Raw genomic sequence first — 144,179 nt, 5'->3', positions numbered from 1 at the left:
AACAAACAACAACAACAAAAACATACTGTGAGATTTACTTTGGAAAATCAAAGCTCCGATCTGATGTGCTTGGCAGCAGCATCCTCAATTAACAAACAAACCCCCTGTGTTACCAGCCATGTAGTTGGAGTGACGGCGTGAACAGTAAAACCACGTTCCCTCACAAGTGTGCTGTAAAGGTGGATTACAGAATATTCATTGTGTGCACCCATCCAATTCGGCAGTGATGTTGAACGTTGCAAAATTAGAAATTCTGTCCTGAGGGGAGGATTTGGAAGCTGTGACATAAATAAGAACCAGTGTGTATCGGGTAAATAAGAATCAGGCCACACCTGGAATGAAAAAGAAATCATGAAGAGCTCTCCATTCAGTAAGTGAAACAGAGATTCAGGGGGAGCCAAATATTATAGCACCATATTATTAGGTAGTGTCATAAAACTTGTGCAAATTAAGATATTACAGATAACTGTTAATTCAGGAATTTGCAAACTTTTAAGTGCTGAACTGTACAATGGAATGTCCCTTTAATGGAAAATCATGTCTACAATGCAGTATTGTACAGCATTCAATACCCCTTTGTATAAAACTGAGGGAGGCTCAGCCTTGTAGTTAATATCTGCTTGGGGGAAATTTACTGGTTTACAAAAAGAAAGTGCTCCAGTTACTAATCACAGCCATGAACTGAGCTCTCCCCGGAAAATATTCTGAATTATCATGGCTGCAACTAGGAGGAAAAAAGGTGACAATTTTTGAAAGTCATCAGGAGAAGCCACTAAAACACTTGGCTGAAGGATGTGCTATGCAATGGGAAGGGGTTTTGTTCTGAAGGACCTGTTACCTGGAGGTCACTTTCAGAGTCTTTTTCATCTCTTTCAATAGAGGTCTTGATTTAAAAATAAAAGAGAGAGAGAACAGTATGTCATTCCTTTTCTCAGACATGCCTCAGACATGCAGAGGGAGGTTCTGAGTGGTTTCCTAAGTACGTTGCTTGTACAATCATTTGATTTGACAACAGGCACGCTGTTCTTTTTTTGTAGTTTAGTTTAAATTCCACATTGTTTCAGAGGCATTTAAAACTGTTCGGTCTCTGTTTTGCTTCAAAATTACCTGTACATAATCAGAAAAAAATGTTTTTATTGTTTATAAAAAATTCAAGCCAATGATATGCCATCAGGAATCATGGAGATCCACCAAAAATTATTTCTTGCTGATAACCAGAGAAGCACTTGGAGATCCACTTCAGCTACAGCTGACATTTTACTCTCTTGAATTAGTGAAGCTGAAGAAATATTTTGCAGTTCCAATGAGGAATGCTGAAAGATAGAAGAAAGGTGTGGAGAAAGTTTTTCAGTGCTTGTGGGAACTGTTTATTTCTGGTACTTTTGCAAATCTATCTTTCCTTTCTTCAGGTGACCAGGAAACCTCAGTATTTGATAAAGCAGCATCTCTGGCAGCCACAATAAACTGTAAAGATTTAAAACTCAGCAGAGATGTTTCTTCAGGAAACTGTGGAGTCATAAAACCTTGTCTCCACTTCTCAAGGTGGGAGTAACAGACGTTGGTTCTTACTCATAAAGAAAGCTGTAAAGTAGGTGATTCTTTCAGATGCACTCTTTCTCCTGGCAGAGCTTTGCTAAGATATTCAAATTAAGTGCATCACCAAGACAGAATAATGGTTAAATATTGCCTCTGCTTGCTGTAGTTTCTCAACAGGGACAGAGTTGAAGCACCCAATTTAAATCTGATGATCTTTAATGTTTTCCCAGTATTTTCTGACTTGATCAAGGGCTGCTGTGGAACTTCGTAATGGGGAGAAGAACAGGGGAAGCACTGACATAGTAAAAACAAACAAACAAAAAAACAACCTCTTAATCTAGATTTGTATCCTTTTATGGGACAATGGAGAAGTATACTGGCTGGGGCTGGAATTTTAGAGATGTTTGAGTGCCTAAAGATGCAGAAAAATATAATAATAATGAAATTTTCAGGGAAACAGTTTTCCAACTGTGACTTTTTGGCTCTCAGCATCCACTGAAATCCCCTTTAGGAGCCAATCTGCATGTTTAAGTGCTCAGCTGCCTTAAATATCTAGTTTTTGGTGCCTAAACACAGAATAGCTATTTTCTATCTCCTTAAAGTAACCTGGTAAAAGAGAATGCATCCAGTATCCACGTATCCTCCCCAGCCCATCAAGATTTCTTAACTCCAATAAATTTTAGGAGAGTGAGAGGGGATTAATAATGCTGGGGAAAGGGAACTATGTAAATACCTATTAATCTCTCAAGTCCATGATGGTTTTGGCATTTGCCTTTGCTTTGGCATTAGATCAAATTTGGTTTTGAGAATCTGGCCTTCTGACGCCCTCAAATGGCAAGAAGACTTTGAGATGCACCTGTGTGCTTGATATGACTTTCCAGATGAAAATGTGAATTCTGACAAAGTGACAGGTGATGCCCACCACTGGACTAGAAAGACCTTTTATCCATGAAGCGACCAACTCAGTCGTATCCTCAAATTGGAAAAATCCAAAGTTCCATGCAACCATATGTGCCTATTCAAAAGTGGAGAATGATTCAAAATTGTTGAATTTTTTATTTCAGACAAATTAGTTATGTATAAATAACTGGATGCAGACCATAGGTAAATACTAGTGGCTGAGGATATCTGAAGGCACCTAACTCTTTTGCTGCTTTCATAGAATACAGGTGCACTAAAATATGTATATATTCATATGCACCTTCTGATATTTTTATGTCATTTTCATAGACTATAAATTTATCATGGCTGTGACATTGATGATGACAGCTGTCAGGCAATTCGGGGGAAAATCAAGCAGCTCTTAATTTCCTGTTATTTTCATGTTATAATAGTAGTTAGAACCTAAACAATAGACAATCCTGAAATAGAAATGCAGACTAGAAATAAATCTAATTTAACCCAAGTTTAACATAATTATAATATATGCTAGCATCAGGTAAGAAATACTATAGAAGGATCAGTGTTAATTGGAAATGAGATCCAAGCAAACAGAAAAAGAGAAATACCTGTATAGATTGTATATCCTCACCATAAGTGTTTTATTTTTGTATTTGATGGGTCATAAGGTATTTGATGTTTTATTGTGGTTCTGATTTATTGCATTCACTCTACAAACACTTGCATGAGCATTTATGAAGTACATTTCTCTGAAGTAGAGCCTTTTTATGTTTTTGTGGAAACATGTTTTCTCTCTGTTCATAGCTTTCAAGAGTTGTGGGTGCCTAGAGATCCTGTTGCCTTAGGCCAGTGTGTAGCTCACAAATTCTGAAAACCAGCTACAAAATGTAGCGGTTCAGGTGGGATTGTATACTGGTTTTATGCTCATGTTTCTCTGCTGAACTCAGCAGAGCTTCTAACTTTCACCAACGTTTACTGGAATGTGCTCAGTGCAGGCATCAGCTGAGTATTTCATCATTCAACTATTGCAGGCAGAACATAACTCCCCCCTCCACCACCACCACCCAAAAACAAACAAACAAACAAAAAAACATTACTTCAGACTATATAATAAAAGCAAAATATTATTCAGCAAGGCAATACATTTTAATTTTGCACACTGCATGTATGATGTACCCAAGATGTATATAAGCACCTGTCATAAAGAGAATTATTCCATTCAATTAGTGGTACCAGCTTAAAATTTTTGGTGTGCACAGCACACTCCCTACATATCTGCTTGCAGGAAATAGTGAGACATAGACTTTGTGTCGTATGCCACTGTCTACCAGAAAATGTCAGCAAGCCAGCTAGTGTTCTTGTCCATGAACCGATAAGGAAGTTTGTTGTGGTTTAGCCCGGCTGGCAGTCAAACACCACACAGCCGTTCGCTCACCCTCCCCCCTCCCTCTCCGGGATGGGGGAGAGAAACGGGAAAGTGAAGTCTGTGAGTTGAGATAAAGACAGTTTATTAAGACAGGGAAAAGAATAACAACAACAATAATAATAATAATAATATTATTAATAGTAATAATGTGTATGAAATAAGTGATGCACAATGCAATTGCTCACCACCCGTTGACCGATGCCCAGCCTATCCCCGAGCAGCCGGCCCCCCCCTCCACCCCGGCTAGCCACCCCTATATATTGTTCAGCATGACGTCAGATGGTATGGAATACCCCTTTGGCCAGTTTGGGTCAGCTGTCCTGGGTCTGTCCCCTCCCAGCTCCTGCTGCATCCCTAGCCTGCTCGCTAGCAGGACAGAGAGAGGCTGAAAAGTCCTTGGCTTGGTGTAAGCACTGCTCTACAACAATTAAAACATCAGCATGTTATCAGCGCTCTTCTCATTCTAATCCAAAACATAGCACCCTGCCAGCTACTAGGAGGAAAATTAACTCTGTCCTAACTGAAACCAGGACAAAGTTACAGTCTTATATTCACTATGTGGGGTCTGTCATTGAGGAATAAGGCAGAATATAGTGGAAAGATGAGAAGTTGCTCCTTATGCCCTCTGCCAAAGCCTACTTTATTTTCTGAGTAGCGCTGTCAGTCAGCATCTCTGGAATCCTTCTATCAGGGTCCATACCACTCCACTGACATTCAAGGAAAAATGGTAGCAGAAGTGATGTGGAGAGTGGGATTCCAAGAAGAAGCATGGCCTTCAGTTTGGTTACTTGCTTGCTTTGCTTTTAAGGTTGTTTTATTTTGCTTCGCTTTGCTTTGTTTTGTTTTAAATTTGTTTTGAAGGTAGTGATTCCTGTAAAACCTGTTGGGAGTTACTTGGATACCCTTTCAAATATGACACTTGTACAACTGGACAGTAAGGTGATTAAACTGCAAATATAAGGATTTAGTAAAGTGGATGTGGCTGGTCCTTCAGAGCAGAAGAAAAAGCAAAGTAAAATTATCCTGTTCACCCTTAAATCAATTTGACACTCACTCCTGCTTTGTAAGGACTGACTTACAATGTGCATTTTTATGCTGTCTGAAGCTGTTGCATTTTCCCTCGTTGTACCCAGTCACAGTCTGGTTCTCCTAGACTTATGTTACAATAGCTTGCTTCAATCATTCCCTTAGTCTCACAGCCACCCTAAGTGTTTCTTATGTTTTTAAAAATGTTTTCAATACATGGGGACTAATGTCCCATGTATGGGACAATGGGCCTCATCTTCATGCCTTGTCTTTCATCTCCAGATGCTTGGTTTCTTATTTTTACATCCCTTAGCATCTTCCATGGGGGTCTGTGCCATATTATCTCAATTCCTCTGGTAACATGTCACTTCTCAGCTTCAACAATCTGCTACCGCAACACAGAGCATTCTGGCCTATGAAGTACCATACATTTGCAAGGCTATCCTCATGCACATATCCATGACAAAACTGGTGGATTACCGGGAGATTAACTTAGACCTTCATCTGATGCCACTGGCTTAAAATTTGGCAACTTTTATTTCCAGTCTTGTAGTCCATTTACAGAGATGGTTGCAGTGAAATGGCTGCACTGGACAAGGTGGTTGTTGGGCTTTTAGGCATCTGGTCACCACAGCTGACACTTGGCAATCCCCTCACATTCAGTTTGATGACTACCAGGTTTATGGTGCTGGAGAAAACATCCTGTTGTGGCAGTGTACCCTCCCTGTCCCCTCCTTCCCCCCAACCTGACCTTTCAGCAGCTGTGATGAATGCACCTGATCGTGGCAGCCCAACCAGGCTCAAGGTGGATTCAGGGGAGACAGTTCCAAGGGCTAACAGAGCATGCATGCTATATATTGACTAGTAGTCAATCATTTTACCCCATAAATAAGGGACAGGCTGTTGAGCTCTCCTGTACTGAAGCAGGCTACATGCCAGGATCTTCCTCTTGAGCAGGGGTGCCTCTCAAGGTTACTCCTCCAGGTGGAGAGAGTCGTTGCCTGCAACAGATAGTCAGTAAGTGACTAAAAGCTAGCTTGTTAAAATTTTGCAAGTAATTTTCTAAGCATGCTGAAACTTTGTTGTCATGCCATCCTGTGGGGTGTGCTCTAGGTGATCCTGCTCGGCAGGGGGGTTAGACCAGATGATCTTCAGAGGTCCCTTCCAACCCTGGCCATTCTGTGATTCTGTAAGTGATATAAAGGATAGATTGTGAATATAATCCTTTACACATAAAACATAAAGTATGGGGTTGGGATTGGATCTGGTTGTATCTAGACTCCTCAGAGTTTGGACAGAAAAAAGAGGCTCCATTCTGAACCTTGTGACTTAACGTGAGCATTTCCTATACACTTGTAGTCTGATCCTGTCCTCTATGTGGTAAATTATCCAGTGACCTTGCCATCCCAAATCTTGTTAATGTCTCTTTTACTGTTAGAACTTTGATAAATTGCTGTCTCATTCACGATTAAGTCCTGCTAAATCAATATTTTCATCAATAAATATATTCTGCTTCCCTCTTACAAGTAAAGTGCATGGTTCTTTACACAACACTCGTAACACTCTTCACCCTAGAGGCTTTGTGCTTTATTTAACTATCAACAAAAATGTTAAGATGGCCTGCTTCCCCTGCTGTTACCATGCAGGCTGACCCTGGCCTATCTGTTGGGCTGCAGCTAGCAGGACTGTCACACACTCACCTTAGGCTTTCCTTCCAAGTTTTAAGAATCTGTTCGCGGCCACAGTACTGTCCTGCCATCACAGCACTTGTTCCCAATCTCCCAAATTCCCTCTTATCTTGAATTCTTCTCAGTGAAACTCACTCTTTGGTATGTTCTAAGAGCCCAAGTCCAGTATGAGGCCAAGTAAGAGAGTTTCCAGTCACTCCTTTGATTCTGTATCTTTCTGTTGTTAAATGAAGGAAATCTTTTAATTTTAGCACCAAAATGAGCTCTAATAATTGCATTTCAGGACTTACTATATTAAGAGTTAAAAGCAGTATTACTTTTAGTAGCAGTATTCTAACTAACATATGGGTGAATAATATAATTATAAATACCAACAAGCTGCAAGTTAGTATTTGAATTTTATACGGTTTTAATTACTCTTAGCATCCCTTAAAGCTAAAAATGTGCCTTTTTTTTTCTCCCCTCCACCCATCTTAATTTAGTTAGTTAACATGCTTTATTTATCTCTGTTTTCAGGTCACTTTTTCCTGAAACATACTGCAAAAATATTTTTTCCCTCCTAGTTATGGAAAGAGACTAAAATGATGTACGCGTTTTCTTTGAGGTTAGCCAGCATTTTTGTCATCAGCACACAGCTATTTTCTGATTTTTCTGTCTTAGAAATTCAGTTGCCAGTGTAGCCAGTTTTGCCTCTGATCTTCGATTTCCCATGTATCAGCAAGAATGCTTCCCCATCAACTGGTCCTTTGGCAAGGGACTGGAGATGTATGTTAACATAACACCTAAAATATCCCCTGGAGTCTTGTGCAGTATATAAGATGGTGCCTTGATTCACTGCTAACCTGAAGGTTGTGTTAGGAAGGAGGGATTCAACATGTGCCCCACACTGATTTGAGGGACATGAATAGCATTACTAGAACAAGTGTGTTTAGTTGATCAGCTGCGTCTGGGTGGGAGCAGTATCTACCCTTGCAATAGCAATAGTTTGGCAAGAGAGTGAAGGTGGCAGTGACAGATCAGCTCCTGAATGAGTCAAAAAGGAGCTTTTGGGCAGTGGAGTGGAAGGACACTCACTTAATGTGTCCTTGGAGCTCCAGGGTCAGGACTGTGGAATTTTTGAGGTTGTGTTTTAATGAAGATAAATGTCCCCTGTACTGCTGACTCGTCACTCTGAGAGGATGCTCTGCTTGGCTTCCATTCACTGCCTCTATGGCATCAGCCTTCTCCCTCTGGGGGAAAAAAAAATATGTGCCAAGATGTCCTTTAACAAGAAAGTCACATTCAGATCTCTCAATGTTTAATAACTTTGTGCTGAGGTTTAACTTGGCAGGTAGCTTGGCTACCACATAGCCATTCACTTACTCTGCCACAGTGGGATACAATCAAAAAAGATGGAAGTGTGAGAAGTCATTGTTTGTGAAAAGGACAGTTTATTGAAAAAATAAAATAAAATAAAATAAAATAAAATAAAATAAAATAAAATAAAATAAAAAATCAAGTGATGCACAATGCAATTGCTGGCCACCAGCCAACTGATGCCCAGGCAGTCTATGAGCAACAGCAGCACAGGCACCCTGGTCACGTCAGGACGGTGATGCCACCACCTCCCTGGGCAACCCATTCCAATGCCTGACTTCTCTTTCTGAGAAGAAATGTCTCCTCAATTCCAATGCGAACCTCCCCTCGGGCAACTTGAGGCCATTCCCTCTAGTCCTATCACTAGTTACCTGTGAGAAAAGGCTGACTCCCAGGTCCCCACACCTTCCTTTCAGGCAGTTGCAGAGAGCAATAAGGTCTCCCCCAAGCCTCCTTTTCTCCAGACTAAACAGCCCCAGTTCCCTCAGCCGCTCCTCACAGGACTTGTGTTCCAGGCCCTTCACCAGCTTCGTAGCCCTTCTCTGGACACGCTCCAGGGCCTCGATGTCCTTCTTGTAGTGAGGGGCCCAAAGCTGAGCACAGTGCTCGAGGTGCGGCCTCACCAGAGCAGAGCACAGGGGGACGATCACCTCCCTGGTCCTGCTGGCTGCACTATTCCTGATACAAGCCAGGATGCCGTTGGCCTTCTTGGCCACCATTTGTCTATCTGAGGATTTTCTGATAATTCTTTTACAGTACCTCATTCAGAATTATTTTCAGCAATTCTTAATTCATTACTATGCGTCTTCAGCACTGGAAATAGCTGTCTTTGCTAAGAAGTCCATCTTTTCCCTTGGAGAAGACTATTCTTTCAATAACTGCTGAGAAACAGTTTTAGAAGGGTTTTTATTTTATTCTTTTTTAATTTGTTTATTTCATCCTGGAATACAAATTTCAAATAACTTTTCTTCTCTTACTTAAAAAAATACATTCCGAATCTCATCCACCTTCAAGTCCATGATTTACACACTACCTAAATCTCTTCCCTTGTCAAAGTCTGCCCTTTTAAAATTGCAAACTGTTATCACAGGACTACTGTTGTTTATATTTCTTAAACAAAATCGACTCAGGATCACCTGATAGCTTCTTCAACCTGTTCTTGTGCAATAGCTTTATTTTTTACCAAAACAAAATTCAAATAACTTATTATAAATAAGTTATATAAATATATAAATATATAAATATATGTATATAATATATAAATATATAAATATAAAACCTATACTACATAGCTTAAAAAAGACACCTTAAAAGAATCTTTCCTATTGCCCTTCTTTGGAAGTGATCTTGACCTAAATCAATTCTGTTTTATTCCATTATTTTCTTTCCCACCTCCCTCTACCATTTCTTTATTCATTGCTGTCCAGCTGCTTGTATTTCTCTAGCAGTATTTAAAAACCAGACCCAGATATTTTACGAATGTCTCCTGACAGTTTCCTACCTATCTGATTTTCTTCCACCTCTCAGCCTCAATCTCAAAAGGATAGAATGTGAGGTGAAGACAGTCTGTTGAGAAGAACATATGCAAGATGAACTCTGTATGTGGATAAAAGGAAGATTGTTATATGCTAGTCATTCTCATTAGCTTGCAATATATACTTTAGGAGAAAAAATGTTCAAAAATTTCTTTCCTTCATATCCGCAAGTTCCATGAACATTCAAAAATAAAAAAATTTGGGAGGAAGTGTTTTGTTGCATCTTGGAAATGTCATTGTGCTTTATTACTCGTCATTGCATTAATACTTGTAAGAATCTAGACCCCGTGTATAAGGTGAGGAGATGGTTTCTCACCTCGAGAAGTTACATTCCATCAAAATAAACAAAACAAAACAAAAAAACATATCTATCCAGAAGGACAATCATTTTTTTTCTTTTTTCTTTTTTTTTTGTGTGTGTGTGAAAATAAATCATCACAATCTGCAGAGAACTTTGTTTTCCATAGAGTAGCATTTGTCACTTAACTTGACTGGAAGAAATGAGATGGTAAATCTGTTTGCAGCAAACCTTTCCTTTCCTAAAACTTACAGAGAAAAACTGAATCAAAGAGGCATGTAAAGAGTGCAAAGGCTGACTAATATAGTGGCACTTACTGTTCCTGCACTGCCAGTTTTTTTCAGAACAGCACATGCATTAAACAAGGCAAAATAAGGGTCTTCTCTCTGCTGAAGCTGCCCTGCCTGTCACAGTCAGCAGCTGAAATCTGCACCTAAGCAGTATGAACCCAGCAGAATCCATCTGCTGAACCATCTGTGGGACTGCTCACTAAAATTATAGCCCATCTGTCGTTTCACTGCCACTAAGTTTGCTTGACAGCCTCATCCTCTCTCCATTACCTTAATATTTTTCTTTCCGTGTAGTCCTTCTCTTCTCTCTCCCCATTTGTAATTTTAATATTTTATTTGTGTGTGTGTGTGTGTGTGTGTGTGTGTTTGTGTGTGTCTTGGGCTTTTTTTTTGGTTGTTTGCTTGTTTTGTTTTGTTTTGGTAAGGCATTCTCTTTTAAATCTCAGAAGTATAGAAAAGGAGATTGCATTCCCACTTAACCTTCATTCAGTCAGGAACTGCTTACTCAGGGCAGAATATAGGTCTGTTATGTGTACATCATCAGTGTTGGGGCAGTTCCTGGACCCACAAGGACCAGGCAGGACAACCAGAGGAGTCAAAATTGATGCCAGTGGCAGATGGAGATAGACTGTCTGCACATGGCTTGGAATTTGTGCCACAAATCTACCACAAAAACTCTAGGCCCATCTTTGTCTGTGTTGTACCAGCAGAACTCATTTCAGGCAAGAGATCTAAACTGTTTTACACTACCTAAGTCTCTCCCTCACATCTAATATTTCACATGAGATTACAAGAAATTTGGATTGTGGCTTGAACTTTCCTCACTCTTCAGGAAAGTATTTTTCATGTATTATTTACTTCTAATTTTGAAAATTCAACCTTCCTTTTAATGTCCTACTCTAAAACAAAAGTGAGAATGAGAGAAATATCCATTTATCTCTCTTCTATTATTTTTTTTGATTGTGGAAGTTACAGGTTTTTCACTGGAGGACAATCTTTGGCTCTGCATCAGCCATGACATAGTACTGCAATGGTGGGGATGAACAGAAGGAGAGGATGTATGCACAAAAAAAAGGCTGATTTTAGTGCAGCAAAAATAAGGAAAGATATACTCTTTTACTGTCCTCACAGTCCAACCAAGCAGATTTTCAGTATTTACTCTCAGTTTAGATGTTTGTCCAGGAGCAAAAGTAGAGGTTTGGTCCTGTGTGGAAGCATAGACAAAAGAGGAGAGAGATTTGGAAAGGGGACTAAAGTGCTTAGCAGACTCAGAGACCCCAAAAAAATCATCAATGTGTTGGAGGTTTCTGAGGCATCAGAACTGGCCTTGAATCAGCTTGGGTTGAGAAGGCAGTGCTGGTCACCCTGGTTACCACTAGTGGGAAATGAGAGTTAGGGAAGACCAGCATTTGCTCTCTCTTTTTGCAGTACCTACTTTATCTGTCTCTCTGCAGTGTAAACTATGATGGCCCTGTGATCATCTGTCTGTATAAGTAACTTATAGATCAGCAGGAGTTCATGCATGCATAACCCCATCTCCTGTGCAGTGCTAGAAGGATTTCTCAGAGGTAAAGGGAGCTTATTTGTATGTAACCATGATCCAAATGGGCTGTTTTGTTGTTCATCTGTCACATTCAGGTGTAGACTAGCTGCATCATGCTAAGCCATACCCCAAGGCTACCCTTATAGCCTACATCCACTGAGAAGAGATTTTAAGATCAGCTGTTAGGCTGCTGCTTTAAATCTGCCTTGTCTTGAACCTCCCTTTCTCTTCACTGCCTTTATCAGGACCTAGAAAGCTCGATCACTTAATTTAGGCACTTGAATTGCATGCATAAAATAAGGTGGTCTGAGACCCCTGCCCCTGTACCCACTTTTGCTTGTCTTTGGTCTGGACTTGAAGTGGTGACAAAATTAACTATCCCCGACACTAGATGTTGAAATAAATAATTTTCCTCTTAAAAAAAAAAAAAAAAAAAAAAAGAAAGAAAGAAAAAGGCAACAACCTGTGCCTTTAATTTCAGATTGCTTATTTTTTAGTTTCAACCTCCAACCACTGGATCTTGTTAGACTTTGATCTGCTAGATTTAAGGGTTTTCTCCTGTCAGATATCCTCTTGTATTGGAATTTATATACCTGCATTTGGGAACATGAGAGATTAAATCAGACCATAAGAAGCACTGAACATTGTTGCACTTTGGGAGAGGATGGGCTTGTAAAATACCCTGGCAAATGCGATCACTTTTCACAAAGAAAAAGCAAATAAAACCAATGTCCTCTCTTGGCAAACAGATCGGAGAAATAGCAGCAATGTGCAAGCCTGGAAAACAGTGATTTCTTGGCATCTTTGAAAAACTGGATTTTGGCCATTTTGTGCAGCTTTCACTTTTAAGGTGCTAGTTGGTTAGTAAAACATATGCCAGGTGAAAACCACTACCTTCAAGAAAGGAGTTAATGGAAACGTTCAGTAGGAAGGGAAGTTAAATGTTAAAAACAATTAGTGGAGGAACCCAGAAACACAATTAACTCAATGCATGGATGAAGTACATGAAAAAAAAAAAAAAAGTAGAAACACTGTGATACGTTTGGTCCCATAGATATAGTCCAATTTTCAGAGGAACTATTTGTGGTGTTTTCACCCAGCTGGGCAGCCTTCTACCACAACCACTATCTAGCTCCTCCTCCTCAAAGGGAAAGAAGGAGAAAATAGGATGGAAAGGGCTCAAGGGTTGAGATAAGGACAGGGAGATCACTTAACAATTACTGTCAGAGCCAAAACAGGATCAGCATAATGTAATATATTACCTATTATTAACAAGCTAGAGCAGTGAAAAACTAAACTAAAAACACCTTCCCTCCATCCACCCTCTTCTACATCCCTCCTCCTGAGTATTGCAGAAGAACAGGAAATGGGGACTGTGGTCAATCCACAACTCTTTGTCTCCACCGTGCCTTCATGGTCACTCTTTTTCCCTGCCCCAACATGGGGGGCAAAATAGATGATGTTTTCGTGGTCAGGGACACACAGTCTTTTCTCGGTAGTCCGTACTCAGCCTCATGGTCTCAACCCGCACCTGTTCAGAAAGCATTACCACAAAGGATATCTCCTTAGGGCAAAGTTGCATAGCCAAGGTCTACTTGCTTCCATAGGCTGGGGACAGGTGTTTTGTAGCTTGCTAGGTTAGGGTCTGGATAGAGTAGGATACAGTTTACACCAGAATACACCTGTACCTGCCCCAGGGTCTCAGTCTCCCCAGCCACAGGACAGAAGAGGAAGCAGGGTCCCATTGACAAGGGGTGGTTTCCTCTGGTTCCTGGCCTATGCACTATCCTGGAAACGGCCATTGCACACTTCCATGGCATCTCCTGTCCTTGACAGGTTAGAGTTTTTATGTTCCACTGACGTACAGAGTAAATAATTTTACTGGCAAGGAAGCGTTCCACTGACGTACAGAGTAAATAATTTTACTGGCAAGGAAGCTACAAAATATAATACTTAAGAAAGACTCACCAAGTGCTCTTTCATAGGGAGAACATTAAAATATCTTTTGGTCTCTGCAAGCAAAATGAAAATGGTCAGGTGAGTCTCTTGATGCTTTGGCTAACGTAGAAGCTGCCAGGATATTTACCTACATATGTTCAATCAGATGGCTCTGCTCAGAAAGGTGGAACAGAACTGTGTCTCTCTACAATACAAAGACGTGACATTCCGCAGCAAAGAAACACGATTGGACAGCAGGGCAGGACAGAAGTATGATTATGGCCAGGGGCTGCCAACTACAAAATGTCACATTGTCCCATTTTGGACATGCTGACTGCAGAAAGCAGGCATCCAGCAGGCATCTGGAGGATGACTGTGCAGAACAAAAAAAGATAAGCTCCCAAGAATGAGTGTCCCTTGCATAGAGAAGGTTTGGGTTTTCTGCTAGTGCCAGAAATGACCATTGTGATCATCCATTCTGAACTGTCTCTAATCTCTGCCTAGGAAAGAGTAAGCAGGTAAAAAAGGTATGCGAAGAGAGAAAGCTCCAGCCTTCTAATCATCTTTGTAGCCCTCCTCTGGACTCGCTGTAACAAGTCCACATCTTTCTTGTGCTGGGGGCTTCAAACCTGGATGCTGCACTCCAGGTGGGGTCTCACAAGGGCAGAGAAGAGGGGACAATCACCTCACTCGACCTGCAGGTCACACCTCTTTTAATGCAGCCCAGGATGCAGTTGTCTTTCTGGACTTAAAGCTCACACTGCTGGCTCTTGTTGAGCCTTTCGTCTACCCACAAGGGTGCACTCTATCCCACTGCCTATGTCATTGATAAAGATATTAAACAGTACCAGTCCCAGGACAGACCCCTGAGGGACAGCACTTGTCGCCAGCCTCCACTTGGACATAGAGCCACTGACCAACTACTCTCTGGGTGCGACCTTCAGGCCAACTCCTTATCCACTGAATGGTCCATCCATCAAATCCATCCCTCTCCAATATGGAGACCAGGACATCATGTGGGACCGTGTCAAAGGCCCTATGGAAGTCCAGGTAGATGACATCGGTCAGTCTTCCCTTGTCAACTGCTGCAGTCACTCCATTGTTAAAGGCCACCAGATTGGTCAGGCACGATTTACCCTTGGTGAAGCCATGCTGGCTATCTCAGATCACCTCTTTGTCTTGCATGTGCCTTGACACTGCTTCCAGAAGGATCTTTGCCTTGATCCTCCCAGGCACAGAGGTGAGGCTCATTGGTCTGTAGTTCCCTGGGTCCTCCTTTATTGCCTTTTTAAAAATGGGAGTGATGTTTCCCTTTTTCCAGTCACCAGGGACTTTGCCTGACTGCCAAGACTTTCCAAATATGATGGAGAAAGGCTTGGCGACTATATCAGCCAATTCCCTCACGACCCTGGGATGCATGTCGTCAGGCCCCATGATGATTGCAGGGCAAGTGCTGAACACATCAGCTCAGGAAGTGGAAGCAGCCTAGGTGGTGACAGACCTTGCTGAGACCTAGCTGTGTGGCCTTGCATGTCTGCTGTGCTGCCTCGTGGTACTAGAATTGGCATTTCTGCTTGACAATATACTGTGTAAACATTATTGTGCTCAGAGCTAGCTTAGGTATCCCTAACACACTGCTGCATAGACATGCTGTAAATTTAAGATCCATTTAGTTTTTCGTAGTGTTTTTGGTAGCTCAGGATACGAAACTGTTTTAGTAAATGAATCCATGCTCTAACTGCTACAGCCCAGGAAGACCTTCTTGTAGTTGTTTATTCTTGGCTGCTAGGCTTGCTCTAGGCTATTCCTTTGACACATAGCTGTAATGTGTAAAGCTCTCTGCATCTTTGTGGTTTTCAAAGTTAGTGTTTTGGGAAACACCCGTTGGAGGACCAATGCAGCAGGAATGAAATAATCCCGATGTCTGATAAAAACAAACAAACCACAGTTTAATATATATACTTACTATATATTTTATTATCTGCTTGTAGATGTTAAAATCTAAATGTGAGAATTTTCTTTATGAAGTGGTATTGCATCTAGCACAGCAGCACAGGGACTGTTTATTTAAGCATTTTCTGGTAGATGAAGAGGAATGTATCCCACACTGGAAGACTCAACTTGTTGTCCACCAAGATCCCTAGGTCCTTCTCTGCAGATCTACTTTCCAGCAGGTCAGCCCCTAGCCTGTACTGGCGCATGGGGTTATTTCTCCCTAGTGCACATTGCACTTGACTTTGTTGAATTTCAAGATATTAGTCCAGCCTGTTGAGATCCTTCCGAACGGCAGCGAAGCACTCTAGTACCTGTATCAGTCATTCCTCCCAGCTTTGTATCAGCAAAATTGCTGAGGAGGCACTCTATCCCTTCATCCAAGTCACTGATGAATAAGTTAAATAATACTGGAACTAGTGTTGAACCCTGGGGACACTGCTAGCTAACGGTCTCCAGTTTGACTCTGTGTCAAGTTTTCCCATCATAGAAGGCAACCAGGTTGCTTAAGCACAGTTTCCCCTTGGTGAATCCATGCTGACTACTCATGATCACCTTCTTGCCTTGCACATACTTAGAGATGGCTTCCAGGATGAGCTGTTCCATCACCTTTCTAGGGACTGAGGTACGGCTGGTTGGCCTGTTGTTTCCTACATCCTCCTTCATGCCCTTGTTTTATCTCTTGCTGAGCAGTGCCCACACAGAGTCAAGGTCTTTTCTGGTTCTCACATTGTCCTGCCAGCAAGTATGTTGCAGGTGCACAAGAAGCTGAGAGGGGACACAGCCAGGATAGCTGAGCCAAACTGACAAAAGGAATATTCTGTACCGTATGATGCCGTACTCAGCAATAAAAGCATGGGGAACGAAGGAGGGCCAAGGCATTCAAAGTTATGGTGTTTGTCTTCCCATGTAACTGTTATGCATGATGAAACCCTGCTTTCCTGGAAATGGCTGAACACCTGCTTGTGGATGGAAAGTGGTGAATTAACTGGGGGGACAGACCACTCTGCCCATCCAAGTAAAGATTGTGACTTTACAGACCATGGACTCACATGGGATATTGGAGGCCCAGGCACAAAAAACTGTTTTTCAGTTTCTGCTGGCAATAGGGATCCAATGAAAGTTTAAATAATTCTGCTGCATTCCTGAAAGAATATAATTGGTTTGGAAATCAAAAGTATTTCAGGGAATTTCTGAGCAGCCCTGCTTTGAAATGATAAGTTTCTGAAAGCTGCTTAAACAACAGAAATAAATAACCTCATACAATATGCCAGCTAATTTGTTTGACAACTTATGAAACAGGAATACGGAGGGCAATGTGGAAAAAAATGATTCACCAGAGAATATTTTCCTTCTGCAGAAGCATTCAAATAATGATAGATCCTAGTCAGAAGTGAAGTAGTCATAAAAAAAGTATTCACTGGATAATTCACTTGAAAGAAATAATGTGATCAGCTCTACTCCACAGCCATTGAAAACAAATTTGCTTAATAGCATATGACTGGGCTTTCTTCGGAAAATATATTGCTATAGAGTTAGCATGTACATTTTTTAAAGGAACTGGCATTGAGAAAAAGCATCCTTCAAGCACTTAATAAAAGAGATTTTTCTTTATGATTTTCATTCTAAATACATTACAAAAATAACCCTATCTGCTGCCAGATTTTGAATAACTGACTTTCAAAGCACAACAATGGTAGAGCTAATTTAATATACTGAGAGGAACATTGTCAGAGCAGCATGTGCCATCAGCCACACCGGTTTGGAAGTACCATTGTGTAAAAACTGCAATGTCATCAGATCGCAACATGAGAGTTTGGGACTGATGTAGGCTTTTTGCCACAGAAGAGATCTTTGTCATTCTTACCAATTCTGCAGCAAAAAGGTTCAGAGAAAGGATTTTGCTTTTGACTTTGCCAGTTGTGAGCAACACTAACCACAAAGCTCCCCCAAAACTTAGGTCAGCATTTGGATCCAACTGATTTTTGATCTGAAATAGAGAGTCGTTCCAAATGGTCCATGGTGTTCACTCGTGAATATTTTTCTTTCTCTATACTTGAACAAAATTGGGTCAATATGAAATTTTTATAAATGCTGATTTGTTAGCAGAAGCCTCTCTAGAGGGGATCCTGCCAGCAAAGAATGCAGTTTGTCATGCCTCTTGTTTGAAGTTTTTCGAGCAGAACAAAAATACACTTCTGTAATATTTAGAAACTGTTTATAGCTATCCAAATGTTGCTGATGGCAACTGGAGATGGTAAAAAGAAAAACAAGCAAATTCTCATGAACTTAAGTCCAGAGTAAATTTGTCCTAACTTTCCATCTAAACATTTCAAGATAAGAAATTCCTTCATCATTGATCACACCAATAACAGAGTGAGCAAATTGCCAGCAGAAATGTTTATAAGGAGAGATCTCCTTTTACACTTTGGAAATAAATTAGAAATACCAATGTTATGCAACTGATGAAGAAAATTCAAATGGAGGAGCCACTGCCCTCTTTCCTGATGTCTTTGTGTGTAGTCTCAGGAGAAAAGTGCATCAGCTTGCACGAGTTAGTACCCAAGAGTGAGTAAGCATGAGAGGATTGGTGTTTTAGGATTGTAGGCTTTTGGGGACATTTCAATAATTTATTTATTTATGGATATAAGCATTGATTAAGAGGTCTACATAAAGGACGTTAGAAAAAAATGTCAGTTCCAAGGTAGGCTTTTCTGTCTTTTGTGTTTGTTGTAAAGCACCCTGGGCTGTATTAAGACAGTTCCTTGAAAAAGAGTTCCTCTTTTACTTGCTTCTCCATTCTCACATTAACACAGGCTTATCAGACAAAGCAGCTTTTTTATCAGTTTGTACTAGGCAGCAGAAGAATTTGCTGGTTTGGGGCTCTGTATATACAGTGCAGTGGGGTTCATCTATCCCAATCTAATTTTCACTGGTGATACAGTACCCCACTAGTTAGTGAAGGAACCTCACTAGTTTAGTGATAGGAACCTCACACAGTGATTCTGCCTGTCTTCAGATATATATTTAAGAAATGTGGGGTAACTTGTTCTTGTGAGGTACTGATCTTTTTTTCTGCAATCAGAAGTGAGATTTTGCACAAGATGTTAAATTTCAGACAGCTGCAGCTGGATAACAACATATATCCCCTCCGAACAGCTGCTCCTGGTTCTGCTCCCAACCAGCTCAAGTATGCAGGTTCAGTTACTGCCCTTGTACCTATTTCTGCGTCAGTGGAAACAATTCCTCATTTATCTGCAAAGCAGGCTGTCTATGCAAAATAAATAATAATAATAATAATAAGATATAATAGTTGCTTCACCCCACCCCAAAATATTAAAAAGATGTTAATGTTCCAAAACAGTATGCCCACATTTGTTTAGAGAGTCATCTGTGGGGGCACGAGTCATTCGTTCACTTCTCTTTGTAGTGTTATTTATTTATATAGTATCCAGTTCTGAACTCTTTGAGGTCCTCTGCAAAATGTTTATATGTGTTTCAAATGGGTTTTATTACTGTCATCCTGGTCTTGAAATCCGCACCTGCTGCCCCAAGTAGACAGTTAATTCTCTAGTGGGCAACTTTATTTATTGCTAAAAGCCTGAGTTAATTTTATCTTACAAAAATATAAGATTTCATGCCTCCAAGGTATTTTTAAGCTAAAGTCTTTTGCTTATCAAACAGTTGCACAACTTCTGTAGCTAACGGTAGCATAAAGTGAAGGCCTTTAAAAAAATCAGAAGTGATTTATGCAAAATATTTTTCACTAATCTCTCCTCAAATACCAAATTTTTGAGAGACGCTTGATGAAAGTAAGCTCTTATTACCCACAAATATTTATACAACGTAAATACAGATATAAAGGCAGAAGTGGCAGGTCAATGATGAAACAGAAAGGTTTCTAGGCAAAAGTATTTACTCACGGGAAAAAGAATCCTGAAGCTGTATAGAAATAAATGACATGATAGAAACACAACACAGAAACTGTTAAGTATCTCTTTGAATTTCACAGAATCATAAAACAACTTGAGTTGGAAGGGACCTTAAAGATCATCCAGTTCCAACCTTCCTGACAGGGGCAAGGATGCCACCCACTAGATCAGGTTGCTCAGGGCCTCATCCAACCTGGCCTTGAACACCTCTGGGGATGGAGCATCCACAACCTCTCTGGGCAACCTGTTCCAGTGCTTCACCACCCCCTGAATAAAGAATTTCCTCCTAATACCCAATCTTAATCTTGCTTCTTTCAGTGTAAAACTGTTCCCCTAAACAGAAAGTGTTGATCTCACTGTCAGATATAGGATCTGATAGGGAAAAAAAAAAAAAAGCTAAAGCACTTTTATGAGTATAGACAGGTCTTGAGTTTCAGTAGATAAGGTTGGTGTAATCAATGTATCTGCAATGACTGCAGAAGAGCCTTGCTGATACACACAAGATGAGACCATTTAGGGAGCTGAACTCTGGGTACTGCATACACTATCACAGATATCAGGATTAGCTATGCAGGAATTGCACAAGAAAATATCCATAAGAGCTATAGTTGCTCACAGATGTCTTTTAATAATAATCAGACTCTCCAGCTATGAGTTGAGTCAGAACTTCTTTCCCAGCATGAGCTTGCATTTTGAGGATTTGAAGGCCTTTCTTCCTACTTCAGATATTTGGAGGGATTTTTAGTTCTCAGGCCAAAAAAAAATTTTCTTTCTTCTTCTGAGCCTTTGTCAAAGCCTTATAAACAGTATAACATTCATGCCACAGCTACTACAGATGCTGCTAGAATAGAAAGATTTTTATAACACGTCTTCCTTCCTTGATGTTTGCCTGCCCTCTATATTTAACTAAAATTTTTGTGGCAGATGCCTTGATAAATTCCTATTGCAGCCTCTTTCCTTTCTGATCCAGCATTAAAGCTTTTTTTTTTACAACACTTTGAAAATCTCCTCTCACAAATTAAAACATGCATTTTTTATAAAGCAACTTAGTATGCTAAATTATGCAGCCTCATTCTGCCTGAAGGCATCTGTCCAAGTCAAAATGAACCTTCGGAAGTTCATTATTTTCAGTCTTACGAGTGCTGTTCTTTACACTGATACAGATGCAGAAATCAAGGGGCAGAGAGTCAGAAGAAGGCCTCAGTTTTGGTCTGACGTGTTTTTTTAATCAAAAATTTGATTGGGCAGCTAGAAGACCCAAACTTGTCTTGGTGCAAAGCCCACCAGTATGCCCAGAGCTTAGATTCCAAGTTGATTTAGGCAGGAGCTGATCTTGAAATTGCAGGGTTCAAAATATCTTGTTGTTCCCAGAAAAAATGTTACGATCCTGTTAGTTGCTCAGTCAATATTTGAACCTGGCACTGTCATTTATTCATTGAGGATTTGTTCTCTTGATAAACAAGCACAAAGAGATACATGCATATGCAAATCAGGGTTTGGTGAAGCCATGATCTAAGAGTGGCCCCCTTTCTGTCATACTGAGCACGTGTTCAGTCTGTACTTCCTGGTCTAGTGGCAGGTATCCCTGCCCATGGCAGGGGGGTTGGCACTAGATGATCTTTCAGATTCCTTCCAACCCAATTGTTTTGTGATTCTTTGATTCTCATCATGGCCAGCTAAGCGGCTTATTCACTGAAACATCCTCCCAGAGAGGTAGTTTCCTATTGCAATGATCTCCAGGATGTTTCCTGTACTTGGGTCACAGCTGAACAATGTCCAGCACAACTTTTGGAAAAAAATGAAAATGAAATGAAATGAAACAAAACAAAACAAAATAAATAAAATAAAATAAAATAAAATAAAATAAAATAAAATAAAATAAAATAAAATAAAATAAAATAAAATAATAAAATATTTAGAGGCACTTTCCTAAAAGAATGTATCCCTTTTCTTTTCCTAACTCTTGTAATTATAGTCCTTCCATATTAATGCTTTTAGCAGATGCATTCAAGATGTTCATAAATCATCTAAGTAATAGCAAAGACTATTTTTAAAAGTAAAGCATTCCCCAAGTCTTCTCCTCCTCTGCCGAAACAATTATTTCTTCTTTAAGTAAAAGCAAAATTTTTGTCTTGAAGAAGAATTTATAAAAGAGGCACAAGGTTCCTAATACAAGAAGTATTCCCTGAATTCTTCTTAGGCAGTGCAGCACCCAAGAACATGGTTTCAGTATGATTTAAGTACATGTTGAATGGATTTTTTTACTTGAATGATGAATATACAGTTTATTTTTTCCTTAAAAAATGACTTCACTAATGAGTCACTAAATCCAGGAGGATTATGCATTTCTGTACAATGGAATGAAAAGAGTATTTAACATTTTCATGTTCAATGTGACTTATATTCCTTGGCTACATTCAGTAGTTAAGCATTATTTAATCCATTTTGCGGAAATTGTTTAAGCAAGTTTATAGATATGCAGTGTCATGTTAACTAGAGCATCTTATTGTGCATCAAGCACAACATTGCAGCCACGCAGTCAGAATGGAGGCTGAAAATCCTGGATTTTTTGTCCCTGACTGTAATTAGCAGCTGCACTGGACATTGTGGTCAAAACCAGAGCATGTGCTTCCTAGCACATTTACGACCTTGATTAGGAAGGCTTCAGAAGTAAACATGAAGGTCCACCACAGGGCTGCTTCTTTGTCACAGGTGCAGAGAAAGATGGGAGGAGATGCAAGGTATTTCTCAAACTTTCTCTATTTTTTTCCAGTGGTGATAAGGCTAGCCAAAAGATGGCAGTGCAAAACCTCCATGAGATAGGATAGTGAGAGAAAGAGAGGCAACTGAGAAGATGCAAGGGATGGTGCTTTTTCAAATTCCAGTCAGCACACTGTCATCTGCGTCCATTTCCGTGGTATCTGAACAGGTACCAGCTTCAGTTATTGCTCTCCAGGAACTGTCAGATGCCATCCTCTCCAGCCATTTGAAGGTGACACGCTAATGCAATTTTGGACTGTCCTCACCCAAGTCATACCTGGAACTCTGCAGAGTGACAAGCCCAGTGCATTCTTGCATATTTCTGAGCTAGGGAAACTTTTCTGTCCTGTCCCCCCCCTAAAAATGATAAACACAAAAAGTCTGGGTTTGTTACAGCATGTCACTGAGTCCTAGTTCAGGCTTTATAAAACTCACATTTCTAGAAGACTGCAAACAGCACCCTCGGCCAGTTGGAAGACGAATGCTGGCCAGCTAGCTTAAACCTAGACCACTCACTTTTACACTTCTGAAACTGTATCAGGTGAAACTATGTCTTTAGTAAAGACTGTCTTTCAGCAGTACAGACATACGACCCCTATTTTTACTGTTTTTACTGTTTATCTTACCAGTAATCTCCCTGCAAATTGTCTTTTCTGCTCCACAAACATAGGTTTTTTTTTGATAGCAAGTAAAAATGACATGTCTTACTGTCTCAGGATATTACTGAGAGCTACAGTAGTGCTGCCTGCCTGGCACTCCCTGTTATTGCACCAACTGCTTTGCCTTGTCGCAGTGTAACACCAACAGTGCAGAACCGTTTTATCAGTAGGAAGTGGATTTTTATAGTTGCAGGGAGCCTCCGGCACTGGGGACATGTATCATGGCTCAGTACCAGAGAGACAAAGCTGCATTTTATCACCGGAAGCTGCAGTTGTAGAACTGGATATGGGATACACTAGGTGTGAGTGGTTTGCAATCTTTGCCATTTTTCCATAAAAACTAACTGCCAACACTGATGTTACTGCAGCAAGGGTAATCCTGATAGTGAAATCCAGGGTAGTATATTAATGCTCTTTTTTGTCTCTAGTAGTAGGCATCAAATACAAAATTCCTCTTAGTTTGGAGCATTTTGTCCAGTTGTCTAAGTTCAGGGTTCCCACAAGGAAACCCAGAAGTCAGTGCACACATCCTCTGCTAGAGACAGAAGATGGCAAACCCTGCATTAATGAATGCTTCCTATTCGAGTCCTTTAATGTTGTAATTGTGTCCAAGACTTGGACTACAAAATAATGGTGATACCCATCACAGCCCATCTTAGTCTTCTGTAAGTTATGCACATCATCTGAAGAGATTATTTAGACTCACTCTGTTTTGCATAGAAATTTCCAGACAGTGGTTAATTCTGTGACTAAGTATGTAAAATAAAAGAGGTTCATCGCCCCTGGAGATTTTCTCCCTTTTAATTGGTTATGGAGGCCCTAATCTGTAGCTTTGAGAAACCTAAAACTTGGTGACTGTAGTCCTACCTAAAACACAGAAAGGTATAAATGTTCTGTACCTTGTAAACTTCTGATTCTGTACTTCAGGTTGGAGTTAATGCCATGAACTTCTTGAACTCTAGGAGAAGAACACTGCAGAAAGTTTGAGGTGAATGTAGGAAGTGTGATATTTACTTTATTACCTAATTTTCCCCCTGGTCCTTACCCAGTTCCATTTTCAACATCACAAACTGTGCTTTTGGGGCTTAGGTGTTTGCCAAAAGAGAAAGAGTGAGGGAAAGGGATCTTGTGAAGGTGTTTCAGGGTAGAATATTGATGGGCTAATTCTTCCCTCTTTGTGTTTTGTATATAATAGACATATGCTGACAGCATATCTTTTATTTGAACCAAATTCATAACAGTGAGAGAAGAATCTGTGGTGCAATCCTGTTACTTCATTCAGTTGTAGATTTGGAAAAAAAAAAAAAACTTCAGCATACCTTATATCCAGCAGGTAGATCTGATCTGCTTTAGGGATAAACATTTTATGCATAAAGAGGTTTCTGGAACAATTGCCATCATCTTTCTTTGACTTGTTGCTATTCAGAATTCAGATTTGCTTCCTGTTGTCTACAAAGCTCCGAAGTAGAGCTGGTAATAACTGCTATAGAGGAGACTGCATCTACCTTGTAAATACAGTTTCACATAATAGCCATGGAAACATTTGTGTGGCAATCAGCCACTTCATCTCCCTATAAAAATGCAATGAGCTTACAATCACTCATGCATGAAAATCTCTTTATCTAAGGCCTCCTATTAGAGTGCTTTTTTAAGAAAATGACTGGTACTATCAGCAGGTCCATTAATCACCTACAGGGAGTCAAGACTGCAGATAGTTGTAAGAGGAAACCACAAGTTTTCCAGTAAAAGCAACTTTATTAAAAAAATAATAATAAATACAGAAACAACTCCTCTGCTACTCGGAAGAACACATAAAAGTGCACATGGAGACAGAAGATCAAACAAGTCCAAGGCAGCTCCTTCCCCTAAAAGTGTTAATCTTAGGGGATAAATGTGGAGGGTTGTCCAAGGCCATCTTCACAGAGTGTGTTGGAGGAAGTAAACAAGTTACTAGATAGTTGTACTGTTCAGGGAGAACATGGAAAAACATGGTTGGTGGAAGTTTGGCTTAATGCGTTACATCAGCTTGGCATATCTGATTGGGCACAGGATATGAGAAGTCATTAAGCTGTTTTTTTCTCCACGGTGGTAGTGGAAGTCCTTTACTCATTAGGTACTCAAAGATTTTTGTTAGCATATAGAGCACATTTAGATTAAATAATATATCTCACAGTCATTAAGCTGAGTGTGAATTGGCTGATGGACAAAGGATCTGAGTAGTGTGTCTATTATAATTAACATAGGCATATAAAAAAGACACGGGAAAAAGAATATATCAAATTACAAGCTGGAGGAAGAGAAGTGAACTGCAGGTTACAGAACATATTTCTGTTTCATTCTTGACAACACTTGAAAAAGAAATTAAAAACACTTTTCCTTTAAGAATAAAAGCTAACAGCTGTTTTTTCCCCTCCTTCACATGGCTGATTTTTATGGAAAGTTACACATGCAGAGAAGAATAAACAGCATTTACGGTCTTTAATAAATAAATATTTGCCAGTGGAGTCAGATCACAACAGATTTACTTCTTGTAATGTAAATCTGCTGAAGAGAGTTTGGCTGTTAAGCCAGAGGATCAAAAGGTTAAGCAGTTTAAAGTCTTGAAAGTCCAATCATTAAACTTCTTAGAGCAGAATTTGTGGGTTAGATATAATTAAATAGAATTCTTTTTTTTTTTTTTTTTTGTGAGTGGGGGAAATACTTTAGATAAGCATGCTACTATAAACAATATTTATATCTCAAAAAATCTATGTGATATTCATTTGCTGTTCAGTTTAGCTGTTGACATGGTGTCTTGCCAGAATGGGTGGTTCTTCTCTATTGAGAAAATCCGAATTTTCCAGCTTCTGGGGTTTTTCAAGAACAGTTACAATTCCTAAACACTAGTATGGCTCCCATAGTTAGTTCTTTAAGTCAGTTATATTTCAGCATTCAGACATCATTATACCTTTATCAAAATCCATTTCCTATTTTTAAGATTGTTTAGAGTCATGAAGTCCAAGAATAAGTCATTGTGGTTCATTTGATTTTATTTTTTTTTTCCTCTCTGCTCTCTGTCAAAAAAACATTGATCTTTCATTTTTCAGTCTGGAAACATGTATGATCTGTGTTATCTTAGAGGCTTATAATGATGTGTATATACTTGTGGTTATGCATGCTACAATCATTTTTAAAAATGCCAATATTGACTTAATTTATACATATATATGTATTATATTGTACATATAGATATGTATATACAGTCATACACATATATTTATATGCATATTTATATACACTTGACTTTGAGGATATTTCTGAGTTTCAGGACTAAGAGACCATTAAGATAAACACCCATTCTACCGTTGAAATGTAGCTTGTGAGATACTAAGTTAGAAATTGATTTTTCTTAAGAGAGAAGGACACATAATGATGGGACTCAATGATCCTAATCTTTTAGAAAATGCCTGATGTTGACAGAATTGTCAAATGAAAAAAAAAATTTTAATGAAAATGAATGTGCCCTGTTAGCGTGAAAGGAAAGCCTATAAAAAACAATAATAATAAAAAAAAAGTTGAAAGATGAAATCAAAGTGAAAAGGCAAATTTGATCATTTTCCCGCCTTTTTTTTGTCACAGGTGCAATATAAATAACATATCAGATTGGCAAAATATTTCTTTGTGAGTTAAACTCCCTATCACTTCGTTTTAAAGGGAGAATTCTAAATAGGGCATGAAATTGTCTAGCTCCAGGGGAATTTATGTATGTGTTCACTACACATCACAGTGGATATAGTGCAAGAAAGACCAGGAGGGACTCATTTTCTTTGTACAGACAATAGTTTGGTACTTCATTTCACACATAATAAGTATTTACCTGGAAGGAGTAATAAGCACCTCTACACAAGTGTGAAAAATAAGTGTACGGATGGACTTAGTATATCCTAAATCATCACATATGGTTTGAATTGCTTTTTCTGTTTTTGAATTGTTTGGTTTGAATTGTTTGAAGAGTTTTCAAAGCCCTGGCTGGTGCTTTCTTTCACTATAATGACATCCTTCTCTGGAGACTTGGATGACAGCCTTTTGTTAGCTGGGAAGAGTACTGACACCCCCTGTGTGTTAATATTTAGAATTGTGTGATCACTTTACTATCATCAGCCTTATTAATTAGAGCAGCAGATGTTGCAAAGGAAGGTTTAGGAACAGTAGCAAATGGCACATATTTCGGTGGCACATGGGAAGAAGGAGCAGTAAATCCTTATGCAAGTAGATGCAATATATGACAGCTCACAGAGTGTGTGATGTAGTCAAAAATCTCATAAATATTAGGAGAAGGGATAATTTTGTTTTTCCTGGTCAGACCATAAAGCAGCGGTACGGTGTCTCATCTGGGCTAATAGTAATGTGTTGTGGAAGTATACAGTGCTTTACATAAGGTTATTTCACCAGAAGTCAGTGGAAATTTGGGCAAGGTGTGGAGCAGTGGAGGGGAAAGACTCTTAGGAGGGACTGTTACTGATGGGTATTTCTGTGACTGGTGTGTGTTTCTGAATCATGAAGTTGTAAGGCTGGAATTTTGTATTTTGTTTAGAGGCTTTGTGCAAACTCTGAAGTTTGAACAGAATAAGCCATTTAGTCCCCTCAGCTATTTGAGATCCATGTCTGGGATAAATATCTGCTGCTCCAGCAAGGTGTTGCCAGTTCTAGTGGCAGCACATCAGCTTTAGATCAAGCCACAGAACTACAGATTCACCGGGGGTAGCAGAGCCAATAGGGCATTATTTCTGTTTGCCTCTATGTCAAATGCGCTATCTGGTAGAACAAAAGCAACAAGTCTGACTTAGTCATGTGGGTTGTGAGTCCCATCCAAGGATTAGGTTTGTAAGACTGGAGATCTCTTAAATCCTGCTGCACATGACTCTCAGCTTTATCATCGGAAACACAATCTAAAGATAGGTATTTTTGTTCATTCATACACTGCAAACTGATTTCATCAGTTGGCTGCACTAAACAGGAAAGTGTCTTGGCTTTCCGATAAGTTTAATTTGCAGATGTTTCTCACGAGGTCTTCATGCATTCCTTGGGAAAGGCTATGACCCATCTCTTACTCATAATGCTACGTGCAATGACAGACATACTCAAAACAAAGAGTGTTCAGCTCACAATTCAAAGGAGGAAAATAGATCTACTTTTCCACCACCATCACAACCACCTCACTTCTTTTCCCCACCAATGTTTAATTCAATTATCTCAGCAAAGAATGAAAGAACCTATGACTTTGAGAGCATTATTTACAGATCTCTGGTGCCCAACGACAACCTTGTCTCTAACAGTTTCACACACATACGTTCCTCTTGAAACTAAGATTTAAAGGATTGGTGGTTTTGGTAAAAGTACTTATATAATTTAATTAAGCTTTATAATTTAATACAAATCATATACTGCGATGATTTCCATTCAATATTTTAACACAGATTTTCATTGTGAATAAGAGGAGGAGAGGAATAGCCACAGTTGCATTAGCATCATCAGCCAATCAGTTTGAGAACTGTGGGTGAAAAATGCATTGTTAATGCTTCAGAATTATTTTCCATCATTATTAAATTTTTGTGTAGCATTAGCCTCTTTTCTCCACAAATACATGCTGATAGTCTTCTAAGGAATAGACTTACAGACACGCCATACTTTGTCACAAATGGTCTCTTTTTAAGGGTTTCTTCTACTTAAAATATATGTTCTTACTCTTTCAAGAGAAACAATTCCTAGTTCCCATAGTAATTTCTTCTGGATACTCATCAAGTTCCATCAAAATTAGTTCCTACCTGGTTCTTAATAAGTAGCTTCGAATCACAGAATCACAGAATTGAAGGGGTTGGAAGGGACCTTGAAAGATCATCGGGTCCAACCCCCCTGCCAAAGCAGGTTCCCTAGAGCAGGCTGCCCAGGTAGGTGTCCAGACAGGCAAATGATTGCTTTATATTTGAGGAACGACTGTGTTTCAAGATAACTAGTCTTTATTACACTCTGAAATCCAGTAAAGCCTAAGCAGTATGGGAGCTATTTTCAGATTCTTAGTAATTTATGTCATATTTTTGAGCCTTTACTCTTAAATTCTTGTCACTTGTTACTCTTAAACTCTTGTCTGACATTTAAGGCTTCTAGCATCCCCCCAAATATTACTTCCAAGGTATTTTCCTCATTTGTCTCTTTATGCTGCATTGCGTAAGTGTCTGCGTCTTTTCAAGATCGTTTCTCACATTTGCTCAGTTCTGTCACCGTTTGTGTGTGTGTGTGTGAAGGTGAGAGAGGCTAGTGACACAAAACATCCAATTTGCTGCTTATCCTATCTAGCAGATTACAAATTTTCATGTGGTACTGTTCTTTCATTTTTCTGGTTCAGAGAAAGCAATGATTGCCTCCTGAATGACCTTGCACATACCTTCTTGTTTTCCTAGTGATGGACTCAAAAAAATTGGAACTTTCTTTAAAAAAAAAAATACAGTTTTTTTGGTGCTTTTCTAGAAAAAGAATGCCACTTAGTAAGGTCTGCATGTTTGAGGATTTGATTATATGTATTTTTAAAAAGACACAAACTCTTCCAAACTCATTAAATGATAAAAACCTTTCAAATAAATTCAAGTCAGTGCTAATTACTATACATCTCTACAGCAATTATTGAAAAGTGGAATAAAATATCAAGGTGAGTTTTTATAATGGTTATTGATAGATGATTAACAGGAAGTTTGTCATATTCTTCACGAGGTCTTTATTCAATTCACTAGAATTTAATGGAAATAACATTTTCAGAACTAAGTTTTATTTTATAGTAAGCAAAAGTATCACTCCCCAGAAATCAATTTGCCACAAAACAAAGCAGTACATTTTTCCACCAGAATGTAGTTGCTGGTGTACTTTAAGAATAAATAAAACATTGTTGATCTTTATAGTAGTAAGTGTATATTATAATTAGGGATGCAACATTTGGTGATGATATTTCAGTTCTCCCAGGGATTATTTTTTTTTGGTTAGGAAAGATCTAGCTATATCTGCTTTGCTGCTGCTGCCTATTCTCTCCTGACATAATTAAATGAAATTGTTAGACTATATGCTTTGCTAAATAAGTTTTTACAGTTCCAGTTTTCTCAGATAAACTACATACATTTTTTAAAAGTGTAGTCCCAATTCATCTGACACTGACTGCTGGGAAGCTAGCTCACACTGGGTATGAGGCGGAGTGTTGCCATTCCTGCTGTCAGGACCTCTAGAAGTAATCTGAAGCCCCAGTGACTTTCTCTTCATGGAGAGAGCACACAATTGGAAATCTTTCCATAGAGGTCTCAAAATAACTTGGCTGGCTAAGCCAGCTGTGCTTAGGAGTCTAACCTATCTATTCACTGCTTGAAGACTAAACATTTTGTAACCAGAATGTGTTTTCATGGTAGCACCTTGGTTTGAATTTACTTTTGAACGCTTAGGCTTCTTTCCAACAAAATGTTAGGACACAGTAGTGGCTGGACTGGGTTTGCTCCATCTCCCTGAGCATGCTGTCTCCAGCTATTGCTAAAAGCAGGTACCTGATGAAGAGTATAAGAAAAAAATGATCATATAGTGGTATTTCCTGGGTAGACTTTTGCTTGGCTTTACGTGTGGGTTGGATTGAAACACAAAATGGAGATCTTCAGAAAGCCTTTCCCAATTTGTGCTCCAGGTTTGGTAGCACATTCCTTACATCTCATTGCTAACTTCTTCAGCTCACCAGTTTCCAAATGTATTTTGTGCTCCCCCAGGGCTGAGCATTATTTTTATATATTTAAATGCCTTCGTTTTGAATGAACAGAAAAAGCTGTTGGTTGTCCTATAGCATAAATGTTTCACTGAGAAGGAAACACATTTAAGCTCTTCAAAACTTACTAAATAATTAATGTTTCAACTGTAGTAAAAATCAGAGCTAATTACCAATACCTGCTTAGTGAACTTTGTAGAGCTGAGCAGGGAATCAAGGTCATTTGCAGTTTCTTATTCTAGAAGGACTAACGATTATTTTATGGAAGGTTGGTACCCACTTTCAAATAAGAAGCTAAAATGCAGTCGTGGATAGTTTCAAAGCTTAACCTTATGTTCAGCCAGTGATAGCCTCTCCAGCTTTAGGACTGTCCTGCATTCCATAGGTCTGGGTTTTATAGTAGCTTTGGACTTGTTTTTTTCCCTCTGGGAAGTAAAAATCAGATCCATTGTCTCTTGAAGTCTCCAGAACAACTTAAGTGAGCTCACACAGACACAGAAACAACTGTAAGTGGCCACCAAAACCTGGCATATGTCTATGCATGAAGAATATGAGCTTTTGCAAGTAAGAGCTAGAATAATCTAGAATGTGTGGAGAAGAATGTGAAGGGAGGGCAGAGAGAACCTTTCAGGTGTTTATGAACATAAAATATTCCTTATTGAATCAGCACTGAGCAGTTTGGTACTAGTCACATGTACATTGGCAATTTCAGAGTTTTTATCCATGAGGCCCAGAGGAAATCAGTAAGGAATTCTCACTGCAAAGAGCCATGGAAGAATGGTCCTGAATTTTTAAAGCTGGAAGCATATCCAGAGATACCTGCAATGGATGATATTTTATAGGTGTGTTTATAAGTGAATCCTTCATGATGCATGTGTGTCAGGCACCTGATGCAAGTTCCTCATTATTTTTATTTTTCTGTTGACCTTATTGCCTGCAGAAAAATCTGGCGAAATGAAAGAGGTAGCTTATTTCTTGTGTCTAAAGAAATAGGTTTTAAGATGGTCCTTAATACAGTTCAGATATAGAAAACTTTTCAGTTATAAAAGCAGGACAGGAGTTCAGTGCAAACAGTCTCTCTGGGTAAACTGCTACAGCTACATCCCAAGACATGGGTGATACATTTCATCAGCTGGTGCTAAAAGTTTTAATGCTTCCTCTTGAAATATTCCCCATGGCATGCGATGAAGGGCCAGTAGAAAAAGAGGAAAGAGTTGTGAGTCCAGATGTCAGTGGATACAAGCAGGCTATTCTAGAAGTCCTTTTTTCAGGTAGACACAACAGCAGAGCCAGCATGCCTATATCTTAGTTGGTCCATCAGCTTTCCCCTTCCACAGGAAAGACATCCAGATAGGATGGCAGGATGGGCCATGTAGGATGTAGGTCATGGTGCTTTCTTTGTGGGAATATCAACATTGCGTGTTTAGAGCTATATAGTAGGGCGTTCTCTGGCGGAATAAACCATCTTATCCTGTCAGGGATTGTGTTACAACCCCAAATGATGCAGTTCTTCTTCCCCTTCTCTTGGACACAGGCAGTGCCTTGGCAATAAGCAGCTGCTGACAGAAGTACTGACTGCAGAGGTGTTATCTTGCTGAGCATGCAGGCACTCCCTTCCAGCAGGGTTGGTAGCATTTTCATCTGTGTTTTTTCTTCTAGTCTATCCACAGGATAGATGTTGTCATACCTCCAGGCCACATCCAACATTGGACTATAAGAAGGGTTAATATAAGAAGATACTATCAGCTGGAAAGGGACTCGGGTATTAAGTGTCCTGTGGAGCTGTTTAGGCACAGGACTTCTCCCTTACAGCGTTGCTTTATTTCTGCATGGTTTTCTCAAAGTTTAGTATGTGCTCCCTTTTCTGAACTCCTTATCTTTAGGTTTTAAGTCCTTTAATCTTGCTGGTGAAAACCCCTAAAAAACAGAATCAAGTTTCCCTTAACTTGGGATGGTGTTGAAACAAACTCTTTGTCAGAGCAGTACTGTTGATAAATAAGACTGTAGAGTAAACATGAGCTCCAATTTGACACTAGTTGTCCTGATGCATTTTGACAGTCCTCATCCTCCCTGACTGGCTTATTCAGTCAGCATTATTTTGAAAGGACTTCTTTAAAGATCCCGGTAATTGCAACCTTGTCCTTGAAAATAGCTAGCTAAAATAAACCCATGCATGACACAAGAACAATAATTTCTCTCTCTCTCTCTCTCTATATATATATATATTTATTTTTTTTTTGTCCAAAGGGAGATTAGCACTACCTCCATGTATGCAGGCAAGATTCTTTACAGGTTTGAAATTTGGAAAACTGCAGTTAATGTTAAACAACTAGCAGTGCTGATAACATTATCATTATTCCTATTGTTTAATACTCACATTATCACACAAGCAATAGGCATTGTGTTCAGGATTGCACAGAGATAGTACAGAAAGATTGTCAAAAGACAACTGTACAGGGATGAAAGGGGAAAAAAAAGGTGGGGAAGAAAGGGAAGAAGAGTATGCACAGCATTTATAATATTTCCAGTCTGCAACACAATGGAGCCTATTCAAATGAAAATTATATGAAAACTCTTACACTGTGATAGAGAAAGGATTGGAGGTCAGATTTTGATATCCCTAAATCAGAGTAAGAGTCTTGCAGCTCAGGGGCTTTCACAGAAGTTGAGGGAAGCTTTTGTGGAATATAATCCTGCTCAGTGTGGAAGAGGGCAACTATGTTTAGCTGCCTGGTGGCTGCTTGACTCACCAACCCGTGAGCTTTGGTCTCCCACCAAATTGCATACTTGTGGGAGGGAAACACAGCTTGTATCTCAACAACTCCTCCAAGACAGCTGACAATGTTGTTGGGAAAATGCTCCCATTTCAAGCTTCAACAATTTCGACCATGTGATAAATATGCATTTTCTCCCTCCTATTGTTGTCCAGTAAGCTGCTGGACTCTAGTGCTTGTCCTGGTTTCAGTTAGGACAGAGTTAATTTTCCTCCTAGTAGCTGGCAGGGTGCTATGTTTTGGATTAGGATGAGAAGAGCGCTGATAACATGCTGATGTTTCAATTGTTGCAGAGCAGTGCTTACACCAAGCCAAGGACTTTTCAGCTTCTCGTTCTGTCCTGCCAGCGAGCAGGCTAGGGGTGCAGCAGGAGCTAGGAGGGGACAGACCCAGGACAGCTGACCCCAACTGGCCAAAGGGGTATTCCATACCATCTGACGTCATGCTGAACAATATATAGGGGTGGCTAGCCGGGGTGGGGGGGCCAGCTGCTTGGGGATAGGCTGGGCATTGGTCAGCGGGTGGTGAGCAATAGCACTGTGCATCACTTGTTTCGTACACATTATTAGTAGTAGTACTATTATCATTATTATTATTATTATTATTATTTTCCTGTCTTAATAAACTGTCTTTATCTCAACTCACAGGCTTCACTTTCCCGTTTCACTCCCCCATCCCAGAGAGGGAGGGGGGAGGGTGAGCGAACGGCTGTGTGGTGTTTGGCTGCCAGCCGGGCTAAACCACAACAGTGCTCCAGTTTATCATCTGTGTGAGAATGGATGCTGTGTTTGTGCAGACAGATAAGCACTGTAACAAATAACTGAGTACTTTCATAAAAGAATGGGCCCTTACCTATCTGCACAAAAGTGGTGGATGTTGGAACTGTGGTCAGGACTTCTTTGATCAAGTGCTGCCTCTCTTCAGTAGGGGTTGAGTGAGGAACAACGTAGAATACAAGAGATGTATAGAGATACGAGAGGCTAGAGATACAAGAGGCAAACCTATTTTCCTTGAGTTTTTATTTGTTTATCCACATTTATAACCAATGAAGAGTAGAGGTCTGGTTATCACTCATTCAGTGAAGAATGCCCTGCTGAACAGGGAATTCTGTACTTCCATTTCTGACACAACTTCTCCCTCCCTAAACTCACTATGACGAAACAGAGTAATTTCTGGGAATGAAGGACCTGGTCAAAAAATGCAGTGATATCAGGTATAGGCTGAGGGCAGACGCTCTCCTCCAGCTTACTGCTCTTCGTTGTCTGCAAAAATGTAAATATAATTGTAAGAATATATTCCAAATACACTTCAACCAGAATATTTAGTGATTAAATTCTGGAGCTAATTGGATTATTAAATCATCAGTGTAGAACATGCGATTCCAGTTCCAATTTGCAGGTTTGAGTAACTATTTTTAGAGGAAATAAATGAAAGAACCGTAAGTTGTCTTCCTAGACAACTTCCTAGTGGTGGGTGAACACGATTTTTGTTTCAGTAGAAGGCTCCTTCTTCTGTTTCTCCCAGAACAGAAGAAAGTAACCCACCTTACACACTCTGTGCATGCCCTCCAGCATGAACTGCCACACCACTCCCTGGCTGACACACTGACATGAAGACACTATGGCTGTGATAATGGCATTAGCAGGCTATTGGAAAGGTTGGAAAAGGAGCTGTGAGATGCGGTGGAGGCCAATAAGCCTTTCTAGGTCATAAACAGGAGCTTGTGACCTGGCCTGAGCTGTGACACCCTTGTACAGAGCCAGAACAAAATGATGTCCCCTGTCTTTAAATTCTCAGCAGTCTAAATATTAGAAAATGAGGGAAAAAAATGGCAAGAGGAGAGAGAGGGAGAGGGAGCCCAGAGGCTGCTGAGGAGCAATAATTGTGAGTATCTCATCACAGAAGCTAACAGGCATAGCCTGCCTCTCTGTGGCAGAGACCTGCTTCCTCTCCCCAGCACCTTCCAACACAAAGCTTTCCATTCAGTACCAGTGCTGAATGGAAAGCATGCTGCCACTGCTCTCTCCTTTAATAAATAAACACATCTATGCAATGTCACAACAAATTAGGAACTACTTATTTGTGTTCATTGAGCAAGATGGAATCAATAATCAGCAAGGAGCTAGCACTGGATTCATTAAGGCAGCTCTCAAGGTCTCAGCAATAGGAATGATAACTGACCCACTACCTGGGTTTCCCTGGAAACAGGGTTAAACATTTCTCAGCTCAAGTGAAGATAATGGATAATACTCACTTTGCATTACACCTTCTTACCATCTAAAACAGCTGTGGTTTCTTCTAAATAATACATGAAATGCTGCTCAGTGTCCCTCACCTGGTAACAGTACTGTGCAGCCTTGTGGAAAGAAACTGAAATAAAAGCAGAGCAACACTCCTTATCTACTTAGTCTTTCATGCTTCTTTTTGCCTGTCTGAAGTACATCAGTCCATATAAATAGATTCACTATTAATTGAAACCTCTATATCTTATTTGGCCAACTGCACATTAGAAATTCAAAACTTTGCAAAACAGATCTATTTTCCTTTCTCTTGATTAGCAATTGTATAACACCAGAGCTTAATATTTATTAGAAATGGCCGATCAATCTTCCAAGTCTCCAGTCCTATGAATGTATCATATATTAACAGGAAGAATAATAAAAGTCAAACACAGTACCAGATGTGAAATATGGCAGTCCTGAGAAATGATAAAGGATAGATTTTTTCACTTTATTATTATTATTATTACATATATTTTTACTGGGAAAGCCACAAAACAGTCAAAGGATCTGCTGCCTTGTCACTGTTTGAGCTCTTAACTGGGGAATAAATCTCATCCCAAATATTTTTCAGTCCATGGCCTCGTAAGTATGAACTTGCCAACCTCATTCCTAGTGCAGCTACACTGACATCAACACTGTCACAATGATAAGGTTGTTTGTGTATATGCTGAAGGACTGGAACTTTAAAAGCTGAAACAATAAATTATTTCACAGCCTACAGTGATCTGCATTCATGATTATATTTCATACCTGGGAAACAAAAGCAGAGATCACTTTGGGCCTTCATTGATGGGTATTTATGAAGTTGCTTCCTTTATGCATGCAAGCACAGCGTGTTTGCTTGCATAGTGCTGAAGAGTAATCACATAATTCCTGTTTTTGGGGCTTTGGACCCAGATGCCCAAGGTTATTGAACTCAAGACCTGGGCATGAGCATGTGGGCACTGATTGAATGTGATCAAGTTACTGGATTTTAATAAATTGTCACCTAAAATCATTTTCGTAAGCCATTTGGTTGACTGTGTGTGATCACAATACTGTGCTGTAAGGGATGTGTGGGTATGTATCTGTGATGTATGTATAGATGAAGGATGCTGAGTACACTCGAGGAAAACTAAATTGTGATTTATTTAATTCCTATCTAGTCCATTAAATGCAGAGCCATCGTTCTTTGCTGTTGATTATAAGATCTTGGTTGGTTTTTAATATCTGATAACTTCTTGATGTCCTATTGACAGCAGTATCGTTCTCTGTTGCCTAGAAATGAAATCCCAGAGGTAATCATCACCTATAGTAATAATTGATGGACATTTGTTTGCAATTTTAGAAGAGTAACTAAAGACACAAAACGTGTTCTGTAGGTGGAATTCCCCTTTGGTTATCACATTAATTTAAAAAATGATTATAAAATTAATCAAGTTTTATATTACTATCTCATTAAGTTTTAGTAATAAAAGGAGATGAAGAAGGTGCTCAGCAGAAATGTGAGTACTTTTCTGGAAAGGTAATAATCCATCTGTCCTTGAAGTGTTGTTCCTAGTAAAAAAAATAATCTGAATACAATAACTGTAGCTATGGAGTGTCAATTGTTTTCTAAATTGTCCAAGACTTTTTTTTTTTCTGCAGTTTAGCTGTAGAAGTACATTTTAAACAACATTAGTGGAATGCAGCAAACAAAAAGTTTTGTTTTAAGCATATAAATTATTTCATTACAGTTTTGCAGATGTTAAAAATTAACCATGGAAGGCTGTGAAGTCAGATGGATGGAACACTTGAAAGAGTAAAGAAACCTGAGCTGTAGTCCCAGCAATTTACCACTGACTGACTCACTTAATCTTCATGTAAACCCTGAGGAAATAGCTCTTGATTTCAGGAGCTATTACCTGAAGCTTCCACATTCTTCAGTCTGGTTTGAAACAGGCAAAAAAACAAACATTATTGTCTAGGAACAATGCTCAGATGCATGTCTCGTCTTTTATTCCATAGTGGCATCTGAAAACCATAGGCCTAACTACTAGGCCCAGCTTCACTGATCCCGGAAGCAAGAACAGTGTAGTGGGGAAGGCACCAGGGGTTCACTGACAGGTCGCAGTGAAGACTGTGGATAACGGAGGGCTAGGAAGAATTGCGTATCTGAGGCAGCATGAAACTTGTTATTTTGAGAGAGGTATGTTGATTCATTTTGCTAGAATCCATCCAACAGGCCCAGCAGAAAGGGTTCCCAAAGAGGCACGTACTGAAATAATAGAAAAGATACTTGAAATGCTAAATGTCACCTGGCAGTGTGTACTTGGAGATCTCTCCTGGTAGGTAGCTCCCTTTAGGGATCCCATGCCTTGCAGTGGAAAGGTGCTTACTCTGCACGTTACTCTTTGCCTATCAATTGTAGCCATCATGTTAAAGAGAAAGGTTTTCCAGAAAGAAAGTGTAATGATTGTTCATTATTTTGCTTATTAGAAGAACATGTGATCAGGAAGTAAGCAGCAAATGGAGTGACATTGGAATCACCATCCCTGGGGGTGATTAAGGACAGATTGGATACGATATTTAGGAACATGGTTTAGTGAGTGATATTGGTGGTAGGGGGGTGGTTGGACTTGATGGTCTTGGAGGTCTTTTCCAACCTTAAAGATTCTATGACTCTATGATTCAATATGATCCTTCATGGCAGCTTTCACGGCTACACCTCCTGAGCAGTTAACAGTAAGCTCAAGAGTACCAGTCAGGAGTCAGGTATATTCTCAATCCAGCTGAACTATTTTATTCTGTTCAAAGTTTGGCGAAAAGGTCCATAGCTCCTGCAGCTGTCTGGTGCATCCTACTGGAGACCCTCTGGTAGCTTCAGATAACTTCAGAAGTAGGACATTTTGTATTAAATAAAAAGTGAAAATGAATGACCCAGTCAGAGCAGCGTCCCTAGTGTTGTTTAATTTCACATGCAAATTCAGGGGGACTGGAATTATGCGATGGTTATGGTCCCTTCAAACACTAGCCATTCTATATTTCAATGATTTTGAATTCTGTGTGTGGAATTTTACCTCACAGTCCATGCATTTGTGGCACATACTCAATGCCTAATTGTCCTAGATTTCTATCAGTCCTATACCAACTGGGCTACCAGATATCTGAAAAGTCCAGGACAGTACACCACAAGGATTGTAGGAGGATTAATATTAAAGCCCTGTAGTACTTCTCGGCAAAGCTCCACTCTGCAATGTGCTTTGGTAGTGTCTAGAAGCAGCAAAATTCATGCTTTGCACACTTCTCTGTTACACAAATAAATCCAGCAGACACCTGGGGAGTCTGACACTTTGTTCTCTCATGGGAAAACAGACAAGCAGATCAACGTATAAACATGTTCTGCTAATGCAGAGCCAAGGTATAAAACTAACATTTGTGTTATTCCTTTCTTAATTTTTGAAAATATTTGTGAAAAAGGAGAAAAACAAGTTTGTCTACTCTGTGAAAAATCACAGTGATAACAGATAAAAGGACAGGTAACATTCCAAGGGTAAAATTAATAATGACAAAAATGGAAGAACTAGTCCAGGGAAATAAATATTTTTTCTTTCCTTCAATATGGTACAAACTTGTTGAAACTAAAAATCCTTGTGAATTTGTAAAAATAAAAATTTATTTGTAAAAACGTATTTGTAAAAAAAAAAATTTAACTTGTCCAAATCATTTTAATACGTTCTTCAATGTTTTGCACTAATTTCCAAATTCTATAATTCATTTAGCATTTAGCATTTCAAGCTTTACAAATTTTCAAATCCATATTATTGTGACACATTATCAAGTATTATCAAACATTATCTACGCATTTTAACATAAATTGATAATCAATATAAATTGATTAAAGAGACAGTTTATCATTGTTAATAGAATCCTGAGGGGTGGAAAGCAGGGCTTGTGCCCAGTATGTCTTGCCATGGTGGATGTTTGGCATGGCCCAGGGGTTCATCATGGCCAGTATGGGTCAATTAACCTCCGCATTCATTTTGTTGCACATGCTGGAGGGAAGAGCCATGTGAAACTGACAGCACCTCTGAGTCCTGGGTCATCATTTCTGTGGGCTTTAGTACACAGTTTGCTCAAAAAGGGACCTTGAGTTATCATGCTGGGCAGGTAAGCAACCTATTTTGAAAGACAGCATTTTCAGCAGACAACATCAAAGAAATGGGACAAAGACACTGTACTGTTGGACCAGGTGGTTGTTGGTGAAACAGCACTTTTACAGAACGCTTTTATCAGTGCATAACGAAACAGTACCAAATAGTACTCCACTTTGAGCCTGACAGCTGTTTTATTATTTTTATTTATTTGTTTGTTTTTATTTCACTTTTTTTTCTCCCTGTGACGTTCCAACAGACTGGTTTCAGAGAAAAGCATCTGTTACCTTTGGTGCAGAGCTGGAGAGAAGTGAAGTGACTGCTATTCTCTGCTTTTGGTATAGATTTTCGTTAGTTTATTTGCCACTTTTATGAGTCTCAATAAAGGGCTTTCCACATCCCAGCTGCTCATGAATTTTCTATTTCTTCTGCTGGGAGAATAATTGAAATAAAATAAACCTACAATTTCAGCCTGACTGCAGAGGAAAATACACCGCAGAATTAGGATCTGCAGTCTCATGTAATGCCTGATGGTTTGCAATATCATTTTTCATTGTGAAGATTTTCATTGGGAAGATGCTGAAATGTTGGCGGGCCTGCCCAAAGTGAGGCCATTAAAACATTTTTATTTTATCAGATGAAGTTAACATACCAGCAGCAGCAAAAATTTCTATTTCTTTAAGTTGCAAGGAGAATAAGAAGATAGAAAAAGAAACAGGAAAAAACAACTGTGACATTTTCATTTCATTTTTGTTGTGTTTTTTTTTTCACATATCAAATACTTCACTCAGAATGAAAGTAAAAATATCAAATTGCTTCAGTTTTCCATGTAGAAACTGAAATGTACTTTTTATTTGAAATGCCTTTTACCTATACACAGAGAATTGTTAGCTGTGCTCAGGGTTTCACCTAGCTAATCAACTGTTGGCACTCATAGCTCTGAGTGTAAAGTTTTTGTGGCAGGAAAATATCATTTATACAGCACCTTGCACAACAGAGACTGTTCTCTATGCCTGGAATTGCTGAATGCGACAGCAAAAAAAAGAGTATAAATGTTAAAGTTGTTCACAGGAGATGTGTGAAGTATAGAACCTCATGAAAAGGGTATTACATCCTGACTCCGTTGTGTTCAGCTTTTTTGTCTTTCTCTCCCTCCCCACCCCTTCTCATTCCCCCCAGTCCCCCTCAACGCAGTTTACATCCAGGAAAACATTTTGGTCTCTTTAGCTGATTCTTAGCCCTACTTGCTGTACTAATCATGCCCTCCAGCAAGGAATATCAGGAAAAATTTGCCTATCAAGTTTCATTTTATCTTTTTGTACCTAAATTTCTTCTTATGAGAAGATCCTAGTGTCTGAGGCCACCGTGAGCCCAGAAATAGTATGAAATCCCATCAAGATTGGTAGATAAAAATCTAAGTAGACAGACAGAGCAAGCTTTTTAAATTTTAGATAGGAGAATAGTTCCTTTCATCTGCAAAGTTAGAAGAAATACTAGATTTTCAGATAAGAAGACAGACTTTTTTTTAAAAAATACTTCTGTTAGAAGAGGAGAGAAGTAGTCTAACCTTGCTGAAATTAATATTTTTCTAGTGATTAATTTTCCCTCATATTGAAATGACCTACAACAAGCTTTTGTTATTTTCAGGTAAAATGTTTGGATCTCAGGTTCTGGAATATTTAACTATGAATAATTTCCAGATCAAGTTCTGATCTGTTTTGACTAGTACAGGCAGCCTTAAACTTACCATCAAGATACAAATGAACAAACATTTCATTAAATATGAAGTGGTTTATGACAATACCTGTTCTCCCAAAATGGAACCACCTGAGCTTTTCTAATAGCTGGTGACATCCATTAGTGGTTCTCTCTGAAATTGAAAACATTTTCCATCTGTTCATAGACATTCATTACAAAGTAGTTAAGAGTCTGTGGGATCACAAAAGCACATTTTTGCAAATTACAAAGAATCAAAATGAGTTACTGAAGAGGCAGTAAGACTTTGTAATAAGCAACTTTTTTTTCAACTTTTTTACTTTTCTCAGACACTGAAGACATGCCATTAGTTGAAACCTGTTTGGCCTGTGCCCTTTCAGATCATGACATTTTGAAACTGTGTGCCATACATACTCTAGGAAGGTCTGACCCTGCTCTGCCAGCCTGCCAGGTTATGCTTCTCTAACAAAGGGCAGAAAGCAGTTTTACTCTTTGGCAGATATCATCACCAAGTTGAAGTGATTAAGAGAGATCAAAATGCAAGTAGGGCACATGCTAGGTGCATGGTACTGGAGGGCTCCCTGCCCAGTGACAGCGGTCCCGACCAACTGGAATAAGAACGTGTGTAGTGATGAACTGACTACCTGCTCTTACCTTGGAAACCAGGTAAAAAGACCACAAGGGGACACTACAAAAAGACAGTGCCTTTTCAAGACATGAGGGACCCTCCCCACTGTATCTTTGAAGACAACGGATCAACAGGACACTGCTGGATCCATGGTGGTGACTATCTCTTGCAATCTCTAAGACACCTTTGCGTATATGTCTGTACCTTTTCTATCACTGCTCCTTTCTTAACTCTCGTTTCTCTTTTGATATTTTTATACAGATGTAATAAACCATTGGACAACATCTGACCTCGTTTGTGTCTTAATCTTGCTGTGGGTGACTCATGAGCAGCACTCGAGCGATTAGAATGGGACACCAACCCAGCTATTTCCCATTTCAAGTTAGCCTAAATCAAAGACAACATCGCTTCAACAATTTTTCGCAGAAGGAAAATACAGGTAATTGGTATGCTTGAAAATCTGCTCTCCACTTTTACATGAAATATAGAGGAGCATATTCACTACCACTAACAGGCTGTCTGTTCTGGTATGCCATAATCCAAAACATTGTCATTAACTTTTTCAACAGCACAGCAATATTTCAGATATGATCATACATTCATGACTGAAGTGGGCTCACATATGAAACTGGTATGTCTATGGATAGCTCTTCTTTTAGCTTCCTTGCTCTGAGCTGTGGTTATGCAGGGTATGTTCTCATAAACCAAATTTACACTTACCAACTTGTTTGTGAGTGGACTTCCCAGAAGAAAGCCCTTTATGCTGTTAAAAACGTATCTGCTGTAGATACTCAGAGAAGAATAAAAGCATGATACAAATGGCTGATTTTTAACTGTTTTCATAAAGTCAGTGAAATCCGTAAATTGTAAGGAAAACAACTTTGTTAAAAGCATAAACAGCTTGTGTTTCTTTTTCTCCACCTCAACACTACTACCTAATATACCATGCTGAGTACAGTCCATTATCAAAGACATTTTCCCTAAATGTAACATAATTTTGCTATTGAAAACTTTAATTAAAGTTGGCTGTAAAAAGGCATTAAGAAAACATTTGCAAGTATCAATTTAATATTGTTTGTTAATAAACAAGTGGAAACAACTTGTTTTTATTTCACTCACAGTTTCTTAATTCATTCAGGGCACTGGGAGGTGAGTGAGGGATCTCCCTGTGATGGGCAGATGAAAGGTATCTCAGAATGCCAGAAGTGACCTGTCAGATGGCAGAGGGTTCCAAAGACCAGCAGGGATAACAAAACTATGCCTCTGTCCTTTTAACCTTTCTTTTAAGATCTTTTACTCCTTACTGATCTGTGGCCTCTCATTTACCAGCAGCCAGTGAGGCATCTGCATGACATACTTTCACTGTGTAGGTTAACTCCTCTTTCTGCCCTGTAAGTAAGTGCTATCATGCATCCCTGGTGATCTGCCTCATCCTTAGAAGCCACACTCAGTTTTCTGTATTTCTAACTGACATTGGGAGTCCTTCACTGTTATTGTAAAATAGCATTGCAGCACTCCTGCCATGCTCAGTGCTGGGCAACAAATGATGACAGCTGAGCCATCTTTTTTAAGTAATGCTTTAATGGCACTTTGCTTAGGCATCAGTGACACAAGCATGTGGAAGTTCAGGCCATGAAAAACATTTAAAATAATTCAGAATAAATAACAAAAAAAAAAAATCTGAAAGCTGATATACCTGCAAAATATCTTAAGATCTTTGCTCCAAATGGTGCTAGTCTTGTCCAGTCTAGGCTAGAATGATAGTCCTGCTGAGGTACAGCCCTACATTTGTGTCGTAGAATCATAGAATGGTGGGGGTTGGAAGGAACCTTAATGATCATCCAGTTCCAACCCCCCTGACATGGGCAGGGACACCTTCCCCAAAGCCCCATCCAACCTGGCCTTAAACACTTCCACGGAGGGGGCATCCACAACTTCCCTGGGCAACTTGTTCCAGTGCCTCACTATCCTCTGAGTAAAGAATTTCTCCTGAGTATCTAATCTACCTCTACCCTCTTTTAGATTAAATTCATTACCCCTTGTCCTATCACTACAGTCCCTGACAAAGAGTGACTAGAGGCTTTTGACTACAAAATGAAATTAGAAAGATCAGCAGTTCTACTGATCTTCAGAACATTAACACCAAGAATGGCAAGAGCACAAACCATAAGATCAATGAGAAATTAGTAAAAGCAATTAAGTCTATGGATAGCTCTACCATGAGCATTATTTTTCTAAAATAGCCAGGAGCAGAGTAGCATTCTTAAAGTGCATTCAATTAACATCTGTGATTGTGAAGAAAAACCTGTATTAGGATGGGGAAGAAAGAATTCTAATTTATTTGGGGCATGCTGTGGCCAGCTCTGTTTGAAAGTGATGTAAAATAAATGACAAATGTAATGTGTGGGTTTTTTTTAAGAAAGAAGAGTATTAACATTGTAAAAGAACAGGTTAATCATAAGGATTAATCATAAGGAGCCTTTTGGGCCTTAAATGACATAATGACAGCATCTGTCCCAGGCATGTACAGGTCTTAAGTGGACTCTCTGTGGGGCTGGTTTATCCAGACGTTCTGTCTGTGGCTTTGCAAAATGAGTGAAACAGAGACATAGGGTAGTGGAACAGTTTGGCTAGAGAAGCTGTGGATGCCCCATCCCTAGAATTGTTCAAGGCAGGGCTGGATGGGGCTTTGAGCAACCTGGGCTAGTGGGAGGTGTCCCTGCCCATGGCAGCTGGGTTGGAACTAGATGACTTTTAATGTCTCTTCCAACATAATCATTCTGATTCTATGATTTCATATACACTGTACAAAGAGAGGGTGGAAATTCATGTACTGCCCTGGATAAACCATTCTTTTCTGAGGCCAATAGCTATCCGTGTTTCACTATTCATTTCTTGACCTGAGAAGAGTCAGTGAACAGGAAGATAGAGCAGTGTATTCCTTTAGTGATGCAAAGTGAATGTGTTAGTGATTATCTAGCATCCCCATATTTTCCTTCACTGAAATACTTGTGTTTAGTGTCACTGGAATGGAGAACAAACTTAATTGCAACATCCAAAAGGATACTCAGAAAAGAGAATTTAAAAATTAGTTTAGAAAGCGACTGTTAGTGAAGACCTCTTCACAGGCATGTGAAGGTACGTATGCAGCCATACCTCAGAGATGCTTGCTAAGAGAGAAGAGCTGTATGTTCATAGGAGCAACAGGGAAGCTTATGCTTTGCAACTGCAGAAGGACAGCGCACATCATCTGCATGATGTGTTCATACAAAATAGAAGCTGCACTATTACGGTGTCCTCCATTACATTTACACTTTGGGAGGAAATTACGCACAAGTTCACAATAACTGCTATTTAAAAAAGCATTCAGGGTTCAGAGGGCAGTGGTGAATGCTCAGAGGGACATTATGAGGATCTAAATATATATCTTTCCCCATCTGTTCTTATTCATGATGGTTGGAAGAGTAAAGAGGGAATTGTACAGTGAGAGGAACAGGACAATTTTAGAATTGGTCTGCAGGAAAAAGGGGGAGCGTCATGACTGAAACGTATGGGAATCAGTGTAAGTACTTGAAGTCATTTAAACCTGTCTTAGGAAGCAACTCTTCTATCACTCAGCTGGGTCTCAGTAATGGTTCCTACATGCAGCATCTAACCCTGCTCTGATCCAAGGCACCTGGTGGCCATTCAAAACTGCATCAGCAAGGTGAAAGAAACAATAGTAGGCAGAAGTAAACCATAAAAATATTCAGAAGAACCAAAGATGTCACCAGTAGTTTATTGTACATCAAACTTGAATACTGGAGAGGTGAACAACAGCCAAAAAATACAGCTTTGTCCTTCAGTTTAACAAATAAGAACAACACAGAAGACTGGTCCAGCAATAACAGAATGTATACTCAAATATTTGTATTATCAATCCACTTACCTAATCCAGGATTAATTGGAAGAAAACACCTATTCAATGAGTAACAGCTTATATGGCCTTATATATCCTCTCCTATTATAGCCAGTTTTCCCCTTATATTGCCAGTTTTCTCCTCTTATTCGGACAAAGATTTGTCAGATGGTCCAGCACAATCTTGCTATAAAATCCTATTTTACAGTGATCAAGGAGTATAATTTAGACTCACACTGCAATGTTAAAATATCAGTCTTTACCACTCTTCTTATCTACCCATAGTATTTATGAAGAGCAGCCTAAAATCAGGCTCCTAAACCCACACGGTCACTTTAGTATGTGACATGATTATCAAACTTCATATAATATTAGAGAGTTCCCTTACTACTCATGAGTTATCTTCATGGGAACCCTAGGAAAGCTGTTTATAAGGAGGCAGGAAGAAGCAGCAGAAAAGGGGAGACCAAACAATTAGCATTGTAAATGTGGCTTCTTAATGGGTTTGTTTTATCACAGCAATGTAAGAGCCATTTTAAATTTAAAGCTGCATTTAGTTTCTGTTATAAGTTCAACATCATTTTCTGATTTTATTACATAAAGTGTCGATAACGTCGAGAATTAGATTTTAATCAAGAAAAGCTTGCTCCTGGGCACTAAATCTTGACTAATGCACCAACTCAAGAAAAAACTGAAGCATGTAATTTCATCCCTGCTTGGCAGTGAACATAAAGTCTTGCTTAATTTTAAGCCCATGAAAAGTCCCATTGGCTGTTTAATTAAGCATGTCTACAGCTGCTCTGCCTGCACAGATAATCCAGAAGAATACAGTACATAGATTCAGTAGTAAATAAAATGAAGCCAAGTATTAAAAACTGTAAAATTTACTAGTTTATTCTCTCCCGTTTGTCTTTCAAGTTGCACAAGAGGCATGTACTTCTGCAGTCATAACATGATTTGTCCAGAAGGAGTGCCAGTTTTGTACTAAGAATCTTCTTGTGTACAAGATGCTGTGCAAACATCAAACAAAAATAATCCTTCCCCAGGCAATTTGCAGTCCATTTTTATTTGATACTGTAATACCTGTCACAGATATCTCCTTATCTCAAAGCAACTGAATATATGAATGAGATGCCTATATGCTGGGAGCCCACTCCGAGTGTCCTACCTCTTCAGTGAAGGTGGAAGTAAGTTCATGTGTCTCACTCAAAGCAGCCCCAGTTCTTTCTAACGTAGCGGGAGACTTTTATACAGATACTCCTTGCAGGCAGCTGTTTGAAGAATTATAATATGTTGCTAATACACCAAGAGCTTCATTTTAATCCTGGTGAAATCAATGAAGGTCTTTCCTTGACTTCTTAAGATGCTTTAAAACTTTTGCTGACCAGAGGTTTCACTGGGGGCAAAATTATAGTGCTTATCCTAGATCCCTTTCAAAGCATTGCCGCACGAAAGCCTGCTGGTTGAAAGAAATGGCTTTTTAATATAACAAGCAATGAGTGATTCTCCAAAAACATAGAACTGGGAATAAAAAAAGAGTACCTTGTATGTTAATTAGCACATGAGAGAAAGTATCTTTCAGGCCTGTCTTTGTTGCACTTCAATATTTTTGTTAACAATACACGGTTTTGCAACAAAACCTGAATTTAAATGCCAGGCTGTATTCTTAGCATTGCTAAAAGCCCAGACACGAAGCTGAATTCACATACAGTGTCTTCCAAAACTGATTTTAAAAATTAACATGAAATTGCTAAGTACTGCCCAAATTAACATAAATCAGAGTTCGTTACATGGCATTAGGAGCCAATTTATTGCAATTATTTTGCCTGTTGCTAGAGAGAAGCATATGCCCAATTCCAGAAATAACAAGCGTTCTGAATCAGGGTCATAATTGTCATATTTGCATATGAAATACATTAATTGATCTCTTGTGCGTGTTAAAATTAAACCCACACTTTTTTGCTGCTAAATGTTCTTTCCAAAATTTGTTGTTGGAAGTACTGGGTAGAGAGAGATGTAATGCTTTAGAAGACTCCTTACTCCAAAGTACAGTAAGTTCCTAAGTAATTGAACTTGGTTTGTGTAGCTAACTGAGGACCTACCCATCCTCTGGTTCACAAAGTTGGAAGATATGTGGTCATACGTGTCAGAGAGGTCAAATACTCTTTTCTTACTGTTGGGAAGAATGGGTTAAAAGCAGAAGATGGCGAGGAGGATGGGATCAGAATGGCAGAATGGCAAGGAGGATTGTAAATACGCTCAAGTGACCTTGCAGCTGGGAATGTATAAAGTCTGAGGATAAGCAATGTAGAAAAACATATAAATTATGTCTGCTGCTCTTTGTGCTCTGTGTGTTTGACAAGTAGCACATCCGTGCATAGATAACGTAGGTGTTTGGTAGACTTGGAGGTGCCCTATCAGGTGTGCTTGAGCTCACGGCCTTGGTACAGAGAAGGTCAAAAAGCACAGTGAGAATCACAGCATGGTGGTAAAATCTGCGCCTGCGTGAACTCTTGATAAAAACAGGTGAAACCAGCAGGCTGGAGATCTCCTAGTATGGACACTGTGTGCCTCTGCTTGGGTGCTGCTTTGGGGATCCCCTGTTGGCTAAGTAATGAGAATAAATCTACTCTTTGCATTTTGTCTGCTGGTCTGTGGTTGTTCCTGCTGCCTGCCTGTGCTGACTCACACATGTACCCATGTCTTCTTGTTCTGGCAGCCTTCCAAGAGATGTCCTACAAGGGAGACTACAGCTGTATAAGTTAATTGGCAAATAGCGCAGTGTTTAGAAAAGTTGGCCCTTCCACAAAGGTTTCTGTTTCGTGGAAAAAGAGGAAAATAAATTCTGTTATCTGGTCACACAGAAAAAGAGTGACAGCACCATGCCCTTTAACCGCAGCTCCGAAGAGGCACTGCTCCAGTGCACATTTAAAGTGTTCAATAATCAGTAATCATTATTTTGATATTATGATATTTCAGTTTTTGCCTAGAACTTCCATATTTTCTGTGTAAATAAAAGGTGAAAAGAAAATCCTTATTTCATTCAAAGAAGAAATTTGTGTGGGAGAAAAATAACAATGCCCTCTCCACCCCACAAGTAATCTTGACCAATTCTGGACAAAGGCAGTGGGAAAATTCACATGGGAAAAAGAATCAGCTCTTTCTGAGCCAAGGAAAGACTATGGGGGAGAAGAAGGATGTGAAGTAACATGGTGGAAAAGTCTTTACAATGAGACAGATCATGGGCCTGACGTTAGAGAGCTGACTTTCTGACTCAGAGCCTGTGAATGTATAGGAGGGTAGAGATGAAAGATGGTGAGACGATCAGGGAGGTGATTAAATTAGCCAAGCTTGACATTGGAAATGGAGAGTGGGGGAACCCTGACATGGACAGGGATGGTGAAAAAATACCTGAGAGAACCAGAGAATGGTAAAGGAACGTGTCAGGAGAGGGTGAAAGACAGTGGAAAGAACACAAGAGGGATAATGAGGTGAGCTGCCCCATAATATTTCCTCATAGTTGATGCCAGTCATTTGAACATGAGGAATGTTTTCCCCTCTCCCTCTTACCTCTTGAAGAAAAAGGGCTGCCTCTCAAGCTGGTATCTGAGATAGCCTGGTGTAGACTTCTGGGCTGGTTGATGTTATTCCTGTCAAGTCCCACAGGTTGCTCTGTTCTGTACCTTCCTTTGTCATGCAGACATGCTTGATTCCTACAAGCCAGAAAGGATAGTTTGAAAATGTAGAACAAATATATATATTACTTTGCCCTGTTCTGCTACTGTGAGGGCAGATTTTCTGAAGTGCATACTCTAGGGTATAGAGTACCAGTACAAAACAGCCCTGCCTTCTTGCAAACAAGCCACATGTCTTTGTACATATTCTTTACTAAGTGAAGGCAGCATTTCTGTGTAGTATCTATGAGACTTGAGTGGCTCTTACCCTTAGCAAGAAAACCAGAAGCAAATTAGCAATGAGGATCTTGAACAAACAAGATCATTTTACCATCATGACAAAATAGTCCAGAAAGCCATAAAATTTGTCTCAGTTAGTGTGTAAATGATTGCAGTCCTTATAACAAGGAAAAGAGCTGTTGTGCTTACCTAGGGGTACAGAGAGTTACAGAGGGTAACTTCTCTGTAATAGTGTGTGTTATTAAAATCTTTGGAGATAATGTTATCAGGAGCAGCACACAATGCTACAACATTTATCATCTACCTGCTCTATTCATGTCAGTGTAGAGAACATAAAGGAAGACTCAGGCTGAAGCAAGTATTTGAGAGCTGGGAGATGTTAACCTGCAGAAAATGTGCTGATACCAGATACACTTAAGCAACTGCATGAAGAAAGTGACTCTGTACTTGCAACCATGTTATTCTGCATTTGTTACGAGTAAAATTATATAGTAATCTCCACACTGTCACTGAACTCAGTAGTGCACAGACGGCAGCCATCCCAAGCAGCAAGTGATGTGTTAGAGATGGCAGACCGATGCATTATTATTCCTGTTGAGGGGGTCCAAGTCTAAGAGATTAAGGATTATAATTACTAAAGCATTTTGATGTGACAATGACATCCAAAGTGATGTGTGAGCTTATGGGCTCACTGGCCAGTGTCTGGGAGAACTGGGCAGCTCTACCTGGGCAACACATCAGGTGGTGTGCTGAGAGCAGTGAGGCATCCACAGCCAGATGAAAGGACAAGCTGGAGGGAAGGAAACATCTGAAGCTCTAGAGCTAGGATGCTGAACTTTCCAGTGCTACCTTCATAAAGTCTGCAGCATGAGAGGCTCCTTGTTGGGTGTTAGATGAAGAGAAGCATTGCTTTCAGACCTGGTTTGGTCTAAGCTGGGAAGTACTGACAATGTGTGGACAAGAGATGTTCCTCCAGTGGTTTTAAAGACCAAGAAGGAGATGCTGAGTTTTGCAACCTGCTATCCAAGACTTTACAGAAAGTAGTGCTGCAAATGGTCCCCTCCATTCAGTGTAAATCTATGACTGAGTTGCTTCTTTTTTTGCATTGTTTCTCATGTTTTTATGGGTATGACTATGGGTAAGGCAGTGATGGTGTTCCCTTCAACTTGCAGCTGTGTCTCAGGATGCTGGCAGGCAGGGTTCCTGTGAAACATTTTGTTTTCCAGACAAGGGAAAGCTAATAACTTCAACATGCTGCTAAGGAAGCTTACAATTTGCCTTTGTTCCTGCTTAGCCCATGCTACAAATGCACTTTGAATAAACACCTACATGAAATCAAGGCACATTTAAGACAAGTCAATCTAAATTCTCATACTGGTTTGATAGCCTGAGGTTACTATTGTTAGATCACAGGATAATTCAAGGAAGTAGAGTCTGCCTCAGTTCTGGAGAGAAAAAAATAAGTAAATAAAAAGCAAAAGCCAAAAAGACAGAAAATGTGAGAACATCTGACAGTAAATGCCAAGGCAGTTCAGGGTCATGTTGCTATCCTGAGACCAGAGAGCAGGCTGTTTGGGAAGGGATGTTCTGTTACATCTAAAAGGACATAAATTAGCTCTGGTAGCAAAGTTAGCAATGGACATTGTGGTAATATTTCTCATTGTGCTGAGCTTTAAAAAGTGAATAATGAAGAAGTTGGAAATGAATTAATTTTAATACTTACTTATAAATTACCTAACCTAGAAGGGGACTTTGCTTTTCCTTACTTCTACCCAGCTAGATGGATATGATATAATTGTCATTTTACATCCATATTTATGTTCTCTATTGGCACAGTTTCACAGTTGTTTTCTCTCCCTTGCTAGGTGTATGAAATAAAGGACTGAGTACTCATCATATCAGTAAAAGCTCTGTCCTTCTCCTATTCAGCTTGGATTTATGCCAGGAAAAGGCTTCAAAGCTCAAGTTCCTCTTTCTGCAGGTTATTTTCTTCTACTTAGTTTCAGGCTGTAGCAGGTGGAATCTGCCTGGAAGAGTTATTAAGTGTGAATTATTCGGTGTATAGAAACAGGAGTTTCCCTTTCTTATTTCCCCAGCATCTGTATATGACCCTGCCTAATAGCGTTGCTACACACCTGGTGCTCAGGGAGCATGAAATCAAGGGCTAATGGCCAGGATGTGCACATTGCCTGCATCTGGGAAAACAGTCTTAGGTTTCTTCTGAAGACTAACATAACATGATAGTAACCAGGTGGGCTCACACCAGAGGTCCATCCCCGCTGCTCGGGGATGGAAGGGATGTCAGTCTGTGGGTGGTGAGCAATTGCACTGACTTGTGTTTATCTCATCCTGTGAACTCTTACTTTTTTCCTCCTGATTCTCTCCCCCATCCAATCTCGGGCATGCATTATTCTGGTAATTTGGTTGGTAATAGCACCTTTGTTTCCATTTCTTGTAGTGTACACTCCCTCAGATATGGTCACGACACACCACAGAGAATATTCTCCAGTAGCTTCTGGAGTCACTGCATCAGCTATGCCTGAGGTGCCAACCCAGAAGGACCCTCTGACAGCAGATGTCTTTCCTCAGGTCTCCAGCTGCAGGGAGTGCTTGGGGCCCCTCCAGGAAGCCTGTACTGACAGTCAGCAATGCTGCAGGAGGTGTCCATGATCTGTGTCATCAGGTAAGGGAGTTACAAGAGGTTGTCAGCAGGTTGCAAAGTATCCAAGAAGATGAGCAGGAGATATACAGGGTGTTAATGGAGACCCTACAGCTCCAGGAGTCCCAGCCTTGTACAGCAGGGGAGTTGTCAGAGGACTCCATGCCACATGAAGCAGTACATCATAACACTACAGAAGAGGGCTGGAAGCTGGTCACTTCTCATAGAAGGAGAAAGGCTCTTAGTCCTCCTGAAGTCTTGCCATTGAGGAACAGGTTCAGGGCCCTCCAGGCTGAGGAGGAGGTGGGCAAGGCTTAAGGGGAGGCAGCTGGGCCGACAGACCCTGTGTCTAGTGAGAACACCCAGAAGAAGCGGAGGGTGATTGTTGTGGGACTCCCTACTTCAGGGTAATAGAGGCATCTATCTGCCACCCTGACCTCTTGTCTAGAGAAGTTTGATGCCTGCCAGGGTCTCGGATAAGAGATGTCACGGAAAGACTGCAAAAGTCTGTCCGTGAGTCAGATAATTACCCTCTGCTGCTTTTCCATGTGGGCGCTACGGACACCAAGGGTAAATTAGAAACCATCAAGCAGGACTTTAGAGCTCTGGGCATGGTGATCAAGGGTCTGGGATCCCAGGTCATTTTTTCCTCAATACTTCCAGTGAGGGGGAAGGATGGGAGGAGGAGGAGACTGATATTCCAAGTTAACAACTGTCTGTGTTGCTGGTGTTGGCAACAGAGTTTTGGTTTCTCTGACCATGGAAGCCTGTTTGAAGACCAAGAACTGATGGGGAGAGATGGGATCCACCTCACTAAGAGGGGTATATGTGTCTTTGCAAACAGGATGGCCAACCTGCTAAAATGGCTTTAAACTGGGAAAGATGGGGGAAGGAGAGAGTTAGAGGGATGGGGTAGGCAGCAAAAAGCAGCTCAAGTCAGTATGCCTCCAGTGGGTGTATGCAGCCAGGGAAGTGAGTGCAGGACATGACTATCGAAGATACGTCTTTCACTCAAAGACTAATAATGCTAAGAGGGTCCACTGATAGATTTCAGTGAGTTTTGACCAGATATGCTAAATTTTTGCCACATATTTGCAAACTTTATTAGTAGTACCACTTAAATTAAAATCACGTCTTCTCAACAGGTTCTAGAATTGCAGAGGCAAGTAAAAGAGAGTCAGAGAAAATAAGGCAAAAAGAGATACTCTGACTTTTTCCATGTGGCACAGATGTTGCAAACAGCAGCTGCCAAACACAGTAACAGGCAGCTGCAATCATAAAATATTTTATGCTAGTAACATATGTCAATCTCTTCCAGATCTTTATGGATTTTAATATTTAATTAGTTTAGCAATTGATTATTCATTAGAGGAGAATTCAGAATTTCTATCCTGTGAGAAATTCCAATAATTCAACATGGATTTTTTTTGCCAAATTGAGGTGAATCACATGATAAAGAAAAAAATATATAAATATAAAACATATTAAAAGAAGCCATCCTTGTAGCTACTAACTCATGGTGTGGTATCTTTAACAAATAACATGAGGTAGTAGGAAAATGGCTATAGAAGTGTAGGTAAAGCTACCTCCACTGTCAGGCTGTCGGACAACAGTCAGACCCATATGCAGTGCCACGAGGTTGATATGAACAGGTATTAGCATCTGCTGTATTGGGATATAGCTAGCAGGAAGTACTTGGGTTTCGGCTGGCTACACAGGTCCAGATTCTTACCTAGGTGCACAGATGTAACTTACAGTGCATTGAATGATTAATTTCTGTGAGAGAATCTTTTCTGTTTGCACTGGAAAGGTGATGAGGAATGTTTGCTTCACATTGTCTGAATAAAAATAGGGATTTTTGCAAATTAATAGGTATTTATTTGGTATTCTGTGTTTAGGTTAATTCATTTATCACGTCAGGATATTGCATAAGGTTAAAGCCTTACTTGGAAATGATAACATCTTGTTCCTTGCTGTGTGAGATTTTGAGTGTCATTGGCCTCGGTGCTTTGCCCCTTGATCTCTAAACAAGAACCATGGCAAAGACATGCAGTGCCTGCAGCTCTAAATGGGTTCACCCAATCACAGCTGGCAGTGCTCCAGAAAGTCAGGTATTTGCAGAAAAAAAGACAGCACCACACATTTGTGTGTTGAAGTATTCAGCGGCTAGTACACTGGAGTACTCCTAGCAAACAATCATCATTGTATTTTAAATTTCCACTGAAATTTAGTTTCTTCCTCCCCCCATGCTCCCTCTTACCACAGAGAAGATATACTACTCTTTGAGAGAGAGAGGGAAATTAAATTACTTTAAGAAACAAGATTGATGGGCCCAAGGGGGAAAAAATAAATAAATAAATAAAATAAAGATTGGAATTCTCAGCTGTTCTCCAGGGTGATTAAATTCTAATTGCAGGAAGTGCCTCATGTTGAACCTGCAGGCTGCACCAGGATAGGTCTATAAGCTACAAAAGGAACACATGTAGTGTTAGCACATATATTTATTGCTTTAGGCAGCTCTGTATTGAGTGGGTACAACTGAATAATTGGAAGGGCTGACATTGTAATGATTCCTGCTTCCTCTCATTATTCCAAAACAATAGGAGACACCCCTGAGGTGAATGATGTATTGTTTCATTATAACACCAAGCAAGGAGTTGGCTGCTTTTCATCTGGTGCTTGTGGTGTTACTCATTTCGTTTATGGAAATGGTATCCTTAATTATTCACATTTACTAGGATTTCTGCCTACGGAGCTTGTTTTGCGCTCACATCTCTGAGCTACAACCTCCTGGAGCCAGATCTTAGTATGAGCTTGCCTGCAGTGAAATCTGCTCTGCTCTACCCATCAAAGCCAACCTGCCAGACTCTCAAATTAAGGCTACAACTTCCAATAGTGACTGGTGTTTCCGAGTGCCTGAAGTCCTGAGTTCAGGCACTAACCCTGCTTAAACGTTGTTCAGAGAAAAAGAGGTTAAGGAAACCAATTTCATGAGGAGTGGTATCAGAACAATGCTATGAACTGAAAATATCAGCCTGCTTTAATGCTCTCATTTCTGCTGTGATAAACATAGGATTCATCAAAGCAGCTGTCCGGCATGGTCATGATTTGCTCTAGAATGGTAAACATAGACACAGGGACAAACAAGGAGATGAACGCCTATTTTATTCTAGAGATATATCCTTTTGTAGCAGGTATATGCTTAATTTTGCAAAATAAATAAATAAATAATAATAATAATAATAATAATAACTACTATTGCTAATTCTGCGATCAGTGAAGCCAAACCTAAGGTTGCTGCCATGCTAGTTTGCCTACGAAAGTTCTAGGAAGCCTATTGGGTCATTCTTTATAGTACCCATTAATTTCTCTGGCTTTTTAAGGACATCTATTTATTTCCTCTGGTAGTTGCATGTACCAACCTTGGAATTAAATGGTCTCTGCTGAAAAAGGAGGGAAGTTGTTGAGTTTCTTTGCACAGTATAATTGATGTAGTTACTTAAACGGAAAAAGTGAGGGACATGGTTTTTTTTGGTTTGGTTTGGTTTTCTGTATGGGTAAGATTGTTGCAATACTTCTAGACTGGGTAGCATTAGAGCAAATACCTAAAGAAATTAACTTGTAAAGTCAGCTGTTTATAAAAACAATATTGTGAAACAAAACTAGATATAAATAATATAAATAATAAAATTGGATACACATGAAAATAATATGAATATATAAATATAGACAATATTGTGAAATAAAACCTGAAGTATGGTTGTATTATTTAAAACCTTCAATTACTCTTTGTGGGAATCATGACTGTTTAAAATGATTATACTGTAAGTGAAGAATAGGTTTGAGACCACCTGATGAAACTAAACAAGCACAAGTTCTATGGGGCCTGATGACATGTATCTCAGGATCCTGTGGGAATTGGCTGATGTAGTTGCCAAGCCATTCTCCATCATATTTGAAAAGTCCTGGCACTCAGAAGTCCCTGGTGACTGGAAAAAGGGAAACATCACTCCCATTTTTAAAAAGGGTAGAAAGGAGAACCAAGGGAACTACAGACTGGTGAGCCTCACCTCTGTGCCTGGGAAGATAATGGAAAAGATCAATATTTTTTTCACACTAAAAACTGGGATTTTCCCCTGGAATACATTTAAATTAAATGGTATTTCCAAAGATGGAAAAAAAGTCCACTGACATGGAGTCAGCACTTGTTTTATAATTCTGCCATTCCATTACTTATACTATTTGCACACCAATAGGTTATGATATTTAGCAGGTACATGTCCACTGAGAAGAGTTTGCATTATTACACCATTTCACAGTTTTTTGCACACTTAGTTTAAGACCTCAGAAATATCCCATTAAAATACATTTAAAAGATTTGAAAATGCTTTCATATTTCAATACTAAACATCTGAGGAAGTACCAGATAATTGGTTTGATTTTTAGTTTGAAAACTTTTCTGCAGATTCCTCAGAAATGAAATGGGCAAATGTCAGGAGATCTTTAGCAATAATGAGTACTCTGGAGAGTGCTTCTTTTTTTTTTCCTACCTTTTCTTTTCTACCATCTTCCCTTTCTATTTATTTTTTAAAATATTTGTGGGCTGACATTTAAGATTTTATCTGTTTGTCCTTTCTCTCTCAATCCTCTTTTTTTTTTTTTTTCCTGGCATCATTTCTTCAATTTCTGGTTTGATTGCTACTATTTTTTTAACTTTTGGGTACATTTTTGTGAGCTTTGAAGTATATTTTCTTCTAGTTTCTATTGCAAGAACTTCTCTACATTCTTTAATGTATATTGTATATGTATATATTATATGCATATGTATATGTATATATTATATGTATATATGTATATGTTAATGTATATAACGTATCACTGAACAGCAGCTGTTCATTCTACTTCCATTTCAAAAATTGTTTTCTGTATTGATCTTATATTGTCTTCAGGAATGACAATCCAACAGGTGGCTTTCCATCCACAATTAGATCCAGTTGTTCTCTTGAAAAAGCACAGCATAAAAGTCTTGTGTAATCTTTGTAGTTAAACTGAATGGATTTATGTTAATTTGGATTGATTCCAAGTTGCTTGTGAGACCAGCCATGTTTTGACCGTAGTGCAGTGTTTAGCACCTTTCCGTTTCCACAGTCTGGTTCCATTGCTGTGATCATTCTCTTTGCCTTGTATGCAAACAGAGTTTTTATTCATTGCTGCAGCCTTCAGTGTCACTTTGCTGTAGGACTCAGTGTTGGGTACTTCAGTGCTGGACATGCATACATGCTTGCCTCCTGAGCAGCCACATCCCTAGTTCATTACGGTAGGTTGGTTTGCTAATCTGACTGGTCAGAGAAATGCAGGTCACCAGCCCTCTTTCAGTCCCTGGCCTGGAGCACAGACTCATAAAAGTACTGTTGAGAAGGAATTCTGTATGTCTCTAGTTGCTCATCGTACCCTGAGCATAACTACAGACAGAGGTAGATCAGTAGGTCAGGACATTCATGGTGTTGTCTTGCCAAGGGCTGAAAACGTCCACAGGTGAAAAATATTTCAGATTATCTAAAATCTGGACAGTTCCAGGTAGCTGCCGTTCTTCAAGTGTAAGTTTCAGAGTTTGGTAAGAAAAAAGCAAAGTGTGGCACCACTTTGGATCATGGAGAACAAGTGCTCTTATGATTCCCTTATGTTCTTCAAGCACATATCTGATACAGCAGCTCTATTAGATTTTGTGGTCATCCCTTTGCTGTGAAGGTACCTTATTTCTGCCTATTGTCTGCACCCCAGAAAGGAACAGTGCTTAGCATTTAATTAAGAGAGTCTGTAATTATGAAACACTCAGTTTTATGCACATTTATATTTTTTAAGGATTGGCTTTGCATAGTGTTAAATATTTCTGTCTTGGAGATGATGTATTCAACGAATTCTGCAGTGACTGAAATGTCTACATTCAGCTCTGACTGATGAGTGAAGACTGATGGGAAATTCAGGATCCATTTGTTGTTCTGAAATGCCATGCAAGAATGATTTGAAACTCTTCTAGGAATAACGGTAAGAATGTAGATCATGCAAATGAATTGTGATTCCTAGCCTAAGTCTCTCCTTTTAATTTTTTCAAGGGGAAAATAAAATACAAAACAAACAAACAAAAATTAATTTTGCCCTAAATCCAGTTTCTGTGGCAGCAGTCTTTTTTGTTTTAAGTGGAGCTCTGATACTGTGTTCCTAGACCATTATGAATGTGTAAGACACCTATGTGCACACATGTACACACACAACTGCTTTCACGTTTTTTTTTCTTCAATTGCTGATCCAAATGAAATATATATATGTATATATATTATTTTTTTTGTCTTAGCAACACTAGGACAGCCTGGGAGGCAAGAATTTTGATTTGCAAATGTGGAGAGATTTTGAAATTATTATACATCAGACAGTGGTTGAGAGAGATTCAGGAGTATGTATATTCTTCTCCCTTGAGCAACCAGCAAGGGAAGGGCAGGTTCCTAACTAATTTACCTAGAAGGTGGCATCCTAGGTAAAAGTCCATAATTCCTCTTTTTGGTGCCAGATTTGATTCTGGGTCTCCATCATGCTGAGTCAATACCCATTCAGAATATTCAGGGTATACCTCTATGATGAGGCAAAATCTTTATTCTAAACGCCTGGACTTTCCAATGATTTTTTGTCAAGCTGAGAAAACTTCTTCTAGCAACAGTTTATCATATCTGATGAATCAAAAATTATTATCTGGCTTTTGATACACTGCCACTGATTCTTCACTTGGTCTCTGTAATGTAACATGAACAGACTATAGGCTATTTCTCATTTTATGCATACAGACTTTCCTCTCTTAACTTGAATCAAAGAAATGAGCTTTCCTAGAGCCTAAGGAAGAGATCACTTGATATATCTTTGTAACTGTTTCTCACTTAATTCACTGAAGATCTGTGACTTTGTATTTTGGTAAAACAACCTTTTTTGGTCATATTGCTTAAGATGTACTCTCTACCATATGGGAAACGTGAACATGGGCTACTCCCTTTGTTACTTTTCATAATAGTGCATTGTTTCTTGCTTAGTCTATAAGGAAAGAGAACTGGGATTTTTTTATTATTATTATTTTTCTGCTATTTCTTAAGGAACAGAAAGCATTGTGCTTATAAAAGAAATCAGTGGGGAATCTTCCTGAAAATTAATTACAAGGGTGACATAAGCCCTTCACTGCAGAGAAGAATATCAAAGGTGATAATGAGAACTTACTTTTTGTTGACCAGTATATAAAATAGATTACATCAAAGATGAACTCTCTAAAGTATAAATTGCTCCAGCAGATGGCTCTGTGGTTTACATAATGCATTAGCACATGGGAGGGATGCTTATTGGGCAAAGATGCAAAAGAGTGCAAGAGCAGTGAGATCGGCACATGGATAAAAAGGCCATGATGTCAGCCACATGGTGTTAAACAGCTTGATACGTTGCATAAAACCTGCTATTGCCCTTGACTGGATTATTGTATGTTCTTGCAAACAACATACTGAAGATGAGAGTAAGTATCTTGCCTGGTCCTTTAGGAGTTCAGATTTGAGTCTTACTTCCTCAGGAGGCTCTCTTTACTGCTGTGAGATATACCCTGTGTATGAAGAGCGTAGAAGGATGTGAAAATAAACTGTAGCATGCTGCCCAGTAGAGCATTGTTGGTGACCTTTGCAGGTGACATATCATCCAGGCCTCTTTATTCAGGAGAAACAGCTTGACAAGCTCTACCACCTTGTGTGGCAGGTTCAGATGCTTGAGGGCATATCAAGCTGCACTGGGTTGAGGCAGCAGATTGTAGCCCACTGGGTCTCTTACTGTAAATATGGCCTTACTTATCAGACAGAGGAGCTGCTGGTATCTGAACCCATCACGACATCTGCCTATTATTTAGGTTCCTCATTTGCATCTCAGTTGGACTGAGAAGATCTGGCTGCAAAGCCACTGCTGAGACTAGAAGGATTTGATTTTAATCTAAATCAAATAGGCTTTTTTTTTTTTTTCCTTCTGGTGAACTTTCAGTACTTTGGCACTTATTTTCTCACAATGATATGTGGCAAGAATTGTAGGGAACATTAGATACATGGGATTCTTCCCTATATTTTCTCTTTTATATATTAAAACTTTTCACCTTTTTCAGCACAGGGGTCCTTCAAGAGAAAGTACAGGTTACAAGACACCTAAACTACCATGTATATGAAGCTAGAACTATTAGTTTTGCTAATTTTACAGAAATCAAGATTTATCATTCTCCCTTGTAAAAATCCAAGGACTCTCTTTTTCTTAATACATCCTGGCATGATCAAGAAACATCCTTTTAATGTTTTTATTACAAGCCTTTTATTTTATCTGCTGACCTTTACACATCTTTATTGGTATTTTTTTTTGTTAATAAATATATTAAAGGGTGACACTTAATGAAGCGTAATGGGGGTCTCTGTCAATGCTAATTATCATCTTACATTACTATGAAAGCTTAAGCTTCCACTCACTGATACCCACCCCTGCCAAAATAAATAAATAAATAAATAAAAGTAAATAAAATAGAATAAAATACTATATTTCTTTCTTTAACTGTTAAGAAGGATACTAGATCTTTTCCTGTAATAGGATAGCTTCTGCATCAACTTGAATACAAGGTAACTCATTTATCTCCAGCAAGCCGCCCAAGCTTCCATTCTCCCTTCTTGTATTTCTGCAATGCTAAAACATTTCCATAGGGTCAATATATGATAGGAAATTGAAATACTAGCAGGAAGCCTGACAAGAACTCACGGTTATACACATCAACTTTAAATAAATAAATAAATTTCCTAATAAAACCTGCAAAGACAACTCTCACAGTCACTGATGATAGATCTCAAAAATAGAATGAACATTTTAGGTTGTTTTAAGGAATCTTTGCAGCCTTTTGTCAGAGCAAAACCACTCTTCAGACTGAAATGTCAACAGCAAAAAATACATTTCTAGATTAAAAAAAAAAAAAGCTACTCTTTGCTACCAATTATGTTAAAACACCTTTATACTTTTTTTTTTTTGGTGGAGGGGTTAACAAGGAGTTGCTTCCATATGCTGGAGACCAAAAATACCTCAAGAACAGATGCCAAAGGTCTCAAAGGTCTGACAGGTGCTGGGATCACTTGAGAAGCCTGGGTCTCCTGTCTTCCAGAACACTGGAAGGTATTTTAACAGCTTACTCCTGCAGAGAGGTCATGACAGATTATGTTCATTGAATATGTCTCATCCATGTTCCCTGTATGAAATCCAATGGGAATGAAGATGAAACAAAATCAGCATCCCCTTTAGGCTGGCATCCTCTTCCAGGGAATAGTAGTTGTAGCTATTCCAGAGGCAAACCTTTCCCTAGTGTATGGGTGATCAGTGCCATATATTGAGAAGAAATATCAGGCTCAGCAATCAGATTAAGGGCTACACAGATGTTGAAGGGCCTAGAGGGGAAGACGTACAAGGAGTGGCTGAGGTCACTTGGCCTGTTCAGCCTGGAAAGAGGAGGCTGAGGGGAGACCTCATGGCAACCTACAGCTTCCTCACGAGGGGCAGTGGAGGGGCAGGCGCCGATCTGTTCTCTTTAGTGACCAGTGACAGGACCCGAGGGAACGGTGTCAAGCTGTGACAGGGGAGGTTCAGGCTGGATATCAGGAAGAGGTTCTTCACTGAGAGGGCTGTCGCGCACTGGAACAGGCTCCCCAGGGACGTAGTCACGGCACCAAGCCTGTCAGAGTTTAAGGAGCATTTGGACTGTGCACTTAGTCATAGGTCTGAATTTTTGTGTAGACCTGTGTGGTGGCAGTGGTTGGACTCGATGATCCTTATGGGTCCCTTCCAACTAGGGATATTCTATGATTCTATGATTCCAATAGCCAGAAGCAGGCACATCTTCAGTCAGTTGAGTCTTCTCAGCATGTACCAGATGTATTTGGCCCCATGTGCTTTGGAGAAGAATGTTAGGAGTTGCATCTTATGAGAAAACACATTTGACTTGTTGGGGAACTGGAATTGAGAGGAAAAGAGAAAAGAAAGGACTTAGCTGGAAAAATACTGATTCTGGCACTGAGGAAATTCCTGCCTTGGGCTTACTGTGTGTGCTCAGGAACAGACGAAGAGAAGAACTGGAGCAGATAATAATTTTGTTCATTCTTTTTTTGCTCGCTCATCATTGTCATCCACTACATTTGTTCCATCCAACCTAAGAACCAAGACTGAGACTGTATTGCAGCAGGTATAGTGAAAACTTAGTATAAAAGTCAGTTAGAATCCAGAGATTTTTCAAACTGCAATGCTGAAGTGATCCTTTTCCCTGTCAAGATCCATTCGCAGAAAACTTGAAAAACTCAATCCTTTTCCACAGACTCCTTGGACCAGGCAGTGAGCGCGCTTTTTGCCAGTGATTTTTTGCTTCCCTTTTGTAGTTCCTACTAGATATGTCAGGAGTGAAGAAATGGTTTCCGTGGAAATACATGAGCATAGTATCTGGAAGTGAGATACATTTTTTTCTACCTGGGAATTTTCTAATCCCACTAGAGGAAGGATGGCTGGATAAAATATATTGCAAGGGAGTGACCCAGTCCTACTTGATGTTAAGGGATATTACAAGGTCATCTCATCTGGGACCTAGGAATTTCTTCTGCTCAGCAGCTGGATCCCAGCCCAGTGCTCCTGGAGACCCAGGAACCTTTCCATTCCAGGCTGATGAATGTAGCTTCTGTTTTTGCATTTACAAGTTCAAACAGTAGCAAAGCTGATCATATATCCAAGAGACATACGCAGACACAGAAGGCATTAATATGGCAACCTCTGAAATATCCTAAACCCTCAATTTTGTCATTTCCCCCTTCTTACCAGTTACAAAGTCCAGGTTGTCCCTCTTCAAAGATATGGGCCTCTTGAAGGCCCTGGATCTTGAAGGAGAGGTAGGTGAGGATGTGGTGGAAGGCCTGCCTATGAGGTCACATCAGAAGAGGCAGCTGACACCACTTCTCAGGACTGCCTCCAAAAGGAAAGAAAGAAGGGTAAGGTCGAGAGAGGTTCTCTTCCCCCTCTACTCTGCTCTAGTGAGACCACATCTAGAAAATTGCGTCCAGTTCTGGGCCCCTCAGTTCAAGAAGGACAGGGAACTGCTTGAGAGAGTCCAGCGCAGAGCCACAAGGATGATTAAGGGAATGGAGCATCTCCCTTACGAGGAAAGGTTGAGGGAGATGGGTCTCTTTAGCTTGGAGAAGAGGAGACTGAGGGGTGACCTTATTAACATTTATAAATATGTAAAGGGCAAGTGTCAGGAGGATGGAGCCAGGCTCTTCTCGGTGACATCCAATGATGGGGGCAATGGGTGCAAGCTGGAACATAGGAGGTTCCACTTAAATATGAGAAGAAACTTTTCATGGTGAGGGTGACAGAGCACTGGGACAGGCTGCCCAGGGGGCTTGTGGAGTCTCCTTCTCTGGTGACATTCAAAACCTGCCTGGACGCATTCCTGTGTGACCTGATCTAGGTGTTCCTGCTCCGGCAGGGGGATTGGACTAGATGATCTTTCAAGGTCCCTTCCAACCCAAGCCATTCTGATTCTATGATCTCTGCAGCAGTCTAAATTGACCAAGTTTGACTCTTCCTGCTTTCTCGATCTGGCTCAGAAGTGGTTCTGCCAAGTTTTCATGTTTGAAGGAATCTGAGGATGAAACCTTCAATATAGGCAACTGCTGCTAGAATTGTTTCACAGGTTACAGAATGAAAATACCCTTAGCCTGATACTCAGAAAATTAGTTCTTTGTAATCAGTCTTACTGATGAACAGGTTTTTATATCTAGCTATTGTTCATTTGCCCACTGCTAAATAGCTTGAAACATTTCAACTGCATATTTTTCCAGCTGTATTTTGAGTATGATATTGTTGAACTAAGCAGTTCATGCTGCACAAAAGAATAGTGTTTAGGCTGGTTTCTGTCCCTGTCTTAATTGGGGCCAGATTCTCACCAAGAAAAAAACAGCATAAATATTATTATTGGCTTTCCTACTATTTAACTCAGTTTTCCTGTAGCATAAACTGAAGGAGATTGCTTTTTTAACTAGTCTAGATTTTGGAATGCTGAGTAAACTGTAATTCTTTTCCCTATTTTTATTTATAAATTGTGTCTCCTAACAGCAATTCCACACCCTAGACAGAATATCTCTAAATGTATATTATATTTCCAAAGTTATTAAAGTCACTCAACCTTGCATTTTTATACCACAGTCCAAGGCATATTATCACTGTGTACTCCAGTAAAATGCTGAAGTGTCCCTCTTAGGCATTTGGCAGAATCATTAATGACTGGCTGTTGGAAGCTTTTCTGTGACTTAAGGACAGGCACAGCCAAAGAACTTCTCAGATTGTCAAATGTGACAGAGAGAAAAGCTTTCACAATTCATTCACAGTTGTTATCATGGGTTTGCAGAGGAGCAGAATATGGGGTCTACACCCTGATCAACTATACTAGGAAAGAACTAGGAATCAATTTCTGGCTTGTAGGGATGTAGTCTAGATGTATATTAGGGTAGAAAAGAAAAGGAAAACTTTTTTCCCCAATAATTCTGCTTACAAGTTGCTATACTGTTCCACAGTTCATCCTCATTCCTTGTTTTCAAGGACAGAATCATTGTTTCTTAAGGGCTCATCTGCACCTGCTGCTTATTTCACTACTTGAAGTCAATTTACAAAATTACAGTTGGTTACATTGGAAATAATTATGGTGTGAAAAATACAGTATTGTGACTTCAGTTATAGGCATAAGTAGCTGAAGCAGATGAACCGTTATGAAATATAGATAGTATTTTTATGCAAGGAGCCTAGAAAATATAGAGCAGGGAAAGAAGGAAGGAAGATAGGGAAGCAGAAGTGTTTCAAAGTAAATAGATTTTCAAAATTCAGCATGAATATCAAATTCATGCAAATATCAGTTACGCTTCATGCCTGACAGTTTTGCTCTAAGGAATATGTTCTTGCCATGCAGAAGAGTTGTTCATTTCCAACCACTATAAAAATAACAATGAGAAAATTAAATACAAACAATCGTAATAGCCATAGATTTGTTAAGAGATCACAACCATTACAACATCCTCAGGTCTTTATCCTTTCACTCATTTTCCAGAGGAGAATGAATCCATCCAAGACTCAAATGTCTCACTGTGACCTGGGTGAGTATCATCTCTGTGCTGGATGCAGCTGCTCAGCTCAGAAAGTTAAACTCCCCCCTGTTCTGTCTGTCATTTCCCTGTAAGACATCACTTTGCTAATACTATATTCCTGCTGATAATTCATATAAACTAAACCTCTGAGAATTTTACAGTACATAGAATACTTAATTAGCCCTCAACACGTTATTAAGCCTGACTCTGACAGTCTAATAAGCATTAGAAATAGCATATTTTATCAATGAACTATCCCATTACTTACACAAGAAGCTACTGATTAAGCGTACAATATGGTAATGTCATTGAAATGGAAATCTTTATACAGTAATGACTATATTGACTGGCTAATCAGTAATGACTGGCTATAGGCTCTTCAGAAGGGACAGGCAGCACAGAAGGGGTGGTGGTGTGGCTCTCTATATTAGAGAGTGTTTTGATGTTGAGGACCTTGAGGCTGGGAATGATAAGGTTGAGTCTCTTTGGGTTAGGATCAGAGGGAAGGCCAACAAGGCAAGCATCCTGGTGGGGGCCTGTTATAGACCACCGAACCAGGATGAGGAGATAGATGAGGAGTTCTACAGGCAGCTGGCAGAAGCCACGAATCGTCAGCGCTTGTTCTCGTGGGGGACTCAACTTCCCAGACATATCCTGGAAGCACAACACAGCCCAGAGAAAGCAGTCTTAAGAGGTTTCTGGAGAGCGTGGAAGATAGCTTCCTGATGCAGCTGGTTAGTGAGCCTACCAGGGGAGGTGCCCCGCTAGACCTTCTGTTCACAAACAGTGATGGACTGGTGGGAGATGTGGTGGTCGAGAGCTGTCTTGGGCAGAGTGACCACGAAATGGTTCAGTTCTCTATTCTTGGCGAAGTCAGGAAGGGGACCAGTAAAACCGCTGTCTTGGACTGCCGGAGGGCTGACTTTGAGCTGTTCAGGACACTGGTTGGCAGAGTCCCTTGGGAGGAGGTTCTGAAGGGCAGAGGAGTCCAGGAAGGCTGGGCACTCTTCAAGAAGGAAATCTTAATGGCTCAGGAGCGGTCTGTCCCCACGTGCCCAAAGACGAGCCGGCACGGAACTAGACCGGCCTGGCTGAACAGAGAGTCGTGGCTCGAGCTTAGGAGAAAAAGGAGGGTTTATAATCTTTGGAAAAGAGGGCGGGCTACTCAAGAGGACTATAAGGATGTTGCGAGGCTGTGCAGGGATAAAATTAGAAAGGCCAAAGCTCATCTGGAGCTCAATCTGGCTACTGCCGTTAAAGATAATAAAAAAAGTTTTTACAAATACATCAACACAAAAAGGAGGACTAAGGAGAATCTCCATCCTTTACTGGATGCGGGGGGAAACTTAGTTACAAAAGATGAGGAAAAGGCTGAGGTACTCAATGCCTTCTTTGCCTCAGTCTTTAGCGGCAAGACCAGTTGTTCTCTGGATACCCGGTACCCTGAGCTGGTGGAAGGGGATGGGGAGCAGGATGTGGCCCTCACTATCCACGAGGAAATGGTTGGCGACCTGCTACAGCACTTGGATGTACGCAAGTCGATGGGGCCGGATGGGATCCACCCGAGGATACTGAGCGAACTGGCAGAGGAGCTGGCCAAGCTGCTTTCCATCATTTATTGGCAGTCTTGGCTATCAGGAGAGGTCCCAGTCAACTGGCGGCTAGCAAATGTGACACCCATCTACAAGAAGGGCCGGAGGGTAGACCCGGGGAACTATAGGCCTGTTAGTTTGACCTCAGTGCCAGGGAAGCTCATGGAGCAGATTATCTTGAATGTCGTCACGCGGCACTTGAAGGGCAACCAGGCAATCAGGCCCAGTCAGCATGGGTTTATGAAAGGTAGGTCCTGCTTGACGAACCTGATCTCCTTCTATGACCAAGTGACGCACCTGGTGGATGAGGGGAAAGCTGTGGATGTGATCTACCTCAACTTCAGTAAGGCTTTTGACACCGTTTCCCACAACATTCTCCTCAAGAAACTGGCTGCTCGTGGCTTGGACTGGCGTACGCTTCGTTGGGTTAAAAACTGGCTGGATGGCCGGGCCCAAAGAGTTGTGGTGAATGGAGTTAAATCCAGTTGAAGGCCGGTTACTAGTGGTGTCCCCCAGGGCTCAGTGCTGGGGACGGTCCTCTTTAATATCTTTATCAATGACCTGGATGAGGGGATTGAGCGCACCCTCAGTAAGTTTGCAGATGACACCAAGTTAGGTGCATGTGTCGATCTGCTCGAGGGAAGAAGGGCTCTGCAGGAGGATCTGGATAGGCTGGACCGATGGGCTGAGGTCAACTGTATGAAGTTCAACAAGGCCAAGTGCCGGGTCCTGCACCTGGGGCACAACAACCCCAAGCAGCGCTACAGGCTGGGAGATGAGTGGTTGGAAAGCTGCCTGGCAGAGAAGGACCTGGGAATACTGGTTGATAGGCAGCTGAATATGAGCCAGCAGTGTGCCCAGGTGGCCAAGAAGGCCAACAGCATCCTGGCTTGTATAAGAAGCAGCGTGGCCAGCAGGGCTAGGGAGGTGATTGTCCCCCTGTACTCGGCTCTGGTGAGGCCGCACCTCGAGTACTGTGTTCAGTTTTGGGCCCCTCGCTACAAGAAGGACATGGAAGTGCTCGAGAGAGTCCAGAGAAGGGCAACGAAGCTGGTGAGGGGTCTGGAGAACAAGTCTTATGAGGAGCGGCTGAGGGAACTGGGGTTGTTTAGCCTGGAGAAGAGGAGGCTCAGGGGAGACCTCATCGCTCTCTATAGGTACCTTAAAGGAGGCTGTAGAGAGGTGGGGGTTGGTCTATTCTCCCACGTGCCTGGTGACAGGACGAGGGGGAATGGGCTAAAGTTGCGCCAGGGGAGGTTTAGGTTGGATATTAGGAAGAACTTCTTTACTGAAAGGGTTGTTAGGCATTGGAATGGACTGCCCAGGGAAGTGGTTGAGTCGCCATCCCTGGAGGTCTTTAAAAGACGTTTAGATGTAGTCCTTAGTGATATGGTTTAGTGGAGGTCTTGTTAGTGTTAGGACAGAGGTTGGACTAGATGATCTTGGAGGTCTCTTCCAACCTAGACGATTCTGTGATTCTGTGATTCTGTGACTAACATTGTATATTGGCTGCATTCTATAAAATATGTTTCAGTTTCTTTTTCTTTTTTCTTGACTACCTATAATCGCAGCTACTTCATAGTACGTTCTGGTACTTAGAACTAATTCTAGTTTCTCTAACTAAATATAAAGAAACAATCAATTCTTGAACTTAAAACACATAATAAACATTTCATTGTTCTCCTATTTTCAGGTAAGTTGTCAATTAATGTGGCATTACAATTTGCATGTTGCCTGAAGGATCAGTGACCTTGTCACCTGTGCTTGTTGCTGCTCTTGTCCACTACCCGAAAGCCTATCAAAGTGGAACATAGAGAAATAGCAAAAGGACCACTGTATTCTCCCATGGAATCCACTGTTACTGGATGTTGAGGAGCCTTTTCACACTGCTGTCCAAGGGAAATATCCCATTGACACTAATGGTAACTGGTAAACCATGGGACCAAAAAAGAAGGCATGTACTTAAAGGAATAAAGAAGATCTGGACTCCTCTGACTTTTGGAATGGTCTTGGGTGAGTCATTTCAAGCTTCCAGGTGAAACATTGGTTCTGTTAAGTTAATACAAGCATAGCTCTTTTCCCCTCTGCAATACAGAGAATAATAAAATTTCTCTTCCTTGCCTGGGTTACATAGAGTTCAAAGGGCTTTTCAAAAGGGAATTATCACTCAAAGCATCTCATCTCAGCGCTCACCTAGGGCCATCAATGCTTTTGAAGTACAAATAGCGGTGATTAAAAAACAGATAAACCTTGAGGTGCTAGAAAACAAAACAAACACCACAGTCCAACTAAATGGTCTTAGCATTCAGGCCTTGTCCGAGGGCTTCTTGAGAAAAATTGACTATAGGTGCAGTATTGTTTTCTAATTACAGTGTTTTTTTGTATGCCCCAGGAGGGTGCTAGGTGAACTCAGAGCAGCCAGAACAATACATCTTTTGTCTCCCAAAAATCCACTTAGTGTGAACCTACTTTTGCCATCACTTCTGCTCTCTCTAGTCAATGCAATCTGAAAATATTCTGAACACCTCCTCTTGCACAGACTGCTCTCCTGACTGATCTACTGTGCTTGCTTTCTGTAAAGGTAAATGTAGATTAAAGGAATAGCTGGAATCCAATCTTTACCTTCTTCAACATTTCAAGTAGATTTATTATCTTCCAACCCCTTCATTTGTCACTTTAATAAATACCTGAAAAGTTAATTCATTAATAGGAATAACCTGAAAGTTTCAGCTTCTTCATCTATTAGCCAGACAGCAATTGTAACTCAAGTAGCAATAAGAGATTGATGAAGAAAGAGTAAATGTCTGAATGACACAGTAAATGTTTTTGAACTCATTTCATCAATGGGTTTTAAGCTAATTAATCTTGCATTGTTAATAGCTGGAGATGGACTATCAAGTTTTGTGTTCTTTGGACATTTCAGCATGAGGCTATTTATGCTTTTTCATTGTGGAAGGGCAATGTGTGGTTAGAATAAGTAAAGTTTGTGAAGGAAATTAAAGTGAATAGATCATTTTGGATTTATTGGAAAAAAAGTGCTAGTTTAAGAAACAAAAAAAACCAGTAAGTTGGGTGGGAGGAAGAACATTCACTCTCTCACACTTCTTTGCTTATAAAAAGCATATAGAAGAAGCAGAAAAGTGAATTGTTTTTCTTCCCTTTGTTTCAAGCTGCAAGACTGAAAGCCATGGTGAATTGCATCATGCATGGAAGTGAAGGAAGGGAAGAGAGGAGAGAAAAAATATCTTTTGGGAAAAATACCGTGAGTTCAAAAACTTATGTTCTCCTCTCCTCTCTTGAAGCACTGGACTGAGAGCTACCTTTTCCAAAGTCCTTAGTAGCTGCAGTCCAGATTTGACTGCAGCTTAACAACGTGGGTCCTGCACTTGGGTCATAACAATCCATGCTTGGAGAGGAAAGGTGCCTGGAAGAAAAGGACCTTGGGGTGCAAATCCAAATGAGAGAGATTGTGACAGGGGAAGTGGTGATGAGAGACAAGGAGGATACAAAGAATTTAGAGCAGCATCAGGATTCAGCCTTATCACAGGGAGGACAAGAACTAGGAATCCAATCATGCAGGCCCCACTCCAGGAGGCAGTGAGCCCACAGGGCTTGCCAATCTTGGTAAAAAATCCTTTTTTATCCTCTGACTTTATAAATTGGAAAGAGTCAACAGGTTCTTATTGTGCAAATCCTGAAAAGGTATACAGAGTATTTCAAATAGACTGGAAAGATATGCAAGTCCTGTTGAATGCCATCCTCCACCCAGAAGAAAGGATATTAATCCTGGAAAAGGCTAATGAAGAAAATAGGAGGGTTAATGTAAGATAGGGTCCTGAGACAACAGGTGAATAATAACATGAATTGATGGAGTGGACTTACGCCAATCTTCCATTTTGCCTTTCTGCTTGGCCTAGTGGGGAGGGAGATGGAGATTGGGAGACCGGTTTCTGCATCTCATAAAACACGTCAGGATTTAAACTAACAGCAATTATTTGGGGCTGTTATTTTGGGCTCTAATCATCTCTGTTACCTACCTGGCTGTTACCATCGCTAGCTCATTTGGGCAGTCAGAAGACATTAATCAATGTTTTTAGTGACTTTGGTCACCTGAAGAGAAAACACGATACTGACATAATTTTACCATCTGTCAGACTCTATTAGCCAGGATGTAAAGAATCCTACTTATTTTCCTTCAGCCACTGAAACAGCCTTCAAGCTCTTCAAGCCATTTTTCCACTGCTAAACTTTTCCATTAAATACTGCAGCAGGAGTTGTCTCCACTCCATGTTTTATATAAAGAAGAACAACAACAAAAATGAAAAATATCTAAACCCACACCCTCATAGAAACACAACTAGCACAAAGAAGGCTTAATGAAAACCGAAAACCCACAGTAAATTAAACATTAATTGCCATGAATTGCTTCACCCATAGCGAAAACTACTGATGCAGTGGCATGTTTATTTCAAGAAGGATCATTAATGGGACTGATGGTGGTGGAGTGCAGAAAACATTGTCTTGCATAGCGTTTGAGAATTTAACTTGCCTCATTGTAAACACAGCCTTGATAAAAGCACTTACTGAGAATAGAACTAATACGCAGCAACACTTACATCCTGACATAGCATATTAGAATAGCGTGTGTTGTTTATGTGCTACAGGCTGGTTACAGCTGACTCTGTAACACTAATGGATTTTGCTTATCGGTTTGAGTTTCACTAACTTCTATTCCTGTCCTTGAATATGAATTAATTCTCTTCTGAAGTGTTCTTTGGGGAGTACAGTCACAAGTGTCTTGGCCCAGACTGCACTGATGGCCCTGAATGTTTATGACCAGCCTCACCTAGGGCCTTTGTCTACACCCTGCCCACAGTTACAGGGGCTTCTGTAATTGAGTTTAATCCTGGTCCCTCCCTCCTGCCCTGAATTGTGTTTGAGGAGGACTGGTCCCCGGACCCTTGACTTGGACCCTGACTTGTGGACTGATGTTGGACCTGCCTCAGGCTTTAGTTTCAACACCATGATTAAAAGCTGATATGCAAAATTCAGATAGAAGTTTAACACTTACTACGCTTTACTTATTTCTTATTTTCTTATTCTTATACTTTAACACTTATTCACATTACAGACTTTTACAAAGAAGAGAGTGGCATGTGCGTTTTGAAGGTAGATTGCTTCTAAATCATCACTTTTGGGTAGTTTCCCTTAAATAATAAGACTGTAGTATAAAGTACCCATTTACTGTTTTTTAGAGTACATATAAATGGCTGTCAGATTAAGGACAGTGAAAATTAAATATTCCATATGAAGTCTAGCCCACATTAAGAGAGCATAATTGGAAAACTATCTCAATTTTTTTCCTCATCATTTTTGCAATGAATAAAATTATTGCTATAATGTAAGAAAGCAATCCTTCGAAGTAGCTTAAATAATGTAAAACAGTGTTACTAAAGTTGGTTTGCTGTTCAGTGTGTTGTGATGCAAACAACTGCCATCATTTCATAGGAAGACAGGATGTTGCTCTGTGCTGGGAAATTCACATAATGAGTACTAGCAGTGGGAATGAGACCTGAACAGTCTCATCTTCAGCGGTCTGTACTGGGCCCTGACTAGACAGACCTTCAGTCAGCCCCCATAGAGCTGGTTTAGGTTTGATCTTCAACTGGTGACTATGGGTGTGCTGCTCTACGTCAGAAGTGGATCCTCCTGCTTGGTCTGATCCTTCAAACCATAATTAAAATCCATCCAATTCCACTGTTCCTACAAAATGACTAGGACACTTGTATTAATGGCTGATAAAGATTCACATTTCATGTTTCCTTGCTTAAATATCTTGCAGTCATTAAAGTGGAAAGAGCTCCAGATAGAATAGAATAGTTCGGGTGGAAGGGACCTTCGAAGATCATTGAGTCCAAGTGCCTGACCTCTTGAAAGCTAACCAAAAGTCAAAGCCTATTAATGAGGGTATTATGTCTTCAACAGTGACAGGCACAGGGCATCAATCACCTCTCTAGGAAGCCTGTTCCAGCAAAGTCCACCCTTACAGTAAAGAAATTTTTCCAGATGTTCAGTCTGAACCTCCACTGACACAGCTTTGGGCCAATCCCACACATCCTGTGAGCGGCACTTTGCACTTCCCCTCCTCAGAAAGCTGTAGAGAGCAATGAGGTTGCCTCTTAGCCTTCTTTTCTCCAGACTAGACAAACCAAGTGTCCTCAGCCTCTCGTCCTAGGAGAAGCCCATCCATCTGTTGCATCTCTCACTGGATGTCCTAGTGTTTCACAGAGAGGCACAAATGTCTCTTCCCTTGTTCACAGTGATGGGTGCGAAACGTGCACTTCAACAGCTGCTCTCCCACGTTCTGCCATTTATTCGTGTGTTGCTCATGCTGCAAAGTTCAATGAATGCACGAGAGCACGAGCTGCAAAAGTACACTAGAGGTCCCTCTGCACCCAAATATGAGCTAATGTGTCCTCACAAGAGAGGAAAGGGGCTCCATGCTGAGGTAAGTGAATAAAGGGGAAAAGAAAGGGATCGACATTTCTTTTCTTTCCCTTCCCTTCCCTTCCCTTCCCTTCCCTTCCCTTCCCTTCCCTTCCCTTCCCTTCCCCTTCCCCTTCCCTTCCCCTTCCCTTCCCCTTTCCACTACGTTTTCTTCCTGCCAAGCACACCACTGACTGCAGGTCAGAAAGGTTTGCCACTGCCTTTCCTCTGCTTTGCTGCCCAAGAGGCACCAGGGCTTGTACCACTCTGACCCCAAGGCATTTTTGCATCCCGCGGAGGATGTGCCAGCGAAGTGGCAGCAGACAGAGGCAGAGAACGTTGTCCCAAGCATGACGAGACACCCGGCAGCTCCGCTTTTCTCTCTTTCCCCCATTCTTGCAGGAAACCAACCCACCGGGCCCCCTCACGCAGCCCCTGTCAGGGCGGCCCCCAAAATGGCGGCGGCCCCGAGGAGCCGCCGGGCCAGCACCAGGGGGCCGGGGCCGAGCGGGGGGCCGGCGGCGCTGAGGGGCCGGCCGCCGCCGAGGGAGGAGTTTCCCCGGCCGCGGCTTAAGCCGGTGCCGGGGGAAGGCGGCGCCGTGCCGCGATGCCGTCCGCGGTGCTGCTGCTGGTGGCGGCGCTGCTGGCGCCCGCCCTCTCCGTCTCCGCGGCGGCGGCATCGGGGGGCTGCGGGCCGTGCGAGGCGGCGCGGTGCCCGGCGCTGCCGCCGCGGGGCTGCCCGCTGGGGCGGGTGCGGGACGCCTGCGGCTGCTGCTGGCAGTGCGGGCGCGGCGAGGGCGAGGCGTGCGGCGGCTTTGGCGGGGGGCGCTGCGCCGCCGGGCTCGAGTGCGTGAAGAGCCGCAAGCGCCGCAAGGCCAAGGGCGGCCCGGAGCCGGGCGCTGGCCCCGCTGCCCTCTCCGGCACCGCTGCCCCGGTGGGCGTGTGCCTGTGCAAGAGCCGCTACCCGGTGTGCGGCAGCGACGGGTTGACCTACGGCAGCGGCTGCCAGCTCCGAGCCGCCAGCCTGCGGGCACAGAGCCGCGGGGAGCCGGCCATCACCCAGCGCAGCAAGGGAGCCTGCGAGCAAGGTGCGGGGTCGCGGTAACGGGGCGGTGCGGGCAGCGCCTCTCGGGAGGAGGCGGCTTGTTTTTATCATCCGGCTTCTTCCAGCAGCTCTGTGACGGCTCAGGGCGCGGCCCGGGACCCTGAGTCCCTTGCCTGAATCCATCAGGAGAAACTAACAAGTGTTGCTTCGCAGCTGTGCCTAGCCACACCACTGGTGCGCAGTAAATAGAAATTAACATCAAGCACCTCGGTATGCGTAAGGATGCCCAAGGGATTGTCCTCCTCCTGTAGCTACCTGCTGCTTGAGATCAGACAGCCGCATCTGCTTCCTGAGGGCATCTCGTGCTGGGTAGTTTATGTGCTTGTAGATGGAGCTTTAGGAACGTGGCATGGTTTTGGCTGGGACAGAGCTTATTTCCTTCGCAGGGGCTATGTTCTGGATTTTTGATGAGAATAGTGGCGATAATACACTGATGTTTTTAGCTGTTGCAGAGCAGTGTTTGCATAGCACCAAGGACTTTTCTGCCCTGCCAGCAAGGAGACTGGGGGTGCACCAGAAGCTGACCCCAACTGGCCAAAGGGATATTCCATATCATATGGGATCATGCTGAACAATTATATGGGGTGGTTGGCCTGGGTGGGTGTGCCGCTGCTTGGGATCAAGCTGGACATCGGTCAGCAGGAGCTGGGCATTGGTCAGCAGGTGGTGAGCAATTACATTGTGCGTCACTTGCTTTATATATTCTTTTTATTATTATTATTTTCCCTTCATTTTCTGTCCTACTAGGCTGTGTTTATCTCAACCCATGACCTTTTACTTTTTTTTTTTTTGCTTCAATGCTCTCCCTCATCCCACTGGGGAATGGGGGAGAACGGCTGTGTGGTGCTTAGTGCCTACTGGGTTAAGCCACAACCATCCTTTTTGTAACCAGTGTGGGGCCCAAAGGGTTGAGACAACAACATATCTGACCAGGTCATCTTAAAACAAGACTGTTAAAAGCATTAGATCAGTTTAATAGTTGCAGATCACAATGTTGTGGGTTGTTTTTTTTTGCTTTTGGGTTTGTTGTGTTTGGTCTCAGAATTGCGTTGTGTAGCACATTACTTAGTGCATGTTTTCTGTGTTGTGCTGTTCACCTCTGGGGGCTGGTTTAATGTTATCATGTTGCTGTGCTCTGTAACGCTGGTTTATTAGACTGGGGGAAAGAATTGAAGCAGAAAAACCAAAAAAAATTTAGAAGCTCGTGGGTTGAGATAAAGACAGCTTAATAGGACAGAAAAGGAAGAGAAAATATAATAGTTATAAAACCACCTTAAATGGATTTGAGAAGGAGGCCCAGTCATGTGAAGCTGCCTAAATTTGGTGTAAGACTTCAGACAAGCCCCAAAAATACAAAGAAATGTAGTCAGTCTTCCTTGGTTTTCAGCTGGGGTGGAACCACAAAGCCCTGCTTTTCAGTCGTAGATACTTTGCCTGTGGCGTACGAGTTAGGATGCTGTGACAAAGGGGATGAGCCATCCAGAGCAGGATTTGGCAGAGGAAGTTTGCAAGCAGTGAGAAAGAGAAATGTTCTGATTGAACGGATATGAAAAGTCACAGAAATTCAGAGCCAATGTTATTGTCACTGGCTTACTTTGGTTTGCAATTAAAGCAGGTGGTGGCATTCCTCTGAATCACACATAGCAGTTTGTACTCGCAACATTTCTGATAGGGGTTGCATCCTAGCAGGAGCTCAGTTCTTCCCAAGCTTTTGCTTAGGGACAGTGCTCTAGAAAGAAATGGTTCTACTGTGGAGCTTGAGCCAGGCAGTTAGGGGAGTGGATTTTGCCAGGAAGCCAGGGGAGGCAGCATGACATACCAACCATTTACTGAACGTCTCAAGGGCAATATTTCAGCACCAGTACCGTTTTGGTAGAGGAGTAATTTTAGAAGCACAGTATGTGGAGGGTGACAACCTCCCCCTCCTCATTCTCTTTTTTTCCCACAACTCGAGCCAAGTATATCTTGAAAAGCAATGTTTCTGAAACTCCCAAGGAAAGTAGTAAAGGTTAGTTAAGGATTGGGTTGCTGCTTAAATGCCCTGTGTCACTTTTGACAAACCTTGTGCAAAACGTCAGATTTAGATGTTAGCTGGAAATACTGTGTTACAGTATTAACTCCTAGAGGGAACAATATACTGAGAATCAAAGCAAGTTAGCATGGGAGAAGACTGCTCTACTGCATACTCAGTAGAGCATTAGCACGGGTACATGGAACAAAGGTCTCACTGCCCATTTCTGCAGCAGAACAAATCTTTCCAGATGGGAGATCTACTTTTCTGGATTTCTTAAAGGAAAAAAAAAAAAAAGCATGCATTTCTAGCATGCAGTCTGTGGTCTATCAGGCTTGTGTCCTTTGGGGACAACAGAGAGCAGCCATTCAAGTCTGAGAAGAGGTCCAGAAAAGCATGTTTAGAGCAGCAGGTCCTGACTGTTCAGTTTTTGTTTTTTGTTTTGTTTTGTTTAGGTGTAACAGGGAGGGCTTGTTTTGGTTTAGCTTTGCTTGTTTGTACATCCTATTTGAAAGCTCGTCCTGGGCAGGAGGAAATGGAGAGCTGTGACTGCTGTTGGCCTTCATTGTCATCAGCAGGAAGGGAGGCAGCTGGAGATGGGGCATACAGCAGAAGAAAGGAATGCATCTGGGAATGATTAGATGCTCCTCTTCACCCACCCTAGCTCTGCAGCATGCTAAGAGGGGGCAGAAAGGCAGGAGACAGGACACAGATAGGTGCAAGTAGGTCTAATGCCGCCTTTTCTTCATTCATGCAACTGTTAGCCCAAATTTCACCTCCCAAGGAGGGTGGGAGTGAATCTTACCACAGCCTCTTCTTCTGCCTTAAAACACATGCTCTGAGACATGGTGATAAGCCACAGGCACTTAAATGGCTGGGGATCCTATTCCTACTTTAACTGAGAGAAGCATTACAGAGCAAACTTTTGTCTCTGTCATGTGGCCAATTTTTTTGCGTGATAAAGGTCAATTTGCACAGTAGTGTCCAACAAAATGTCCCAGAAGTTAAAATGCACAGGAAGTACCACTTGTATACTTACACTGGAATTCAGAGAGACTATTGGAGAGATTACAAAGCAACCTAGAAGAAAAGAACTAATTTTAGAGGAAATTACATAAGGCTTAACATGCAAAATAGTACTTAAGGGGCACACATTTTTTAATAGATTAATTTCCAGGGGGATAAAAAAAAGTTCATTAAAATGCTGTTTGATAAAGTCAACAAAATACAAGTCCAGCTGCGCTTTCTATATTGTTTATAGTGCCTGTCACATGGTTTCCTGTGCAATGCTCTGCAGTTTTTGCTTGCTAAGAGGTACTGTCCAACAACTGGGAACAACCTGGATGTTTCTTTGTTGTTAAATAGCATAAGCAATGAGCCATTCCTTGGCTTTACCTAATTTGCTTAGATCTTTCCTCGGGATTCTCTTTCTTCTGCTTGTTTTCCAGACCTCTCTAATCTGTTGCCTATGTCCTTTGTACAAAAACAAAGGGAACCGATATTGGTATTTCCAGAGCAGCCAAAAATTCCAACTGGAGGGCGAAGGAAGTTGCTTGAGAAGAGTTTGAAAGGATGGAAATAACCCGCTTCATACCGGTACTTGGCAGGTGCGAGGATCCAGCCAGCTTTTGCTGGGGTGGGTTGCACAAGGGCAGGACCACTGAGAAGGGCTGAAGAAGAGACATTCTTGATGGCTGGGGAGCCCACGGAGAGATTCCCAACTCTTTGATGCCGCACGGCTGCTCCCATTGCTGTGTAGTCAGGGCGTGCATTTGCTGGGGATGAGCAGCCAGTGACACCATGGTGCTCCTCGTGCTGTGCCCTCATGAGCACTCTCAGATGTCTCTGAGTTTGTCCCACTCTGTCAGGGAGCTGCTACCACACTTCTTCCTTACCCGTGCCCCTTTGTAACTAATCCCAGTCCTGAGGCCGTGCAGGAGATGAATGTGGTGAAGTTTTCCAGCATTGCCTTTAAATGGATTGGATTTATTTGCTCTTTGCTCTCTGCCCGTTCATATTAATAGCTACGCTGGGGTCTGCTGCCAGCTCTGGCAGTGAGGACAGGCCCACAGACAAACCAGAAGCCTGCCGGCGGGACAGGCACAGGAAATCAGGTGTGCTAACTCCAGTGTTCCCCATGGCGTGAGGATAGGCCTTGGTGCCAGCCAGGGAGCTGACCTCTGTGGCCACTCAGATGGCGTCACCCTGGCGTGCATGGATGCTAAGAAGAGACTTTCACAGAATTGGTGGCTTCTTTAAATTTTGACTGAATTTAATTTTTTAGTGCATGCACTATTCATGCATACCTGTTTACAGGTAGCCAAGGTCCAAGGCAGAATGACTGTGGTACCTAGTGTCACGCAAAGCCCCCTGCCACAAGAAATTAGAGTCGCATCACTCGGCTCAAGACAGGCAGAACAAACCCTCAAAGTACCAACTTCCATCAAAAAGATACAAGTTTTTTTTTGCTTGATGATCTTTCTGAGCTGATAAATACCAGGCACACGCTTCTTGCTCAAACAATGCAAGCAGGGACAGATCTTCCTGAGTTACCCTTATCATTAGCTACCAGCAGATACCTGCTTCAAGGAGCATGTTGTGACTGCTGGAAATACTGAAGGTGCCTTATTACAGCCCAAGGGCCTTGTGGTTTAAAATCCCTGATACTTGTTCCAACAGGGTTTGGGTCTCCAGGTTGCTTTGCCATGACTGTCAAAGCTTTGTCTTTATTTTACAATCCCTTCTCCATCCCACATAGAAGCCAATTTCCCATTCTTGCACAGACACAGTGTAACACAAAGCAGCTCTTGGTGGACATCAGAGAACAGTGTTTTACTGTCAGGAAATCGGTGCTGGTTTGTACCTAGCTACAAATACTTCATGGAGGTAGAAACTCGGGGCCTCTCTGGGTGGAGGGTAGGTATGCCAGCATACCAAGGAGCTTGCTTTATAATATTGATCTGAACATGGCTTGCATCTCAGTTTTCCCGTGGAAGTCCTTTCCCAGCATTGGGAACGTGCAGGGGTTTGGCCCATCCCACAGGCTGCAGCGCTTCCAAGGAAGTGCCTGCCCCCTCCTTCAGCCTCCACAGTGGTTTTGTTTAGATGTGTTTGAACACAGCTGGAAAGCTGTGCAGAGGAAAAGGATCTGGGGGTACTGATTGATGCTCACCTGAACATGAGCCAGCAGTGTGCCCAGGTGGCCAAGAAGTCCAAGGGCATCCTGGCTTGTATCAGGAATAGTGCAGCCAGCAGGAGCAGGGAGGTGATCGTCCCCCTGTGCTCTGTTCTGGTGAGACCGCACCTCGAGCACTGTGTTCAGCTTTGGGCCCCTCACTACAAAGAAGGACATCGAGGCCCTGGAGCGTGTCCAGAGAAGGGCTACGAAGCTGGTGAAGGGCCTGGAGCACAAGTCCTGTGAGGAGCAGCTGAGGAAGCTGGGGGTGTTTAGTCTGGAGAAGAGGAGGCTCAGGGGAGACCTTATTACTCTCTATAACTAGCTGAAAGGAAGCTGTGGGGAGCTGGGGGTCGGCCTCTTCTCGCAGGTAACTAGTGATAGGACTAGAGGGAATGGCCTCAAGTTGTGCCAGGGGAGGTTCAGATTGGGAATTAGGAGACATTCTTCTCTGAAAGAGCAGTCAGGCATTGGAAGGGGTTGCCCAGGGAGGTGGTGGAGTCACCGTCCCTGGGGGTGTTCAAGGAAAGGTTGGACGTGGTGCTTAGGGACATGGTTTAGTGGGTGACATTGGTGGTGGAGTGATGGTTGGACCAGATAATCTTGGAGGTCTTTTCCAACCTTAATGATTCTGTGATTCTACCTGGAGGGAAGATACCTTGGGTGAGCCAGCAGGCCTTTGTATAGGAAAATTTAGGCCAAGTAGGACCAGGAGAGAAATTCTTTTAAACCTGACTATAACCAGCACTAAAGAATGTATGGTTTGGGGATATCCCAGTCGGTGGAGCTGAGCTGTCCCCCAGAGGGGTGAGTTTTTGGCTTGCCAGAAGCCCAGGGAGCATCCCTCCTAGAAAGTTTCTGTTTGTTTTGTTTTGTTAGGGTGACTACTGCCAGCTCTGGGGCTCAGGAGAAGGTGGATGCAAGCTTTCTCTGCTGTCTACAGGACTTAAAAATGAGCTGACAGATGTAGGATCACGGCTGTCAGTTTCTTGTGGAGACTGACAGCACCAGGGGCAAATACATGGAACATAGTGCAGGGATGCAGTGGGGTTCGGTATGCCCCTTGCTTTTCCAGCACATGGGATTTTGAGTTTTCATGGCTGGAGTTTTATGCTTGTGTTTTTAAAAACCATCTACAACCTTGGGTTTTTCCACTGTTGTAGCGTAGGTCCTTAATTTCCCTTTAAAATGCATTTAGTTATGTGAAAAGTCTTCTGGTTCACTGGAGCTTAATACGGTTTGAGTTTTTATGGTTACTGTGCTAAGATCTTATCAGGGAAGCTGTTTAATATAGTACTCAACAGCTCAGAGCATGTTCACTGGCACGCTTCTAGGAAAGCACCAGTATACCTGGGACTCTGCAACACTTCCACTATCCAAGGAGATCCTGTATTTTTTACTTGTCTTCATTCACAGTCATTGTAGAAAATTAGAATTCACTAGGAAGGAATGACTTTGGATCAGCAAATTCCTCTCCATGTTTGTTTTTTCTGCTCTTGGAAAGGCATGCTGTGTTTAAAAAAAAAATTAAAAGGAATTTAATCCATTGTTGGGCTGAGGTTCATTGAGGCTCATACTAAATAGGAGATTATCAAGTAATAAGTCTAATCAGGTTGGACTTCTGAAAGCCCTGCTTGCTTTAGCATGAATAAATGCTGCCATGCCTAGTTTCCATGTCTCCCAGCTCTCACAGTGCAAGCTTTTCATACTCTTTCCTGCTTCACATCTCCCTAACAAAAAAGCTTTTGGAAGGAGGCAAGCCTGTATTTTGCTTTATGCAGAAGCCAGGTCCTTTCTGCTCTACAGCATGTCCTGCATCATCTTAGCATGCTGTATGGCACCAAAAAAGCTTAGCCTGTGGCTTGCAAGCCCTGATTACTGACAGGGGCATCCTCAACAGATGGTTAATGGAGCTGTCTCCTAGTTCTCCCATCTTGTTGCAGTGCACTGCCACAAACATACCCTAGTGCTTTTTGCAACTCTTTGCTATTGGCACGCTAAAGGGAGCAGCACTGGGTGGTGTGCTATGATGAAGCTGGGATGAATGAAATACTGGGCTGAGCACGTTCTCCTGTCCTTAGCAGACAGACACTGAGCTACTGTTTAGCCCTTATCTTGCCTTGCGTTAGCTTGCAGTCCTCCTGCCATAATGACAGCTTTCTCAGTAAAATAGCCAAGGTCACACAGAGAGAAGAGGGGAAGCCAAGGCCAGGAGGAGAGGGAGTAAAGAAGTTTCTTGATAGAGCTTGTCCAAACGGGTCTAGGATAAAAAACAAATACACATCAGGCCATGGCTGTGAAGCAGCAAAGGTGTTTGCAGAATGCTGATGTATGTTTGACACTGGGGACAGCACACGAGAGACTGACAAGAGAGGGGGAAAGGGTAAGGCAGTTGTTAGACATTGGCTTATGGCACTCTGTTAGCAAGGCCTGTTTCTTGTCTATTCAGAGGTCTTGGTCTTTCCCCTTCATGCAACAGGGAGCACAGGCACCTTTTGCTGTTTCCAGAGCCAAGTTTGGTTATAAGCTTGCAATTGGGCTTCAGAGTGACCTCAGCCACACTGGCCTACCCATTACTTCAGCTTCAAAATTTGCATTGCATTTAGGATGCTGAATGCAGCAAGGTACTGTACGTGGCATGAGGCATGCAGAATTGAAGCCATTTCTCTGAGTGTATCACTGGAGCCAGTGCAGCCCCATCATCCTGTTCGTTAGGTGAAAAATGGATTAAGGTTTTCTTCTTGGCAGTAATTCCACCCCCAACCCTTCTACCCTAGGTGTGAACTACTAAGCAGGACTGATATGGAGCCACATAAAGGTCATGCCCAGGGTCTCTATATTAGCATCATTGAATCATAGACTCGTTTAGGCTGGAAAAGACCTCTGAGATAATCAAGTCCAACCATTAACCTAGCACTGCCAAGTCTACCGCTAAACCATATCCCTAAGCACCACAGCCGCACATCTTCTGAATACCTCCAGGGATGCTGACTCAACCACTTCCCTGGGCAGCCTGTTCTAATGCCTCACAACCCTTTCAGTGAAGAAGTGTTTCTTCACCTCCCCTGGTACCACTCGAGGCCATTTCCTCTTGTGCCGTTGCTTGTTGCAATAATATTGTTCGTTGGAGAAGAGACCGACCTCCACCTCTTTACAGCCTCCTTTGAGGTAGTTGTATAGAGCAGTAAGGTATCTCCCCTGAGCTTCCTTTTTGTTATGCTAAGTAAGTCCAGTTCCCTCAGCTGCTCCTCACAAGACTTGTTCTCTAGACCCTTTGCAAACTTCATAGCCCTTCTTTGGACACACTCCAGCACTTCTGTTTCCTTTTTGTAGTGAGGGGCCCAAAGCTGAACACAGTGCTCAGGGTGTGGCCTCACCAGAGCAGAGTACAGGGGGATGATCACCTCCCTGCTCCTGCTGGCTGCACTACTTCTGATACAAACCAGGATGCTGTTGGCCTTCTTGGCTGTATCAGTCTGTGCTCCGTGCTGAGTCTGGTGGGATGGAAAGCAGGAGATCCATGGCAGGTGTTCCAGCCCCTGGGACACCTCAGTCTGTCACAGTGGCTGAGAATCATTGGGCTGATGAAGTCTGAGAGCAACTGAGAGGGAACGTGGGGAAGGGCAGACAGACACTGCTCATACTTCCCACCCGCTGTTGCCTCTCAGAGCTTTGCCTTGGGAAGGAGCGGCTAAGGGCCTCTAGGGTAGAATTAGCAGGCGCTGCTTACAGAAGGTTTCCCCTTCTCCATATAAAGCAATTTTGAAGGGAAAATACTTTCCCAGCGATTTAAGAGACTGTAGTGGGTCTGTAGCCAGGCTTGCCAGAGCCTGAGTAGGTGAAAACTGTCTAGCTTTTGCTTTGATTTGTTGTCTGAGTTTTTCCAGTCTGTGTTCTATCTGGGGCTGCAACAAGGCAGTGCGGCCCTCGGGAAGGCTGGCTGGGAACCAGGCTGACACCCACGCAAGCTTCAGCATGTAGTACACTTCTTGATATTTTTCTGGTCAGGACTTCATACACACGCCCCCGAGTGCCACAGCCTACCCAGTGGTGCTTAGTGCTGGGCCTGGTTTTGTCTGTAGTTACCTACCTGCAACCTCTTTGATTTTATCAAAGGAGTTGTTGCTTGCTGGTATATGATTTGTGTGTGCGTGCTTTAATGAAGCCTGGGTCCTTTAGTCTTAAAGAATTTGGATGTTTTGTTCAGAGGCAGAAGCATGCAGGAAGAGGGAGTGTCTCTGACTGGATTCCCTGCTGAGGCCCAGCCTGCCTGCACATGTGATCTCTGCTTTCTGACAAGATTGTTGGCACTTGCCATGGAAGACCAAGAATTGAAAAGGCTGAATTGCTCTGTGTTGAAAAGCATGTGATTTTTAAGGTGTTCCTGTGATGTTGTCATTCCTGGGAAAACAATTTTTGAGGCTTCTGTGTAGGCGTGGCGGCCTCACAGTCTGTTCTCCCTGAGCTCAGAGCAGCTTCTCGCGATGTGGGGCAGGGTGGTTTTGCCTCCACTGTGACCAGATGCTTCACCCTCCGTGGTTGTAGACATGTCTGTGTTCCCAAGGGGAAGGGCTGTGGGCCTGAACACCACAGAGAGATCAGCTAGGAGCAGCTAACCCCGAGCTGTGATGGACCATCCTTGCGGTGTGAGCAGGGGGCATGTGGGTGGGCTGGGAGCTGACAGGCAGCGGTCTGGCATCTCAGCGTGGTGAGCAGAGAAGAGGTACCTGGGACGAGTATGCTAACTGGTAGCCTCACAGAGGAAGTCACGGGCTCTGCCACATGCTGCTTTGGCAGAAAAGCAACTAAACAGTAACTCCTCTCTGACTGCTGACACAATACAGACTGTCGGCTCCTTGTGATCTGCAGGAAAAAACAAGCCTGCCATATTCAGGCTCCTCTCCCAGGTGAATGAGCACACTGTCTCTGTAAATAAGCCCCTTTCCTGGCCAGGGAGAGCTATTTGTCTTACAAACAGTGGGCGGAGCAGCTGGGAAGTGCCTGTGGAGAGCAGCTGATCTCTGTCAACAGTCTGCGGTGTCCTGTCAAAGCTTCTGCACATTCAGGGCAAGTACCACGAGGGAAACCCCAAACATCGTAGGGCCCCTGGGTCAGTCTCTGGCAGGGAGCAGAGACCGCTCAGCCAGGTTGATGTCTCTGTCATCTGGGGCTGGATTCTGCTCTTGGTGACCATTTTCATAAGCAGGTACAACCTGCAAGTAACCAGCCCAAAGGAAGCAGAGAAAGGTTCCCCTTTGTGGGCAGTGCTGCAACTAGAGCAGCACGACCTTTAGGATGCAGGATGTAAGATGAGAGCCAGAGAGGATTCTTGCTGTCTGAAATCAACTCTTTTGCTCTGTAAGGGGTAGGCTTGTTTCCAGTTCTACTGAACAACGCGTGGTGGCCTTGCTCCCTACACAAGGTCCCCTGAACGGGAGGGGTCACTTGCAAGGCGGAATGTGCACACATCATCTGAATTCCCAGGAAGGCTCAGGCATCTCCTGTTGTTGCAGGTTCCCACGTTCCCTGCCCATCTCCAGGGTAGAAGCTACTTGGGGGGGTTTGTGGGAGAGATCACGATGTTATGGGGGTCTAGCTACTGTTGTATTGCTGTGGTCTGTTGTGATTTTACTTAAAATTTGTTGGCCTTTCTCATTTATTTTTAGTGGAGGAAAAAGCCCAACTCTAGAGTTTTGGAAGTCTGGATTAAAGTAAAAGATCCCAGGGGACCGAACTGACTCTTCCCATGACACTTGCATCTTTCAGGATGTGTGTTCCGTCGTGGTCTCAGGGCTGCGTCAGATAGAGACAGAGGCCTGTGAACGTTTCCAGTTCATTTTGCAGCCAGATTCTCACATTCCTTGTTATTAGATCAAAAAGTACGTCCCGAGCGTGGTGCTGCCTCATAATGGCCAAATGCTCACCATGCTTTGGCTGCAGCCCCAAGCCAGCCAGAGCTTAGCTGTGAAGCTGTGCTGGTGATGCCCTTTTCCAGGGGAGATAAACAATTTTTCCTCACCCTAAATAGGAGCTGAAATGACTCCTCTCTTTTTCCCTGCCAGCTGCTGCTACAGAAAAATACTGGTATGACCTGGATTCACAGGGTGAGCCAATACTTGGTGCATCAGTTTGCCTTGCTGGCTCCTTTCCACTCCATGTCCATAATAAGTATGGCAGTGATACAGGGCCAGACTCAGTGTCAGCTGGATTTAGTGGTGTGGTGAATATTGCCAGTTTGCAGTCAGGGGAGAATTGAGACAGATCTGGTAAGAGCATAACAGTGCTTTAAAGTCTGCCAGGCTTTTAATATACAACTCAGGACCTCTCCTTTTCTGCAGTGGGAGATTGTGGCCATTTTTGGGCAGCTGTGTTTTTCCTGCCTCGTGGAGACCCCAAGCAATTGGTGATAAAGAGGAGGGTGTCCTAAGGGGATGAGCGTATTCCTTCCTGCCCCTTCCCCAGAAGGGCATCTTGCAGTTTGAGGAGCAGAAGCTTACAGCAACAGGCTACAATCACACATATCCCTGGGAGGTGCTTGCAGGGTGTGGGGGTGAGCTAAAGAGCCTAGAGACATCCAGGTACCACCGGAACTGCCAAGCACCTTATTGTTTAAGGGACATAGCATATTGTTTAAGGAAAACAATGGCAGAGCTCCTCAGGAAATGGCCATTCAGGGGCTGGAAAGCAGTGTGTGACCTGAAGTGGCCTGGTTATGAGAGCCTATAGCGTGAGCTAGACCAGTCCTTGCTGCTGTGCAGGGGTCTGGCAGTGCTTCACGCAGCGATGTGCTCCAGGGATAATTCCTCTGCACTGTGCTATGTTTATACAGCAGGGTGGTGTTGAGAGTGCAGGCTTGTGTGTGCTGCTGCCTGGAGGTGCAGCCCTGCTTTTGGCTGCTTGGAGCAATGATAACTCCAGCAAAAAAGTCCCTTGCGTGTTGGAAAGGGTACTGCGACTCCGGAATGCCACACCTGGCCACAAGAGTCAATGTCTGCAGCAGCACAACCAGCAACAGGTTAATACATGCAATGAAACACTGCTTAATTTAATTTCTCAGCAGATGGCATCAGTTCTGTACAAATGGGTTATAATATTTGTGAGGAGACCTGGTACCTGGCCCTTACTCATCATGAGGTGTGGTTTTAACTACCCCCCAGGGCTGCACAGATAGCTCCCGTGCTTCTGTGCTGCTCCCTCCTGATAAAATCAGGAGGAATGGGATATGTCTGTAAGGGAGGGCATGGGCTGCAGCCACCCAAGGCTCTTCGTGGCTTCCCACAAACAGGTTGTGTACAGTTACCCCTGAACGGGGAGGTCTTGGAAGAGAAGAGCAAACACTTCTCTGGGGTCACAGCAGCTGCTCAGCAATGGGGAGCCACCTTGGCATCCCTTGTGCTGAGACACAGGGATGGCTGATGTCTTCTGGCTGGTGTGGATCTGCCCCTTGATCCCCAGCAGCAAAAAAAAAAAGACCTCAGCTGTCTGCTAGAAGATGTCGGTGTGCTGGGATGCACCAGAAACCTGTTCCCCCAACATCTGCAGGAGGGCTGCAGAGTAGGGTACAGCTGAGATCGGTGCATGTTCAGGACCCCAGAAGGAGCCATGGTCTGTGAGCAAACATAGCCAGCAGCAACAGGCTGCGTCAGGGTCTCTTGTTTGCACTGGAAATGACTTGTCCTGGTGAAGTCTAATGGGAGCCTGTTTCCCATTACTGCCTACCTCTTTAGGGCAGAAGGGGAAAATCATCTACGTTCTTCAAGCTATCAATAAGTGGAAATAAACACTATGTCTTCCTTTGTTCTGCACTTCCTATGGTAGGAAATGAATAGCCACATTTTGCAAAGCAGCCGTGGTTCCTCTACTAAAGAGGGACTAATCAGAAATGCCATTCTTCCCTAAATGGAATAAGGGTTGTGTCTTTGACATTTTCGTGCCTGAAGGATAAACATCTCCAGCCAGATCTGCAAAACAGCTCTGCTCACATCTGGCTTTGGAAACAACTCCCTGGGGAAACTGGAGATCTGCATTCACCTGATCCCCTCCCAGATTCCCCATGAGGGCTCTGGCACCCTCCACAGCCAGCCTTCTCTGGTTGACTGTTGCACACAGATAGCATTGAATTCTGCTAGCCAACTGCTACAAACTTTTGCATACTAAAATCATGCCTGGGAAAAGGGTGTTGCAAAGCTGGCCAAGCTCTATGCAGCGAGGGAGAGTGATTGGGACCTCTCTGTCTCCTGGGGAGTGTTTGTATGGGGGAGTCCTCTCCTCCATGCTAGTTGTGTCGAAGTTGCACTTGGTGGCCACATGGTGAGCAAAGGCAGCAGCAGTTCATGAAGTCCTGCATGGTCCCCAAGATAGTAGAATACAAATGCTGCCTTACCTCTAACCTCGGATTTGCCTGACAAATCTGTTGGCCTTCCACTCCAGGGTTACAGCATTGGTGGATGGGGGAAGAGTAACTGATGTCATCTACCTGGACTTGTGCAAAGCATTTGGTGTTGTCCCCCGTGATATCCTTGTCTCTGAAGTGGAGAGACATGGATTTGATGGGTGGACCACTCAGTGGGTAAGGAATTGGCTTGACGTTCACACTCAAAGAGTTGTGGTCAATGGCTAAGTTGTGATCAGTGACAAGTGGTGTTCCTCAGGGGTCAGTATTGGGACCGGCACTATGTAACATCTTTGTTGGTGACGTGGACAGTGAAATTGAGTGCACCCTCAGCAAGTTTGCTGAGGTGGTACAAGCTGTGTGGTGCAGTCAACACGCAGGAGGGACGGGATGCCATCCAGAGGAAACTTAACAGGCTTGAGTGGTGGGCCTCTGTGAATCTCATGAGGCTCACGACCAAGTGCAAGGTCTCGGGATGGACTCTTTGTCAGGGAGTGTAGTGATAGAACAGGGAATAATGGCTGTAAACTAAAAGAGGGTAGATCTAGATGTAAGGAAGAAATTTTTTACTCAGGTTGGCAAGTCACTGGGACAGGCTGCCCAGAAGTTGTGGATATCTTATCCCTGCAAGTGTTTAAGGCCAGGCTTCATGGGGCTTTGAGCAAGCTGGTCTACTGGAAGGTGTCTCTGCCCATGGCAGGGTGGGAAGGTTGGAATAAGATGCTCTTTAAAGTACCTTCCAACCCAAACCATTCTGTGATTCTGTGATTCTCAGTCTTGCAAGTAACTGGACTGATGGCCTGAACTGCTCAGAACTGAACAGTTTAAGATTGGATGCAGCTTTGGTGAGAGAAGTGCTGTGACGTGAGTCCTGCATGCTTTGCTCATAGCAGGTGGCCCCCTCACCTCATCCTCAAAACCCATCAGAAATGACTGGCCCCACTTAAAAGGTCTTGCAGTCACCCAGTGCTTAGAAGTGTTTCTGCCTCTTTGCAGGACCCTCCATCGTGACCCCTCCTAAGGACATATGGAACGTGACAGGAGCACAGATCTACCTGAGCTGCGAAGTCATGGGCATTCCAACTCCTGTCCTCATCTGGAACAAGGTAAGAGCCTTGCTAGGACCTTTTTGGGTCTAGCAAAGTTGAGATAACTGGAACTGCCTGGTAAGTAACAGGACCAAGTCATAAGAAATCCTTCCCTAGAAACACCCGTCTTCGTTGAGTTCTCCCATCTGTGCAGTTCTGGCCAGCCCCAGCCATCTGGCTTTGCTTAATCTTTAGTCATCACTTTTTTAAACGTTTATTGACCCCAGTACGGAACAGGACTTGTGTTTTTCCTGGTAGCGCCTGGTATTCAGAGTATGTGGAGAATGTCCCTTGACCTGTTTTCACTCGCTGATTGCAGTGACGCTGAGGCAGCTGGACACAGCTCCCCCAGCATCAAGCACTGCTGCGACATTGGGCACTTATTTCCGATAGCTGGCAGCTCACTGGTAACACCCGGCTTAGGGCAGGAGCCGATCTTGAGCACAGAGGGTCTTAGCCACAGGACTGCGAGCCACTGCACAGCCTCTGTAGCCTCTTCAAATGCCAGAAGTTTGTGGACACTTCGGAGAGGTCTTAAAATTAAGCTGAAACAATACTACACTAAAAATGCTGTAGAGGAAAAAATAGATTGGCCCAAAGGTCACTATTCTGAGACAGCACGCCCTATTTGTAGGGTCCCAGAGGAAACTCTTGAGTTAGCATACAATCCAGCAGCATTTTCTGCTCCTTTACAAACAGATGTTGTATTTACACTGCCAGTGCTGCTTTGCTTTATGGCCTTGTTCAGCAGAGGTATCATTTCATGGGTTAAACTCTTCCTGTGGGAGCACACACGTGTTCTGTGAGACAAAGTCAGCGCAGCGCATGTTTGCATGCCCCAGTACCCAGCACTAGGCACACCAGAAAGCGGTGCTGCTCTACCCATTCCCACTGAGGCAAGGGGAATACAGTCCTAGAGCAGATGCTGGAGCTGCAATACACGGAGGATAAGGTGAAATGCCAGCACTAGAAAAACACTGCTGCTGCGCAAAATATATTCATAGAAAACTAGTGTTGGTCTTGTCTGTGTGCAGGCGTGGTCGTAACAAATTCTAACATAAATAAGCCTGCAAATCTTCAAACCTTTCTATCTTTCTGTTTAGATCATTAGGGGACAATATGGTGTCCAGAGAATGGAGCTTCTGCCTGGTGACCGGGAAAATCTGGCTATTCAGACCCGAGGTGGCCCTGAGAAACACGAAGTGACTGGCTGGGTACTGGTAAGTATCTCACGTATGCAGAGAGGCGCACAAACACTAGTATAGCACAGTTTGCAAACAACCCGTGAACAAAGAGCAATGCAGAAGGCATGTGGCAATGGACAGGGCATTTAGAAGAAAACAAACCTGTGGGAGTTAGACCTGAAGGGTAAGGGTAGTTGCTGCCTCCCATCTCACCTCTATCTAGCATGGAGTAGAAGCATGCATTCTATGATCAGAGAAAGTACGACTTAGATAAAAGATCTCCTTTCTGTATGCCATTACTTTACCGCTGCCAGTAGTGGGAAAGAAGCCCTCTCCACGACTAGGAAGTAATCAGTACAGAGGGCAGGGCACCCCTAAGAAAACTCACATCTGAGGAGATCTTACAGACTTAGCAACTCTCCTTGCCCCGATGAAGCACATCATCTGCCTCAGAAGAGCACAGTGCAGAAGCCAGCAGCTGTCATTCAAGAGGCTTCCTAAGGCAGAGGAGTTCCTGCAGTCTATTGAGCAAGTGCCGTGCTTCAGAGGGAAGCAGTAGGGAAGCCAGAGGGAGCTGCTGTGCCTCCCTGTAATGGAGTTGCATCCATTTGCAAGTCTGATGGCTCCCAGCTGCAGGGAAGCCAGCAGCTGGGGAGCACAGGTCAGGGGAGTGGCTCCTGCACCACTTGCCAAAGCAGGGGTGAAAACAGGGAGAGGGAACAGTCTGAGCCTGCAATCCTGCAGAACTAACAGACTGGATGCAGCATGTTCCAGGAAGGATTTGTCTTCCTGCCTCCATTTCCTTGTCAAGCGTGCAGTGCTCTGACACATCTCTGGACTAAGTAGGCACTAAAAGAAAAGGAGCGAGTGTTAGAACCCACTCAGTCTGGCCTAGCAAAGCAGAAGAAAGCTAGGCTGAATTCCAGGAGTGGCTTGTCCCAAACCTGACTGGAAAAAAACACCACAATCTGAACCAAACTATTTAGAGCAGACAGAAGAAATCATGCAGTGTGGTCTGTAAGGGTTAACTGATACTTCATCCATTCTGTTCATCTCATTATAGCTCAAGAAATTAACGAGTTATAATAGATCCCTTAAGACAGAAGTACCTCTGCCTTTTCATACTTACATACTGAGGGATGTTTCTTTCCCTAGATATCTCCTCTGAGCAAAGAAGATGAAGGAGAATATGAGTGTCATGCATCAAATGCCAAAGGAGAGGCAACAGCTTCTGCAAAAATCCATGTTGTGGAAACTCTGAATGACATAGCCCTGAACAAAGGTAGGTAGCCTGGCTAAATATTCAACAGCCTTCCCCTAACAGTTTAGTTAGTTATTTGATACAGAAGGACCACCTCTGTTTAATGCTTTCTGGAAAAAAAAAAAAAACATACTAGAAATATCAGATTAACATGCACTAGGTTTGGCAAAACACACTCAGGAAATCTCAGCTGCTAGGGTTCTCAAGGGATTGTCAAATAACCCCAAGAGCTCTAAGGTACTGGAGATCAAGATGCCATATGAAAAGCAGCTTTGGGTTGTTTTTTTACAAAGCAGCTTTCATTGGCTTTCCAGACCTTACTTTGTATCCTTACAATGTTCTTGGAAGGCTTTTCTAAACCTGCCCATCTCACCTAGGAGCAGGCTTGGCATAACCATCACCAAGACACACAGGAGAGACTTCAAGCACCCCCACGTCCTCTCTTGGACATAATTCTTAGTTTAAATTCTAGTGGCTTTATCAGGATGACAAAACTGGATCCTTGTATCTCGGAATAGCTGAAAGACTTCAGGAGAATATTAACAGCATCTGGCATTGAGATAACAGCATAAAATGAATCCCAGAATCACTCTCAGCGTAGAAACCTTTAGCATAGAGACTAGCTAAAAGCCTCTCTTTTCAAACATCACTCTTATGAATGAGAATGAAATTGAGTTTTACTGAGTTATACCATGAGCAGCAACACTTGTACAACAGTCATAGCCAACATGAGGCTCCTGCTTAACAAACGTACTTTCCTTTTATGACAAGGTCACTCATCTAGTAGAAGAAGGGAAAATAGTTCATGTAATCCTTTTGGATTTCAGTAAAGCTTTAATACTGTTTCTCACAGTAGCCTTCTGGACAAAATGTCCACCATCCAGCTACCCCAACTACCTAGTACAATGGGTGAACAGCTGGCTCATGAGGCAGGCTCAAAGGGTTGTAGTAAATTGGGTTACATCAGGCTGGCAGCTAGTCACTAGTAAGGTTCCCCAGGGCTCCATTTTAGGGTCAGTTTTCTTTAATGTTTCATAAATGACTTAAATGTAGGACTTGAAGGTATACTGAATAAGTTTGCAGACATCACTAAATTGGGAGGAGCTGCTGACTCAGTCAAGGTTAAAGAGGCCTTGCAGAGAGACCTTGACATGTTAGAGAGCTGGGCACTGGAACAGGCTTCCCAAGGATATCAATGGATTTCAAGAAGCATTTGGACAACACTCTCAAACATATGATTTAATCTTTGTGTGGTCCTGTGTAGAGCCAGGAGTTCTAATTCTATGCATACACCCTACAGCTGTTTCTTTTCAGCTATAGCAAAGATCTCAAGTATGCATGCTGTAGCTAAGCCATAAGCTGGCAATCGATAATAACTTAAGAGGAAGTTGGGAATAGTAACGGAGCACGCTGTCAGATATAACAGGCTTCTGCCTAGCTTCACTCTACATGCCTAGGGAGTTTCCAGGTGATGTCAGCACAGAGAAACACTATCTATTACCACCCCCCTTCCAGCTGGAGGCCTACAGTAGGGAGGGAAGGAAAGAAGGTCAGAACAGATTTATAAGGTCTCATGCTCAGCTAAGACATCAGAAAACTCACTCCTGTGCTACTGCCGAAGCTGTGGCATTACACCTTGATACAGGGTGCAGCATAACATGTTTTTGTTTTTCCACAGATGATGGTGCAGAGCTGTGATGTGAGGACTTTCACTTATGCACAGTTTTAAGTCAGTATTTTGGAAAGCCCCAACTTCTGACTTTTTCTAGCTCACTAATCATTCTCTTACTTCCTTTATTCTTTGATTACCAATTTGCTTGCACACTTCTTTTGCAGATATACAAATAAAGAGATTCACAAGTTTGACTACAAACTTTAATTCTATTTACAGGAAATAAACATGATTTTGAACAGCACGTGGCAGATGAGTAAAACTATTTTAAATGCGACCTAAAACCAAATGAAACAAAACCTAAACATTTCAGTCTCACATTTTTTGAAAAAATGACAAAAAAAACTTTTAAAGGCTAAACACTCATCATACGAGGTGCAATACTCATAGACATCAGTTCTTGGAAGAGGAGTTTGCAGGCGTAGGGCATTCGAACCAAAGATATCTGGGAAAAGATTTCAAAAGACTTGTGATGAGCACTTCTAAATCATCAGCTTCCGTCACACAAATAAGTACACAAATAATTTGTCACCTTTTTAGCTCAAAGGTGAATCTGAAAGCATTTAACAAGAATTGCTTAAAGACAGTACCAAAGCAAGAGGGAAGCTGAGACAATCTGCAGAGGCTACAAAACAACTATGCAGAATTCATTTTTTAGATATAAAAATTGCAGCCAAGGGATGGGTTCTAAAAAACAAAAGCCATTTAACAAGGCAACATGCATAGCAAAGCATGCATGTTGTGCAGTAACTACAGTTAAGATTTCCAGCACCCATCTCTTCAGTAACCCCAATGTCATGGTTAGAGGTGCAACAGTCAATTCCCAGCACACCACCGAGCCTAGTTAAGTCAACTATTTTTAATCTCTGCTGTCACTCTGCCTTGACATAACTCTGTAACCAAGCACATGCTGTCACTGTAAATAATAATTAAAAAAAGAACATATGCTATAAATAATACTTCTTTAAAAGTGCGATGCAAAAGACCTCCTATGGGAACCCTGCTCACAGGCATAAAATAGCTCCATGGGAACAATCACAAGAGCGACAACCGTAAATTCCTGCAATTCTGAGATTTACTGCTTATTCTAAAAATAAGCTCTCTGACTGTTTACTCTTAAGATCTCTGCACTGCAAAATATTTGAACAGCATTTCCTGCCGAGGGACAAGCCAACACTATAACATGAGTAAGGAAACATCCAAATCAACTAGGACACTACGAACACTTAAGTATTTAGGAAACTAAAACAGCAATTGTTCTGGTGTTTCTTAAAACATCCTGATTAAGCCCACACCTACCTGCGTTTTATTGCGGCATCCCCGGCATTCATAGGTGTGAGTCCTGGTGTTTGCGATTGCCATAATCCCACAGAGGTTACATACATGGACTTGATACGGGTCGGAAGCTTCAAACAATCTCTCTCTCAAGAACTGGGCTGCTCCATGAGCAATTTGGCAATCTCGTTCCATTTCTCCAAAACGAAGGCCACCATCACTGGAGACAAGAAAAAAAGATAAAAGAACTTGAGTTCACTGGCAAAATACATCAGTTGCTAGAAAATGTAACTTGACAGAAATAAACAGTAATATTCCAAGGTACAAGTAAATCTGTGCATTAATTTTCTTCTATCTCAGAAAAGTTCTCTTTGTTCAAACATGAACTGGCCACAGTTCCTGCCGGATGAACTCCTCTAGTGTGGGCTCCTCTACACAGAAAAATCAGTTAATTAGGCAGCTAATTTTTAGGGCTAAGGACTTGGGGGGAAAACCAAAACAAAACACTATACAGAAAATAAACATCCTTACCGAGATCTGCCTTCCATGGGCTGTCTGTTAAGTATCTGGATTGGCCCTCTTGCACGAGAATGGATTTTGTCATCTACCATGTGCTTCAACCGCTGATAATATGTCGGACCAATAAAGATCTGTGATGTGATTTTTCGACCAGTGAAGCCATTGTAGAGGACCTAAGGTAGTCAATACAATCACTGAAACATAAGCCTTACCGTCCAAACATATATTAAAAAGTTACTATGAAATCATATTTTGATTATACCTCATTTCCTCTTAGATGATAACCATAATCTGATAAAAGATTGGAAATCTTCTGCACGTTGACAGCATCATTAAATGGTGTAGCATCACCAATTTCTCCCTTGTTTGCCGACACCTACAGAGAAGAGATTTGCAGAAACTTGTAAGATTTCTCAAAAACTGATCAAACAACACATTTCAAACAATTTTAGCTCTTAATGCCAGAACCTGAGATTCAACACCCATGATAGCGCTGCATCCTGCTTTGTTTATCAGCTGCAAAATTCTATAGCTGAGATTTTCAAAAATATACAGTATCAATAATATCATTACTCCTTTTTCTAGGTTACAGGAAACATTTGGAATAAAAGCAACAGATTAGTATACTCATCTGACTCGCTGGACAAAATTTACAGGATTGTAGGTCCTCCAACAAACTTGCATGTGCTATTACATAAATGAAGAACTTTTTATTTAAAAAAAAACTGCATTAATAATTACCAGGCAGTAGTATCTTTAAAACAAACTTATTATATATATATATAATATATATGTGTGTGTATATATATATATATATATATATATATATATATATATATAAATTCATATTCCTTAGGCACACAGCATAAAACATTCTTCTTACCTTCCCCTGAAGACATTCAATCAAGTGACCAATGGTCATCCGGGAAGGGATGGCATGGGGGTTGATAATTATATCAGGTGTGATGCCTTCACAAGTGAAGGGCATATCCTACAGCAGAGAAACAGACAGTCAGTACTTCCCAAAATACCAGCTTTAAGAAAAGCAGTCCATAGATTCAAATTAAATCCTTTTAAGGCATTTCAAGGGCCCTGAAGTACTATGTAAGGAAGAGTTGTGTCCCATTCTGAATACAGTCTAGCTAAACTTAAGTCTATATATTGCACCCTAGTAGATATTCTACAGATGACTCACAGCAGTTACAATACTAAAAAGATCAAAGCTGAAATGTTAAGGAGGAAGAAAAGAAAAAAAAAAGAAAAATGAAATCACTACCTCTTGCCGGTACTGGATACCACAGGTTCCTTTCTGACCATGCCTGCTGGCAAATTTATCTCCTATTGTGGGATTCTTACAGAACGTACCTTAAAGCCACAAGAAAACATTAACTGGTAAATTAGATACAGAGCAAAAACGATTAAGTAGAAAACACATACATGTTGGTGCTCACCCTAATCTTGCAGAACTTGTATCCTTCCTGGTTAAGCGTTACCATGACCTGATCTACAATACCAGTCTCACTAGTTCGCAGAAAAGTGCTACAGTCTCTCTTTGTGAAGCGTCTGTTAGTGCTTTCCAGTTCATCTTCGTTTTCTGGTAGCGTTACTGTTTTGCCAATGATGACATCATCCCCAGACACACGCACCCCAGGTGCTATTAAGCCATCATCATCGAGTTTGTCATAGATTGCATGTCTCATACCTTGGGGGGAAGGAAAAAAAAAAAAAAGATCTCCACACGTTGTAACATATTGACTTTGATGTTTTATGGAAATTCAACCAGCCTGCTGCTAAAAAATGTCTAAAGCTGATGCATTTTGCTATTAACACAGACATTTTGGCTACTTTACACGTCCCAAAATAAAGACTGAATCAGTTCAACAACAACCTTCCCCACAAATGCTTAACAAACTCTGTCTCAATATACTTTTGTATCTTACCTTGGCAAGTTTCACGTGTAGGCTTCTCAAAAACTTCCTCTTGGTCATATCCTTTTTTGGACTCTTGCTCTTTGTAGGACCGATAAAACACAGATCTGAAACAAAGTTACAAAGCCTTCTCTGTAAAACAGTATAATTTTTCTTAATATGTACATCTCAATTTCATTAAAACCACCATTTTAACGCATATTGTGGCTACTGTTACTGAAAACAAATAACATTCACAAGCCAAACAACTTTAAAGTCCGGTTAATCTAACTGTCACTAAGGAGTGGGGAAAAAAAAAAGAAGGAAAGAAAAGAAAAAAAAAGTTTCAGATTAGCATCTTAGTGGTCACTTTTTGGACACTTCCAAAATACCTATTGATAACATGCTTATTTTTGATGAACTATGGAGATCTTCCAATCTGCCTGACATCTCAAAAGCAGTTACTATTCTTGAGGACAATTCATATCTTCATCGTATCAATCTCGTATGGCTTTTTTTCCTTAAATCTGCCATTTTGCAAGCACTTTCACTTCTGATACCTTGCAATGCCACACTCAATACTCAACTCAGAGTTTCGGTGGAAATGTTTCAATTTATATGAGCTTCTTTCTGGGCCTTTGAGGGTTTCTGTTTGCTACCTTATTTGCTAGCATACCAAAACCACAACCTTTAAGATAAATATTGTTCACATTTAATAGCTCCCATGAACACAGAAGGTTCTATAAAAGTTCCATATAAGCCTTAAAAATGTAATAGTCCCATACATATTCTACATTAGAAGGTAGCAGATGCAAGACAGCAGGCACACACTTCTTAGGTGCAACTCAGACAAAAGAAAATGAACAAAGCCAGAAACCAATTGACCAGTCAAGGTTATACAGCCACCTAAGAACTAGCAATAGCAATAACGCACAGACATATCAGTTGCAAGTTGTCTCAACAGCAGTTCCTACTAAGGAGAAGAACATGCCAATCCTCACCAGTTAGTAACTGTCATGCTACTAAATATTTTATTACAGTGCTGCAATATTGACATTAAGGAGTTCATGTGATTGGCAAGTCATGCAAAGACTCAGAATATCATTTAATTTAACCAGCACAAAAAGAGCAATTAACATAATAAATAAGACCACTCTGCCTTCCTGGCAAGTCAAACAAAGAATGAACTCACTGAGGTTTGCTAAGATACACATTCACCGTTTTTGTTCTGCTGCCTTTTAAGGATACCTTCCAGTTTAAGATGAACTTTTCTTGAGCCTCTGGACAACTCAGTACACTACTTATTTTCAAACAGTTCCAAAACTTTAAAAAAAAAAATATTCAAACCTGAAAAAGCCTCTATCAACAGCAGAACGGTTCATGATGACAGAGTCTTCCTGGTTATATCCTGTGTACGATGCAATGGCTACAATTGAATTGATACCTGTAATACATAGAGTGAATACTTTGAAAAGATGAACACGTAACAGACAGGCATTACTTACAACTAAAAATGAGCTGATTTCTCTAAATTAAAGCTCTCCTAGCCTCTTCTGATATTAAAATATCCACATCCCATGCGCAAAAACCATGCCGTGTCAGTAAATGCGGTTTTGGGTAGAGATTAAATTTTTTTATCAACTGAAGAGTGACCCCATGCGGAGAACCTATGTAGAAAATGCACCATCTCCAGTTAGATTTTAAACAGACTATATAGAAAAGGAGTTCTGGCTGCAACACTAGGAATGCTGTTTTGTGGGTTTTTTTTTTTTCAGTCTAGGTGTCTAAGTTAACATTTAACCTACCATACATTTTTAAATTACATAAATATGCTAATTATTTAGATATTTTCCACATGTTTATGACAGTTTAGACAAAAAAAATAGTAATTTTGTTTATTGAACATTAACTGACAACATACCTGCTGGTAACTCTCTAAAACGCAAGTACTCCATGGAGCGTGTTGTTACAAGGGGCTTCTGAGGATAATACAGAACATGTGCCAGCGTATCCATACGAACATGGAAGTTTGTAATGTAAACTCCCATAGCCTGTTTACCCATAGCAGACTGGTATGTGTTCCTAGGAGACTAAACAGACAAGGAAATACCCATATATGTTATGCACATATGCATTTGGGTTTTCTATTAACCTTAAAAGCAGAATGTCAGAATTGATGCACTGACCTGGTTGTGATCAGGGAAAGGAATGATAGATGCACATACTCCCAGGATCATTGATGGGTGAATCTCACAGTGTGTGTATGTTGAACAATATGCAACGCCTTTTTCTTGCAAATCATCTGGAGTCATTGCCAGCATCACAGTCTCTTCTTCCAGTGTATCAATGTACTCTACTACACCACTGGCCACGAGATCCTGCCAACTGAATAATCAATGTTTGAAATACTCAACTAACACACAAAATGGGTCTCTTCAGCACTAACAAGAACAAGGACTTCTCTGCCTTATTATTACTACCACTACACAAAAAGTCTCATAAAAAATGAATTAAATTGCCAGGCAGAGGAAGTGTCTTTGTGCTGCTTTAAACATTTCTCTCCCTTCAATCTGAGGGAGCTTGCAGCTACCAGGATGGAATATTAGACATTCAGTTGAATTTCAGAAAAACATCGCACCTGTAATTGTTGTATTCTCGTTCCTTCAGTTGGTCAATATGCCTTTTCTTCAACAGCAACTTCTGTTTTTCCACAATTAAAAGGGGTCGGCAAATTCTGCCTGCATCAGTATAAATGCGGATTTCTCGCTCACGAATATCCCTAATCATTGAGACCTGCACAAGAAAGCAGCACACTGAGAGTACAAAGTCTTAGTCTAGAATCAGAGCTACAGCACACAAAATAGGATAGCAAAGTTCCCAGAAGCAAAGGCCCTACAGGTGCCGTCAGCAGCACAGCAAACAAACTTTTAACACTCATACAAACAAAAGCATTTCAAGTGACTATTTTTAACTATTTACAGTAAGAGTATTTTTCAACTGGTTCCTCTTAACAACAAGAAAAAAGCAATGTGTGCAGAAACAGTTGCAAATTATGCTATGTGGAGCTTGCAAAGTAGTCTCAAAGTACTATCCTCCCGTATCTAAAAAGGTAACCCAAAGTCTAAAAGAAAAGGTTATACCTCTGATACAATGATATCCATCTGACGACGGAGCTTCCTTAGCGTATTCATGAGCTGCTCTGGATCTTTGTGTATTCCTACCCAGCAGCCATTAACGAAGATCTTAGTAGCACTAGAAAGAAGGGAGAAAAAAACAAACAAAAAACAACCCACAATTCTCTGAAGCTCTGTGCAGGTAATAAAAACTTTATATCTGTTTAAACAATTTCATTTGCACATACTCGGCTATTGCTGCTGGAGATATTTCTTCCAGGTTTTCCATACTCCACTCTTCCAAGAATTCCAAAATCGGAGATGGCTGAGACCCCACAGAAATGTAAGCCATAAGGGCTAAGTTCTTGACAAGTCCTACTGCATGACCCTAGTGAAAACACAAAAATTATTTTGCATTTCCAAACCAACAGACCCCCCTAAGCAGATCAGAGAACTTGAAGTTTCAAGTCCTCAAGGAACTATACACAAAACATACTCGTAATTTCTACCATTCAAGTACAGAGCTAGCTAAAAAGTTAAATATTCATGTCACTGCTTCAAATAAAATACAAGTGATCACTGCAAGCGCTATGGCCATAAAATGACTGTCAGATAAAAGCAGTTAGGCATGAGTAAGTACTGATTTAATTACCTCTGGAGTCTCAGCAGGGCAAACCATTCCCCACAGCGTATTGTGCAACTGTCTGGGCTTTGCCAGTTTACCATCTCTACCAATTGGAGAGTTCAGGCGTCTCAGATGGGAAAGCGTAGATGCAAAAGTCAGGCGGTTTAACACCTGGATGTAGCATGGAACTCAGTTAGTGAAAGCTTCCCAAGTGTGTTGTTCTGACAGGCATCATAATACATTAGAACAAAGGATCAACAGCATCTAGAAATGATGCATTTGACAAGAACCAAAATTGTACCTGAGATACTCCTGCTCTGGCCTGATGAGCTTTCTTCTGATCACCCCAGTTTCCAGTTGCCAATGAATATTTCAAACCATCTGAAATAATTCTCGTTTTAATGGCCAGTTCCAAGTTGAAATCTTTCCCTCTGTCAATAAACTTTTGTGCATATATTCTCACTTCCTTCAGCAAGTTCTTAAACATTCTGTAGAAGACGTCAAGAAACACAATTAAACAGTAATACAGCAATTCAGCCTACCCAGAACTGTCTGGAAAAAGTCACTGGCCTCCTTGACAGAAGCAAGTGATTTGTAACTAGGGGAGGAGAGGAAAAAACAACAACAAAACCCATCAAACTAATCTGCCTGTGAACATGCATAATACATACTTTAAAACAACCAATACTAGCCACCCACTATTAGAGGAAACTTACCCCAGTCCACAAACAAAGCCATAATCAGATACAGGCTGTGCTGCCCAAGACTGGCTATCAGACTCAACAGAATGGTCTGTTTTATTTAGAAGCATGGAACTGGCAATGGCTCTTCCATTAATTATCTCCAAAGAACAGATTAGATATTTACCCTCTGAACAAGAAAGCTAACAGTGGCCCAGCAAGATCCAGTCTTTTGTTGCCATAATGATCTCTGTCATCAAGCTCCCTCCTTCCCAGTGCTGCCAGCAACAATCGATGAACCATATACCTAAGAAAATAAGTTTATATCTTAAGCCAACAACAGACATTCACAACGAAGAACACATACTTTTATTAGTGAACTGTGTCCTGAAGGCTGCTCATTCTAGATGAAGTTAAAATACTGCTGGACCTAAGACAGGTCTCTTCAAGTATGTTACGTCCTTAGAGCCGAATGGCACACTAAGTTTAGATAACCAAAACAAAGTTAATATTTACATGATGATAGCGATACATCTTCTGCTACACGTCTACCCCATATCACACTACAGTCTATGTTTAAGCTAGTGAGACTGTGAACGGGACATGTTATTTGAAGTAAAACAACAGGTCTCCTGATGCTATCATTTATCTGTATACCAGTAAGTGGCGATCAGGAGGATGTACCAATAGTTTTAAACGATTCATTTACATTACATACAGCTTATAAATAGTTGTCAAACTCTACAACTTACTTATCAACCTCTGTATGTTGTCCATGCAATGAGATGTTAAAAGCACTTGGTCAGTATCATCACATCTAACTTTAAATCCAGGGTGTGTTGGAGGCTTGTTTTGTTCTCTCTCTTTTTATTTTTTTTTTGTTATTTTATCGTCATCATTTGCATTTTCTCAGCTAGGAAAACCTGTAAGTGCTCTAAAATTTACCACTGAGTATCCAGAACACTGAGATTAAAAACCAAACTCCTATTCAGAGTGCTTTCCCAATCATGCACATAGTATCTGTATCCAGTGACCAGCTGCAGCATGTGACAGTGCACTTGAGAATATACTAACATACCCCAGGAAATAGGCCTTCTTGGTTTCACAGAAGTCACTGACACCAACATGCGGAAGCATTTCTTTCTGCAAGACTTCTTTAGCATACTTGATTCTTTTTTCTTTGGTGACGCCTGGCTTTGCACCTCTCGATCCAATGAAGTTCAGAGCAACGTTTTGCTCCTGAATGACAAAAGCTTCATCCAGAGAAGGTTTGACCTAACACACAAAATACAGTAAAATCCTGAATCATACAGTGCCTGTTCGGGTTGATGGAAACTAAGCAGTAGCCTGCTGATGATTCTTCTCCGCAACTACTAATTACTGCTTTCTGACTTTACTATAGTAGTTCTTTCAAGAGCAGCAGAAAGCAATGGAGCACACAGAAAGCAAACAAAAACCAGTTTAAACTTCAGAAAACAGCTCTCATTCAATTACGTTCTAGGCCTGCTGCTGATGCGCATATAAATGGAGATTTTATAATTAAAGTCAGTGGCAGCAGGCTAAGAACCTACCTCTCCAAAAATATATTAGCTCTTTTCAATTTCCATTGCAATCCATTCACTTAAAGTACTCATTAGAATGGTTTAAATAGACAACTCTTTGCACTTCTAACAGACAACCCACAGAAATAAAGTAAGTAAATTACAATACGAAAACTAACAAAATACTCGATAATAAAAGACTAACCACACCTGGACATCACCTAACATTAAGCAAGAAAATAAGTTATTTAACATATTACCATTTCCATCATTTCTGGATCTTCAAAATCATAAATTATGTGCTCTAAAATATCCCTGTCAGACACAAACCCTAGTGCACGGAAGACGATTATGATGGGCACTTCTTGTTTGATATATGGCAAAGTTGCTACAATGCGCTGACCAATAGCACTCTTCTTTGCACCCTAAAAAGATGGGGGAAAACATACATTAGTCTAAAATGATCTTGCCTTTAAATAAAAAAACTCTCTCTGAACTTAGATGATGTATTATAAATGTATTTACTACAGGAAACCATGACTCCTCAGCAGACTAAGTGAAGATCTATTCGGAAACCTTACTGCAGAACTGACTTCTTTTAAGCTTTTTCTAACCTCAGAAGTCTGCAAAAACTTGAATGTTTTTCCTCATACAAAGGAATTTGAATAACACCATCTGCATCATTTCCTCCCTCCTGAGTATTTGCAAAGAGGAACCATATCTATCTTCAGTTTTCTTTCTGTCAGCTTAAGTCCAGCTTATCAAAGGTACACAAATCTCCATTCTCTTGATTACTGAAGTAGGTGCTCCCTCCTCCCCAGAAAGGATCGAACATTGAGTGATACTGAGGGACAATCGCTGAAGAGTGTCCCAGTTATGAAGCACTAGAGTGGTGTAAAGCTTCTATTAAAGTTGCTCTTAGAATGCTTGGAAGTTTCTAAATGTTCAGTGCAATGGCAAGCAAGTACCAACACTTTCTGCCTTTGAAATTATGTCACTTATAGCCACTGCACAGTGCCTGGACTTTGACAAGTGGCACAATTAGATGTTAAATATTAGTTAACATGCAGTCTGCAAAACTCATCTGAAACACTAGTTTGGCCCTCAGCATAGACAGGGTTGATACTCTTTTCCTTTGTCAAAAAGCAGGAAGTAGTTTGTTTGGATTTTCTAAAAACTCATTTACAGTAATTAATTGTAAGATTATTTTTTAACCCCATTCTACTCTGCCACAAAGAGAGTCTTCATTTCAATCCTCAAATTATTTATCCCAGAGATAGGCATAATCTGACAACGTTATATGAAAATGAGTTGTTTTACCTTCTCACAACTTAACATCAGAAGAAATGTCTTCTTAAAATTGCACAAGAAAGTGACATTAAGAGACAGGACAGTAACAAAACCCCTAGAACAATCTTCAGTGTAAGCCCTGGGGAAAGGGAGTATTACTGCTTAGGCTTACCTGCCCACCTCTGGCTAGCATGCTAACCCATATAGTACTTGTTGGTCGAGAGGAATTTTCCAGACAAGATCTACACTCTCCTGTGTAGGCATATTTTGAATCTTTCTTTGCAAACACATATACTGTGTTTGTAGCCATTTTTTTCTTGAGCGATCAGAACCTGTGTTAGAAACAAAAACAACACTAAATAACTCACAAAAGAGCATGTGAAAGTAACAAGCACAGGGTTTCTACCATTCCTTCATGTGCCTTACTTTTCAAAGCACTCCACAGCATGATTTCAATTTGCCAAACTCAGTTGGACTATATTCTCCATTTTAAAAGCACATTAAACAAAACATATACCTCGTTCAGATAGAATAACCAAAATAAAAGACTTGGAGAACACTTTTCTATGATGCACTCACCATATCTGCTAGCTGTGCTGAGACATTTGTGTTAGCTTTAGCCAAAATACTGATAAAGAAAGCTTTTCACTATCTGTTTCCAAGGCCAATGAACTACCCATGCAAATAAATTCAAATGCCAGCTCTGATAGTAAAAGCCAGATTTTTTTTTTTCCTCCAAGAACAAAAATAGATTTATTTTGGTGTGTTGCCCAGGCATCAGTTACAAAAAAAAAATACCAGTTTGGTGAGGCACAAGCATGGAGGGGATATGCTTTGCTAAAGCTGAATCCACAGCAATAGAGGGAAGAACTGAAAGGAATAGGTTTATCCTATTCTTAAGATGCATCTATACAGCTGTGAACAACCTGGAGCAAGTGAGGAAGTACCTTCCTCACACTGATGATGAGACATTTAAGAGTGCACGCTGCTCTGCAATGTTGAAAATGAATCCGTAGAAAGAAACACATCTCAAAGAAAAAGAGAAGGTGGCTCAAAAAGTCCTAGAAAAGGACAAAGTTCATACTAAGTGCACAAGTACCTGCAGAAACTGGAATGAAAGCGTTTATGTCCCTGGCAAAAGAGGTAGAAGTAAGTAACAGAACTTCCAGTGCTTATAAAGACAACTGTGCAGGGCATCATCCCTTACCTTTTCTGATCCATTAATGATAAAGTAGCCACCAGGATCAAGAGGGCATTCATTCAGTTCACAAAGATCACGGTCAGTTAAGCCATTTAACAAACAGTATGTTGATCGTAACATAATAGGAATTTTCCCTATAAAAGTTTTCTGATGTTGCGTCTGTAACTGATCTTCCCCTTCTTTAATAACTGTTTTAGTTATATCCACATACAAGGGGGCTGAATACCTACAGAATAAAAATACCATTGCATTATCAGTCAGTTATTACTCCGGCCTGTACAGAAGGCTAATGAATGCAGTTATTCAAGCCCTCACTTGTAATACTAAGCATTATTACCAAATCATCATCTGTATTTAACAACTAGGCATTGTAATTTAATAAGAGCAATAAAGAACATATCTTCAGAATTACTAAATTGAAAAAGATTATCAATTAACAATTGTCAGTCCTTCCTCGTGTTTTAATCAACACAGAGGTCTTTCTTACGTAAGGTTTCTCAGTCTGGCCTCATTGGGCATCATAGGTGATGGTGCTCCATCTCTTTCCCAATGAGTAGGTTTGGAAAGATAGATTTGTTCAAACTTCAGGAGATAGCGGGGCTGAAAAACAAGAAGACATTTATCTGTAATGGAAAAAACATCCATTTTGGTTATTCAAGAGCAGCCCTATAGCTTAATTCCCAATGTTGCTGCATATCCTCAGCTCAAGGTATAGAAATGATCCCTGTTTCGATGGCTAGGTGAACAAAACACTCAAAAAGATTCAATAATTTCTGAACACCTTGTTAATAAAAAACACAGAGGTAACTGAAGAGGTAAGAGAAGAATAAAGTATCAAAGTTGGTCTTCTTCATGTGAAATAGCTAACAAATTCAAAATCTGACAAGTCAGTGAACATATTAATAGAATATGCCTTATATATACTTAAATATTTATTGTGTATGTAGCTTTAGATAAAACTGCCGATTTTACAATGCAAACGGTGAATCTGCTTCAACACATAGAATAAGATAGCTCACATCAAATCTGTTTCCACACAAATCCTTTCACATGTTATAGTAAAATATGTTTTACAACAAGTCATGAAAGGACAGGCATCATCCAGCAATAAAACAATTCTCAGGATCTTCATTTTGCTCTGAGAGCCACTCATCCCTCAGAATCCTACTGCACTGAGATTTAGAGCATTCAGTTCACTTAAATCAAAAGCCTGCATTTATAATACAGGTGTAAAAGCTTTAAAACAATGCTCTGAACAAAGTGCTTTTGTGTAATTAGTAAGGGTAGCTGGAACTTGCACCCTCAGCAAGTTTGCAGATGACACCAAGCTGGGTGGTGCAGCTGATACACCAGAAGGAAGGGATGCCATCCAGAGGGACCTGGACAGGTTGGAGAAGTGGCCCACATGAACCTAATGAGGTTCAACCAGTCCAAGTGCAGGGTGCTGCACATGGGCCGGGGCAATCCCAGACATGAGCACAGACTGGGAGAAGAACTCACTGAGAGCAGCCCTGCAGAGAAGGACTTGGGGGTTCTGGTGGACGAAAAGCTCAACATGAGCCAGCAGTGCGCGCTTGCAGCCCAGAAGGCCAGCTGCAACCTGGGCTGCATCAGCAGAGAAGAGGCCAGCAGGTGGAGGGAGGGGATTGTCCACCTTTTCTTTGACCTTGTGAGGCCCCACTTGGAGTACAGAGTCCAGGTCTGGAGCCCCCAACACAAGAAGGATGTGGGGCTCCTAGAGTGGGTCCAGAGGAGGACCACTAAGATGACCAGAGGGCTGGAGCACCTCTCCTGTGAAGAGAGCCTGAGAGAGCTGGGGATGTTCAACCTAAAGAAGAGAAGGCTCTGGGTGACCCCATTGTGGCTTTTTGGTACTTAAAGGGAGCTTATAAAAAAGATGGAGAGCGACTCTTTGCTCAATCAGATAATGACAGGACAAGAAGGAATGGTTTTGAACTAAGAGAGGGGAGATTTAGATTAGAGGTTGGAAGAAAATTCTTCACTCAGAGGGCAGTGAGGCACTGGCACAGGTTGCCCAGAGAGGTTGTTCATGCCCCATCCCTGAAGGTGTTCAAGGCCAGGCTGGATGAGGCCCTGGGCAACCTGCTCTAGTGGGAGGCATCCCTGCCTAGATGATCTTTGAGGTCCCTTCCAACCTGAGCCATTCTATGAACTTAAGGAAAGCAAGCAACAGTTACTTTGTTCAAGCACTTCATGTGTGGTCTCAGTCCTGGTGCAAAAGCATGCCAAGGGCATTTGTCGAGTAGCCTCCTTGCATGCACGAGAACCTAGAGATGAGCTTTCTCTATTCACAAAGCATTCCTTCACAGAGTAAACTCCATGGGTATGGAAACAAACAAATCATTACACTTGCACGTATACAGGTTGAAATTGCCTTCAAAGTTTGAGTTCTTATTTCATAGTGTGCCCGGTTGCAGAACAGAAGCTAACCCAAATAAAATACAGCTGTGCTGCCACCCCACTTGTATACCTGCCTAGAAGCTAGCTAAGAACATCTTATTACGAAAACAAAACTTGAATTCCCTGCAAGCATCTATCTGTATCTCAGCTATAATGACTCTGCTGCAGCACGCTACAAAAGCAACACTTGCTGTAGCAGAGTAAGCTCCAGTACAGAGCAAAAACATCATCAAAAAACTCATCTTCTTAATGCAAGCAACTGTAGCCTTCCCACAACATATTTTCAAAGTCCTCATATCCAGCCCTCTCTCCAGAAAAACTATTAAAGACAAAGGTGCAAATTACACATTCTATTCATCATGTCCTACGCAGAACCACAGGAACGACCCATTCAGCACCTGAGCTAGGTGACTTAGTTTCCTCTATAGATTAAGCAGATCGTTATATTAATTGTGTTGTTTTGCTAAACTCTCAGACACACTCCACTAAATCCTTGTCAGTGACGCTTGCTCCCATCCTGAGCACCTTTATACAGTTACTGACAAGCTAAACTGCAGCAGCCAACTGTTCTTGGTCATTCTTCAACTCAACCAACAATTTACCTAGCAGGCGACAGTGATTCTATAGGAGAGGGAAGTTTGATACCACAGATAACAAAACTCTTGCATGTGTTTCTCAGCAGCATACTTGATTATCTAAAAACTTGGGCATGTTCCTTATGGAATCCAAGCAGTTCACACTTCCGTCCTCTTGGCTGCATAAGCAACATCCTAACTTGGATACATTTCAGTCTCTCAAGATGGAGGTTGAATAAAACCCACCTAAGCAAGGGAAAAATCACTTTGCATTGTAAAATCCCATCCCTGGCCTCCACTTACCGGTTCTTCCACTTCTCCTGTAGCATGCTGGGCTTCAGCTTGTAAATCAATTGGTGGAGCATCTTCAACAATTCTCTGCACAGACATCTGAATAAACTCATCAAAAGAATCCAACTGTTGCCTGACTAAACCCTTTTCGTCAAAATAAGAGCTAAAAAAAAAAGTGCACTAATTAAATTAAGATCTCATTTCATTCATGTACCTTATTTGTCAGCAAGTTTAAGACATATTTATAACAAAACCTTCAAATGCCATGAAATACAGTAAGAAAACACTTATTTCATGAGACATGAATTTCATTCATAGATGCTCAGAAACGTTAAACTCTCTTTCAGTGCTTTAAGACACAAACACTACAAAGTGACTGACTTGCTGCCACCTCTTGGCTAAGCCGTGTATGCACACTCTACCTTCAGTTAGGAAAGGAAACATGACGACAAACATCAGCAAAGGTGGCTGTAGCCAAAGTTTTCAACAACGTATGTAAATGTAAGCTCCTAATCAAGGTGACAATTCTCAGAACTTTTCTTAGCTCTGATACCCTCTATTCCAGCCACACTGAGATTCCCAGCTTCATTCCTCTCTGGATTTCCCCTAGCCTTTGTGTCACCTAGATTCAACCCAACACATCCTAACTGTAAAAATCAAAGCCTAAATACTAAGACCTGCATCCTAGCTTTTAATGATCATAGCTTAAACAAATCTGCTGCGTTAGCTCCTATACCTCAAACTCCTGAAGCCATCCAAGCAACCCACACCTGACAGGATTTCTCGAGAAAACTGGTAACAAACACCTTTGTACCAGTAACTTCAAGCTTCCCCCAAGAAGGGGAATAGCCATGGCTATTGTGCTGTTGCCAGTGAATCCTGTCAGCACAGCCTGCTATCACATAACGGGAAGGAGGAAAAGACCTCTAAGATCATCAGGTCCAACTGTTAACCCAGCACTGCCAAGCCTACCACTAAACTGTGTCCCTAAGCACCACAGCTACACATCTTTTGAGTATCTCCAGGGATGATGTATGAACCACTTCCCTGGGCTGCCTGTTCTAATGCCTCACAACCCTTTCAGTGAAGAAATGTTTGCTAACATCCAACCTACACCTCCCCTGGCGCAACCTGAGGCCATTTCTTGTCTCCTACTGCTCGTGGCTCTGGAGAAGAGACCAACCCTCACCCTGCTACAACCTCCTTTGAGGCAGTTGTAGAGAGCGATAAGGTCTCCCCTGAGCCTCCTTTTCTCTAGGCTGAATAGGCCCACTTCCCTCAGATGTTCCTCACAAGACTTGTTCTCTGGACCCTTTGCCAATTTCGTTGCCCATCTCTGGGCATGCAGCAGGGCATGAACCAAGCCAAGCACAGGGGGACAATCACCTCCCTGGTCCTGCTGGCTGCGCTATTCCTGACACAAGCCAGGATGCCGGTGGCCCTCTTGGCCACCTGGGCACACTGCTGGCCATGTTCAGCCAGCTATTGACCAACACCCGAGGTCCCTATCTGCCAGGCAGCTTTCCAACCACCGGGTGTCTGCAGGGCTCCTTAGTCCCCCAGAACAACCCCACTGTTTTTCTTGAGAGCTGTTCTAGTCTGAAAACACTAAAGCATACAATGTAACACAACTTGACCTGCAGCTGTTACACGTTGCTGGCTAGATTTTACCTTTTAGCACCAAGAGCACACACACACACACACACACGGAAGCATTAACACCTGAGAACTTCATCGAGTCACCTAATCACAATCCAGCACGCCTCTTGCCACAGGTCCGGGGTGATTTCATCGTCGTCTTCATCGTACTGCATATCTGCGGGAAGCACATACAGGTGAGCCCCCAGCCACCGCGCTGTCCCCGGCGGCGCAAGGACCCTTCCCCTCAGCGGCACCCGGAGGCCGCGGCGCCATGAGGGGGGGAAGGGGAGCTAAGCCCAAGGGGAGAGGAGGCCCCGAGGGGAGAGGAATGCCTATGGGGGCGGCCCGCCGCGCCCTCACCTTCGTCCGCGTCGTACATGGCGGCGGCAGGGGGGAGCCGCGGGCGGCGGCCGGGCGGGAACGGGGAGCGCGGCGGCCGCCTGAGCAGCGGCGGTCAGAGCGGAACGGCGGCGCCTGCGCTCGCTGTGACGGCAAGAGGGCCGCCCCCTGGGCTGGGAGACGCAGGCGCGGCCGCTCAGCCCTTCCCCTTCCCCTGCTCGGCAGCGCGGTGCCGCCATGCACCGCCCGGGCTGGGGGCTGCTGGCCCGCCTGGCCCGAGCCCGGCCCTGGTCGGTGGCGCAGCGTCGCGGGGCGGCGGTGAGGGACGAGGAGGAGCGGTTCGTCTTCCTCGAGTACGAGCCGCAGCCGGAGCTGGAGGCAGCGAGGAGCGAGGCGGTGGCAGCGGAGCACCGCCGAGGGCCGGCGGCGGGCAGGGAGCGGCGGGCGGGGGTCGCGGTGCCCCCGGGGCGTCCCGACCCGGCGGTGCCGCCGAGCGGGGTGAGCTGCTCGGGCTGCGGGGCCGAGCTGCAGTGCCGCGACGGAGCAGAGCCCGGCTTCGTGCCGGCGGACAAGTACCGGAGCCTGACGGAGGGCCCGGGAGGAGTCGCGGGGCTGCGGGGGGCCGTCTGCCAGCGCTGCTGGCTGCTGGCCCACCACGGCCGGGCGCTGCGGCTGCAGCTGCCCCCGGAGCAGCACCGGCAGGTCGTGAGCGCTGCCCTGCGCCGCCCGTCCAGGCACGGCCGCGGACCGCTGCTCCTCTACCTCCTGGACGTGCTCGAGCTGCCAGACCCGGTGCTGCCGCAGCTACCGGCGCTGCTGGGCCCCGACGTCCCCGCCGCCGGGCTGCTGGTGGTGGGCAACAAGGTGGACCTGCTGCCCGCCGACTCCCCCGGGCACCTGGGGCGGCTGCGGCAGCGGCTGGAGGCGGCCTGCGTCCAAGCCGGCCTGCGGAGAGGTCTGCTGGTGGACGTCCGCCTGGTGAGCGCCAGGACGGGCTTCGGCCTCGAGGGGCTGGTCAGCCGGCTGCAGCGCTCCTGGAAGTGCGCCGGGGACGTCTACCTGCTGGGAGCCACCAACTCGGGCAAGTCGACGCTCTTCAACGCCCTGCTGCGCTCCGACTACTGCAAGTCCCGCGCCCCCGACGTCGTCGACAGGGCCACCGTCTCGCCGTGGCCAGGTGAGGGGTGCCGCTGCCGCAGTGCCCCGTTGCGGTGGGCTGCGTTTGGGCTGTCTGGTTTTAGTCCTGCCGCCAGCGAGGCACTGTTCTGCAAGCTGGTCTGGGCCTCCCCATGTATGGCCCTGATAAAAGTCAACCAGCAGCATAGTTTTCTTGACCCAAATCTTGCTGCTGGTCAAATTCCAATCCCTTAATTTCATAGAAATTGGCCCTAGGACTGTGCTTTGGTGCTCAGGTGTCTAATTGACAATCTGCCGGGTGGCTGTTGTGTCTCAGATGACCCATGACTGTGCCAGCGTTAGCATTATTTTAATTTGTGAGAGTGCACGTGAGGGTAATTGTGGATTGCAGAGAGACCCCTTTCAACAGGAAAACAGATCTCAGTAGAATCATAGAATATCCCGAGTTGGAAGGGACCCACAAGGATCATCGAGTCCAATTCCTGGCACCACACAGGTCAACCCAAAAATTCAGACCTATGACTAAATGCACAGTCCAAACGCTTCTTAAGCTCTGACAGGCTTGGTGCCGTGACTGTATCCCTGGGGAGCCTGTTCCAGTGCGCGACAGCCCTCTCAGTGGAGAACCTCTTCCTGATATCCAGCCTGAACCTCCCCTGTCGCAGCCTGACACCATTCCCTCGGGTCCTGTCACTGGATAGCACTATCAAGCAGGTGGATACTTCATTTCAGCCACCCTGTCTGGGGAGGCTGTTACTTTACGGGAGCACCTGCTGATGCTTAGCTCTACCTCCAACTTTGTGTTAACTGGGTTTCACCCAGAAGTTGGAAAAGCAGTTTTTTATTCTTGTTCCTCAGAGCATAAATATGACAGGTAGTTGTGGGTCCAGATGTGCCTTTTTTTTTTCCAGGAACAACACTGAACCTATTGAAATTTCCAATTATTAATCCTACGTGTGACAGGATATTCCGAAGGCAGGAGAGGCTGAAAGAAGAGGCATTGAAAACAGAAGATCAGCTAAGCAGTGAAGAAAAACGGTACCTTAATCGCCTTAAAAAGCAAGGTTACTTAGTGGGTGAGTATTGTCCAAGTAAAGGTGTAACCCTTCTGTCCTGATGAAGATACTCACACAAGGGACTGTTAACCCCTTAATCTGCTGCAGAATGCAGCTGGTTTTGGAAAGTAGTTTCTTCCCACTCTGAAAGAACTTGTTTTCATTTAGTTGTGGGAGGAACATTGTATCTGTAGTAAATAAAAATAAATAAATAAATTGTATTCAAGTTATTTTGAGCAGATACTGTTTCCTGAGTAACAGATGCAAAGCATCTGGCTCTTCTCTTGGTAACATCAGTAGTATTTCTTTCAAAATTGTAGTAGCCATTGTAGCTATGGCAGAGGTTTCTTCTGTGCAGTGCACCTCCCATCAATAGGACACTTGCCAACCTGGTTTGGGTAGCGTGGTACTTTACAAGAATATTGCATTCTAGCCTGTGTCTTTCGTTCTGAGAGGAAGATGACAAATTCAATTTTTAATTATCATGTTAGGTTGCAGGCCATAGGGATTGTGTATCAATTTAGTATATATCCTGAAAAGGAGGGTTGCCAGAAGCTAGCTCTGACATGAATAATTCTGCGAGAATCAAAGACACAAAAAAGGGGAAGCGGCCTGATTTACTGGTAAAGGAAATTTTGGAGTATCTGTGATCTGGTCCCTGCTAATGTTTTGGGGCTTGAGGTGTGCTAATAAAGAATTATAGAAGGGATTTATTAGCCTTTTGGCTTTTGAACATGCACATTTCTAGCCACGTAACATCTTTATCACTTTTATATTGCTGCTGATAAGCAAGAGAAGGGGCAGATTTCCAATTGAAGGAAATGCAATTAATAAATTAATTGCAAGTAAGTGAAATGAAACCCTTTCATTTTAATCCAGGAAGAGTTGGAAGAACATTTCAACATCAGAAGTCTAGCCCTCTAATTGAGTTTGACCCTGACATGCTCTCATACAGCATAGATGAAGATCCCAGCCATTCACACAGGAAGCCTAAGGAGAGAGAAGAGTTCACGTACAATGAAGTGAAGGATGCTCGCTGGTGTTTTGACACTCCAGGGATTGTAAAGGAAAATTGTGTAGGTCCTCTCTGGTTCCATGTTTGAGGAGGTCACAGTTTGGGAGGACTGCTCTGCCTCTGTTACACACGTGGGAGAGTTTCTGCTGCAGTCCTGGAGTTCATTTGTTTTGGACGACTGTGAAAATGTGGTTTGTTCTTTGCCTGGGGAGTATCTGTGACGTTACTGCTGTTGTGTTTCTGAATGGTGCGTGCTGTGATCTGTAGGAACTGCGTGACTGTGTCAGCAATGTTCCTAATGAAGGGAAGTAAATGACACTGTTAAAGCAAGTTTCTACCAGTGTTGCTCAGGGAAGTTTGCAGTTTTTAGCTGTGCAAGCCTACTGAAAAATGCCTATTGAAAGGCAATAATGCCTATTGAAAGTGCAAGCCTATTGAAAAAACCTTAGGAGGGTTATCAGTGTTGTGTGACCAAACTAAATCTTTGAGAAAGACCTGAAGCATTCTCCTGGTGCCAGCAGGATCTGCAGTGTTCCTGTTAATAGCTCCAATATGTGAGGCCTTCCTCAGTGTTTCAATAGAGCAATGGCACTGAAGTCAGTGCTGATATAATGTATATGTACAAAAAAAAGTTGTATTTTGTTTTTCCGTTGCTTTGGTGTCTGTACAGAGCTGCAGGTCAGCTTTTTGGGAATGTTAAAAACTACAGGGAGATAGGAAAGGTCTGAAGAGAACAAAGTGCAAGAAAAACTGCTTGATATTTCACACTACATTCCCTTATTAAATTTTTGAGTACTTTATTTTCCATTGGAAATATTTACTTAAAGAAAAAAACAAAAGTCCCCCCCTTTGAGGAGGTAAGGTCTTAGCTTAGATTTTAACCTCATAAATTTCTCCAGCTGTAAGACCTTATTAAGAAGGTATGTCTCCCAAGATCATAAAACCATCAAACTGTAAATTGGATTTAATTTCCCATGACATTTCCTAGCCTCATACGTACAATTAGAGTGCAGTATAGAGCACTTCTTCTGTTCTGTCACTAAATCACTAGGGAACAATCAACATTTAAGAGGGCAAGCTTTGATGACTTTTCAGACCCCTAAGCGGTCATGCCTGCTACAGTGGTGAGCTGGTCTTTTAACTTCTCTGACTAGGATTGTGGACTGTAATGTTGGACAGTGCACCAAACACTTAATCCTATTAGACTCTGCAGCCCAGATAATTGGAGTCCAGGGACATACTGATTCTGATTTGGTTGATAGATAAGATTAGCCAAGCTACTGTAGGCTGTAAGTGTTTACAAATTAAGCGTTTTAAGGTCTTTAACACTACTGCTGGTTTTCTAGTAGATGTCTGTGAGATCATAACCCGCTTTACTGTGGCATTTAACTCTGTGATAGCTAGTTAGTGTCTGCTGTAAAGACAGGACTCCTGTCCTCTGGCTGGAGGACAACCAAGATGGTCTGTGTGACATTTTGGCAGGGGAAGCTTCCAGTTACAGACAGGTTTGTTTGTTTGATTTGTATTTTGGAAGGAGGTGGAACTGGGGAGGGGGCTCTTACCATATGATGGAATTATGTTTTTGTCCATATTCCTTGGAGGTTTGTTTTTAGCTGCTTCCTCATGCCTCCTTTCAAAGTCAAATTTCTGGAAAGCATAGCAAAGGCTATTGATAACGTAAATTGTCATTTAAGCATTGCCAATTACATCAGAAAACCTGCAGCTAGTAGGACAGAGGTTTTTGTTTTTCACAATTGGTGTTAAAAGCTGCCTTGGCTTTCAAACTAACGATTGTCTGCATGTGACCATAGGAAGAACACTAAGTGTTCTGGCTGCACCACAGCCCTTGTTAGTTTGGTCTTTTAACGCCTAAATAAGATTAATCCTTGTGGCCGGACTGCTAAAGACTTGTATTTGCATGACTGGCATGTCTGGGACAGAGCTAGCGGCATTTCCCCTCTGTCTCCTGTGTTAGACATTCTTCACACTGCTCTACTTGATCTATTTCCTCTACCAATATTAATCTGTTGTCACTGTTGAAATACCTTCAGTGTCTCATAGCTATACAATTTATTTTGCAGGTTTTGAATCTCCTGACAGAGAAAGAAGTAAAGCTGGTTATGCCAACAAAAGCCATCATTCCACGGACCTTCATTCTCAAGCCAGGAATGGTCTTGTTTTTAGCAGCTTTGGGACGTGTTGACTACTTGCAGGTAGGGGAAAAAAGGGTTTTTAAGAGCAGCTCCTTCATCTCATGTTGTAGTACCAAACAATAAAAGGCTGCTTGGATAGCTTCCCCAGCCCCTTTCTGAGCTGCCTTTGAGATGACAAAGCTGTTAATAAAGCACTGCAGAAAGTAAAAATGCCTTGGGATGGGGGGTTGCAGTTGAAAGGTGTGATATTTGTTACCAGTGTGCAATATTTTATATTGTGTAGCTGTAGTTGTTTTTGAATGCTGACAGACACCTTCAGGTTGAAGGGCTTCCCATGACATACAAAGGCACAAGGCAGTGAGGGAGGAGAGTAAGTGACAGAAATAACTGGGAAAAGAAGTGTTTCTCCTCATTTCTGTGTTTAGTGAAAGCTCTTTGCAAAGAGAAAAAAGCATGGACATTTTTCTTTCCTGACACAGAACTCTGAAGAATTTGTCTGAGGAAGCAAGTAAATGTACATGGATTTTAGTTTCTGAAAAAATACTTTTCAAACATGCTGTCTCTCTCCCGCACCCCTCCCAACTTCTTTGATTTATTACAAATCCCATGTGATACATCTTTACAGAGCAGTGTGGACCCGGCCTTCCCTCACCTTACCTGTGGAAGGGGCAGTTTCTTCCAGATGTGGATCTACCACTAATGATAGATAATGCCCTTCGCAGTGGTTTGCCCCATTTGGAGAAGGGGGTTGTGTACATGGCTATTCCATTGTTTCAGTCAACTTTCCAAGATCAACGTAGAAATGTTGGATCCTTACTTTGCTAAGGAAACTCTTGTCCTGCTGGAAGAAAAGCAGAAAGGTGAAGGTGACAGGGTGCTTGCTGTAAGTAGAAGTGTACCAGTGTAGCAGGAGAGCTCCAGCATGGGCAGAGAATCCAGAACATGAAATGCTGTGAGATCAGGACAGCCTGTGAGCATGGATGAAGCCAAAGCAGTTCTCGCACATGACGCAGAAGGAGAGGATAGGGCTGGCAGTTCAGACACAGGGTTACCACAGGGGTTGTTTTTGTCATGAGGGGTGTTAGAAATGCAAAGTGGTAGGAGAGGGAACACCAGACAAGAGATGTCACTCGCTTCTCTTGCTAAATAACCAATCCGAGTTTGTTTTGGGGAATTAAACTTGAGCAGACATCTCTTGGATGATTTGCTTGAGCTGATTGGGATGCAGTGGCAGGGGCTGTGGTGTTGGGGGTGCTTTGAGGTGAAGCTGTTGGTGCTCCTCTGTTTGCATAAACCATGGCTGCTCTGCAGTGACACAGGCAAGAACCATTGGTCAGGGAGGGGACAACAATCAGACAGGTTTTCAACACACAGAAAAGAAATGGAGCAAGAGAGCAGTTTGAAGACACTTTTCTGTTATCATAAGTAACGTCCTCTTCGTTTTATTTCAGGGAGAAAAACCTGCCTGGTTTTCTGTTGTGGCTTCTAACCTCTTGCCAGTCCACATTTCTACCCTGAGTAATGCAGATGCTGTCTATGAGAAGCATGCTGGCCAAGAGTTACTAAAGGTGAGGGAAGGAGCTGCTGTCCTGGGCTTTCGGTTGCAGGTGAAGCCTGGTGAAGCTCTGCTCTTTGCAAATGTGAAGTAGCTCGTATAGGGATATTCAAGTCAGCTTTTACTTGGATAACAAAGGTCTAATATCTTTATTCCCACTTGTGCGTTGCTTGCCAGTTCAAGGTGGCAGTACTGAAGCGTCTCTTAGCTGCTAAATCTTTTCTTGTTTTTAGGTTCCCATGGGTGGGAAAGAGCGAATGAAGGAGTTTCCCCCACTTGTCCCCCAGGACATTACACTGAAAGGAGTTGGTACCACTGAGGCAGTTGCAGATATCAAACTTTCCTCTGCAGGTAATTTAACATTTCTTCATTAGTTTGCTGTATGGGGTCTCTATCCTAGAAACATTACTGGGAAGTAGCCTAGCAAGGGCTCAAGCCCCGGTTTCTGCTAAGGGCAGGACTGTCACTAACACAAAACCAGGACAGCCATGACTTACAGCTGAGGCTCAGCAGCCTACAGGAATAGGGGTTGACAGCCATGCTTGTACAGGATGACTGCATTGATGCTCTGGCTGCCACAGAGGTACTACAGCATCAGGAATGGATGTGATCCTGCCCGCTGTCCAGGTGAGAGGGAAGGGGCCGCAGATCAGAAAGCTTTATTAATGTTTTGGTAGTCTCCACCATCCCTCCAAGTTGAGCAGGAAAGAGATGTACCTGGGAAGAGCAGGATGTGGCTTTAGGTGCTGCCTTCTACTGGAAAAGCTCTGGTATTACCTTTGAGCTTAGTTTCTCAAAGAAATCACACCTGGATAGCATGAGTTCTTAGCCAATAGAGGAGTGCTGAGTTGGTGTGAGAGCCCTTGTTCTGATACGGGTGACTCTTCTCACTGACTGCATTTTTTTTTTCTTGGCTCTGCAGGCTGGGTGACAGTGACAGCTCACAAGGAAGAGGAACTGCTGCTCCGAGCCTACGCTCCCAGGGGCACTGACCTGGTGGTGCGGGAGCCTCCACTTCTACCATATATCAGCAGCATCAGAGGGGCCCGGATTGCAGGTTCTGCTGCCTACAGGACCAAAAAGCCGCCTTCCCTGGTGGAAAATCTGAAAACCATGGAGAACAGTTAGCACTTTTCATCATCTGAGCAAGATAGAAGACAGAACAGCCTTTGGAGAACCTTGTTGCCTGTTGATGTTCAACTGACTGACCTGTTCTGACTGACCTGTGAGTATCAGGGAGCAACTCCTTTCCTTGTTCCCTCTTGAAATACAGGATGGAACTCATCTGCCAGCCCTGGGCTGACTTTGCTGCTCAAAGAGTAGGTCTTTTCTAGCAGACATGCTCTTGCTGATCAGAAACTATCACCTAGTTCTCATGGACTTTATGTTGCTTTCAAAGATGAGGGAGGTGGAGGGTGTGGAGAGGAGCAGGGAGTGCTCTGGTGTGGGTATGATGCTCTCAGGGGCTGGCAGTAGTTCAATATTACTGACCAAAAATCAGGCCCTCTCAGTCCTTCAATATCTGGGGCAGACTGGGGAGTGCGATGCCCTACTTCTGGACACAGGAAAAATGAATTAACAAAAAGCAGGTCTGCGCAGGTGCCTGACACAAACTTTCACGACTCACGGCTTGGATTTGGTTTCTGTAGCTTGTATAAAGATTTCTGAAACTGAGGGTGTATAATAAAAACCTTTTAGAGACTTCTTTGTCTCCTTTTGAAATCGCTGGCAAAGCACTCTTGCATGGGCATGTGTCCTGCTAACTACACAAAAGCACAAGCAAGATGGTTTGTGTTAGAGGAAAATGTATCATGCCACGTCTGACAGCCCGAGAGGGATGAGACTGCTGCAGCGAAGTCCTGCCAGGTTCAACCACTGGAGCAGCTGAAGCTGTGTTTACAGTAGACACACGCACGCAGAGCTGACATACTTACGTGTCTGGCCACACAGTTGGCAGACAGACACACAACGCTGAGGTGAACATAGCACCAGCAGACTCATCCTGCTCCCCTCTGGCTGAGTAGGCCATGTCACCTCCTGTCCTGTTAGTCCAGCTTGATCCTCACTAGTGATGATGATCTTGCACGCCTTCCTGCACCCTGTTTGTCACCACGGACAGATGCTCTGACCTGTGGTCTGACTCCAGTTCTCCAGGGAGAACTTGTGTTTCAGTTCGTGCCCGTTGCCTCTCATCCAGTCACTGGGCATGACTGAAAAGAACCTGGCTCTGTCCTCTTTGCACCCTCTCTTCAACTATTTATGTGATTCTGTGCCCCCCTGCCCCCATATGTCTTTTTCACTCCCCCCTTCACCAGCTTTGTTGCTCTTCTCTGAATGCATTCTCTGACCTCAGTATCCTCGTAGTGAGGGGTCCAGAACCAAACACAAGGTGTGGTCTCACCCACGCCAAGTACAGAGGGGACAATCACTTCCCTGGTCCTGCTGGCCACACTTTTTCTGATAATGGCATGAGCGAAAACAGAGGGAAATGCCTCACCTGCCAGCAACTCTTCATTTTGTTGGGTTATCACCCGGGGTCCTTGGCCATAAGGACTGCTGTGCGGGCATGGGGAAAGGCACAGCTCTGTCAGCTGAACTGGAGGTTAGGAGAAGGGTCTGGCTGCGGTCTGCTAAAACTAGCTCGACAAATACAAAACAGGCATCTCCTATAACGTTCCTCTGCTGCTGTAAGTCTGGGGAAAAACACGATATAGAAGACAAATACCAGATGCAGAAAGAGTAAACTGGAAGACCTTTCTCTGCTACAGCACTGGTCCTCAGCGCTGAAGCTGGACGTGAAAAATTGCAGGTGAGCTGTGTTTGGTGTAGCAGGTGCTAGAACTGCATCTAGGAGAAGAATCTTTCTGCCAACGTGAGGATGTGCAGGGGAGACCACGACTCCATGCTGTGTCATTTGGTGTTTCCTGAGACGTGCACGTGGGGCAGCACGAGGGCTGGAAGTCGTGGGGGTGTTCTGTGCTTTGGCAGAGCCCGTGCTGCACCTATCGACTCCACGGACCACGAGAGCAGCAGCCAGCTAGCAACAGCCCCAGCTAGGAACAAAAATGTGTGCTCCTGGCAAATGTTAAACCTCAGCGTGCAGGTTTAATGTGGAAGCAATTAGTGCCTTGATGAAAGCATAGGAATACTTTATATGAGCTCTGAGGGCTGGATTACACTGAGACCGAGGACCTACTCAGAAACACTTCTCAAAGGGATAGCTCGTGTCTATTTTATACCTATGCCAGACAGCCTGAGAGGCAAGACAATTTTTAACGTGTCTGTGGACAACAGCTAATTTAATCTTACCATGGGAGCCAAAAGCAAATGGAGCTTGAGTCTCTGTGCAAAAATGAGGTGTAAGGACAGGGCTGGGAAGGCTGAACCTTCTGGGAAGGTCTCATCTTCATGGATCAGTGTGCTGGGTGCAATGACTTATAAATACTCCAGAAAGGTGAGGAAATCTTCAAAGTGCATTATCAGCAGGACAGCTCAGTTGTCTGGAGTACTGAAATAGATAAATACATAAATAAATAAATAAAAAGCAGCTATGTACCATGGCCAGGTACCTCCAACCCAGGAAAAAAAGCTGCTGCTTTTCATGGCAAGAGAAGAACAAAATGCCATGCAAACGTCACCTTGAGATTTTTGCTCACTGTTAATGCTCCCAAAATAGCCCGTAATGTGGAAGAGGTGCACTGGGCCGGGAGCCCGATGGACCAGAAGTTTCAAGCATCTGCTTCCTGATGGTTTATTTTCATGTGATTCACGACTTGTAATTACCTGTAAACTCTTCGCTGGCAACTGATTTCACAGACCTTGTAGCCAAACTGCCGGTGCTTGTCCAGCATCATTCAGGACAGAGACCGAGGTACCTTGTGGGCATTGACTTGCCCTCTCCATCCCCCTGGTAGCAGAGTTGTGCCTATGACGGTGGGCTCACAGCAGCCTGAAACACCAGAGTGCTCTTGACCAGCTGCTCAAGGATGACAATGAGTTGGTGATAATGTCACATTTCACAGAGACTGGGTGCCCTGGTGTGGCTGTGGCCAGAAATTTTAATTAGTCTGTGCCCCACCTTCCCAACCTAGCCCCACCGTGCAGCACTAAATCAAGAAAGGGGGACGGGAACCTCAAACCATCAGGGTTACTCTGGACAGCTCTGAGCAGGGCTTGAAATGCTTTTTGGAAGGAATAGAGCATAAAGGGGAGGAAAAAGTGTAAGCTGTTTATAAAAAACAGGTTCTCCAGCTCAGCCTTCTTTTCAGTTTTGCTCCATGACTGCAGGGCTCAGGCATGCTGAAAAAACAGTGCAAAGAGCAAGGCTGGATTGGGGGCAGGCAAACGTGCTGTGCTGCACGTGTGTTAGACAGGAGCATGTGCTATGCTGCCAGTATGTGTACAGTGCTGCAGATACGTGCTGCAAGTGCTATTTACATATGAAAACAACACAAAGAAACAAAAAAATACCAAGCCAAAATCATGAGCTTTGTATTTCATCGAGTTCACATGCTGCCTTGGTACCACACAGCCGTGCACTTCTGGTGCACAACTTAGCATAAAGCAGCAAGTTTTCAGCCTAGTAGGTGTTCCCCTGTTTTCTGCAGCAGTGCAAGAAGCTGGTTGAAGGATGACCTGACTATAGGTGTAAGGGAAAATTGTTTCTCACATTGGCAACCTACTTGTGTTATTTCTGAGATTTCACCCGATTTTGTCTCTTTCTGGAGGGAAACAAGCATGAGCTGGCTGTGTAAAGGGCAGGGCCTCCTCTATTGATCCTCTCTGAAATAATAATTAACTCACACAGCACAGGCGGAGGAGAGGCACAGAAGTACCCTTTCATCTCTATGCCACACTCTCAAGCCATCTCTCTTGCAGCTCATAATTAGGATTGGGTACCACGCCTGTTCCCTGTCCTAACACGCCCCCCCTTTATGATAACCTACACACGTTATCTACAAGACTTTAAGCAGAGCAAGCCAAAACGTGCCCCTTACCTGGTCCCAACCCCTCCATCCTGCACCCTCCAAGGCCATGTCCTGTAGCAGCAGTGCCCCCTGCTCTTTGGTGCTTCAGCATTACCTGAAACCCAAATTTTCATTGACAGACTGACCACCACCCTTGGGGGAATGAGAGAAATTGTATATAAGAAAACGATCAATCAGTAAACATAAACACTCACTTCTTGTGCTTTGTGGAGCACCCCAAATTGTTCAAAGCTTCAGCAACTGCATATAAAACTATCCCCACGATTTAATCAAGCATCATTTGCCTTGGTTCCCATGGCAAAGAAGAAGATGCCTACTACTAACGTACCAGGTAAGCATGGCCAAGCCTTGGAAGACAAGTTAGCATCAGAGATGCAGGATACATCGGGCTCCACAGCTCTCAAGACATTTTCAGTATCCCTATACAGCCAGTACCATAGCCATGGAGAAGACAGGTGACCTCATTTTTATAAATCTACTATGAATTCCCCAAATCATCAGAACCACACATCCTTTGGGAACGCAAGAAGAACTGCCACCAGCATTAAACCTGAAATTCAGATCTGCAACTTCCATCAAGCTGTACTTCTCACACAGGCCCAGCATTACGTTTGAACCAAGTCTGTATCTCTCACTTCGTGCCTAGCTTTAATTGGAGTAGGCAGAGAAATGAATACAACATGATTAAATGGAAAAAGAACATATTTCTGGAGCCACAGTCCCTTTCTGCAGTCAAGACTGCACATGCATGCACTTGGCAGCTATATACTGGCTCCCCACATCATTCTGTCCTGATGTCTTGAAGAGATGCAATGATGCTTGCATTGCTGCTGCCTTCAGTTAAAAACATCTCTGGTAGCTATTAATAAGTAGTAGATAGAAGCTGCAAGTTCCTTAATAAAGTTTATTTAATCATAACTATGCTTAGGAAAATACACTTGTAAGGGTTAATATAATGCAATTTAGTTTAACTTTACACTACATTTTGGACAAAAGACTTATACATGTCTTAAGTAAAAACAGGATGTATGATCTGGCTTGTTTTACATCTATTAAAAACGTAGAAAAGGCTGTCATGCACTACAGTAGAAAGAGCATGAAAAAAAATTACCTTTGGTTTAAGTCAGAGAATACAAGTATTGCACTGTAAAAGCATCAAACATGGTGCAACCAAACATCATAAACACATTTCCGTGCCAGCTTACAAAAGTTTGTTAGCTAGTATAATTTTAGAGGGAGGAAATATATGTACACGTAAAATAATTCCATAAGCTATTTGGATTCTGTTAATATTGTACGTATGCCACATATCTACAGAACTGCCATTCAAGAAAACTTGAATTTGGTTAATACTTTTCAGCTACATCTGTTGAATCTAAGTCTGTTGAAATTAATGACGCTACCACATCTTAACTGGCCTGTCAGTTGTCAAACCTTCTTTTTTTCAAGTAACGAAGTTTCAGCCTAGATCATCAAAATCCAAAAACATTGGATTATGAATGCAATCCACTTCTGGATCATTTCTTAGGGCAGTTACTTTGAGTGTATGGATCCACACAGGCAAAAACCCCACACACCGCGTTGCTCAGCCAAGGACTGGCAGTGTAGAGCTATCCTTGCGCTAATCCCTCCAACCATGAATTGGAACACTCGTGTAGGTTACTATTATCGAGACAAAAGAAATTGCTAGTATTGGTCAAACTGACACAGAATAATTTAAGAATATTGAAAAAGACAAAAGTCATTGTTTAAAAAGGAGATACAGCAATGTAAAACCACCACATGTGGTAGGTTACCTAATTCATACACTCCACATCAAATATTCAATATTAGACATTTCTAACATTTTAGATACACGTGACACAGTAAAATCTTTGCTGCTTTAATGTAACATACTCCCAAATCTTGGCCTTCACCAAGCAGATAATTCCAACACAGCTACGTACCAACAGTAGGTATTTCAGGACATTGCTGGTAAGGGTCTCAAACAGACTTTTCTTCTTAATATTTCAATATTAAGATTATCTTGTGGTAAAAACACTGCTTAACAGAAGCACCGTTGTTTTCAAAGAGTTCTTGGTAGATCAAGCATTAAAACCTTGACCACTTCCCAGAAATGTGCTGAAGAGTATCTCAAAAAACCACACTTTTTTTTTTAATCTCATAGAGAGAGATTTCAAGTCAGTCTACACCATATTTTCCTTTAAAAATTAAAAAAAAAAATATCAGGCCAGTCCATAAGTTTATCTGAACATAGCTGAAGTCCTTGAAGTCTCTCAGAAGACGGCAAATGCCAAAGGGGAGCTATAAAATCTCTACACAGTACTGGAATTCCCAGCATCTGTTCACATTGCTCACAAATGGTGGCAACATTATATATGACTGGGGAAAAAAAAAAATATCTAAGACTATCACAGCTGGTTGTCTAGGAAAACAATTCATCTAGGTTTATTTTCTTAATGTTTAACATAAATATAGTTGCAACATGATCTTTAGTTGACACTGATTGTCACAGCCAAGGTAAGGATTGAATGCTATCTAAGCAAACAAAATATCACTATACAGCTTGTTTCTGCCATGAGGGATGTCCTCCCTCTCAAATCTTTGGCCTCCTATTATACCAATCTCTCCCAAAAGGAGAAGCAACGTAGTATTGTTGTTCTCTATTCATTCAAGAGGGTTTGTTTGGAGAGGAAGCTGACATGGGGACAGGCAGAGAAAAACGGGGTATGTTCCAGAACATTTTAGGTCATAAAACTCACTAATACTGATTGACCTCTTCTCTCCAAACACCTGCCTCCAAATTTGCTTCTTTGGAGTTGACAAGAAGCTACCCCCAACTGCTCCGGCTGAAAAGGGAGCTACAGGTGGTGTTCTGCAGCACAGATGAGACGGGAGTGTTTTGCTCTTTCCCTGCTTATTTGGATTTTGTTCACACTTTACTGCTATAAGCAGCAGGCATGCAATCTCTTGCATGTTTGTGTGCGCCAGAAGAGAAATCTGCTTAGAATTAAAAACTCCTGCAGTGGTAGTTCTTGCATACAGACCTAAGATCACAATCTTACGTGTTTCTCTCTCTGCATGGAAGCAGGATGGTTTTATTAAACGCAACTTGAATGAATAAGGAGCAGGAATTCCTACAGTTTTTAATACCAGGTTTGTTGCTTACCAGTTATCTTTATTTGTGTTTTTTTGTTTGTTTGTTTGTTTTTGGTGAGACATTAGATTTTGATGAACCATACTTACATCAGTGCTACTTTTTTTTTTTTCATGTTCATGAAGTTTGACTGCTGTCCATTGTGGAAATTAAAACAGGAAAAAAAGATCAACTGGACTTTGCAGAACTTGCAGACATTTCCACTGAGAGCACGTATTGCCCTGTCTGGTGATCCCAAATTATAAATTAGAATTTATTCTTCTGTATATGTATTAAAAATATCAGAAGTGACATTTTTATGAAAAAAAATGTAAAATAGTGTTTTGAAACTGCATTGGTATCCTTTTGCTCAACAGCTATACAATTTTAAAGCTAGTCAAAAATATATAGCCAAACAGTTCATAATTTCATGCACAATTAGCAATACCCCACGAAAACAATAAAAATATGCAGTAAAGAGCATCACAAAAAAAACTGGCCCATGGTAAGCAACGAATCTGAATGTTTTGAAATAAAAATGGCTACACAAACAAAACCAAACATGCATATATAAAGTGTACATGTACTGCACAAGCGCTATTTCTAAAGGATTAAACTGCATAGGTAAAAACAAAAACAATGTGCAATATTTTAAGCCTTTAAAGCACAGAAAAAAAGCAGAAAATTAAAAATAACAAATTTACTTCCCCACAGCAGAGCCAAGTATGCATCATAGTTAATAAGACATTAATCAAGACAGGTTCTCCAATCAAAAGTTGGAAGGACTAACCCCAAATTTTGGCTCACTGTTCACACTTAGGGGATCTGAAATGTACACTCACAATTATAATTATCTTCAACAGTCATGTTCATCGCTAGCCAACTTTGATTTGTTTTTACAAAGTGCTCTTTTATGTAATAGAAGCTATCGCCCTGGTAGAAAAAACATAGTAGAGTAGTTTTTACCACTTCGAACGTCCAGACACATTACGAAGAACTAAAACAAAGGCAGAGGAGAGGGGAAAGAGATGAGTTGGCTGCTAGAACAAAAAGCAACTGTCAGTGGCTCTATAAACATCCAACTTGTGTATGAGTTGCTACAGTCTTGTTCCTAAAATTCTATTTATAAAATAACTGCATAAGCTAACAGACTAGAAGCAGACAGACTTTACAGGACACAGCCTCATACACCCTACCTGCCTTCTCTAACGAAGAGATCCAACAGTTAATGAGTTCATTACATAAAAAGTTGTCAAAAATATTTTCAACTGAAAAATAAATCCCAACGCAGACTCTAAAGCAAACCATGCTTAAAAAAAAATAAATCTACAGTATCTGTACATGAGCTATATAAGATCTTACAAAAGATACACATACCCCGAACCCACAGCTATTTATTTCTACTCCTGCCCTTTTGTCGCCTTCTCGAGATAATATACATTGACCAAGTGGCGATTGAGGTGCTTGCTGTATTCGCCCTCCTTTCTAAACGAGCGGTCACAAAAAATACACACATAGTTCTCCCTGACCACTGTGCTGTCTGCAGCTCCCTGTGATGCCTTTGGACTCGCTTCCTCTTGCACAGAGTGAGCGCCATTTAACCCCGAATCATCGCTTCCTTCTGATATGTTGTCACTGATGTCGCTGCCTTCGTGGCTGTGGATACCCTCATCCTCCTCCATTTCCTGAGATTCATTCCCTGCTGCGTTATCCGGAGATGGTAAGGCCAGCGCTACTTTAGGGCTCTGCATGCACCCTTCTGGGGGCGCAGGTGCTGGCACGGCATCTCCTGTTGGCTCTGTCGCCGGCAGGTGCGTCTTAGTCAGGTCCATCGGGTCTGGGTTACTCACAGTTTCTGCCACGCAGGCTTCCTCTGGCTCCTTCTCAGGCTCCAGATCTGGTAATGCATCCATGGGCTCATCCAACGTGTGTTCAGAAGACGCTTCCTGAGGAGATTCTTCAGAGCAAGCGTTTTCCTCTGATTCCACCTTCCTCTCCCCTTTTTCACAAACGGCGTCTTTGCTCTCCTCTGCTGCAGCAGGCATGTCTTGATCCTTCACCTCACCTTCTGCGTTTGCATCCTGCTCTGGCAGACAAAGCTGTCCTGGGTCTTGTGCGCAACCTCCTTTAGCACTGACGCTCTCCCCCTCGCGAGCATGACCACCATCATCATCTGATGATGATGCTGTGCCAGCAGGATCTTGCTCCTTCACCCGGTCACTGCTCAGACTGTCAGGCTTCACACACCCATCTTCTTCTCTAAGAGGACACTTGTCTGGCATCTCCTCTTCCTCGATCTTCTCCTGATCAGGTCTACCGCTTTTCCTACTGTGCTTGTTTTTCAGAGCTTTCTTTTTTTTGTTTTTCTTAAGGCAAGAATTTTGCCTTTTAGGCTCCTCCTCTGGTGCGTCATTTTTTTGAGCTTCCTGGTAGTCTTTGGGCTTAGTTTCCACTTTCTTTTTCTTTTTTGTTACTGCTGAGATGTCATTTGCAGGCTCTTGCTTTGAGGAATTTACTTCTGCCTCTGCCTTTCTTTTGATCTTCTTTGTTTTACATGGTTTCTCAGTATTTTTCTCAGTTTTAATATCCACCTCCTTGTTTTCTGAAGCTGATTTCCGACTTCTGGTTGTCACCTGGCCTGCAGAAACACTGGTTGCTGGCTTCTTTTCCTTTGCTAAATTCTCTTTTTTCTCCACTTTCACAGTTTTCTCCGTTTTCTTTGTGGCTGACTCCCCTTTTGTTTGCTCCTTCTCCGCCTTGTCATTAACGCTCTCAGAAAAGTCAGCTTCGCTCTTTTTAGTCCGTAGCTTCACCTTGGAGACATCCATGGTGATGTCTGAACAATCGGGATGCCTGGATTTGATGTGATACTGCAGGTTGCATTTTTTAGATGCCGCGTAGTCACAAACAGGACAGAGAAACTGGCGCGGGTTGACGTGGAGCTCAACATGCTTTTTGAAATTGCTGCGGTCGGCCGTTTTGTAGTCACAGTGTGGGCAAGTCAGAGGCTTCGGCCCATTGTGAACCTGCCGTGCATGTCGAGTTACTTCATGCTGGTTTGAGGCCACGTAGCTGCACTGATCACATTTGAATGGCTTCTCACCTAAGGAAGGAAGGGCGGAAGGGAACGATGATGATTATTAAGCACGGGGGTGGAAAGGAAATGGCATTGTGCTAATACAGGCACAGAGATACGAAACTCAAAAAGGAAAGAAAAATTATCCATGCGCCTTTAAAATTAAATACTATCAACATAGGAAATCCACAAGTCACAAACACATCCACAAGACACCAAAAACGATATACAAAAAAAAAAAAGAAAGAGAGGAGGGGCAAAGATTGGGAGGAAAGGGATCCACAACCAAACAAGCGGTAACAACGTCACGGGTTCTGGCTATGCATACATACCGGCAGAGATCTCTCTACAGTAATATTAGCAAATGGAATCCATACCCAACTGGTCCATTGAATGCATTGTAGAAAAACGGAAATGTAACATTTGATGAATAGCAGTTTCACACAAACGTTTCAAAAAGTCCAACTTTACACAGATTTAGCATACTTCATGCTTGCATTGAAAAAGAAGTAAGGGAAAATAAGCTAGCAAAAACCAACGCCTGTGAAAGAAACACCCTGCTTAGATGATCTTTGCCTCTGATAGTTCAGTTTGCTGGAGTTTATGTTTCAAACATGATGTGCTGGCTGCGGGTTACTCTTGGCAAGGCAATCCTAGGCATTCTAAAGCCATCGTGTTACTCCTGAAATCCGCATTTACATTTCTGAAATTACTCTTGCATAAGTGTTTTCGAAATGCTAGGTTTAGTGCACGCTGCTGCAGCCGAACTGGCTTTCCATTTACACATCAAAGCATGCAGGAAAAACACTTTCAGCACAATAAATCAATACAAAAATACTTTGAGAATATTTGTACGTATGCAAATTCAGCTGAGGAACTCGGGATGCTCTCGAGCTCTAAACCAGCATCTCAAAACTGACCTGCAGAACTAATGCACGCCACTTCGAAGGTACACTGAAAAGCCACTCCAGGCCCTTATGCCCATGGCACAATAGTATTTCTACCATCCCTCCAACCCGCTGCCCCAACACTGCCCCTACTCATGTTGCTCCTCTGAAGCCCCGTGACTCAGGAGACCAGAGCAGCCTGCAATTAACGTGAAGTCGCTGTGACTGCGGTGTCCGTTTGTGTGTTAGCCACACAGACTGTAACAGGTTGCACTGCCTCCCTGGCAAGAAGGGTTGGTGACACTTGTTGAGGAGTCTAGAACATTTCATTTCTGCCTGCAGCATCTCTTTATTATTTAATGAAGGATTAGTTTGATTCAGCCCATCTTCTTTCCTTCCTCTCACCTCTTTCTCGACTCCCAGTGACCTTTTCCACAAGCTTAACCTTGAGGTGCTTCATTGGTCATACTTCTGCCAAGGACGGACCTTATTCACCTACGCTTCATGCATCAGCTTCACGTTATATACAGTGAGGACAAGATAGACCCGCTCTTACATGCGTTTGAACAAGCTGTTCCAACCGCACAGAGTGCTCAGAAATGTTGAAAAGCCATATCCAACAGGGTAACGCACACATTATACACAGAAGGCTTGAATCTGTCACCTCTACCAAATCCGAAGTTCTCATTGTGCAAGTGGAAGTGACATGCTAAGGCGGCTAAGATAGCTACAGTAATGCAGCAGACTATAAAGCACTGTACTTCACTGCCTTACACTTGAAGATAGTTAGAATCAGCACTGGTTTGCCCTAGAAGTCCAGCCTATGAACTGCAAGAATCTGGAAGTTGCTCAGAAGTTGCCACAGAAACGCCTGGACAAGGGGGCAAGGCAAGATGGGCAATAGAAGTTATGACGGCTGTTAATAAAAAACCCTGAGAGCAATGTCCTATGTGCAATCCCATTTCTGTCAGCACTTCTCATGCCCTCCTTCCCAGAGCTTCAACTCAATGACCAAGGGCAAATCCCACTCCTCGTCCCCTTTGGATTTCAGACTTTTTTGCACAGACAAGGGGAGAAGAGGATGCTCAGGAAATAGTTTCCAGGCTCAGTAAGTTTTGACCAAACCATTTGCAAATCCACATTTAGCCCAGAGGTTCAGTTTAAAAATGTGGGTTTTTGTTTGTTTGTTTGTTTGTTTTGTTTTGTTTTTGTTTCTGAAAGGATGTTTCAACTGAAAAATTCTCAAACCAAAATACTGGCACGTCATTTTTAAGCTGGCTATTTTCGGTGGGTCCAAACCCCCATCCCACAACAGTTAAAAATGCCTTCTGGTGTCAACTATCGAAATCGAAACAACCACTGTTCACCAGGCTTTTACTACTGTTTGCTAGGAATAGGAATTCGTCTAGGTTTGGTCAATTCAGATTTTAGCAAACCAAAAGCATCTACCTCAGCTATCCTAAGAGGGTCACTAAGTACACCTGTGCTCGCGTTTAGCATGACTACGGAGTAAGAGCTCAGAAAAAAATGCTGCTATTTTATTCAAAAAACAGAACAAAACAAAAAGATTCACAAGAGAGCAGGAGATAGTTTTTAACACCACAGCTTTGTGATCAATGATGGGAAATAAATGCTAGTGAAAATTGCTAATTCTGCCCTGTAGTGCCACAAGACTGAATCATCATTTGTAAAAAACTCCTGAGTTTGCTCATTTCTCCCCTGTGCCAGAAGTAGGCACTGTTTTGAATCTTTTTGTAATACTAAGCAAAAACTAAGGGTTTCCTCGGAGCTCCTCGATGCGATGAGATCACAGACATCACAGGGGAGATTCTCAGCTATTCACACCTTTCCCAGCTTCACTGATTTGAACTGAGTTATTGCAGCAGACAGAAGGCAAGAATTTGTTCCTACATCATTACAATGTTGTATTTACTACTAGACTAACTAAGACTACTATGGCAGTCCTATGAACCTCAGAATGCATCTTGGATAGTGAAGGGAAAGAAAAAAAATATGTTCCCCCATTATCACTTTTATTAATGGCAGTATTTTTTTAGCAGGTAAGGACAGCCTTCTCTGTTAAAACCAGTAGCTAAAGCTCAGGCCATACTGGATGAGATGACCGCCTCATCTCATCCAGAACCACCCCCTTTTCCTGAGCCATGCTGCTGCTGCTGCCACCGCCACCCCCTTACCAACCTGAGTGGGTGCGCATGTGCCTGGTTAAATGGGTCTTCTGAGAGCTGGAGTAGGGACACATAGCGCATTGATAGGGCCGCTCTCCTGCGAAAACAAAACAGAAGAAAACAAAAACACCAGAGATTAATCACTGAAACACAGCTGATTCCCGTACTTGGTTCCCAAACCATATATGCCAGGCTGTCACAGAACCCCCAGTTGCATTTCAAGACACATTATCTCTCAGAAAAGGGTCACGGCGAGAAGCATGTGCCTGAGCTGAGCCAGCAGATGTGTCATGCCTTATGAATGAGGGACGGTAATGACGGGACAGAATATTAGAGAGGGACACCCTGCTGTGGTCAGGCAGTAACCCCAGGCAAAAGGTGATAGGGACGGCCACCTTGAGGAAATCATAAGCCACCAGAGCTGATTTTTCTACAGTATTTTCTGTCATCAGTCCAAAGACACACAGAAGATATAGACCCTGTAAAAAGCCAGGTACATTTTTGCTTCCTCTAACACCTTACCTGAAACCTCCATGTTTAATGTGGATTAAGGGTGGAGAGAAACTACCCCCACATCTCAGAACTGCATTTTCCAGAATGCAAGTGCAAGAGACTGGGACATAACGACAATCTTTTATTGGCAAAGTGAAATTGTCTGGAACGTGGACAAGCACAATGCCTTGCTCAGCGAAACTATGCTGCTAGCACAGCAGCAGCACTTTGAAGACTCAAATTCCTCCACCTGCAGTTTTTGTTTCTGGAGAACTAATGGAAACTAGCCTGCCATAAATTAGGTCTCCACAAGAGAGTTAGCTTGTGTAACTACCAGTACACTTGAAAAATCCTTTTCAAGTGAAGACAAGCCCAAAATAAAGGCTGACAGTTTTAGAAATAACATCCATTAGGCAGGTCCAGATAAGTCCTAATTTTTTATTTTTATTTTTTGCCTCAAACTGCTAGCACATTCAAGAGATTTAGGCTGCTTTGTCTCCACTACAAGTTGTGAAAACAACTTTTTATTTTAGAGGAGATACGCCTAACAGGGGACGGCAGTAATGGTGGGAAGGGAAAAGGATATTCTCAGTTGTAATATTACTCAAGGCATACTCAGCATTACACCACAGCAGTTTGCTACATCAATCAAAGCATACAGCCAATGTCCTCCCCAAACCACTGAGATCCAGACATCAGCAAAAATCCTGTGCACAGCCTATGCGTTCGCTTTCAGAGCGTAGTTTTATCTGTAGCAGCAAAGACCTCCATCTGCTAGTATAGGCCGTGAGGCTCCGCTGCTGGTCTTTGCTGAATTAGCAGTAGGAGCAGTCTTTGTAATGCAGACAAATCCCCCCCCCCTTCCTTCCTCCCATTAAATCATTTGGATTATCACTCGTTTGTATCAGCAACTTAAACACAAATTCACCCCAACAATCATAGCCTCCTGCACCACGCAACCTCTTCCCCCCCCCCAAGATTTCCAGTTAAGACAAGGTTAAGTCATGTACAAGAGACGGGTAGGGCTTTTGTCATACAGAAATGGTTGTGGCTTTCAATGAGTCTTTATGCCTGGCTAGGTCACAAGGGCTGTTTTATAAAGTGCTATTCGCCAAATATTGTGATTTTACAAGCTCATTATATGCAAACAAGCCACCAAAAAACTCTCTACGAGACACTCAGAGAATAAACCCCGACCTGGCAAAAGCTGAAGCAGACACTCAGCTCTATGCAAATGAACAGGCAGAATGATGTCAGTGAACAAGTTCAAGATCACCTCCTTACTAAAGCTTTTCTTCCTGTGCTACTAAAAGCTCTGCTTGAAACAAAATTGCTTCCATCAAACTTCCAATCCAGTGTGGCAAACAAGAGAGATCTCCTATGGCAAACAAAATAAAAATACAGCAGTTCAAAGCTAGGCACCAAACACTGGGACTGCCTGAAGAAGGCACCTTTTTTATATAGCCCTGTAAATGACTTTCGGTTAAGTTTCCTAGAAATCGTTTCTGGTAAGTAAAATAGAAAAATAAAATAAAATAAAGCAAAATAAAATAAAATAAAATAAAATAAAATAAAATAAAACTAAACTAAACTAAACTACTGCATTCTGTCTTGCACTTAATACAGTTCCAGGATCAGTAGTAGGAAGTAGCTGAGGGGGGTAAATCAAGTCCAAACTTGCTCTAATATATCTAATGAGCACAAATGAGTCTAGGTGGCTCTGTCCCTGACACACACAGGCCTTTCTACCCCATCAGCAGAGGAAGGGATGGCCTTGAGTATCTCCAGACACCAGGCTCTTCCAGGTGTAGCTTTCCCAGCAGACAAGATTATGACCTCCTGCGGGATGCTTAAACCACCCTCTGCCCAAGGTCCCCCCTGTTTGTCAGCAGCCTATCCCACAGCTTTTAGTTTTTAGTCCAGGACGGATTCACACACACCCGCTTTTCCACAGAGATGCGAGCACAAGGCACGCAGATAACATCCACCTGCTTTCCTGAGGTCCCCAGACACAGAATAGATGCTTCCTCCGCCATGCACTGCCCTAGCTTGCAGCCCCCTTCCCTCCTCTGGCATTTGCGTGTGTCCTCATTAAGTCAATTCAGTTCACTACCCAGCAGAAAATAAACTTGGGGATGAAGAGAGGGATATTTTACTGACATTTTGGTAAGCTGAATCTATGAAAACAATGCACATTTACAAAGGAATCCACTTACTTGAAAGATTTTTAGTCAGGTGAGAACCGGCAGAAAGATCTGCATGTGCCAGCTTTTAAGTAAGAGCTAGCAAAGAGAGTAGCTACCAGAGTGAACTAAAAAGTGCTGAAACCATAATTATTCATTTTCAGCTTAATTAAAACAATGAAAGGACATGACAAACCAAACCAAAAAAAAAAAACAAAAAACTTTTTTAAAGGAGAAAAGGGGGATTGGACAATATTCTACATAGTTTAACTTGCCTTTTTCTTTTTTTTTTTAAATACAGCTCACCAGTAATGAAAACACAGCAGCACTTGTCTGCTGAAAACTCTCAACTTCAGGGAACTCTGCCTGCAGCTTTGGGAAATTAGGATTGTATTGAATAGTTTCCGTCACTGATTTTCTTAAGACTGCAGTTCTCAGAGCTTGCAGAAAGTTTCTCAGCTCTACAGTTGCTGCTATCACCCTCTACTGCCTTCTCCAACTGCAGTGATAAAACAAGGTGCTTCCTCAACAAGCACGCGTTCAGGGTTACTTCCCCTAAAACTCAATGAGGGCTTTCAGAGATCGGAGTGGGAACCTGGTGTCACACAAACACAAGCAGGGATGAATTTGAAGTCGAGACATATGTAGAACAGGCACCACAGCATGAGCTCACAGTTGGCAGTGAATTCCTGGGATGATTTATTTAGTTTTCTCCTACATTTTGTCATTTTCACCTGGTCTCTTTCCTGTTATCTCCCACAATACATATAATGAAAACACACTGGAGGACAAAAGGTACCATTTTCCTAACACCTCCTAAAATAACCTTTGTTTACTTGTTTAGGAAAAAATATCTAGACAAGACTGATCTCCTCTAAACAACAGCACACAGCTATTGTTAAGAGAATAGTATTAACATATCAAAAATCAAAAGAGACCCCCCCAGACCCTTTGTCAAAGCAGACACTAAGGCATGCTCGTGAACCCAAACCGCTCCACAGTGCTTCACCACACTTCGGCTCAGGCCCAGCTCCAAGGTCTCAAGTGTGCAGCCCTCCCCTTCCAGACAGCTGCAGAAAACTAAGCAGAAGCCTCGAAACCACTCATGTCAGCAGTGCGAAATGTAACTTCAAAGAAGCAATTCGACAGCGTTTTTGTTCACCTCCAGTAAAGGGAACCGAGTCAGGACATCACACAAGAAGCTAGTTAGCGAGTCTGCTCTCCGACAACCTGCAAGTAAAGTATGAATGGCCCCTCCCCACCCACAAAAGGCATCAGGAGGCAAAGCGATTGTACCTCGCTGCCCTAAGAAGAGGATGTGGCTGCAACATCCCCTCTCAGACTTGAGCCTTTAGTCAGAAAGGAGTCTCAAGTTTGGCTGCACTTCAGCACTTCCCATGTCAGGGGCTGCGGAGGCTCTCTGATACAAAGCAAGGTATTTCCTAATCAGCTGCAGCCCCAGCTCACACAGACAGCTGCACGACTGAAGGCCCTCTGAATCCATTTGGTATAAATCAGAGCAGAAAGGGGCCTCATACTTTTCCTGGAGATTACAAACTGACATTAGGAGAAGACATGAAAACAAGCCAAAGTCTCGCTTGAGGGTTCCCTGTAGGCCAACATTAGTATGCATCTACTTTTGGCTACTGCAGTGATGCAGATCTTAGAAAAAAGTAAGGGCCATTAAGGGAAATTTATTGCCTATGAACACTACTCAACATTTACTATGACTTTGTAGATAGGAGAGAGCACTTTCACACGTGTGCATCATCTTTCTTCTAGTTACAACTTAGTCAAGTTTCAGCTTGGTCTCAAGCCACAATTTTCAAAACCACCTATGTGATTTAGGCATCTTTGGTCAACCTGCTTGTTTTCTTCTCACAAAACATCAGGACTTTGCAGACCCTGGCAATCATCACACGCACACTTTGCCATGCCCTCTTCAAAAAAGCTGTTTACAATTAATAAAAAGGATGCTCTTTGTCTCCCTTTGGGCCCCTGACATTGAGAGATCTCAGGGCCTTCTTAAAATTGCAGACTGGAGCTCAAACCAAACCCCCATCTCACAGGCTACAACCTGGTAGCACCAAGTACAACAAGAGAGCACAGAGTCTTATGAGGGTGGAACAAACTCTGCAAAGAGAAGAATCATGGTTTGCATCATCCGTTCAGTTTCACAGTACTTACCAAGCTTACATCAAAAAAAGATCAAAGACTTACCTGTGTGAGTTCTAATATGTTGAATATAGTTGTTTTTCCTGTCTGAAAAATAGGAGCACTGCGAGCAGGTATACACTTTCCTAGGAAAGTGATTTCTTAGGTGTTTCTTCCAGTGATATTCACTGACAGTAGTATAAGTGCATATGGTACACTTGTAGACTCTCTCATTTTCTCCTGCTTTGTTGTGGTGCTTCAGGTGAGCCAGATAGTGATCATATCTGTTAGTGTTATAGCCACAACGATCACAACGGATCGGGCCCTTGGAGAAATCCACCTCTTCTGTGGTGCAAGAATCAGACTCCTTGACCTGGGCTTGCTTTTCTGCATTTTCTTCCACGAAGAACTTCTTAGCACTGTGAACCCTGATATGATGCACAAATTCTTCTTCAGACTCTGCCTCGTACTGGCAAGGCTTACAACGAAATGGCTTGCTCTTTAAGCTCTTACACTTGTCCTCTGTGCTTTCTGGAGTACCTGGTGCTTCCAACGGGGCCTCTTTGTCCACACTAGGAGTCTCAGGAGCAGGGCAAGCAACTGGACCTTCGTTTTCCACACTAGGCACTTCAAGAGAGCTTAGTTCCACACCTTCAGGTGCCTCACGGTCACTCTCTGCAGTCTGGGTATCTTCCATACCCTCTCCATCGCTATCTGAGAAGTTGCTGTCCCCCACCGTCGTCAGCTCTGCCATCTGCCTCTCTTCCCCCACCAGGTAATCGCAGCAGTTGCCGTTCACTTCTCCTGTCAAGGCCACATTCGCCAGCATAATAAGCTGAGGAGCTGCCAGCTCGGCTTTCGAGAGGTCGTGTAAGTCGTACATGTCGTTAGACAACGCCATGCCGATGTTAGCACTGCCGGGAAACAGACTGCTCCCACCGGACTGTCCCAGCACCTGAGTTGCCATAGCAGCAGTTCTGTGGGAAGAGAGAAAAGGCACACCTGTAGGCACCCGGCCTGCGAGAAGGCCTCGTGCTGTCCGGGCAGCACTTCAGCTAACGCCGGAAAGTGACACCGGAAAGTTAAGGCGGAGGAAAACCAAACAAAGCGGCCCACGAAGGCCTCGAAGGAGCTCCCTCCGCTCCCTCCCAGGAGCTCGAAACCGAGGAGCCCACGGCGGGGAGGGGCCGCCGGCGGCAGGCTCCCACCTCCCCGGCCCCGCGGGGCCCACACACGGCTCGGGGCGGCCGAGAGCCCCCGGGCCGGGCCGTGCCCGCCATGTCGGACACCCCCGGTGGGTGCCGGTCCCAACCCCCCCCCCGCCCGGCCCGAAGCACATCCGCCCCGGGAGGCAGCCGGGGGAGCCGTGCCCCCGCCGCAGCCCTCCCCCCCGTCCCTCCCTCCCTCCCTCCTTCCCTCCCAGCCAGGCATGCGGCCATTTTCTGCCTGCCCACACAAAGCGGCCCTCCCCGCGCCGATCGCCGCCGCCGCCGCCGCCGGGGGAGGGGGGGGGGGGGGGCCTCGCCGGGCACGGCCGCCCCCACCGGGCCGGGAGGCGAGGCGAGGGCTCCGCTTCCTCCTCCCCCCCCCCCGCGGCGGCCCGGCTGGGCTCCGCCGGGGCTGCCGCCGGGGAGCCGGGGCGAGCGGCTCGGCTCCGGCAAGGTCACCGCGGCCGATCGCAGCCGGTGCCCGGTGCGGCGAGAGGGCGAGCGGCGCCGCCGGGGCCTCCGCCCGGGGGCCCGCGGCCTGGGGCGGCGGCACTGCCTTCCGCCGCCGGGCCCCGGCGAGCGCCCCCGCGGCCGGCGCGGCGCAGGCGGCAGCCGCGGCTCCTTAGCCGTGGTGCTGATCCCCCCGCGGCCCGGCCGGGCCCGGCCGCCCCCGCCCGCCGATCAGCCCTGGACAGCGCCTCTCGGCTGTCCCGGCTCGGCTCGGCCCGGCTCGGCTCGCTCCCTCCCCACCCCCCGGGCCCGGGCGCTGCCGGTCCCCGCCGCACTCACCGGCGGCTCGAGGCCGCCCGGCCGCGGGGCTGCTGCGGGGCGCGGCGCGGAGCCGAGCGGGCGCTGCTGGCGGCGGCGGGAGGCGCCGCGCATTCCAGCACACAGCGCGCAGCGGCGGCGCCGCCCCGCCCCGCCCCGGCACGGCTCGGCACGGCACGGCGCGGCTCGGCTGGGCTCGGCACGGCTCGGGGGCGGCGCGGAGCCGCTGAGGTGGCTCGGGGGGGATCGGTGCTTTGCGGGCCTGGCGGGCAGAAAGGCCAAGGGGCTGCTGGGGGGTGGTAAAAGGAGCGAGGCCAGCAGGTCGAGGGAGGTGGTCCTCCCACTCTGCTCTGCCCTGGTCAGGCCTCACCTGGAGTGCTGTGTCCGGTTCTGGGCTCCCCGGTACGAAAAGACAGGCATCTCCTGGAGGGAGTCCAAGCAGGGGGCCACAAAGATGATACGGGGCCTGGAGCACCTTCCCTGTGAGGAAGGGCTGAGAGACCTGGGTCTGTTCAGCCTGGAGAAGACTGAGAGGGGAACTTAGCAATGTTTACAAACATCTTTTCAACCTCTTTTCAGCGGTTTGTGGGAACAGGACAAGGGGCAATGGCCACAAAATGGAGCCCAGGAAGTTCCGCAGCAACATGCGAAAGAACTTCTTCACGGTGAGGGTGACGGAGCGCTGGAACAGGCTGCCCAGGGAGTTTGTGGAGTCTCCTTCTCTGGATATCTTCAAGGCCCACATGGACACCTACCTGGGCAGCCTGCTCTAGGGAACCTGCTTTGGCAGGGGGGTTGGACCCGATGATCTTTCGAGGTCCCTTCCAACCCCTACAGTTCTGTGATTTTTTAAAACCTGGTCAAAAACCCGTTCGACAGGACAGGTCTTTACAACACAGAGTGCAGGAACAGCAGCTCATCTTGTCTGTATTGATGATGAATTTTGATACTAAATGAGCAGACATCGTACAAACCCAAACTCTTCTTAATGTTCCCTTCTTGTCTCAGGCAGTTACCCGGCTCTTATACATTTATACCTGAAAAGTCACCTTGGGCCTGAAATGGTTCAGATCGAACTGATCTGTAAATCTCAAATCTTTAAGCAGTAGAGTACTTAATGAGCAAACGTCACCGGGAGGCTACAAAAACCCTCTTCTTTTTCATCGCACCAACTTCTACGCATGGTTTGCTGCACCACTGCACGTTGAGCATAAAAAAGAGGGCAGAGTCCCCAGATGGCAGAAACTAGTAGAAACCCCTCAGGAAATGTCAAAAGCAAATGTCAGTTTTCCTAGATACAAAAATCATTGGAGAAGTCAAACTATGCCAGGACTCGCCGAAGAAGCATAAAGCTTTGTCGGGCATTTAAATAAGGTATCTAAAGAGCATCCCTGATCCATTCAGTTTTAGTCTTTATCCCAAGAGGAATTTCAGCTCAGCTGAGCCCAGTCGGCGCTGATACTCCCAGACCGCTTCACGCATGCCAAGCTGTGGAAAATTATTAAGCGTCTCCCACTGGTGGCTAAGGGATTTTGCACGCCGCTTGTTTCAATGCATTTTCTTTCGCTGGGTTTTGAAAACTGCTTTTTTTTCTAACCCTCGTCAGTAGATGGTATGATTGAACCAGTCCACTGAACGCTTTAAAGTAGGGTTGGAAGAGTTCAGCTTCAAAGCAACTGTACGGTGTTTAATTTAATCTCCTCTCAGCAGAATCTGGCAGTGCAACCTGATCCGGGCAGCCAGACATCATCCCCCCCCTTGTCTCCATCCCTTCCAGGGGCACTTCCAGCAGGCAGAAAGGTCTGCTTGTTCGGCCCTGTTTCACTGAAGTCACAGGGGCTTTGTACAGGTGCAGGGGAAAGCTGCGAGTACCAGGCAGCGGGGTCCAGACCACTGCTTGTTAACTCTTTGAGGGAAGACACGTGCTTATATCTCTTTTCAGAATCCAAGTCCACGTTAAGTACGTAAAAATAAAAATATTTATACAAATATGTAGGTTTTAGGACTCATTCTGAAAGTGTGATGAATACAGTTACAGATGGCGAGTGATAAAAAAACTCCCCCTTCTCTAAACAGACATTTGCAGTGTACGCAGAACATGCATTTCCACCCTCCTTGCTGATATACATGCAGCATGCATGCAATGCTACATTTCAGTTTAAAGCATGACTGTGTCAGGCATGAGCCAGCTCTCTGGATCTTTTTTTCAGTGTCTGATGAAAAGTTGTGAGGAAAATATAAAAATAGGATCTTTTATCACTTTTCTTTCTTTCTTTTCTTTCTTTTCTTTTCTTTTCTTTTCTTTTCTTTTCTTTTCTTTTCTTTTCTTTTCTTTTCTTTTCTTTTCTTTTCTTTTCTTTTTTCTTGCTTTTCCTTCCTTCCTCCCTCCCTCCCTTCCTTCCTTCTTTTCATTTTCTTTCTTTCTTTCTCTCTCTCTCTCTCCCCTCCTCCCTCCTTCCCTCCCTCCCTCCCTCCCTTCCTTCCTACAGTTGTTCTCTGGCAGTTACAGAAATGCCAACCATGCCTGCAAATCTTCCCAAATGGCCCTAGTTCTACTTACGTATTTCTGGTTCCTAAGGGCAAACTCATCTGAGCAACCCCTGCAACTACCTGACTGTCATTTTCTTCATCCAAAAGAGGAAGTCTGTAATGCAGTAAATGTTACGGATTTGTGGTTGTGATGGATGCTCTAAAATCTTAACCTTAGGTCCTTTGTAAATGCATCACACTTGAAACCTCCAAGTGTATTTCTCTTGTTTAACTGCTCTCAGAATAGTTTCTCCTGCTTTTAAGAGGAATGGTTGGGTGACAGGTATCTGATCTCCACTTTAGACAGAGAAACCTGAGCAAATAGTAGGACAGATTTACAACAAAACTTTGCCCTTCCAAAAGGCATTGATGTGACTGGCTCAGACTACTTAGCTCCCAAAAAATATAGCCCAACTTTTTGTCCAGCTTTCATAAGATACAGCTGTTCTCTACCCCTGTTCCCAGAGAACTTGCCTTATTTGCACATAGTACTTCGGTCAATGCTCTCCTTATTCCCAGACCAACACAAAAGATTTGTTCCCCAGTGAAAAGCTCCTTTGAGCTCTGAGTATTGCCCCTAAGTCAAGTCCGAGCCATTCACAAGCCCCCTTAACTCTAGTGGCTGCCCCATCAGATTTATAGATTAAAACTCAAGTTACACAGCTCACTAGCTGCTCCAGCAGTCAAGTGCTGTTAGTTCTCCAGCGCTTTCCAAAATCCCCACATGTGCACCCCAAGAAATCTTAGCGGCACACGGAAGTGGCTACAGCAAGTATTTTGTGGTTGGGATGCTTTCAGGCAGCTTGAATGTAGATAATTCTGCAGTGAATATGTACCCTGAAAGAAATGAGCCACATCAAATATTGTAATGTCTGCAGAAAAATCCAATAGTAAATAAAAACTTCTGCCAAAACAAGAAACTTTAAGATGGATTATTTCCATTCTGGATGAGCAGGGGAGCAGGAAGCTGGAGCTGGGTTTGTAATAGAAAACATACTTCAATATTAGCATCCATTATAAAAATAAAGGCACTGCATTTGTAACGGTTAAAGAATTTACTTGAGGTTCCTACAAAAACTTTGCTTCTTTGTGGATAATTTCAGAACTGGTACTGATGACACAGGTTCACTCCACGGAAGGGGTTTTTTGCACTGCTTTCCTTTTTTTTTTTTTTTTTTTAATGACCAGCTCCCTTAGGCTTCTCTTAAAACACCACTATTAATATTATCTTAATAGTATTTTAGTGTTCACTTGCACAAAGATCTCTTCATCTTATTAGAAACCAGTCTGACCAGACTTCTCAACCTTTATAATCTGCAAGTACACTGATCTGTTCTAGCTTCACCAGCGATTTAGCTCCTACTGAACTTCCAACAGTATATTCAGAGCATCACAACATATACAAAATCCGCAGTAATGTGTTCTGATAGGACTCTCTTTCATGGTCAATGGAGAAAAACCACTGCCACTCCATTTGCTTTGCTGTGCTTCATTTGCTACTCATATCACATCTTGTATGTGAAGGTCATAACGAGCCAAAATTTCAAGCCCTACGCAGCATCACTTGTGTTACAGAAATTCTGGCTTTAATCAGTTTGAAAAAGCTTTTTCTACAACTTTCAGAATATGCTGGTGTCATGGTGATAGTAATCTAATAAATCATTGTTTTCAAATAGTGAACTTTAAAACAAAATTCAGTGACTGCCCTTTATGTCTTTTGACTTCCAGACATCTGAAATAAAATGGCTGTTAAAAGAAAAAATGAGAATAAAACAAAGAGGTAGTTACACTTTAACTCCGTGTACTTTTCAAAGTAGCCTAAACCAGCTGTGTAGCCAGCACTGGCAGTCATGCTCTCCAGCTCATAGCCGCCTTTATGGAATCTCCTCCCTTGCTCCAACATGAAGGTTTCTCCATCCGTGTGGCAAACAGGATCAGGAAAAGAGAACATTAAAAATACCGTCCCCAAAAGCTCCTCCTTTGTCAGCAGTGTGAGTTTATCCCACCTCGAAGGGCTGGTTGAACATGCCACTTTAGCTCTTAGGACCTACACGCTCTTTTAAACAATGCAGTGGCAGTTTGTGTTAAAACTAGTTTACAAATTGGTATCCAGACCTTAGCTACTCTTTACTAGCTCTTTCAGAAAAGCCCACAGAACTGACTGCATTTCGCTGCCCTCCTGGACAGCGGTGGGTACTGTGAAGAGGAAAATTTATTAATTTCAGTGAAGCCATAATTTCATAGAGTATGAAATACCACGCTCAGATAAGACAAAGTCTCTTCAGATAAGCCTTTACTGAAAGTCACTTTCCTACTCACATGGCAACACACTTCTGTCCAAGCAATTAGGTTTAAGATATCTACATATTTTTGCATAGCACTTTTAAAACCTCCTTTGGCTACTACAGTGAGCCCATTACCAGCTGCTGTGGCTGTGA

The 144,179-nt window shown here is 42.7% G+C and overlaps 4 protein-coding genes across 5 annotated transcripts; 2 read left to right on the top strand and 2 right to left on the bottom strand.

The window, feature by feature from the left end:
- Window positions 1–74,503: 74,503 nt before the first annotated feature.
- Window positions 74,504–94,045, top strand: IGFBP7 (insulin like growth factor binding protein 7). Its single transcript, XM_040555179.1, has 5 exons — window positions 74,504–75,001; window positions 89,593–89,702; window positions 90,788–90,904; window positions 92,024–92,150; window positions 93,808–94,045. The coding sequence occupies exons 1-5, from the start codon at window positions 74,521–74,523 to the stop codon at window positions 93,825–93,827; spliced, it is 855 nt and encodes a 284-aa protein (XP_040411113.1). The 5' UTR covers window positions 74,504–74,520; the 3' UTR covers window positions 93,828–94,045.
- On the bottom strand, window positions 93,997–111,378 carry POLR2B (RNA polymerase II subunit B). The gene is given in 27 exon segments (XM_040555175.1): window positions 93,997–94,246; window positions 95,101–95,296; window positions 95,608–95,768; window positions 95,858–95,971; window positions 96,479–96,586; window positions 96,872–96,936; window positions 96,939–96,960; window positions 97,047–97,297; window positions 97,536–97,630; window positions 98,850–98,946; window positions 99,424–99,592; window positions 99,689–99,887; window positions 100,141–100,295; window positions 100,643–100,754; window positions 100,864–101,003; window positions 101,268–101,411; window positions 101,542–101,728; window positions 102,108–102,227; window positions 102,999–103,195; window positions 103,722–103,886; window positions 104,924–105,064; window positions 105,066–105,083; window positions 105,959–106,178; window positions 106,440–106,552; window positions 109,252–109,402; window positions 110,983–111,055; window positions 111,241–111,378. Coding segments are annotated over 27 exon segments (3,522 nt in total). The 5' UTR covers window positions 111,260–111,378; the 3' UTR covers window positions 93,997–94,156.
- Window positions 111,379–111,441: 63 nt separating this feature from the next.
- NOA1 (nitric oxide associated 1) lies at window positions 111,442–119,835 on the top strand. Its single transcript, XM_040555178.1, has 7 exons — window positions 111,442–112,396; window positions 113,268–113,432; window positions 114,291–114,487; window positions 116,508–116,639; window positions 118,031–118,147; window positions 118,368–118,485; window positions 119,057–119,835. Exons 1-7 carry the CDS (start codon window positions 111,457–111,459, stop codon window positions 119,260–119,262), a joined length of 1,875 nt encoding a protein of 624 aa, XP_040411112.1. The 5' UTR covers window positions 111,442–111,456; the 3' UTR covers window positions 119,263–119,835.
- A 4,177-nt stretch (window positions 119,836–124,012) lies between these two features.
- On the bottom strand, window positions 124,013–139,369 carry REST (RE1 silencing transcription factor). Of its 2 annotated transcripts, none has more exons than XM_040555177.1 (4): window positions 139,234–139,369; window positions 137,303–138,213; window positions 132,421–132,504; window positions 124,013–129,361 (listed from the first exon to the last, which is right to left on the bottom strand). In XM_040555177.1, exons 2-4 carry the CDS (start codon window positions 138,201–138,203, stop codon window positions 127,659–127,661), a joined length of 2,688 nt encoding a protein of 895 aa, XP_040411111.1. In that variant the 5' UTR covers window positions 138,204–138,213; window positions 139,234–139,369; the 3' UTR covers window positions 124,013–127,658. The 2 variants fall into 2 exon arrangements, with proteins under 2 accessions (XP_040411111.1, XP_040411110.1); XM_040555176.1 differs by lacking the exon at window positions 139,234–139,369 and adding an exon at window positions 138,691–138,724.
- Between the last annotated feature and the right edge of the window lie 4,810 nt (window positions 139,370–144,179).

Source organism: Cygnus olor, chromosome 4 (assembly GCF_009769625.2).
Source record: "Cygnus olor isolate bCygOlo1 chromosome 4, bCygOlo1.pri.v2, whole genome shotgun sequence".
NCBI classification, from domain to species: Eukaryota; Metazoa; Chordata; class Aves; order Anseriformes; family Anatidae; genus Cygnus; species Cygnus olor.
The sequence above is the reverse complement of the archived record's forward strand: the minus strand, read 5'-3'. Positions and strand labels throughout refer to the sequence as shown.

Bases quoted from the DNA above. Each gene is read 5' to 3' on its own strand.
- IGFBP7 (XM_040555179.1), top strand. From the start codon at position 74,521: ATGCCGTCCGCGGTGCTGCTGCTGGTGGCGGCGCTGCTGGCGCCCGCC. The intron at 89,703-90,787 runs GTAAGAGCCTTG...CTTTCTGTTTAG, and splicing joins CTGTCCTCATCTGGAACAAG to ATCATTAGGGGACAATATGG. The intron at 90,905-92,023 runs GTAAGTATCTCA...TTCTTTCCCTAG, and splicing joins AAGTGACTGGCTGGGTACTG to ATATCTCCTCTGAGCAAAGA.
- NOA1 (XM_040555178.1), top strand. From the start codon at position 111,457: ATGCACCGCCCGGGCTGGGGGCTGCTGGCCCGCCTGGCCCGAGCCCGG. The intron at 116,640-118,030 runs GTAGGGGAAAAA...GTTTTATTTCAG, and splicing joins GACGTGTTGACTACTTGCAG to GGAGAAAAACCTGCCTGGTT. The intron at 118,148-118,367 runs GTGAGGGAAGGA...TCTTGTTTTTAG, and splicing joins CTGGCCAAGAGTTACTAAAG to GTTCCCATGGGTGGGAAAGA.
- REST (XM_040555177.1), bottom strand. From the start codon at position 138,203: ATGGCAACTCAGGTGCTGGGACAGTCCGGTGGGAGCAGTCTGTTTCCC. The intron at 132,505-137,302 runs GTAAGTCTTTGA...TTGTTTTCGCAG, and splicing joins ACATATTAGAACTCACACAG to GAGAGCGGCCCTATCAATGC. The intron at 129,362-132,420 runs GTTGGTAAGGGG...TTCCTTCCTTAG, and splicing joins GCACATGCGCACCCACTCAG to GTGAGAAGCCATTCAAATGT.